At 36.6% G+C, this 124,197-nt stretch overlaps 3 protein-coding genes across 3 annotated transcripts; 1 reads left to right on the top strand and 2 right to left on the bottom strand.

The window, feature by feature from the left end:
• The first annotated feature begins 4,908 nt into the window (after nt 1-4,908).
• On the top strand, nt 4,909-47,423 carry LOC134661488 (ATP-binding cassette subfamily C member 4-like). Its single transcript, XM_063517597.1, has 25 exons — nt 4,909-5,154; nt 19,268-19,399; nt 20,492-20,696; nt 21,262-21,487; nt 21,934-22,031; nt 24,336-24,533; nt 26,155-26,281; nt 29,404-29,532; nt 29,800-29,984; nt 31,932-32,096; nt 34,831-34,968; nt 35,918-36,085; nt 36,305-36,418; nt 36,566-36,810; nt 36,975-37,021; nt 37,576-37,785; nt 38,498-38,728; nt 39,175-39,281; nt 41,657-41,780; nt 42,058-42,231; nt 42,533-42,660; nt 44,145-44,267; nt 44,625-44,747; nt 44,846-45,006; nt 47,085-47,423. Exons 1-25 carry the CDS (start codon nt 4,937-4,939, stop codon nt 47,362-47,364), a joined length of 4,056 nt encoding a protein of 1,351 aa, XP_063373667.1. The 5' UTR covers nt 4,909-4,936; the 3' UTR covers nt 47,365-47,423.
• A 2,744-nt stretch (nt 47,424-50,167) lies between these two features.
• Nucleotides 50,168-73,781, bottom strand: LOC134661489 (ATP-binding cassette sub-family C member 4-like). Its single transcript, XM_063517598.1, has 25 exons — nt 73,551-73,781; nt 71,374-71,505; nt 70,749-70,953; nt 67,655-67,880; nt 66,739-66,836; nt 66,262-66,459; nt 66,033-66,159; nt 65,568-65,714; nt 64,598-64,764; nt 64,041-64,205; nt 63,090-63,227; nt 62,839-63,006; nt 62,464-62,574; nt 61,857-62,098; nt 60,901-60,953; nt 60,582-60,791; nt 56,306-56,536; nt 56,102-56,208; nt 55,878-56,001; nt 55,318-55,491; nt 54,883-55,010; nt 54,598-54,720; nt 54,047-54,169; nt 53,288-53,448; nt 50,168-50,468 (listed from the first exon to the last, which is right to left on the bottom strand). The coding sequence occupies exons 1-25, from the start codon at nt 73,742-73,744 to the stop codon at nt 50,201-50,203; spliced, it is 4,020 nt and encodes a 1,339-aa protein (XP_063373668.1). The 5' UTR covers nt 73,745-73,781; the 3' UTR covers nt 50,168-50,200.
• Nucleotides 73,782-78,686: 4,905 nt separating this feature from the next.
• LOC134660674 (uncharacterized) lies at nt 78,687-111,295 on the bottom strand. Its single transcript, XM_063516451.1, has 12 exons — nt 111,263-111,295; nt 110,540-110,668; nt 92,549-92,689; nt 90,791-91,003; nt 89,735-89,857; nt 88,678-88,791; nt 87,269-87,454; nt 86,432-86,674; nt 83,600-83,854; nt 83,248-83,479; nt 81,372-82,135; nt 78,687-80,834 (listed from the first exon to the last, which is right to left on the bottom strand). Exons 1-12 carry the CDS (start codon nt 111,293-111,295, stop codon nt 78,747-78,749), a joined length of 4,521 nt encoding a protein of 1,506 aa, XP_063372521.1. The 3' UTR covers nt 78,687-78,746.
• Between the last annotated feature and the right edge of the window lie 12,902 nt (nt 111,296-124,197).

Below are 124,197 nucleotides of genomic sequence, written 5' to 3'. Positions count from 1 at the left end.
TATGCGCTAGATTTACGTGAAAAGTAAAATTTCGACAACACATGAGTTGCAGTATTGTTTTGGATGATAACGACTTAAGTTTAACTGTGGTAGAAAGAGGGTTGAAGGCGGCAGAGCAGGGCGGGGCGGCGTGGGGCGTGGGGCGCGGGGCGCGGGCCGCATGCCCTTACTCGCTGCCACCGCCTAAACCATCGCCGCGATACGCACCATCACTTTTTTGTATCGACACACGACCTTGGACTATTTTTTTAATATTAATTAGTTTACATTTAGGTACCTTAAGGTGGCAGGGGGTAAACAAGCGCATTATATTTGGAAACAAAAGTCCTTTCAGAAAATATATTGATGTGGTCAAAGTGTAAACTCCCCTGGCAGCCGCAATCGCGACATAGTGTACGTAGCCTTGACAACATTCTACTTATTAAACATTTACTAATGCAGGTGTGTTATAATCGATACGAACTTAGATTTCAGCTGCTATTTTAATTTTTCAGTTATACAATTGTGATACACTTACTTAGGGCTACTTGCACCATTCACTAACCCGGGGTTCACGAGTTAAACCTGGAGTTACCATGGTTACCAGTACAATTTGACACCGGGTTAACGGTTTAACCGATTAAACCCGGGTTAGTGGGTTGGGGTGCAAGTGGCGCTTAGTACACCAATTAGTGCACGGAAAAGTGGAGGGAACCAGATCGCGCGGCAGGTCACCAATGCGCTAGACTGACCAAGAAAAACCCGCAGTTGGAAACCGCGTATCTGACTATTATATATATATATATATATATATTATTAATAAAGACGCCACGAGTATTTTTTGACTCAGTTAAACAACGTTGCATACAATACTTTTTCTACGACCAAGCACTTACTTTGAAATAAAATTGTCAATTTAACAAATATTTTTCATTCAAAAAGTAGCTAAGAATGGAGGGTACGGGCGGGAAAAAATAAATGAAATTTAAAAAAAACATGTCTATGGTTCACTTGCTTGTCAGAGATGACATTTAAAATAAGGTTGGCAACAATGTATTTCATACAATATTTATTAAGTGGTCATTACACGAAGTATCGTAAAAGTGCCAAAAAGATACTGCGTGTATGCACAAATGCTTTTTTGGGGAATAGACTAAAGACGTGTCTTGACAACTATAGGTAGGGCTTTAAAGATATGTGCACGACCCTTTAAATAGCTTTGCTAATAATTTATTACATAGTATTCTAAGAACATATTACTTGCCCGATACAAATAATAAATTATGAAACGCAGTTAGTGGCGTAACAACATTATCAAAAACTTTACAAAACACTATTAATTTGTCTAGTAAGTATTTAAAATAAAATATACCTAAATAAACATGTTTAGAGTTAAATAAATTACTATTTAAATGACAAATAAAAGTACGGGAGTAGAAAAAAGATATAACGAATCAATCCATGACTGGAGAAAAAAACCTGTTTTAGTTTGTGAAACCAATAATATGTTGAAACCAATTACAGTACCGATAGGTATATCATTAAACATGTCGAAAACATGAAAAACGAATAGGAAATCCTACTTTTAACGCGCAAAGCGATAGACATAATGTTACAGGCCGCGTAGCCAACATGCCAATCGCCTAACGCTCCTAGTGATCGAAACTGTCACTGTCGCATTAATATAGAAGAGTGATAGAGAGACACAAAGCGTTTCGTTGTCGTAGCGATAGCGATTGTCACCTTGGGTAGGTCGGCTGTTATCATCAGTAGAAAAAAAATATTCCAAATCTATTTATCTATCTAATACCTTTAAACGAGCAATTCTTGTTTATATATATATATATTTCTGGGATCTCGGAAACGGCTCTAACGATTTCGATGAAATTTGCTATATGGGGGTTTTTGGGGGCGAAAAATCGATCTAGCTAGGTCTTATCTCTGGGAAAAACGCGCATTTCCGAGTTTTTTTGTTTTCCGAGCGAAGCTCGGTCACCCAGATATTGTTTCTCTTAAATGTCATGATTGGTGCCGTTACCATATAAAGATATACATATGTATCTAATAGGTACTAATTCACATTTGAAGTAGGTTAAGTACATATCGTAGGTGCCATGTTGTATATTGTGTACCGAACATAAAATATAATATCCTTAAATAAATACATGCTGCATACTTTATTACTTTACCTTATCAAATAGTTTCATTCGCTTTCGCCAGTAGGTCTCCTATAACCAATTACAGAGATAAAGGAGGGAAATGGTTTTTATATAGTCTGTTTCAAAGAGAGATATAAAAAATAATTAAAACATTTTGTTGATTGTGTTGTTAATAGTTATGTCCCTAAACATTTTTTTTGTGGTTTCTATTTCACCGTTCTGTCGCCATGCTTGATTTATGTATCCATGAGAAATTGCAGTTTTTTAGCAGTCTAGCACTTATTACGAACGTGGAGTGAAGCCGCGGACGGACAGACAGACGGACAAGGACATGGCGAAAAGTTGACTAGGGATATTACTATTACTATTACTAATATAATGGAAAACGAGTGGTCAATACCAATAGATTCCCAATTTCTATCGCTCGTATTTCAAAAATCAGCATTTCGCCGATTTCCACCGAAGTTCGAGTGCCGAAATCGAGCGATCGAAATTCAAAAATCGGCCCCCTGTGGTGTGTGTGTGTGTGTGTGTGTGTGGGAAACCTGAAAAAGCAGTATGCCATAATTATATACGAGTAGATTTACTTATTGATATTTGGAACGTTAGTAAAAACTTTTTACAAAAAAAGAAAACCGACTTCAAAAAGGATGAAATAAAATATTATATATCCTTTTTGAAGTCTATGCGTTACCAACTGATATGTTTGAAGTCGGTGCCAAGCCAAATTTTGAAGCATACCATGATTTTGGTGCGATTCAATAAGGATGTACGTTGGATTGTCTAACACGACGACAATGAACGTACTTTCTGTAGGTACAGTCGACGTTAAAAATATGTTTACACTTTTCGCCTTATTACAAAGGATTAAGGTGCAAAAGTGTAAACATATCTTTGACGTCGATTGTACCTAAGAACACACCTCAGAACACACGATCACACCTTCTTGGCGCAGTCCGTACCATGTTTGTCGGCACATTAGTGTAAATCCAATACATTTTTATGCCGGTCGTATTTTTTAAAGAGCATTTCTTACAAATGCTCGAACAGTCTATAGCACTGTGCATTGTTAAGAGCCCAGACCAGAACCAAAAATAATACGGAAACACCTTGGTGGTAACTTCTTCCAAACAAAAGAATAATTACTCAAATCGGATCACAGGTGCCGGAGTAATCGCTGAACATACTACATTAAAAAAAATCATCATCATTATCATCAAAACAATCATCATCATCAGGCCTACTTCATCAAATTGGTGGTTTTTGGGAGAAAATGCCCGAGTTGCTTAAGAAAACACCCAAATCACCATGCATGTGATTTTAAAAATTGAGGGGTTCCCTCAATTCCTCATGGATCCCATCATCAGAACAGAACCAAATTAATATGGGACCAACTTGGAGGTAGCTCCTTTCAAACAAAAAAGAATTACTCAAATGGGACTACGGATGTCGGAGTAATCGGCGAACGTACATAAAAAACAACGGGTTGCACTCCGGGAGTGCCGACAGAAGTGAAAACTCAATGACTAGTCCAAAATGTCTGCAGCACTATGTATAATTGACCCATCCTCCTTTCTATTGAAAAACGTTAGTTCCGAAATTGCTGGCCAGTGAGCTTGTTTAAAATTCGAAATTCAAATTTGTAGCGTTAATTGTTTAAAATTGGAATAGAAATTGTAAAGTTACCTTGCAAACCTCGCATCTAAATATATTTTGCTCATGGTATTTTGAGTTTTATTCTCCAGTACTAGAGTTCACTTTTATTAGCGATTTCATCAAGATGTAGCTTTATTGAATTATATTTGAGTGATATAAAGTTAGAATGTAACTGTGAGATCCTCGTATTTCAGCCCGTACAAGATTAGAACCTTTTTCATGTAATGTCATTGAGTTTTTTCTTTATTGATTTAAATGCCATCTACATGAGTGGCCATCTAAACCTTACGGTCACGTGATCGCCTTACGGTCACGCGATCGCCTTACTCTGTCTCGAGTTTATCATTTTTCCCCATCTCAAAAAGTGCCCAGCGCCGCTAAAGAAGTTTTCACTTCAAAAAAAAAAATAGCCACAACCGAATACAGAACCTCCTCCTTCTATGAAATTGAAGTCGGTTAAAAATTCAATATTTAACACATTAGGTAGTATAAGTATCTGTTCGTTTATGAAGATATAATATGTAAAGTCACCGTGCGAATATTCGTAAAGACCGTGCACTGTCTAGGTATATCCCGCGATACACATGTGAGGATCAAGTGCGGTTTAAGTTATAATGAGATAATCTTAGTGCACTTGGTGTGTCAAATATAGTACCAAGGTTTAACCATTGTTTAACTTTCCGGTTATATAAACGTTCTATTATTTTATGATTTATGATGTATAACAAATTTATAATTTTACACACTCTTATAATGATTTTCTCTCTCTAGGTACTTGTGTAAGTATTATTTGGTTCAGCGGCGCCGGGAAACTGACATAAACTAAACGTGTTATCACTCACGCGAGCGCCTTATTGTATTACTGATAAATAATAATTCAGGCGATACAGCGGAATTTTCATTAATTATGATAGCGATGAATTACGCGTGCTATATGACAATATGTACAATATTATAACGGCGTGGTTGAACCAGATGTGAACACACGGCAAGGGCGTACAGACGTGTGTCAACTCCAATGTTCGCTTATTGAAGAGTCATTATCTCAGAACAACAACATAATGTAATATTTAGTGAAATTTGATACATATTATGAATTACTGTTGAAAATTAGAATTGTGCAGTGCTAAATTTTGCCAAAAATGACGAAGAAACAAAAGAAAGTGAATGAACATCTGCCAAAAAAGAAAATGGAGGAGAAGACTTCAATACAGGATCCACCCGGTCTAATTGCGAGACTTGGGTTCTTCTGGATGATACCTGCGTTTTTTAACGGTAATCGCAGGGACTTGGAAGAATATGATTTAATAGCAGCAAAGAGCATTTATGATTCGAAAATAGTTGGAGACAAACTGGAACGGTAAGTAAATACATAAATATTGGACAACCTTACACATATCGACCTAGTTTAATATATAATATCTGGGTGACCGAGCTTCGCTCGGTAAACATAAAAAAACTCGAAAATGCGCGTTTTCCCAGAGATAAGACCTAGCTAGATCGATTTTTCGCCCCCAAAAACCCCCATATAGCAAATTTCATCGAAATCGTTAGAGCCGTTTCCGAGATCCCCGAAATATATATATAAACAAGAATTGCTCGTTTAAAGGTATTAGATAGATAGATAGATATATAGATGAGACTATAGAGTAAGTAAGTGCAGTGAGTTTGCACTTTTGTGTCAGGCGATGCCGCTTGGCACTACGATTTGTTCCTTAGGTTAAACAAAGCTGATTTAGCCCGGTAGCCACGAGATCGTGCGTGACTACCCCCCTAAAAAGAGACGGGAGGGGTCGACTGACCAGGTCCACCCTGTGCTGTATTTCTGCCTGCTCTTAGCAACTAGGACAAGTTATACATCATGTTCGTTTAATTCTGGGACTAGGAATTCATTTTTGAAATAATAATTACTTTCCTACTTCGAGGCTGCCACAGGATTTATTCATTTGTACAAGCTTTTATTTTACTTTTTATTGCGACACAGTTGACAATCTAATATTATGATTTCTTCGAGCTGATTGATGAAGCCGAAGGTGACCATAGGAACACCGCTATTTAATAACGCACCCTTACTGATATGAACGGCGATAAAAGCTTGTATCTGAAGGATCATTCCTCAACAGTCTCATTCCCCTGGCTATAGCTATTCGGAAATTCCCAGGAGATTCCACTAAGCAGTTCACCAAAAATGAGACGCTAGTAAAGCGGAATCTCCTGGGAATTCGCGAATAGGTATGGCCAGGGTAATGACCCTGAAATGAACATTTTGACTGGCCAAGTCTTAGGCCTTCTAATTTTTAACCAGTATAATCAAGTCTACTGGATATTTTTTAGAAAAATAATTTTACAGTACATATATATGCCTATTTTCCCGAACTAGTGCGGGAAATAGCACTTTCCGTGTGTATGTCGAAAGTTTAAAGTGCCATATATATATACTGTAAAACGTTGTACGATACACGTGCGAATAGGTAATTCACAACTCGTGTCGATTTAAAACACTCCCTTCGGTCGTGTTTCAATTTATCGCCACTCGTTTCGAATTTCCTGTTTTCCGCACTTGTATCGTAAGTAACTATTTCATCACACTTGCTCAAAAAAGATCTTATTTCATGCAGGTGCACTGAAGGCACAGAATAAATAATAGTACTAAGTACAGAAGACTCACTCTCTAACAGAACGCGTCTGTTACGATCAGCACAGATATGGCGGCTAGGTGGCGACAGCACCACGCGCGGCTTATGGCTTTCCCCAAAATTGGGGCCGAACGGATGTACTTTTAGCTACCTGTAGCAAAGCGACGAAATCGCGGAGTGAGACACGCCTGCTGAAGGACAAAGGCCTAAATTGCTCCCGCGGGAGTTATAGATTCTGAAAAAAAAAAGCTATAACTCACGAGTGAGTTAGGTTAGGTTAGGCTTTTTTTTAATTATTTCACTAATTCATACGAACCACGTAGTTTTAAATGAGTTTTACATTGAAAATACTGACGTTTATAAATTATTTTTTATATGTATGTTTAAAAATATTTAGTTTGATTAATTTAGTAGCCGTTTAATAGTTATTTTCGATACAAGTGCGAAAAAGAGGAAATTCGAAACGAGTGGCGATAAATTAAAACACGACCGAAGGGAGTGTTTTAAATCGACACGAGTTGCGAATTACCTATTCGCACGTGTATCGAACAACGTTTTACAGTACATATGGCACTTTAAAGTTTCGACATACGCACGAAAAGTGCTATTTTACGCACTAGTGCGGAAAAGTATCCCCATATGTACTGTAAAATAATAATTTACATGTACTGTAAAACGTTGTTCGATACACGTGCGAATAGGTAATTCGCAACTCGTGTCGATTTAAAACAATTAAAACACTCCCTTCGGTCGTGTTTTAATTTATCGCCACTCGTTTCGAATTTCCTCTTTTTCGCACTTGTATTGAAAATAACTATTAGAGTACATATGGTGCTACTTTCCCGCACTAGTGCGTAAATAAGCACTTTTCGTTGCTATGTCAAATATTTAAAGGGGCATAGGGCATATGTACTGTAAAACGTTGTACGATACGCGTGCGAATAGGAAATTCGCAACTCGTGTCGATTTAAAACACTCCCTTCGGTCGTGTTTTAATTTATCGCCACTCGTTTCGAATTTCCTCTTTTCCGCACTTGTATCGTAAATAACTATTTTAGAGTCTGTGCGAAAAAAGAGAAGAGTCGTGGAATGTATTGGGCCCCATATATTCCACGACTCTTCTCTTTCCGCACAGACTCTACACAATTTTCGATTATGGCTGAATCCGGGTGGGTCTGTGCCGTCTGTGCCTTCGAATCCTAACCTGCCAAAACAAGACAATATGGCGGACGAATGTTTGAAATGTCACCGTATTTAATTAAGAATGATTTCGCTTAAAATTTAGTTTTTTTCTTCGCAAGTGTGATGAAAAACATTGTGTGTAACTCCGGGGGTAAAAATATTGTGCCTCGAGTCTTTAATTCACTCCAGCCTGCGGCTGTCGTGAATATACAGACTCTCGTACAATATTTTACTTACCAACCCATAGACATAATATGTAAACTAGACACGCTAACTCGAACAAATTCTGTCCGCCATGTGCACAGACTTGTCATTCTCGCGCTCGCGCTTGACAGACAGCTGAAGTGTGCGAAAGGGAAGCCATCACGTATATGAACATCGCATGAGTGCGAAAGAGTCAGACTACAAATGAGAAAACGTGACCATTTTTGAGTTTGACGACGGCCGCGGACGGCCAAGAGCGTATCACCGTAATTTTCAATTTGAAAAATATACACAAATTCGGAAGAAAACTATTTGATAAAGTAATACAATGAAGATAGTGTCTTGTAGTGTACCGGATTTCAGTGTCATGGGGCCAAATAAACCTAGCAAATACTCATTTCAGAGGAATAATGATATTCCGAGCGAAATTTTCTTAACGATATTTTGTCAAATTAACAGCATAAAAAGTGTAAGAAGCCGGTTTATACAGTTGATTATAAGTTTTTCTTCCTTTGTGTGCTAATATTTTATCATATTACTCAATAATTTAAAATATTTTGTGTAAAAACATAAACTGTTACTTTACGCTAGGGCTTGACAAAATGTTCAGATGACAGTATCGATAACTTGTCGCCCTTGTCGGTATATTAATATAGCTGGTCAACCAAATCTTGTCAGTAAAAAAAGGCGCGAAATTCAAATTTTCTATGGGACGATATTCCTTCGCGCCTACATTTTTCAAATTTGCCGCCTTTTTCTACTATTAAGATCTGGTTGACCAAGTATAGCTATGTAATCATTTCTTCACAAGACATAATTAAGATATTAACCTTTATAACCGACTTCAAATAATAACGATTGTTATAAGTACCTACCATTTTGAAGGTGCAGATGTTTAGCAGTAAATTATACTTCACTTTCCAACACAGTAAGAGTTAGACTAAGATAAGGCTGTAATTATTTTGATAGCACACGCAGTGCAGGTGTTATTTTATACATCATAATGTCGTAGAATTTTAACGTTTAAAATAACACATTTGAAAAAGTAGTCGATAAAGCAATCAAACACCGACAGATTATTAATATGTTGTAACATGACATCACTATTTTTGATCTCACATAGACAATTTACGCACACACTTGCATTTCATTTTTGGTCGCACTTTTGAAGATTGACAGTTGTTCTTGTCTATTCTAATTCTATGGCCATGTGTGTGTCCGCCATTTTCGGCGTTTGACGTCTGTCACTAAGGTGAAGAATAAGCGTATCTAGGCCAGAGGCGAAACTGTTATGACAGCTACTCATATTCTGCCTACGCACAGGCGGTACAGGGTTATTTTTAATGACCTGCAATATACGACGTGAATATATAGGTGATACCGAGTAACTTTTCTAATGGGACCAACCACTAAAACGCATACTTGAATATAATTTACCTTTTTTATAACTTTTAATATATATCGCACTGGTGAAAACGAGGATTCTTTCCTAAAATATTATTTTTATACGTACAATATTCTAAGCACCTACATACTTGTAACATGGACCATATTGTCTATATTCAATAACTATTAATCACATTTTCTATTTGAATTTCGGTAATATTTTTGCACTTACCACCCTAAATAAATACGTTATTATAACTAAAACATTCAATAAATAACGTGAAAAATATATATTTCGTGACTTTTGTGCAATTAACCAACAACGTATACAACCATTTCGTAGGTAGGTACCAATGTGTCACGTCTGGGAAACTTAATCTTTGCGCCGAAGAAAATGGCTTCCAGCCGCGAAGGTTCGAAAGTGACGTTTCGTGATAAACTAAATAATCGTAAATCAACAGTTATTCCTTTGCTTACCGGTGAAATGTTATTCCATCCCTTTTATTATATTTTCTTGTGGTATTGTTGCAGTTTTTTAACACGCACGAAGGCATTATTAATTTTTTTTTAATTTTCTGTACATGTGTGGCATCTCGTCAGTGGTCGGTGACGTACTAAAAGCAAAGAAGTGCATGCACTTCTCTGAGGTGCGGAAACATTTTGTTCGAGATGTCGTCTCTTGTTATGTACCTCAATGTACCAACCACGTTGCACAATGTACTATAATCGTGCTGATTATATAAGGCAACGAAGGGCGTGCATTAGATTATTTTAACATTATCATGTTATTATCAGTTAGTCATGCTTGTTATAAAAAAAAAAGCTGCACTTTAGGAGGAAAGCAAGCCGTTTTGCAAGGTGATAGATGACACCAAAACGGGATTTTTCCGAAGAACCCAAAAATTCACCCCTTAGGAGCCGAGATTTAGCGAGGTCTTTTAGGAAAAAGAAAAAAAAACCACAAATTTCACAAATATTGACAAATTTAACATCATTTGAAAGAAAATTACTTTTTTTAACGTAAAAAGATTTAAAATAATTTTTTTTTAGACAAAATTAGTGTGAAATCATTAAAAACCATTTTTTTTTCTTTTGCGCTTTATTCTTGCAAATAATGTCCCCAACATCGAAGAATGTCTGAAAATAAGTAATATATGTTAAAGTCAAATAGATTTCTTAATTTAAGATGAAAGCCGCATCAAAATCGGTTTAGCAGTTTTGGAGATACAAGTTTCAGAAGTTTGCTTACCTACTTTTATTTATGTTTTTTTTTTCTTTTATTGTCCAAAAAGCGTGTAAGTCATAGTAAAATTTAAGTAAATTAGCGGGTAAGTACTTACTTTATCTACATTACATATATGTATGTATATGGGGCATTATCTATGAAAAGGGACCTTATTGTCGATGGCGCTTACGCCGCACAGCGTCGCGCGGCATTGTATTTATATCGGAGCATCGTTAATAATGGCGTAACCGCCATCGACAATAAGGTCCCTTTTCATAGATAACGTCACATATACATATTTATTACAAGTAAAGGACTATTCATCTTCAGCATCATTCGTACTGGCCATACTGGTTAAATTGAAAGAGTCATACGTAATATCGTAATTAAAAATACTAGTAACACCCTAAAAATATACATATATCTGTATCATTAACTATTTATTCACCTTTTATTCATAATCATAATCATAATCATAATCATTTATTTGCACATGTAAAAAGGGTTTTACATAGAGGTGTTATAAAGTTACATGTCCAAGCCATATTGCTACATGCCTTTACAACATTTGCACTGGGCAGCGCATGGCAAGTCGACGTGTCGGCAAGCACAGTGCATCGTGTTGCAGCCTGACTTGCATGCGTATTGGACCAGGAGGCTCAGTTCCGACCAAATTGGTGCCTCATCAGACCAATGTGGTACCTATATACCTTGTGAGCTTTTATTCCACCCCCAATTAGATGGACATGGTACTTGGGCGTACAATTTTAATGAATTGCCCCATATATGGCCCGCTTAGTACACTGCACGCAACGTATGTTTGTGAAGGGCAGCTGAAGTCGGGGGAAGGTTGGTAACAATAACAAGTCTGTTCTTTGATGTAAAAAGATCTCTCATCTCTCATACTCAAATAGTAATTCACAGCATATATTTATATTCATATATATGCCGTCAACTCTAAAAGTTGCGTCTATATCGGTTACACCAACATTCGATTATTCCTGTATTACGGGTTGTAGAGAATAAAATGTAGCATTTTTTACCAGATATACTTATTTTAAATTGAAAATGTTTTTGTTTTTTAATCATTCAAACCATATGCGTACTTTAACGTACCTAAATACTGTTTACAACTTTAATTTGCCCACAATTCGGTAGGAATTAAATAATATGAATATATTGTGGTGATGATGATGATTGTACATATTTTATTACTAACAAATTTTGTAAATTCAGCTGTAAGCGCTGCTCGCCGTATGGACGGTCTAACGATCGGCCCTCGGCTGCAGCGCTGCAAGCCATGTATTGCACACGCCGCCCGCAGGCGCATTGAGTCTCTAGAGACGCATGGTTGTTATTCTTGCTGTCAATATAAAATATTTTATCCGCTAGTTTTGCTTTCGCTCTTTCTCCTTCCTAATTTTATTAATAGAAGTATTTTAAAGGCACGTTTACCTTCCACTTCTACAATATGTACTTAACAAACTCTCACTTAGTACTTATAAGTTCTAGTTACTTCGTTTTGATATATTGTTTTTACTGCTACACCTATGTTTATGTAGTTATGTAGACGCTCACAAATCGTCATAACTTTTCTACTTGTTTACATTGTAAACTACCTACTCATTAAGTGAAATGTAACGTTTCTTTTGAGTAAATAAATGTCTTTAACCAGAATTAAAGTACTAGTCCCTACATTTTAACACAAATTACATATATGTATATATACTATGTGAACATTATATATATGTATATATACTATGTGAACTTAATACTTTGAAGAGTCAGTACCTAACTAAAAAAGTGATCTCAATAAAACTAAGCTAATTTCTGAAACATGAATCTTATAAACTACTCAACCGATTTTGATGCGATTTTCAGTTTACGATAAAAATATATTTGACTTTATCATTAAATACTTATTTGCAGACATTTTTCAACGTAAAAGTCACTAATAGAAAAATAAAGCGTTAAACGAAAAAAAATAGTTTTTAATCTTTCCACACCACATTTTTTCGAATAAATTTCATTTTTTATATTTTTTACGTTAAACAAAGTTATTTTATTTTAATTGACATACGATTTATTTAAATCGGACGATCCGTGAAACTTGTAGATTTTTTTTTCTGTTTTTAACAATTTTAACAGACCTCGCTTTACCTCGGCTCCTAAGGGATGAAATTACGGGTTCTTCGAAAAAAATCATTTTATTGGGTCTCCACTATCATCGTGCAAAGCGGCTTTCTTTCCTCTCAAAATGCAACTTTCGGGCAAAAAAGCTTCATAACCAGTAAGAGTAAGTAGGTACCTACCGGCTTGCCACGCATAACAGCCGTAACTGCCATTAAAAATTAAATTTGAATTTGGAATTTACTGTGGGATAATATACGATGGGTAAACATCTGAACAAGTTTAAGGATGACTTACGCTAAACCGGGCCGGGGCCGGGCCGGAGCTTCCGGCGCTTTGTTTATTATGCAAGCACCACGTGATCACCGATCACCCTTCATCAAGCGTCTAGCATGAGCACAGAACATATTAAAGAGGTTAGAATGGCTATCGCGCGCAGTTAGTATCGGAACCGGTGTCGCCGCTCGTTCCTCTCCACATTTACTAACACTCGCGCAACGGTAGTAAAAACTTGTGTGCGTGGTGAATGGTTACGCCTCCTTTAGACAGGTTTGATGTCTGGCTTCTTAATCTGAACGTTATTGTGGCTTGTGGCGCAAAAGGCATGTTTACTTCGTTTTTCGGTCAGCGCGGGCGAGTAGCATGCAAGCGTTTGCTTAAAACCGGCGGCGACACGTACCCTGCTCGCATCGCCATTCTACTTGTTCTGTGAGCGTGAGGCATCCGTTAGTTCCAGTGACTTGGATTGGAGGTTATGAGTGATCAGATATTTCTACTTTCTAGTCATATAGGTAGATAGTTCATTTGTTTAATAATTTATATTTACACTCGCAGTGGGAGCGTAATTAACAGACAAAATTAAATACTTATGTGGATACCCACTGTGAATACTTACATTATGGAATTGTATAGTAAATACTTCCCAACTGCGTATAACACCCGACGAAAGTAAGTTAAATCAAATCAAATATTTTATTGCGTTTCATGACTCGACGCCGGAAAGCAAACACGTAGTAACCCCCAAAAACCAAATTGTTCACCAGAGACGAAAAACTTTTCAAGTTTTGAAAAAAAAAATCATAACTTTCGTGTTTATGAACATAACTTACTCAAAATTGGATACAATATTCAAAATTTTTTGGACTTCAATTTCATTTAAATGAATTTACTCGTAAGTTGTTACAAGTGGGAATTTTGTGGGTTACTACGTTTTGACTTCTTTTTCACAGTACGCAAACTCGTAGTAAATGGTCTTAAATGTATGAGATAGCATTTTCTTATAATTTGTATGGACATCAAAAACGCAGTAATCCGTGTAAATTTGACAATAGATATCCGTAATAGAGTCTTAAACATTGCGGTTTAGATCATTTGGGTAAACAAAATGCTGTAATAGTATTTGTTTTCGTATGGTAAGCAATTTAGAATGCGTTAAATGTATTGCCAAAAATTTAGCACGCCCTTATAAATGACTTTAATGGCATCTTAAAGAAACTGGCACGACAATTCAAATGTAACTTATAAAAAGTGAAGATGTTTCCGGGATTCATAGATGAAAATAAAATCACTAATTATTAAAATCAAAACGAGCATTCTTAAACCCAAACGTAACTTAGAATCTTTGTTTAATATTAATTAACATAATTATTTTTTTTCAATTACCTATGTAATTTGTAGAAATGTAGTGTGTTTATGTGATGTTTTATATAATTAATGTAATTTTGGTGTATCTGACATTTTGATTAATTTGTTCTCTCTATTGGTTCTTAATAAATTTATATACAATTCCTTGGGATTACCTAATTAAATCTTATAAATTGTTCTTGTACAACTAATAAAAAATAAGAAGTCCACTTTGGACACAACAAAACGTAATGTTAGATCAAAATACAACCAGAAAACAATGTAGTTGGTGTCAAGTTTCATACTTCTATAGGTTTTTGTCGAGGAGTGGAAACGTTTTTGATGTCCATTGGTGATTGATTCTCAATACATTCGCTTTCTGATTGATTTGTTTCTTTTTTCAAACTTTTAACTAATTGTTTCACAAGAACCAACTTCCCATTATACTCTTTAAACAACTTGGCTTCTATAATGTTAATCTTCTGTGTTTTCGGCGTACTTTCAGTTTTACACTCTTTAAATAAATTTTCCTTCCACTTTCTTCGTTTAGCCGCCATCTTAAAATATTAGTATAAAAGTTAGTTAAAATTAAAATTGTTGCAGATTAAAACCTTTACAATTTATACACTTAAACCTTTCTCAAGAATCACTCTTACTATTGATAGGTGAAAACCGCATGACCGAATTCATCACGAACATACACACAGACGTGGCAGGGGACTTTGTTTTATTATATTGTATTGATTCTTATTGTAATACTCCTCTTAAATATAATTTTTATTTATATGTTCATAAACTAATCTAATAATATTAGGGCATTTGTGCCTGCTTTTTTGTGTCAGTATGCATTAAATCATTTATTATTTAATGCAAATAAGACCAAACTTTATTTAAGTACCATAAAATTGATACACACACCGTAAATATTGTATTGCTTACAATTTATAAAATATTAAAGCAATTGAAAATACTTACTTTTCTCAAATAAACCCAAAAACATCCACTTTAAAAAAGCAAAATCACGTAATATTTTCTACACGTATACTAAATTACAAATACGTCGACTCACTTTCTCTCCTCGAACCGCACTGAGCGACGGCGCAAACGTTCGTGTATTGGCCGCGACAGCCGCGTTCAAACGAAATAAGGCGCGGGAGTTTAAACCTTACGCCCTACAATAGTGAAGTAATTATTAAGTGGTTACTTTTACGTGATCCTTGTAAACGTAGTAAAAGTCATGTCTCTCAATTACTAATAGTATGTAAATTTGTGTTAATTACTATTCGACTAGACATTATTTCCCGCCAAACGGCGTAACTGCGAGACCTTAAAATTCACGAGCGGCGAACACGCAGTAACCAGCACTGGAGATTGTATTGTATGGCGTTCAAAGTGTTGTAAATACAATGGATTAAAATATTGCGTTTTTTTGCTGTTTACTGCGTGTTTGCTGAGGACATTTCAAGAAAAACTAAAAAAATTGTGTTCCTATTTTCCTCATTTTTCATCGTATTGGCACGTGGATTGGACCTATCAACGCAGAAAAATTGGAGATTCCAAAAATGCAATAAAAAAAATTCGACCACGTGTTTGCTTTCGAGCGTCGATGTGTACATTTGATGCTTATATATACAGTGTGGAAAGATAAGTCGGGCCCTGGAGGGAAACTACCATAAATCCTTAAGCTGGCTCATTTTACTTAAAGGAGACATTACTTTACATTTTATTTTTAAAAAGAAACAAAACTGCATTCAAAGATTTTTTAAAACTCGCTTGCCGCGCCCGGGACTCGAACCAACTAAAATTAAAAAAAAAACAAACACTCCCTATTTTTTTATTATACTACTCGATAGTATTATTATTCAGGATAAAATTTCTCGAACTCGATGTAGATTAAAGCTAAGTAAAGTCTCAACATGAACCCTGAGAGGGTAAAACAACATTAAATATGCGTGAACAATATATGAATTAACTAAAATCTTAATAATAATTTTTCACAATAAGTAATTATAGCAACTAACTTATACAACAGAATAATCTATTTCTCACTTAAGAATTCTTGAGATAGTGAGATTTGCTAATTAAATATTGTTTTGTTGTGTTTTCAATCTATGAATGTTAGTGTCTATCTGTATTGACTTAGGAATTTTATTGTATATACTAACTGACGGGGTCGTATCTCGTCGCATAATAATTGATTGTCATAATGTAATGTAATGGACCCCTAACTGACATGGCAAATGGACCAGAGTGTATCATTTTCATGTTTGAGTTAGGCCGGGCTAACCTGGTATTGGGTCGTAAATTTGACGGACGAGAGTTACATTATTTTATTTAGATACGTAGTTTCCCACCAGTGTTCCTACCTAATAATGCCGTGCGCAACAGATGTATTTAGCAAGCATCATTCGTTCTTGGGGCGTGGAGTTACTCGTACGACCCTTAGGCGATCTTACAATAATGTAAAAAACCGTATCCACGTTGTTTCAAATTACATAGATAAGTCCATAGATACCTAAATACCTAATGACGAAATCTACTTGGCTTATTGGCCGAATATCCGCGTCTCCTGTTTTTTGTTTACTTCCATGTAAGATCCATAAGGAAGAAGCTATAGAAAAGCAACTGCCAAGGTTTCGTAGGTACGAATGCAAAAGTTAAGGAAATCTCATAATGTCTGTCTGTAGGTACCTCCTAATGTTACACATACGACACAGTGCATTTATTGGAATCAGATAAAAAGTTCAATTTTGCATAAAACCCTATGATCATTAAAACGGATAAGAACTGCTATAGTATAGGTAAAGTATCAAGTTCGAGTCCTATCATACCCGCGAGGCATTCAGCGCAGCACATAAGAATCATTAAAGCGAATAGAATTCGGTTAATGCAATTAACAGTCGAAATTAAATTAACCATTACCAGAATTAACCTCAAGTACTTGTAATTAGATACTTTTATTTTGAAAATAGATGTTGGATTTGATGCTAATGTTAACAACTGGTCTTTATTTTATCTATCTATGTATCTAATACCTTTAAACGAGCAATTCTTGCATATTTATTTATTTATTTATATATATATATATTATATATATTATAATTATTTATATATTTATATATATATATATTTCGGGGATCTCGGAAACGGCTCTAACGATTTCGATGAAATTTGGTATATGGGGGTTTTCGAGGTCGAAAAATCGATCTAGCTAGGTCTTATCTCTGGGAAAACGCTAATTTTTGAGATTTTATATGTTTTCCGAGCAAAGCTCGGTCCCCCAGATATTGAATTTATCGTGTTTTAACAGTGGTACCACGGCTTTTGTACCACGGGGGACCACGGGTAATTTTTTTTCTCCGTAGACCCACTGCACCAAAATGGGACTACGGGTAATTGAAAAGAACTGTCTTTTACCCGTGGACCACCGTTGTCATATTTGGAAGGTTATATATAGGTAGGATTAATTATTACATTCTCTTACATTTAATTATTACAAACGGCGTCGTCATTTTACAAACGTGAAACGTTATGTAAATTGCCGAAAGCAAATTGCAAATTTAGTGTTTCTCCTCCAAAAACATTTGGTTCACAACGTAACTGGCCCACAACATTTGGTCATCTGAAGCTACCTAACGAACCTAACCTACCTACTCGTACCTACCTACCTACGCTTAAATTGAAGTGGGTCTACGGGGAATTAAATTATCTGAGGAATGACCCGTGGGCCCACGGAAAGTATCGTATTCAAAAAGATAACTTAAAACTGGAGCAGTGGGTCTACGGGGAAAAAAATTACCCGTGGTCCCCCTGTGGTACAAAAGCTGTGGTACCACGGTTAAAACACCGAATTTATGATGATAGAAAAAAAAGATAGCTGCATCAGCTAGTACCTACTCGTAGGTACAAATACAAAATAGATAACAAGCAATCTAGGTGAATATTTGGATCTTACTTATATTGTTTCTTGTGCTTAAAGCAAATCTAGTGAAACTAATGCGATCGTCAAGTTTACATACATAATTGAAGCTATTTTAAATTTCTTTCAAATCATGCCTTGTTTTACAGATAAAACCCCTATAAGGCCCACTTGCACCATTCCACTAACCCGGGGTTATGCGGTTAAACCGTTAACCCAGTGTTAAATTGTACTGGTAACCATGGTAACTCCAGGTTCAACCGGTTAACCCCGTGTTAGTGCAATGGTGAAAGATAAACGGGTTAGTTACTCAAATCAAGATTATAAGACAATTATCGACTAGTTTTGGGATCCTAATGGCCACTCAACGAAAATACTGACTCATTAATAATTACGAATAATTGCATCATCACGGGTTTTAGGTACAGTCAGCGGCAATAGTTGCTAAGCGGGTCAGGTGTTCAAAATACATAGTTACAATCTTAACTCGATCGGATTATCATAAATTAAGTGCGATAATATACCTAATAAATAAAAAAAGCACACGTGTGAAATATGGTTATGAAAATTGAAATTGTAATTGAAATATGAGACGTATCTGCATAAAAGCGGTAGTTACGAGCAAGTATGTTGAAAATTATTCTATATGTAGGTACTTACAAAATGATCTTTGTACAAAATACAGATTTATTTTATATTGTATAATTAATGTATATGTATTCATATGAAGGGTAGGTATACGGAAAGAACATAATATATGTCTAAGTAGTAATTTTTTTCGGAAAATGAGATTATCATTTAATGAACTTATCTATTTTGTTACCATCGTAGGCATCGTATAGTATACTTAACACACTTTTTTTTTCGTTAATAAGCCTCCAACCTTAAATTTAAAAACGCGATTACTCAAAATGTTACTAAAGTGACTAGACATGTTCTTTCCGTGTACCCTTCATTTTTTTTATAAATATCAACAAGAAACGTGTCAAACCATTGTAAAACGTCAAGAATGGTTCTCGTTTAAGTACTTACCTAAATATTTATAAAATTATAATCTACATTAACCTTTACCTGTACCTACATTACTTCGTTAATGTACAAATCAATAAAAATCCGATTAGATCCAGGATGACTAAAATCATATCGATATTTGTTTTCAATCCAACAGGGTGTGGTACGAAGAGCAATTCAGAGCAAAAGCATCTGGCAAAAAGCCGTCGTTCACAAGAGCACTGATTAAAGCTTTCGGTTGGTCTTACTTGCCCGGAGGGTTAATGCAGCTCGCCGCTGAAGCTATAAGGTCCGTATAATGACTGCTCTACACGATGGGCCAACGCCGGCCACTCCAAGGGACGCATTTATGCGTTAGAGGGAGCAAGTGATATTGCTATCTCATTCTACCGCATGGCTGCGTCCCTTGGAGTGGCCGGCGTTGGCCCATCTTGTAGAGGAGCCATAACTTTTGTTCATGACATCGGGCTAACTGTGTACCATTTATGGACAGTTGACATGAATTGTAACATAATTGTCACGATCGATGGTATAAAATATTCAGTGTCTCAACGTATGGAGTAAATATACCTATTATCACTTATTTAGACGTTCTTACCATTATTAGTAGAATAAATTGTATATGTGCCCGTAAAATTGCAAACACTGGTCACTTTACAATCTCGCTAGTGAAATTACACTGACAGTAGGTAGATTACAGTCTTAACCTAACCTACGTTAGATTATAGATATTAGACTAACAGGTGCACAATATTACATAGGAATGTATTAAAACCATTAATTAAAACAGTGGATAAAGCTTTTGAGTACAGTATGTATTAGTACATTACAATACACGTGCGAAAAGGTAATTCGCAACTCGTGTCGATTTACAACACTCCCTTCGATCGTGTTTCAATTTATCGTCACTCGTTGCGAATTTCCTACTTTTCGGACTTGTATCGTAATGTACCTACTATTACAGTAGGTACATATGGTGCTACTACACCGCACTAGTGCGGACTTTACTTACCTAAGTCGAAAATATAAAAGGTCATTTTATTTTACCCGAAACGAGGCAACTTTCGAAACCAACTGTCTTGTTTTTTTATTTCAGTTTTTGTAAGCAAATCGATCTCAAGTCAATCAAACAGAGAGGTCGTGGCTGTTTTAATTTAACAGGCCAAATAGAGTTTTAATAGCTAAGTAGGTATTAGATCTATTTCCAATATGATACTGATCTATCAGTTTTATATTGGAAACAGATCTAATAACTAAAACTCTAATTAGCCTGTAAGAATTAGTTTTGTTGATCTGGAGACATGAGCAAGTAGCGGTTCGTGGTGTGTTGGTAGTGTATTTGTATTCGTTAATGTCATTGTGTATTGTCTGCTGTAAACAGAACGGGGACCCCGCTCCTTTTCGCACAGCTGCTGGATTATTGGCGGGTGGACTCGACTATGAGCACACAAACCGCGTCATACTACGCGGGCGGCGTGATCCTGGCCAACTGGGTTGCAGCCTTCTGTAATCATCACGGGAATCTGTTCTGCCAGCAGTTTGGCATGAAACTTAGAATTGCGACGAGTTCCTTGATGTTTAGGAAGGTTGGGATATAACTAGTTAAAATTTGTGATGCAACGAATAGTAGGTACTTTTACGAATATGTACATAAAAAAAGTGGCGGCATGGTCGTTGGTCTAGTTCGGCTTGCGCTGAAAGCTTAACTTTAATGCTTTGTAAGATTGATAGTTTTTGTATTAAAAGAAAATAAAAAACGTGTGTTAATATTTACATTATAAAAAAAGAGATAAAACCACCTCACGTGTTGTCTACCTCAATTTTTAATAATTTGTTTTCTTTAAGCTGTATCTTTTCCTGAGTTGTGCTAAAAAAATATTCTATCTGTCTATCTATTAATCGACGTTCTCCAGTTTCGGGAACAGATAAAAGTACGTAGGTCAGTGGCGTGCAATAGGCTTATATATTATTATCACGAGCATACCTATTAACAATCTTCGTGTCGAATAGTTAGGCAAAACTTAGGCGAAGTATTTCTTAGGTACGCAGTAGCAGAGTGTTCGTTATACGAGTATAACCAAACACCATGCGGGATTCGTGAGCCAACTCAACTCACTAACCGTTCGCTAAACAAAACATTTATACTTATAGGTCATGGTAATGAATAACGGCGCCCTCGGCGGGACGACTGTGGGTAAAATCGTCAATATTTTATCAAACGATTTGCTGCGATTCGACCTGGCGCTCCTCTTCCTGCATTATGTTTGGATTATACCCCTGCAGTATGCTGCTGTGTTGTACCTAGGCTACTTGCAGGCAGGATATTCCGCATTTGTCGGCATGGCCGCATTGGTGATCATCGCGATCCCCATCCAAAGTAAGATCTTTGATGTTTAAATATGCTAATAAACCTAAAAAAATCGGTGGCCTAGCGGTAAGGCGCGCTAATTGCAAACGGAGGTTGTTGGGGGAATCAGGAACGTATCGAAAAGTATTTAAATGAAATACTTATGAAATATTATTTAATATTTACGTATTTGCAGGAAAACATGGTGAGGAAACCGGATTAATTCCGATACAGCCCTGATTCGCCTTTAAGTTGGAAGGTCAGATGGTCGTAGAGCTAAAATACTTTCACCAAGTTAAGAAATTACCTCGGGCTAATCTGGGATGTACCTAACCAGGAATACGCTACGCTTTGATAAGATTACTTAAAAACAAATTAATAATTTACTTAAAGTTCGTGATATACTACTATTTAACACAATATATTAATCCCTATTTCCTTTTACTGATTGAAATATAAAATTGTTTTGGTTTTAGGTGGCCTCAGTCGACTAATAGCTAAGGTTAGGTTTCGCACAGCTGAGAAAACAGATGACAGAGTCAAGACAATGAGCGAAGTTATTAATGGGATACAGGTAAGATATTCAGGATTACCCTTGAAAGTATAAATTATCTTCATCATCTTTACCGTCCATGTGCTCGGAACTACTTGGTACCTATTTACACATTTCATTTTATAGTATGGTTAGGTAACTCGTGCGCGTCTTTCCTGTAGGCATAGCAAAGTTAAGGAAATCTAATACAATTTTTTACGCTACATTGGGCGGGATACATTTATTAAGTATTTGAGACGCAAATAAGAAAAAGCGGCCAAGTGCGAGTCGGACTCGCTCATGAAGGGTTCCGTATTTAGGCGATTTATGACGTATTAAAAAAAAACTACTTACTAGATCTCGTTCAAACCAATTTTCGGTGGAAGTTTACATGGTAATGTACATCATACATTTTTTTAGTTTTATCATTCTGTTATTTTAGAAGTTACAGGGGTGGGGGGGACACACATTTTACCACTTTGGAAGTGTCTCTCGCGCAAACTATTCAGTTTAGAAAAAAATGATATTAGAAACCTCAATATCATTTTTGAAGACCTATCCATAGATACCCCACGTATGGGTTTGATGAAAAAAAAATTTTTGAGTTTCAGTTCTAAGTATCCTCCCATATCCCAAAAATTTATTGTTTTTTTTTCTATTTTTGTGTGAAAATCTTAATGCGGTTCACAGAATACATCTACTTACCAAGTTTCAACAGTATAGTTCTTATAGTTTCGGAGAAAAGTGACTGTGACATACGGACGGACAGACGGACAGACAAACATGACGAATCTATAAGGGTTCCGTTTTTTGCCATTTGGCTACGGAACCCTAAAAACGGGATACATAAGTAGGTACAGGTGGTCACATCTGAAACCTTGATACGACGTATATACAAGCTTTTAGCGATAAAAAATAAAATTATAGGACTAAAATGTTACTTGTAACTTTGGTTATATTGTTAATAGAAGTGACCTTTTACTAAAATGTGTTTGCCTCACTTACTCCAGACCAGAGTCCTGTATTTTTTTGTGGATGAGACGGTTTGTGCCAGGTGCTAGGTACTAATATTGAATGAAAACAGTGCAGCCAACCTTATTTTAAATGTCATCTCTGACAAATAAGTGAACCATAGACATGTTTTTTTTTGTAATTTCATTCATTCATTCATTCTTTTCCCGCCCGTACCCTCCATTTTTGCTACTTCTTGAATTAAAAATATTTGTTAAATTTACAATTTTATTTCAAAGTAAGTGCTTGATCGTAGAAAAAGTATTGTATGCAACGTTGTTTAACTGAGTCAAAAAATACTCGTGGCGTCTTTATTAACAATTTTCGGCTTCGCCTCAAATTGTTACTCACGCCACTCGCCTTTTTTGACCTCTCTTAAACAACGGTTGCATAAAATACTATAACATTTCCAGTTTTTTTCGCAATTATGTTCATTTATCTGTAATCGATAAGTTTTATACAAATATCAAATTATAATCGGAACATAAATCTAAGCCAGAATTCGAAACCATGGCCTTCAAAATTATAATAAAAAAATCATTTTATCGTTAAAATAAATGTTTTTTTTTTTAATAGAATTTTAATTTATTATAAGATGGGTATTGTACTTAGTAATATTAACTGTAACTTGTTTTTTATGCAATAAATTAAAAATATACATATATAGTAGGTATATGAATTAGTCTGCGATGCGCAAAAGCTGCTAGACAATAAAATGCACGACAAATTATAATAATAATCACAAAACTAAAAGCCATCAATGCACTCGATTCGATACTATCTCGTGTTATAATAACTCTAGATTAAGCCCAGTCAAATAAATACTCTTATTGATATTATCACTACAAGTGATCTATCAATACAGGTGTTCAAATAACCAACTTCCATCGGTATCTAAGCGTGATAATTAAAACTCATAAAAAATATTGATAAATTGAGTTGATTCGAATTATAAACTAGTCCATTATGCTCTTCCATTTCACCGTGGAATTTACGTTAGTAACTTACACAAAGAGCTACATATATTTCACAGTAGAGCGCTTACTCTTCTTTACAAAGACCTCGAGTTATGACGTTCAAGTAGGTACCTATTCTACTTATTTATTTAAACTTTATTGCAAAAAATATATTTTACAATGTACAAACGTCGGACTTAACGCCAAATGGCATTCTCTACCAGTCAACCATAACTTGCATAGGGTCAAAGAGATATCTCTGATACAATTGGTGCTAAGAAAAAGGTAAATTGAATAAATTAAAAAAACATAAACGCAATTTTTCTACTGCATGGTAAAAAAAACTGTATACCCCCAGACATCTTGTATAATATTTCAGGTGATTAAAATGTACGCTTGGGAGATACCATTCCAAAAAGTAATTAGTAACAAGAGAAGCTCAGAGTTGAAAGAAGTGAGAATTGCAACCATTCTGAAGACAGTTTTCCTTGGGTTCTTGATGTTCACGGAGAGGACGGCGCTGTTCATCGCTATCCTGGTGTATATCCTGCTGGGGAACACGATGTCAGCATCTGTGGTAAGTTCAATATGTAGCATATACCCACTTTTACATGTTACGCTGCGTCTTACGTAAGCAAACACCTCGCGAACGCGACGCGGCGCGGCGGGCCCAAGGCGTTCGCGTTCGCAACGAGATCGCCCACGTAGGATACTTCTCTCTTAGGTATCAAAGGATTGATTCACCCCGCGCCGCATGGCTTCGCTTCGCGTTCGCGTGTTGTTCGCCTACGTAGTACGCTGCGTTATATACATATTTACCTACACTGCTCTTATCTCTCGCGCTACGTTTGTATAGATGTCTATTGAAGATATTATCAGATGTTGATTTTGTTTTTTGATGATCATTATGACATAGCAATATATCCACTCAATTTATACAATGTCTACAATGTAGTATTTAGCTCGGCTATACAAATAATGAATTCTTAATGATAATTGTACCGTTTTTTAATCTGCGTGGTTTGGAGTTATTACAATTTATATATAGTTAATAGTTTCTTCAATCACATTGTTGCGTAAACATCAGCATGAGGTACAATCAATGTCTTAATTATGTAACAAATTGTATTAAGATTTAGAAACATGATGTCTATGATCCTCAAGAAGTATTTATAACGAACTGTTTATACCTAACTGTTTATATACAAGCGTACACAAAGCGTACCTAGTCACTAATATCTCCATACAACAGTGCGTTAACTGACTAACCTGCAATATCATATGCGCAAAAGCACAATTAAAGCATGATTAGAGAAAAAGCATTTTAGGCATATTCTTATTTAATGGCGCCATCTAGTTTTAATATTTATAAATAAACCTTTTGTAAGGGCCTAAAAATGCTTTATGCTGCTTTAAAAATACTTTGGTGTCTATAACTGCGTTAAGTCAAGTACAATTTTGTTTTGAAATAATAAATTGCAGTATTAGTGTAGCAGTTGACATATGCAAATCACTAAAATATAATAAAGAATGTGATGTGCGAATATCCGTCATAGATAATGACATGTCGGATGCCTCGGCCCGGGCACTGCCCGGTCTAGCGTGAGTCATCCTTTAGTATTTGTTGTACCAACGTTGTAGCTGGGATCATTATATTATTGTCATCAAGTTACATTTAGAAAATTGTTCAATAAATCACCGCATTATTGCGCTAAGTATAATATATTAGTTCGTTTTTTTAGCATTAGAAAAAAGGTAAACAATCTTGATGTGTATTTTAATTGAAAAACATATTTTAAAAATAAGTCACGCCAAATATGTAACAATTATGATTCTATTACGATCATTTATGAATATATTTCTGCTTTCATAAGTATAAGTTACTGATTTTTAAAAAGCGTTTTTCTATTAAAAGACATGTTAAGATCGCTTACCTTCTTTCTAATGCTAAAAAAACGAACTATATATAAAGTAAAAGGCGGTTTGGCTAGTTATGAGACTTATGAGGTGGTTTGGCATGCTTAATTGCTGCTGCCATTATGCCAGCTGGAAATTGCGCAATAATATTATGATTTTATTTACCAGTTCCTAAAACATCCAGAAGCATATAGCGGTACGGGCTGAGATGAAAGAGGTGTATTTATGTAGTCTGGATCAGTTCAGGTCTTCAAATGATCCTATCTTCGTGGTGTTGTCAGATATATCCGCTGCAGCAATTCATGAACGCAGCGAGCGTGAAAGTGACTCTGATCCTGCCTCTGGTGTTGTCCTTTACGGCCGAGATGCGCGTTACGCTTAAACGAGTCGAGGAATTCCTCGCATTTGGTAAGTTAACAAATCTGCTCTTAAAATAAAGTGTCTTTAAAAAGCTTATACCTACCGAAGGCATTTAGGTCTTAGGGTTAAATCTGAAAATTCTGTAGTAGTTCAGGAAAAATCTACTCTAATCTAGGCGTTGTTTGGCTGCTGATAACACACAAGTTTTTTTTATATTTTTTAACTTAGGTAAAATTGCGAAAGTGTAAAAATACCTATAGTTTACTAATTATTCCAGGGTTAGCCAACTAACTCGGAGTTTACCGTTTATAACTAGTTTAAACTGTATGGGTAACTGTAGGGCTAAACGGTTAACTCTGAGTTAGTTGGCTAACCCTGGAATGCGCAAGTGGTCCTATGCTTAATTTAAGGGTGATACATTATCGAAACCTGAATGATTATTTTTTAACGTTGCTTAACACTTTGACAATATCTACCTCATGTGGGTCACGGTAGCAACTATTTAAAATCAATAAGTTCCACACCTTTGGCACGCACAGCTGCACGCACTGAGTTAAACTATTTTCTGAAATCTCCAGTACGGCTACCATCAGTTTGGCACTGACATAAACGCCGTCGAGAACGTAATTTAGTTTCTATACATCTCGCTCGTATACTCGCATATTAGTGCAAACGAGATGTATAGAAAGTAAATTATGTTCTCGATAGCGTAAATGTCAGTTTTGACACTGTCATTGACTCATGGTACGGGCTCAGGCTATCTAACGTATTTTTGTTTAACACTTTCTAAACCTTTGACTCTATAGATCTCGTACTTATCTCAGGCGGGCGGTGAGAAGATACCTGACTGAGTTTTGAGACTAAAGGTAGTAAAAAAGGTTTAAAAACCGAAAATATAATTAATAACATAGAATAACATGTAACCTAAAATAAAAAGTAGGTACCTATACAGAACTAGAATTAATTGGCAGAATAATTTATTTTGACGTAAACGAAATATATATATATATATATACATACAGGGTGCCCAGTAATTAGTGGATAACCTTCTAACCACCGACAGAGCACCTTAGGCTGGTACAGAAAATGCACTTATAGGTCTAGTAGAAGTTTCATTGTTTCCATAATAATCGAACTTTTCTGTCTAGTGTAACAAGGAACCAAATTAGAAAAGTGCGATTATTTCGAAAACCACGAAACTTTTACAGACCTATTATATGTGCATTTTCTGGACCAGCTTAAGGTGCCCTGTCGGTGGTTAGAAGGTTATCCATTACCGGGCACCCTGTATATACAGTGTGTGGCCTATAACGCGGGCGAAAAATTAAAACGTAGATTCTACTCCTCAAACAATAAAACTTTTGTTCAACAACTTTTTGAAATTATGTAGTCTTAAAATTGTCCCTTTTTCAAACAAACTAAATCATATTTTTAATGTACTTTAAATTCCGTCTAATTTACATTGCCCGTCAGTCTTGTCACCGTACAGGCATAATCAATTTCGTAATACATTGCGTGTTCGATTAAATTTTAAAGTGTTTTAAAATACAAACCACAAGTTATTTTTAAAAGTCGCTGAACAAACATTGTCTAGTTTGAGGAGTAGAATCTACGTTTTAATTTTTCGCCTGCGTTAGACCACACACTGTATATCTTGAGGGATCTTCAGTATAATTTTCAGTACAGGATTCCTGCTCCGTCTTCGCATTCAAAAGCTTTGACCTCTGACTCTTATGGAGAATATGGAGATAGTTATTACAGAAATTTGGACTTTAACTTTCAGCCAGAAAATTATTTGTGAATATGCCTTTCCCCATTTATCATTTAATTTTGATGCTGTTTTCTTTAAGAAACTATTGCATTCAGTCCCTAGGGCTCCGTCGCATGAAATGACTAGTGGTGTAAAGGAGGGTCTTAGGTCCACTGTTGCTCTGTCGTTTGTTTCGGTTTAGATGTTTCTCTCGGCTGTGTCTCTGTGCAGTTTTTTGCCAGGTTAGGTTGCCGTAAGAGGAAAGAGAGCATTTACTATACGAACGTCAAAGAACGCCTTCCTTAGTAAAACTAATACCTACTTAAAAAATAAAAACATACAGGTTGTAACAAAAATAGTGATGCTCCGTTTAAATACATTCAGTATTTTTGTTGTACCTTAGTCACCTCACGAGTATAGGTCACCAGTTTATATATAATAATAAAGGTCTCCAAAAAGTTAAAAATATGCATAATATAGATAGCTGGTCAGAAGGTTTACCTTCATTCGGTAAGTACGAATCTATAAATAGATTATAGGACAGCATAAGACATAAGCAGCACTAACGCAATCAAATTGGGTTAGATACATCTGTGATTCGCCAGAGTTCCACTGGGAATTAGACCCGCATTCCAGAATACCAATTCTTGGGGTTGTTATTTGTTTACTACAAGTACTTTCTGTTTATAAATCAAGATAAAGATAAAGAGGAAATAATTTTTAACGCCGATCAATTGGTATTTTGTTTAATTGTAACTTTCGCGTCGAATGATGGTGCCTATGGACCCTATGACAGTTCATTTTTATATGGAGTAGCTGTGAGCTGTCACGTAAAATATTTGTAGACATTTTTGGAAGTTTAGTAGGTATATTAATTTATTGACATTGAGAAATGTAACATGTAAGTTATAAAAATACGTCAATTATCGTGCATTTCGCTCGTACGAGTACCTACTTGTTCGTCTGTAGTACATGTATTGAAGCGAGGCATAATTCGAACCACCTGCAGCCAGTCAATTGGTTTTTTCGTAAGAGTTGAGGTACTTAAAATGCATCTTTCCTGTGGATATCATACTTAAAATATTAAAAGACTTTAAAGCCATTATTTTCTCGCTAGGGCACATTGAAATCTTATATTTCTTAAAAGCTGTATGACGAAAGCCTTAGAAAATTTTACTCAAATCATGAACAGACATATTGGCCACAGGAAAGACTCTAATTTTCCAGAACGTTTTTGACCCAATTGTTCTCAACAAAGAGTAAAGTAAGTATAATAGGTCCTTAATTTGAATGGACATATAAAAAGTTACACGCATCGCACTAAAAGCTTGCATGACTGTATCTACAAAGTTTTGTTGTGTTAAAAATACAAGACACTTCTGGTGCACTTGCCAAATGCAGTAGCAACATATATTTCCAGAGGACCGGGCCGACTTGGTAGCGAGCCAGGCGGGCATGCAGCTCCACTTCACGCGCCGCAAGAGCGAGCGGCCCGTCAGCGCGCTGTCCTACCGACTCACCACTGACGACTTCCTCGATCCCTCCGACGGTAAACTGTCAACGTCATTCTTCCATTAAGGATGACTCCCGCTAGAACGGCCCGGGTCCGTCACTTATCATTTTATATTTCATTTAGAGTGAAAAAACTAGGGAAATATTTAGTTGGAGAATTTTACAAGAAGCATTTTTAAATATACTCGTTTAAACAAAGAACCCTGGATAGAAATCGAATAGAAAACACCTCAAACAAGCCTGGGTCAACCCAGTCTTAATATTTATCGCGCCCTTTTTGAGTACACCTACTTGTTTTTTTAAGGTTTCGCCCCGCACGACAAAAAGTTCAGCCGAAGCGTGTCCCAGCTGGACGACGTGGCGGTTGACGTCCGCGATGTCAGCGCCAGCTGGACGAATGATCCCAACTCTCAAGCTCTTAAAAACATTACTTTACGCATTCGAAAAGGAAAGCTGTGCGCCATTATCGGATCAGTTGGGTGCGGAAAGGTAACATAATTAAACTAGTACTTAAATGGAAGAACAGAGAACTATTTTGTAGGTCTTAACATTATTCTTCTTTCATCGATGTTTATATAAAAACTAGGTACCTACTCGTATATTAACGATTGAAAAACTCCGTAAAACAATATCACTCAGTGCCTACACAATCGCTGGCTTACATACTTACATTATAGTTAGGTAGCTTACTTTTGTTATTGCATAAATAAACATAATAGGTATTTACTATTTTTTATCTTCGTTGTATAAATAAGAATATACACTAAATATCGTCAGGTGACAAGCAAAAGTCACTAAGTACCACCACAAGTTCATAGCCACAGTGAACCATATTAGTACGAAAAGAAGGTTGATTTTTGTTTAAATATTTTATAGTAATTAGTGACTTTTGCTTGTCACCTGACGATATACGAGTATACATACTGTTCGAGTTTCATAACATTCCGTGATTGTATCTGCAAAGTCGTTAATAGTCAATTGTCTGTAAGATAATAATGAAACCATTTCTACAATGATTTATATACCCTTATGTTTTTGATAGGTCTTGTTGGATATGTTTAGAAAGCCATTTTGAATTGCAAAGTTGGTATTCAATTAAGGCGAGTGTTTGTTTGGCTCGCTCTCGGGGCACGAGGCGGTTCAGGTGGCGCGTGGTCTTATCATGCGGACTCCCGGCCGCAGCCTCCATATTGATTAAGTGCCGCCGCCTTTATAACCCTCACTGAAGAACCGTTCTTTTAAATTAGTTTTATAAGCAACATCTAGATTAAATATTTAAGGTACTTTTAAAGTTTCGGATTAATAACGTCCGTCCGTGTTTCATTTAATCTCACCGGCGTGGCGCTCGGTCATTAAACGGAATGGCCGGGTGCGCGAGAGGCTTGTTTGGTCATTTATGTGTTCATTCGGATGCCCGTGTTAATCACCATCCCTTCTGGTTATGGCCTCGAGCTTGAAGTCAAAGCCTCATCGTAACCAAGTATATTTAATGTAAAAAACACAACATTAAATATTGAACTTTGTTAGGTTGTTATTATGACAAATTATGTCTTGGTTAAGCATTCTTTTTTAGTGTTATTAGGGATATTATTATCATAAAATTTTCGTGGTATCTTTGGTGCGAAAGGCGGCTATCATTTCACTTTATTAGATTTATTACATATATTGCAATTATTTGCAGCCTTTGATTTATTGCAGCCTTTGGGCCCGATTTTGTAATAGACATCTACATATTAGATATCTTTTAGACATCGCCAAGATACGATAACGATATGTTTAAGATCTAACCTATCAAATTGACATTTCCGCGATTCTGGAGATACTCTTGTACGATTTCCACAAGATATTACTTAGAGATCTAATTCACATCTAATAGATATCGAACACGATCTATCGTAAAAGTGACATTGGTTGCCCGAATTGCGCTGCAAAAGAGAACTAGTTGAAATCTAAAGTATAACGTATCTAGAATGGATCTAGTACGTGTCGTCTCTTGTGAATATCTTGAAGTTCGAATATGGCAGTTTGTCTAATTATAACGTTCTAAGTACACTACACTCACTAACCCATCTCTACAGACAAACATATAATATGTTGAACGTGTAGATAATTGTGTTCAGCTAAACCTAATAAAATATGTACCTATCTTATTTTTGTTATGTTGCGACGACGAAAAATAGATGTAAAAATATGTATTATAAATATTTACTTACTCATGAGAATAAATGTCTTTAAACCTTAAACCTTTTACGGGATGGTTGAACGCTAGGTTGTATGAAGCTGATTTGTATTGTATGTTAAAAGTAAGTCATGCCAACTTCTTTACCAACCGCCAGAGACAAGACGTAGAACTGCAAACACATTTATAAGTTAGGAAATTGGGGCAGCCTTAATTTCATTCACCTTTGTGCAACAAATATGTTGATATGTTGACAGTCGTCGTTCCTGCAACTGCTCCTGAAGGAGCTGAGCTCCTCGTCTGGCAGTGTGTCAATATACGGTTCGTTGTCCTACGCGTGCCAAGAGGCGTGGCTCTTCCCCGCCACGGTTCGAGAAAACATATTATTCGGATTGCCGTATATTGCAAGCAAATATAAAACCGTAAGTAGTTAGCCTATTTAGTAACGGCTATAATACATTAAGTATCTAATACTCGACAAACTGAGACACAATACCTAAATAAAAAGAGTAACGTTATGACGAATAATAGTAGTATTTTTATCATATGTATTTTTACACAATATTTATTTAATAATTACTTAATTTGGACGTCTATGTTTCGTTGCACAAATTAGGGTACAATATCTGGGAGACCGAGCTTTGCTCGGGAAACATACAAAAACATAAACATACAGAAACCAAACCTAGCTAGATCGATTTTTCGCCCCTAAAAACCCCCATATAGCAAATTTCATCGAAATCGTTAGAGCCGTTCCCGAGATCCCCGAAATATACATATAAATAAATAAATATATAAATAAATAAATATGCAAGAATTGCTCGTTTAAAGGTATAGATTAGATAGTGACAATATCATAAAATTAAATCTCACTTCTTGCCTGAAAGAACAATATAAATTGCATTACATTTTAATTTATGTAGCTACAACGTGTGCGTGAATAGCATGCGCGAGTAAATTGTACGAATAGTCATTCCATTTTTAAAATTTGTATAATAACGTATGGTTTGCAGGCACATTATTTGCTAACCCTTCAAGTTTGATTAGGATTATTTCTGTCCTTTTCCTACCACCAATAAAAAATTTGTAACATCGAATTTGAATTCAGCTAGGCAAATTAATATGACACCATTAACGTATATCTCAGGACGGGCCTTACGAGCACTGACCGACATATACGCTAACGTCTACGTATGTAATTTATTTTCTATACATCTCAATCGCACTAATATGCCAGTACGAGTGAGATGCATAACAAAATTAACAAGTAAGTTACAGTCATGGTAGTGTTTATGTCAGTGTCAAACTAGTGGTAGCTGTAAAAGTGTAAAGTTTTGCGAATGCTCAATTGCTCAGGCCAAGTTAAAATCGATTTATTTAATTGAATGGCGTAATAAATCACAAATAAATAGAAAATATATAAAGTATGTCACAAGTTTATATCTAAGGTTCTCAGCTATTGAGCTGCGTCAGAAGTTAGCGAGAACCGGTCACCGGGGCATCCAGGGAAGGCCCTCCTGTACTATGTATGGTACATGAGATCTATTGTTTAATGTAGGTACAATTACATATATATAAATAAATAAATAATATAAATACATAAATAAATAATATAATAATAAATATTAAAGGACATTCTTACACAAATTGACTAAGTCCCACAGTAAGCCCAAGAAGGCTTGTGTTGTGGGTACTCAGACAACGATATATATAATATACAAATACATAAATACATAGAAAACACCCAAGACTCGGGAACAAATATCTGTATTAATTACACAAATAAATGCCCATACTAGGATTCGAACCCAGGACCGCGGCTTAACAGGCAGGGTCACTACCCACTAGGCCAGACCAGTCGTCAAATTATACACAGATGCGATTTATTTGAAATACTTCTATTTAAAATGCAAATACAAAATGCAAAATACCTATTTTGTATTTTGCATTTAAATGCCTTTTAGTAAAAACCATTTTGTATTTTATTTGAAATACTTTTCGAGACGTATTTTGCATTTTTAATATTCATTTCAAAATGCAAAATACTTTGTGATTAAGTTTAGCCAACATTACCAGTCAAACAAAATGAAATGAACGAATGACGCTTGTATTGCCGAATTTGACCGATAGAGGCGCCTGCTAGCGCCTGGCGCCAGCGCCAGGAGGCCGATTTTTGAAATTCGACCGCTCGATTTCGTGTATTTCGTTCAGTAATATCTCCACTACTAGGCATGTAAATTCTACTAATAGAATCAAAAACTAGTGGTCAATACCACTAAATTCACAATTTATATCGTTCGTATTTCAAAAATCAGCATCTCGCCGTTTTCCACCGATTTTCGAGTGACGAAATCGAGCGATCGAAATTCAAAAATCGGCCCCCTGGTATTGTTAAAAAGCGTAATAAATAAAAACTGATGTTTTTTTCACTTTTTAACAATACCAGTCCAGTTGTTATTAATAAAAGAAAAGTGTAATAATAATAAAATAAGAACTAGATGCACAATCAACCGAAATAAATGGCCACACAAGTCACAAAATGGAGCCATGTCTCTCTTTTCGTTAGTCTAGTTTTTTACATTATTTTAAGTGAGTATTATTTCCTTTATTTATTTATCTTCTTAGGTTGGTTTTTTACAATATGTATATAAAATTAAAATATAAAAACACTTACAAAAATAATATAAAAAAATATTATAAACACATTATAAAAAACCTAACCTAGGGTGCCGCCAGCAGCGGGGCAGGGCCCAAGCTGCCGGTGGTCAGGGCCGCAGAGACAGGAACCGACGGACTATTATTAATACCATAACAGAATTTATTGATACGCGTACTGATAAATATGACCAAAATGTCATGCATAAGGTGCCCTGCCATGATATTAGACGTTTTTGTTCGGCTCGGCATTGTGTCTCTATTTCTCATGATAAATACCTAAAATAAATAAAAATATCTGAGATTTGCTCAAAAGGTATTTTATTTTGAAAAAGTATTTTGAAAATACATATTTTGCATTTAGCATTTGAAATACAAAACGCAAAACTATTTGGTATTTTGCATTTGAAATAGTAAATCTGAAAAGTATTTTGCATTTTGTATTTAAATGCTTTTTTAAAACTATTTTGTACATCTCTGAAATTATATTACATGATACAGGTATGCAAGGTGTGTGCGCTCGAGAAGGACTTCAAGCAGTTTCCGTTCAGCGACCAGACGTTGGTGGGCGAGCGCGGCGTTTCGCTGTCGGGCGGTCAGCGCGCGCGCATCAATCTGGCCCGTGCTGTCTATCGTGAGGTAAGGCTAGGCTATAACCGCGAAAATCGAAGTTCGTACATTTCGAGCAACTACCTCTGTCACTCTAATTAAGCCTTAATGAGAGTAAAAGAGAAAGTGGCTCGAAATTTGCGCACTTAAATGTTCGCGGTAGGCCCTCAGAGATGTAATAAGGGATTGAGGTTACATTTTTAGTGAATAGCATCATATTATATCTAGGCAAACTATGTGTCTCCAAACACGTATGCGTGCACTTTAGTCACTAAACCTTAAGCTAGCCTCACCTAAAATTGAATTATATAAATCGCATTAGGTATTTTATCGCACACTGCAAAGTGGATTTAATGTTTCACTAAACGCTCAGCTAAATTATGGTACACGGAGCTCGTCAAGTGGTTACGATTTATAATAATGTAAGTAATTTACGCCTTCGAAAAAATCAACAAAACTTAAGAGCAAAGGTGACGGCCGTTTCTCCATACAAACGTAAATAGTCCCCATTTATCTCTCTAAATAGATATTGACATTATGGAAAATATTTTTTCACACCACCTATTCGGAAAAGAGCTTTTTCTTCCCTGCTAGGAGGGATCAAAGTGGCACTTTTCCTCCCTGCTAGGAGGGAACACTTTTCTGTTCTAGCACACTATTTTTCCATTTTTTTGCACATTATTTTTTAGCTTTAATAATCTGTTTAAGCAACAGATTGTGTCAACACTAAGATTTTTTTATTTTCCTCATAGTTTATGTGAAAAGCCGTATGTGTCACACGACCCCTTGATCCCTTGTAATACAAACTACTATTACATAATTTGATGTTGTAGGTATGTTGACCTGACATAAGTGACATAGCTATGTATTTGACTTTTTTGGATGTCAAAAATTTTTGAACTCAGCCTATCAGATCAGGCAGGCTCCATAGAATTTCAAAATGATCACTACTTGAGTGCAATCTATTTTTGTTTTGAAGGCGGACATCTACCTGCTGGATGACCCGCTGTCGGCGGTGGACGCCAACGTGGGTCGGCAGCTGTTCGAGGGCTGCATCAACGGCTACCTGCGCGGGCGCACGCGCGTGCTCGTCACGCACCAGATACACTTCCTCAAGGCCGCCGACTACATCATCATCCTCAACGAGGTGGGATACAACACTACTACGAGTATATGTACATACCCGACTAATTCTTGTTATACTTACCACCATGATAGTGGAAAACAAACCTACAAACATAAGATAACATAATTTATTTATACAATAACTACTTTGTTAATGTATAACTAGTAAAGTCGGGGTGAATAAAATACTAAGAGCATTTGCAATTTTGAATCAATACTTTACAAAATTTCCTCATTTCAGGGCAAAATCGAAAATATGGGAACATACCAAGAATTAATGAAGAGTGGTAGAGACTTGACAAGATTTTTATCGGAAGAGAAAGAAAAAGACAAAGACTCTGTCAGTCTCAGCGCAGTAAGTTTGACATCGACATACTTATCCTTAAAGCTTTTGTAACTTCATTTGGTAAGGCAATTTGAGAATCCGATATTAAATGAATTGAAGATAAATAACCTAACTACTTAGGAAATACTGCGGCAAGGAATTGTTATTTTTTTTTAGAAAAGTGAGGACAAAGCAAACGTGATTAAGAGGCGTATATCTAAAGTGAGCGAAGCCGAGGAGCAACCAGAGTTCAAGGCTCAGGTAGCCGTGGCCGAGGAGCGGCAGTCAGGCAGCTTGCGGCTGGAGGTGATCGCCGCTTACTTCCTGTCCGGCAACAGCGTGTGCTACGTCCTATTCACTGTGGGCGTGGTGCTGGCTGCCACCGCGGCCGCGGGCTCGGCCGACTATTGGGTCAGCAATTGGTGAGTTTGTAATATTAAAAGTGAGCGGAGTCGAGTGTTAACTTACTCGTACATGCTACAATTATACAACATTCGATTTTATAGCAATTCGTTAGGTACCTACTAGACTTTTGTAGTTGTATATAAATAAAAAGTAAAATTCAGTTATCTTGTAATCTTTACAGGACAAATGAAATGGCAAGACATGAAGCGGAAGCAGGATCTGATACCGGTAAATAAATTACTTTAAAAAAAGGAAGTTGCGTCCAAAAACAGTAGATTGGGTTCCCTTCATATCACCAACAAAACAATTATTTTATAAGTATGTCCAGCTACTAATTGTAATTAGTTTTATTTGTACATATCTGTGACAGCAATACCAAGCAGATCAATTTCACGTTCATATCATAGTTTTAATATAAATCTAGAAACTACGAACATAATATTCTTATTCTTAATCTACAACAATGACGATTGACAAGGCACGCGACGTTGTATGGTGGTTAATTTTCTCTTTATTTATTTTATTTTATCCTCTCCGCAGATTAAGTCAAACATTTTTCAATATAATAAGCATTGAGGGGTGAATGACATCCTATAATAGCCATAGAATGTGGGTTACAGTTCCAGCAGCACCTAAGTTCTGAGCTCATGGAATATGCAATGAGTTTCTCAAAATGTTCAATAAATACTATATACATATAAATATTTATACTTGTTCGACGTTTTTGCTAGTGGACCAGGTAGAGACGTAACATTAAGTTTGGTAAATGTTTGATCGTACAGATGGCGGGCTGGATGAGCAGGTGGGTCGCTTCACGACGCGGCAGTACCTGATCGTGCACGGCAGCATCGTCGCCGTGCTCATTCTGCTCGTCAACGTGCGCGTGCTGCCCTTCGTGCAACTCTGCATCGCTTCCTCCCGAAAACTGCACAACAAAATGTTTTCAGTCATGTTGAGGGGCATCATGCGCTTCTTTGACACTAGCTCTTCAGGTAAGCCACATTTTAAGTACTTTACCCAGGGATCGGAACCGGTTTTTGCAAAACCATTCGAAATAACCATAATTTTCGAATTTTATACTCGAAATCTAGGACTCAGTTGTGTTTTTAGTTTACGACTTCGTATTATTAGATTGCCCAATTAGAAATGGAATAACGGAATGGCAAAGAACGAAATAATACCGTTTTCGTTCCCATACAAAAAATACCGGTAACCGATCCCTGATTTCACCATTTTATCTTCAATTGGCTAAACAGTAAATATATACCTATTGACGTTAATTCAAAACGTCAATATACCAAATGTAGCTATGAGACAGGAGAGGAATGGTGCTGGGTCAAACACATTTTTGAAAAAGATCACTTCTGTGGACAATACAGTCAAAGTTAACGACTCTGGTACATAGGTATCCCGTTTTTCTTATTTGAGTCTCAAGTACAGTACCGAAGAAATGTATCCCGCCAGTAAAGGTACATGTCTACAGAAAAGACGCGAGCAAGTCCGACCACCTTATAAAAAAGGTCACTTCTGTGGACAATACAATCAAAGTTATCGCCCTGGGAATAGATATCCCGATTTACTTATTTGAGTCTCAAGTACTGAACCCCGCCTGTAAAGGTGCCGGGTAAAAATGAGGTTCCCTTAAATTTGCGATGTGAAGGAAAGACTGCTAAGCTACGAGTATTACTTTGGTGCTTTTTGCAGGGCGTATCCTGAATCGCTTCACCAAGGATATCGGCGCGGTGGATGAGATCCTGCCGCGCACGCTCCTCGACGTGTTCCAGATCTACAGCACGCTTGGCGCCATCTTGACTCTTAACGCCATAGCGCTCTACTGGACTCTTATACCGTCTGCGGTGCTCGTTGCCATATTCGCGATCTTCGTTAAAATCTACTTAAACGCTGCTCAGAGCATTAAGCGTCTAGAAGGCACAAGTAAGTATTATTAAGCCGTAGGGGAGACCACGGAGTGTTGTGGCATAGGGGAGTTGTGTCAATGTAAATTTCTCGAAAACTATGATTGTTAGCGAGCTGGAACCAGCGCTCTTTAGCCCCTTTAGAAATGCGCATTTCTAAGTACTTTCTGCTAACGGCGCATAAGTATAAAGTGGTTTTGGGTGTACAACATTTACGTACAAAGAAACGCTAAAAGCAACTTTTCCCCAAAATTTTTGATTGTATCAATATTGATTGTATAATTATTATTGTACCTTACCATATTATTGCTAAACAGCATCCTATTTTGTTTTATTTTTTTTTATCTATGAATTTAAAACGCATGTCAATATTTAACAGATTTATCGATGTTTCATTTGTAGCAAGCAGTTGATATCTGCCCGAAAAAGTTCCAGGTCTAAGTTTTTTTTTTCATTTGTTTGCAGCAAAGAGTCCCGTATTCGGCTTGGTGACGTCTTCTCTTAATGGCATTTCAACTATAAGATCTTGTGGAGCCCAGAATAAACTAATTGAAGACTTTGATCGGCATCAGGTAACTGTTCAATTATTTAAATGTTAAATAAATATAGGAATCTACTTTAATATTTAAGTACATGCATATACATACATACCAGGTGGGCCCTTTTATAACACGAGCAAACAATTTAATCAAATATTGTTCTCCTCGAACGATAAAACTTTTTTAGCAAGTTTTTAAAATTTATGAAGTCTTTAGACTTCCTAGTTTTCATACAAATTAATTATAACATCAATGTACACCATTATTATTGTAATTGACGTTGTTTGTGACTATATGTATGTAAGCTGTGCCGTTCTCGAGAACGTTCTCCGTTTTGTATGGGGAGTAAATTTGTTTTCAGTATGTATTAATAACCCAACTGATTTCGGAAGACCAATTGTAACTTTTAAAGTTATAAAGCGTTTTAACGAGGCGTTTAAAACAGTTTTGTTTTTAACTACTTACAAGGGTAACCGCGTAGGTATTTTACTACATGTCTACAGGTTTTTACTGTGACGTAATTTTTATTTTTGATGATTACAATATCGTACTTTAATGTTTGCGCGCGCTTCATGCAATGATGTCCCTTGTGCTAGCCCCGCAGAGCTGAATATGTGCCCAGCATATCCTGTTGCTGACTATGTTGCAAAGCCAGTAGTTTAAAATCGAACATTCTTGTGCAGTCAGCAGTAACCTTTGTATGGAGCTAAATAAAATTGCAAAATTTAAGAGCAAAACTGCGTGGCCGTCCGCCGTGATTCTAACTCCTGCATCAACCCACTTTTGTACTCAGAATTGCAACTTCTAATCATTGAAGACTCGTTCCTTCTTCCATTATTTTTACCCATAAAGCTAGGCAATTGATAGATACCGTGTGTCAAGGTTTCTTTCGGATGTTGGGAACATGTTTTTACTATTTGTTGAGTTACATCTAAGCATCCGTAACTATGTTTACTGTTGACAGTTTACAGCCGTAACAAGTATCGAGTCGCAAGGAATCATTTCCGTTATTCAACGGTATGTATGAGATCATCATCTTGCTTTTTGTGGTTCGTCAATATGCTGCCATGCGAACGGTTTGCGCTGAGTGCCTCTGTTATTATAAAATAAAGTACCCAACTAAATCGTAGAGGATAATTGTGCTACGCGCGCACTTGCACCAATTAGACTTACCTATAGCTTTTAGCAGGGCTAGCACATTTGTCAGGGCGCCAGTCTTTTATTTTGTCGATCTTGAACATAACAAATAATAAACCGCTAGTGCTAGTTGTATTCGCGTCCTATAGTAGTTTATGCAACAGTGATATAATAAGGGTTCTTAAAATTCAAGGGTCGAAGTTACAAAACGAGACGTAGTCGAGTTTTGTAAAAAAAGACCCGAGAATTTTAAGAACCAATTATGAGCTGTTGCATACATTACTTTTTCTATGACAGCTGCAGCAAAAAAAAAGAGTTATTATTAAAAAAAAAAGAGTTATTATTTAAAAAAAAAAGAGTTATTATTGTAAATGAAAACATACCTCTTTCAATCAAGATGATCGGAACTTGTATCTTTAAAAAAAATAAAGCAGTTGTATTATACTCATAAGATGACTGCTAGCAGTCATCTTATGAGCCTATAGACAAATCATTCAAATGACATTGCTTTAGATATCACTGTCAGTCATTTAATTGACACATTTAAGTGCTGGAGTAGAAAAAGGATTTAAGGATTCAGAGCCAACACACAATTCTATAGAATGTTTTAATTTGTGTCCCTTAGACCGATTCACGCTTGACCGGTTTTTTTGTTGGTTATTACGCAGTATATTTATCTACCTACACCAAGTTTGAGGAGTGTAGGTTAAATTTAACCGCTATAAATGGCTATAATATATATACATACAGTAAAAAGAACAAAAGGTATTGTGTCTACCTTGATGTTTATTGCAATTTAATTTTAATATAAGTTGTTGTATAGGCAAGTAAGATAAATGTACTTATTACCTGCAGTTCATGCGTATGAGCCCGCTCAGCGACGCATAACAAAGAAGAAACACCAAAAAATTACGGTTTTCGTGTGGGTTTCACTTCGTATTTACATTTCAGTCTTTTATAAATTAATTACGTAAACCAGGCCCCCACCTTCCCCAGTATTAGGTACAGTTGTTTCCGAGTATCTTTTATTTAAATCCCTCCTCTTAACTGCAAATCGTAACATTTAATGATCAGTCGGGACCGGTTTTTATTTTGTAATAAGTAATATTTTTCACTTTGTGATTGTGAATTGAAATGAAATGTACAAATATTAGGAATATTTCGCTTAATAACTCTGCTTCGCACGGTTAATCCGTGTAATCATTTATAGTAAACTCAAAAACATATAGTTATTTAGTAAGTAAGTACCTTATACTGAATAATAATTTCAGAACTTGCATACGGCTGCTTGGAATGGATTCTTAGGAGGGGGTGCAACTTTCGGCTTTTATTTGGATTCCCTATGCTGTATTTATTTGGCAACTATAATATTTGTCTTCTTATACGTTGACTTTGGTAAGTATCGGTTACGTTATCGCATTAAAGTTACATGTGCCTTTCACAACAGTTAAATATTGCCGACCTTAAAATACCGGCAACTATGTTCACTGTTCATATTTTGTCAAACTATTAACATAGTGGTCAAACTATTACATTAGGAGCACACAAAGTGTCAGGATTTTCAGGTGTGTTTCGGCTTCTATAGCGATATCGTATCGGATAACATATTGAGCCCAATTATAAACTCTAAATGTCGGTCGTTTAAGTAATACTAAAGGTAGGAACGTTGTAGGCGGAGTGATGGCGATCGGCAGCGTGGGGCTGGCGGTGACACAGAGCCTGACGCTGACCATGATGCTGCAGCACGGCGCGCGGATGTTGGTGGAGTTCCTCGCGCAGCTCACCAGCGTGGAGCGCGTGCTGGAGTACAGCCGGATTGACACCGAGACAAACCTATTTGAAGGACGTAAGTGTACATTCTGCAACAGACTAGGTACACTGAGAAAAATATCATCCCTAAGAATAAAAAAAAAACATTTCTGTTGTCAAGCTTTACGGTTTCTATCTGAGAAAGATTTAATAGTACAGTCATGTCTGAAAATATCGATATGAACAAAGTGCCAATAATATATATACACGACCTTATAGCCATTTATTAAGGTAGTAGGTACTTAAACAGAATTAAAATTAATAGAGTCTTACTTAAGTATGTATTAATTATGTAGGTACCTTTTACCAACTAACACTTAATTTGTTTGGTTTTACAGAGGTGCCCACTCCCCACATGTGGCCATCACAGGGCAGGATCGTGTTCCAAAACGTGAACATGCGTTATTCGCCCGACGAAGCCCCGATACTAAAGAACTTAAATATTACAGTCGACAGTGGCTGGAAGGTATGTACAAACTTTTAAAACGTTGTTGACCTACGTAAATACATAATGACATACCATTAGGATAATCTGAAGACAAGAAGAACGGTATGTTTGTCTAACATAAACAATTATTGGTAACTACTACGGCATGGAACGAATAGACGAGTGTACTTTCTTTCGACATCGTTTATGTAAATAAACATGTGCTTGTAATGTATCTTTCTAATAAATTTTATTGTATACCTAATACTGTAACATATTAGTGCACTAGATATACAGAGTATAAAAAATGGCCGCATAAGGAAATCTAGCATTCGCTGCAGCCTTCATTATTCGTTTTATGGTATATTCGTGTTATAGCTAACCTAAATATAACCTTAGCTAAGCTAACCTTTACAACATTTATAAACTGAGGGTTAATACGAGAAAATGGCCAGTTTAGTGTTGTTGTTAACACTAGTATAAGGGGTGTACCGCAAAAAAAACTGTATACTTCAAATGAAAAAATCTGATGCAATTTATAAGGATATTTGGATATTAGGATTACTAAAATATAAAGCTACTTTAATTTAAATAATTATCCGTTTTTTATTGTTATATTTTCTGTAGGAGTGATAGGCAGCTTCTTCCTAGCGCATTCAGTGGCAGCTTTTTACGGAGCTGTTTTTCATATTTGCGTGCACCATTCCAACACCTGCTAGATTTGTGAATGTTTTTTGGCTGTTTTATCCTTCCCTTTTAAAACACTCTTGATTTGAGCCCATTAATACTCAAGAGAACGGCACTGCAGGACGAATGGTGGTCTTACTTTGCTCAACGTCTATTACAAAATGCGACTTTTTGTACGAAGGAAATTGAATGATTTTCGTCTTGGCCTAGAAATGAATTAACGCATTTTTGTTACTTTAGCTAACCTAACTTTTGTACGAATCTATATATGTACTATGTTTGTTTATAATTTGTTTCACTTTAGCCGTATATGTACCCCAATTTTTCACGATTAATGTGACGGGCATGCGGGCGCAAATTCTATTAGGTAACAATTTTTCTCCTGTTCCGAGAGGTCTGCCGCTTCGAGGCAATGCTTCGAGGCATCTGTTCAAAAGACAACGTACTAAATTAGTTATTTATTATGAAATGCACGAAACTTCGAGGTATTTTTAAGTGTATCGAAAGCTAAGAGGATGTAGGAAGAAATCTTGCCATGTCGAAAAAAACAATTTCTGCAGTGATATCTTCTATTCACCGGTGTATTGAAATTTACAGTTTTTTTTTTCGTTCAAACCTTAGGTTAGGGTACAGTCAAAGAATTAAATTTCCGACCCATTTCGTACCTTGTCACAGGGACAATCAATTTAAAAGTCGCTAGAAACCTCATACCCTCATACTATTTTCACTATGACAATTTAAAGTACAAAATGGATAGGAAATTAACTTAAAATTTAACTTAAAATTAACTTAAACTTAAAATTCTTTGTCTGTTCTTACCAAATAATTTCGAACAGGTTGGCGTAGTGGGCAGAACTGGCGCTGGAAAATCGTCCCTAATTTCTGCATTATTCAGATTTGCATTTTTGGACGGCACTGTCACAATTGACGGACTGGATACATCGCTGATAGCTCGACAAGTACGTTTTATTTCTTCCCGTTTTATGTGATGACTGATGTGTGATGTGATTTAGATACGATTAAATAAAAATGTACGTACATAAGTACTTAGTTAAGAATCTGTTAAGTCTTTAACTTAATTTATTTAATTGTGTTACGACAAATAAGCAGTAGTTACTTACATGAAACTGTGTTAGCTTATGCTAAACCTTTATAGCATTATGTTTATTTAATATATTATATTATTAATATGTTATGAATTAAGTACAATACCTAAATTGGTAACTGATTAATATTAAGTGTGAGTTCATATTTATATTTGTTACTTGCGTTTAGTAGCAAATATTGAATCTCTAAATTTACGAATTTTTTTTTAGGATCTCCGAACCAAAATTTCTATCATACCTCAAGAGCCAGTCCTATTCTCTGCTACAATTCGCTATAATCTAGACCCGTTCAATGTGTACAGTGACGATGACCTCTGGAGAGCACTCGAACAGGTACGAGAGCACGGTATAACCATACCAATGTATTTTTATTGTATTGTACTGCTACTAGATGCTGCCTTTAAACATTCATTACATTTTATTGTTTCTAGGTGGACATGAAATCTGCAATACCGTCTCTGGATTTCCTAGTAACAGAGGGTGGATCAAATTTTTCTGTAGGGCAACGGCAATTGATGTGTCTGGCCCGCGCTGTACTCAGATCGAATAAAATTTTGATTATGGATGAAGCCACTGCCAACGTAGACCCTCAGTAAGTAAAAGTCTAATTTACAATGCATTAAACGGGCTTGTAAAGTGTTGTAATCAATAAATAATGCGTAGTTCTACTTTTAAAGTCTCTGACCGGAACGTTAGCGAAGGGCTCCGCTTTGTTTGACCCGGGCAATCTGCTTTTGTATGTCCGGATGTTCTCCTCTACAGGTCGCAATTCTTAACTGATTCTCGTGAAATTTTGTGACCAGATTCTATCATTAAATGTTTTTTTTTGTGTATCCTGTTTTTGAATTTTTTCAAAATGGCGGAGTCGTGATAGCTCGCGCCCGCGCCTAAACAAATAGTCGATATCTTAAGAGTTTTTTTTCTGAGACATGTTTACAGTGATTTGCGCTGGTTTAGGCGGTATTTAGTTATTTCGTTTTTACTAGAGAATAAGTAGCCAAATTTCGTCAGCTTAGCTAAGTGCTATATGGGCGCAGTTTGCAAACAGCCGCTTTGAAGTAGGCAGGTCCCTGATGGTTCGATCCCCAGTAATGCTGGAACGTAATTTTTTGTATTTTTTTTTACACTTAAATTTCGTATTATTAATCGATTAAGCGAGCGCAAAAAGCTGGCTAAGAGTATTTTTACAAGCTTTTAACTTGTAAAAATGAACCTCTAAAAAGATATGTATTTTTTTGTCTATTTAGACTTTCAAAATGATTCTTAACAGCGGAGCCATAGATTTATTCAGTTTTAAGCTATGCCACTAGTTAATTAGGTTCGAGGTTATTAGGGGTGGAGAAATAAGCAATGTCAGGAAAAAATCTTATAATAAATATACTAGTTTCTGTCCGTGACTTCGTCTGCGCGGGATGATGATGTGAAGATAAAAGTTATCCTATGTCTTTCCTCGGGCTTCAACTACATATCTCAACACCAAATTTCATCTAAATCGGTTCAGCGGTGTAAGCGTGAAGTGGTACCAGACAGATAGACAGAGTTACTTTCGCATTTATAATATTAGTCCCTACTAAGGATACAATATGGGCATTTTTGTTTTATTGTATAATTTACGGAGATATTTTATTGGAAAAATCAGTTCATTAGTTATATGTAGAGTTAGACCAAGAAAAGTCTGCAACGATTTTTATATAGTGTGTCAAAGGTCTGTTTGATTTCAAACATAGAGAGAATCATACTATCTTTGATACTTGATGAGTATATAGGTAGTTTTTTTTGTTCCTAATAAAATACTGACAAGATTTGGTTGACCCAGTATAGCATATACGCAGTGCAAGTGTTATTTAAGTATACACCTGTTCGATAGCAAAGGTGGACTGTATTAGCGAGAAAGGGGCGAAAGAGAAAGTGAAATTTAGGGCCGATGGAGCAAGAAAGTTGGGATAAATCGGGATAAATAATATGGAAATTAAAACTAAAGTGTGTATATGTGTAAGCGAAGTTACCTTCGCTCCGGAGACTGTGGGAACCAAATCGTGGTCACCGTTGAAGACCGCTGGTGGTGATTCAGGCTTTCTGTCACAAGCTAGAGGAAGCGTAAAATCGTTACCTGCAGTCGCACAACTTAGACCTCAGATTTTCCCCTCCACGGATGAGTTCGGCGTCCTCCGGTACACAACACTGATCTTAATAACGTACTAACTAAAGGTATAGTAGTGGTTTAAATTAAAGGTGCGAGAATAGAGGGGAGTAACGAAAAGGGATGTGAACTGGTGGTAGGTTTTTGACACACTGGCTCTGTCAGCTGTATGACAGAGCAACAGTTTATTTTTTAAATAGGTATTTGAAATCTTAACTGTGACAAGGTGTTGCCACAGTGAACACAAAAATCCATTATAATATGAACGACACACTGACCATCCCGACATAACTGAACAACGCCATAATTTCATAGAAGTTTGACGTTTAAAATAACACTTGCCCTGCGTGTGCTATCAAAATCGTTGCAGACTTGTCTTGGTCTAACTCTAGTAGCTTGAAAATTAATGAGCAATGTGCAACCAGTGACGACATAGGTAGGTACCTACAACAAGAGCAAGTGCGAGTATATGATAAATAGACAAAACACATTTAAAATAAGTTTGTACATTGGTTACCATTTATTTTCAGGACTGACAATTTTATACAGAAAACGATCCGCAGCAAGTTCGCGTCATGTACGGTGCTGACGATCGCTCACCGGCTCAACACCATCATGGACTCGGACCGCGTGCTGGTGATGGACAGTGGCGAGGTGGCGGAGTTCGACTACCCCTACCACCTGCTCTCCGACCCCAACAGCCGGCTGTCCTCCATGGTCCGGGAGACTGGGGACTCGAACATGGCTCGTCTGTTTCAGATAGCCAAGGATGCCTATTTCCGAAGTAATCTGAAGGAAAATGCCGCATGAACTGCATCCAAAGTAATTTTAAAGAAAACGCCTCATGAAATTTACTATGTAATAAGGCGAGTCGGTTTACGCTATTGTCCCACTGATGCGTATCCACTCTGTATGTGAGTGTATAGGCAGATATGTGCATAGGTACATATCTATTACCGGAGCTACATACGTGGATGGAAATAGGCCTCCCATAATACTTTTATTTTATTGCCTACATCCGTACTTGTGATGCTCAACAACATACTGCCGTATTCGAACTTCAAGATATTCACAAGAGACGACACGTACTAGATCTTTGGAGGATACAACTAAACGGAGTAGCCATTAACAGGCTTTCCCCTCTGTCGAAAATAGGCGGCCAACGGTCATACACAATGTATGGACTGACGTTTATCTGACATGGCTATTTTTACGTTACGCATACATTTGACGTTCCCCTCCCCCGCAAATATCGGCAGACTGTTTTGTACAGAAAATTACAGACATGGCGTCTCCGTTTGATTATATCCTCCAAGACTAGATCTATTCTAGATACGTTATAGTTTAGATTTTAACTAGTTCTCTTTTGCAGCGCAATTCGGGCAACCAATGTCACATTTACGATAGATCGTGTTAGATACCTATTAGATGTGAATTAGATCTCTAAGTAATATTTTTTGGAAATTGTTCAAGAGTATCTCTATAGAATTCATGCAATAGGTTTTATTCTGGTATAGTAAAAATAATTTATTTACAAACAAGATATTGTACATTCAAAAAAAAAAAATTAAATAAACTAACTTATCTATAAAATAAAACTAAATTAGAACTAAAAACTAATACTAAATTACAAAAAACCTATAAAAGACCCAATCATAAAAGAAATGCCCCGTCCAACAGTTCGGCCTGCGGCATGGACCCCATTACACTGGCGGCGTTACCTCTCTGTACCGCTAGCGCGATACGCTGAGAGAGGTACGCGCCAGCCCTACGGTCCCCTGTGGAATCGACCAGCCGCGCCGACAAAGCCTTCATAAATGCCTTCATGTCGGATGACCAAGGTCCCAGGGTCTCAACTGCAAGCGCCGTGGCGGGGGGATCTGGGAGGCTCGAGGTGGCAGCTGGGACTGGGTGTTTTTCCCTCAGGGCGGCATAAGTCTCGGGAGAGTGCGTAGCTAAGTCGTCGCACGAGAAAAGAAGCCGGGCAGCTCCCCTCACGTCCCCCTCCGAAAGTTTATTTTCGATGGACTTAACTTTAAAAGCCAGTGAACTCACAGGAGTGCGAGTATTGATGTCACGACCTTGCGAGATGAAAGGCGAGTCGGATATAGAAAACGTATTACTTTTTATCTGAGAGGTGAGTGACGATTTGTTGGATCTATCTGCATGTAAAACTTTGTAAGGAAACGTGAGTAGACGCTCCCAAGCCTGAAAATAATTTTCAACAACAACCTTAGCTACGCACTCGGTGAGGCTTCGTGCAACGGTAATGCGTGCACCACGAGGTATTCTCTTTATGACTGGGTTGTTAGTTTTCAAAAGCCCTAATTTTTTTGGCGAGAGATGTTGCATCTGTGGGTGACGGTGATACTGTTGCTGTAGAGCCCCTAGAGTATTAGAGTATCTCCAGAATCGCGAAAATGTCATATTTGACAGGTTAGATCTTAAACATATCGTTATCGTTTCTTGGCGATGTCTAAAAGATATCTATGATAGGTGTCTATTACAAAATCCGAATCGGGCCCATAAGACTTTCCGGTCGGTGCTACATCTATTGTCAATTAGCCATCAAGTAGCAGTACTGATAGTTCCGCTAATCGATGCTAGATGTAAACACTGAAATTGATAGTCTTTTTGGTATCAAAACTGATGTATGGAGTGAGCACTCTTGTCTTACTATATTTCACTATGCCTTAACTATAAACGATATCGATCGTTGAGGATTTTCTGTAACTACCTACATTGATCCTCTAGAACTCGAGAACAATCGATACTTATCTCGTTATAGTTTTCATTTAACCTTTTGGACGCCAATGACCGATATTTCCGCACCGTAGGTTCAACGCCAAAGACCAGTAAATCGGTCACATACCACAGAGCAACATCGACCTACGTGCATATACATAAAGTTAAACTTTAGTTTTGACACTTCAATGATATGGCGTTTGAGTGACAGCTTTTGTGTTTGACACGGCGTGGAAAAGGTTAAAATACAATAAATTCGTTATAGAAAGATATACCATATATTTATAACCTAAATGTATCTGGAATTTCTGGGAAAATGAAATAATAAAAACGCTCACAAAATAGTTCCATTTATTTTTTTATTCGTGTCAAGATATTTTATGCGAGGGAATTAGCAGTGATAGTTTGGTACAAAAGTATATTAGGTTTGGTATCTGCCAATTCAATATGTGGTGGGCTTGGAGGATACAACTAAACGGAGTAGCCATTAACAGGCTTTCCCCTCTGTCGAAAATAGGCGGCCAACGGTCATACACAATGTATGGACTGACGTTTATCTGACATGGCTATTTTTACGTTACGCATACATTTGACGTTCCCCTCTCCCGCAAATATCGGCAGACTGTTTTGTACAGAAAATTACAGACATGGCGTCTCCGTTTGATTATATCCTCCAAGGTGGTGGGTGACATTAGTTCTCTATACAATTAGAGCAATAAGAAAAATATAGAGTCCGTCTAAGCTAACTTTGCACCGAACAGGGTAAGTGAGTGTCATTATAAATGCCACATTTCCATGGAAATTGGAACTTTAAACATTACCACCGTAACACAGTTTGTCATTGCAAATACCATACAAAACTAGCTTGGTCCGACTCTAACTAGGTACCTATACATTCGCTTTAAGCAGGGGGATGTTCGCTGTCATATTTAGCCTTGGCCATTTCGTTAAGAGCCCTGCCCATTTCGCCCGTCTCCTTGACCATAAAGTTGAGGAGGCTGTTGGGGTTTTTGAGGAGGATGTAGGGGTAGTCGTACTCGGCCACGCGGCCCTTGTCCATGACGAGCACGCGGTCGGAGTCCATCACGGTGTTGAGACGGTGCGCGATCGTGATCACCGTGCACGTCGAGAACACGCGCCGGATCGTCGACTGGATCAGTGCGTCGGTTCTAAAATACAAAGTTTACCAAATTAAGTACAAATATCTGGGTGACACATATAAAAACTCGAAAATGCGCGTTTTCCCAGAGATATGACCTAGCTAGATCGATTTTTCGCCCCGGAAAACCCCCGTATAGCAAATTTCATCGAAATCGTTAGAGCCGTTTCCGAGATCCCCGAAATATATATATATATAAATAAATAAATAAATAAATAAACAAGAATTGCTCGTTTAAAGGTATTAGATAGATAGATATCTGGGTGACCGAGCTTCGCTCGGAAAACATATAAAAACTCGAAAATGCGCGTTTTCCCAGAGATATGACCTAGCTAGATCGATTTTTCGCCCCCGAAAACCCCCGTATAGCAAATTTCATCCAAATCTTTACAGCCGTTCCGTTCCGAGATCCCCGAAATATATATATATATTATATATATATATATAAATAAATAAATAAACAAGAATTGCTCGTTTAAAGGTATTAGATAGATAGAAGGTATAGATACATTGATCAAACACCGTTATCAATGTTGCAGTTTATTTGATAAGGGTTAGCAAGAATACGACATCTAAAGGGTATAGCCGGGTAAGCATGGCCAAACTGCCCTTAGCGAAAAAAACAATTTCCTTTTACTGGATTATTAACCTATAAATAAGTAGTGCTTTCACCAAATATTAAGCCTCAAATGCTTCAGATTTAAAAAAAAATGCAAAAAAAGAAAAATCATTTTTATTTTATTACAGCCAAAGTACTAATCCGATTTCTTTGTAATTTGAGTATGTTGTATATACAATTAAGGTCGCTTTCTGAAAAAAATTATATTGAATTATCTCTTAAAATAATAGTAAAAAATTGAGATGAAAATTTTCAGAAAAATAAAAAAAATACATGCGAGATAGCGACAGTTATCAAATTTACATATTTTATGTAGAATTTAATAATGTTTAACATATATTTTTTTCAAAAATTAAAATCGGGATTAACAGTGTGAAAAACTCGAATTTGTAACATCCCATAATACTCTCTCTTCATACAAACAAAGCTAAGTAGTCATAAACGAATGAAGTATATTGTGAACGCAGTCTTTACGAATTTGAATTTAGAATGTGACGTATTTTATTCATCAAAGGAACAGACATTTTTCAATCGTTAACGCTCTGTATAAAATTCGTGCCTATTTTCCTGTTCCCGCGCTGTTCCCGTTCCTGTTCCTGTTTTTAGGGTTCCGTACCCAAAGGGTAAAAACGGAACCCTATTACTAAGACTCCGCTGTCCGTCCGTCCGTCCGTCCATCTGTCACCAGGCTGTATCTCACGAACCGTGATAGCTAGACAGTTAAAATTTTCACAGATGATGTATTTTTGTTGCCGCTATAACAACAAATACTAAAAACAGAATAAAATAAAGATTTAAGTGGGGCTCCCATACAACAAACGTGATTTTTGACCGAAGTTAAGCAACGTCGGGCGCGGTCAGTACTTGGATGGGTGACCGTTTTTTTGCTTGTTTTGCTCTATTTTTTGTTGATGGTGCGGAACCCTCCGTGCGCGAGTCCGACTCGCACTTGGCCGGTTTTTTTTTAAATCTCTGAATGCCGTTCGCCCTAGCCGCATACAGCCACGGAGTTTAAGGTCTGCGCTCAGCAAAATAAGTCGCGTTCTAAATTCAAATTGCGTTGGGAATATAACTTTCTAGTATAACGTACAAGTTATTTTGTATGAAGAGAAGGTATTATGGGATGTTACAAATTCGAGTTTTTAACACTGTTAATCCCGATTTTAATTTTTGAAATAATATATGTTAAACATTATTAAATTCTACATGAAATATGTAAATTTGATAACTGTCGCTATCTCGCATGTATTTTTTTTATTTTTCTGAAAATTTTCATCTCAATTTTTTACTATTATTTTAAGAGATAATTCAATATAATTTTTTTCAGAAAGCGACCTTAATTGTATATACAACATACCCAAATTACAAAGAAATCGGATTAGTACTTTGGCTGTAATAAAATAAAAATGATTTTTCTTTTTTTGCATTTTTTTTTAAATCTGAAGCATTTGAGGCTTAATATTTGGTGAAAGCACTACTTATTTATAGGTTAATAATCCAGTAAAAGGAAATTGTTTTTTTCGCTAAGGGCAGTTTGGCCATGCTTACCCGGCTATACCCTTTCGCTTTTAGTGGATAGATAACTTCGCCTTAGCTAGCATTTAGTCATAGGTCCACTGTAACTCGTATTATAGGCGTGTATTAGTAATTCAACAACTTTATTAGTAAGTGTAAAATTTTAATAATAAAAAAAAATTCGGTGAAGTTGGGGACGGGTGGCGAAGTTAGGTTATTAGATTTTTTTTTTCTTTATATCGCTTTGTATGCAGTCTATTTTTTGTGAATTGAATAGTTATCTGTTTAACAAATCAAAATTTAATGCAACATATACTTTAAATTCTTTATCTTATAATTCCATTTTCAACATTATTTGTTTTTGAGATACCGCTAATTAATTGGCTTAAGGTGGCAGAAATCCAAATCCTAATTTTTAATTAATGGTAACATTGATAACGGGGTTTGGTCCTGGACAATTCATTGATGGCAAGGAATTAGACCGGCTTGCTGTCGACACCGGCTCACTGAGTAGCTACGGACCTCCTATGATATTTTATTTTATTTAAATGCGGGCAAACCGTTGGTCCCTAATAGAGATATCGCACTTTAAAACTACATTAGTGAAACAGCTCCCTACTGCTTGGTGATAAAAAAAACACATTGCAGATCAGTGATCACACACACAGAAACACAGACGTCAAATGTTGACTCACTGAGGGTCAACGTTGGCTGTGGCCTCGTCCATCACCAGCACCTTGTTGGAGCGCAGCACGGCGCGCGCCAGGCACAGCAGCTGCCGCTGCCCCACCGAGAAATTGCTGCCACCCTCTGCGACCTTGTAGCTCAACGACGTTATAGCATCCTTCATCTCTACCTGAGAAGCACATAGGTCCACTAACAAACTTGAAGCATTACCTATTCAACAGGAACACTTACGGAATACAAATTAATCACATGACTTGAGTCCTGTAATGACAATAAACTCATAAGTTACTCAATACAGCCTCCCATATACGATGACTACTTATCGTTTTAATGTTTATTTGGGCACAAACGGTAGACGTTTCTTATAACTAGTGTCTATACATAATTCATAAACCAATACAGTTGCCACCACTTATTAACTCATTAAAGACAAACAAAATACGGGATAACTAGAAAAATAAAAATATTTATTTTTAGTCAAAGGAATATGGAATAATTTCAATCATAGTTATATTATCGCAAATTATAATTAACGGTAGTTTTATAAATATTTCAAATCATTACATACCCCCTAGGTACCTACATAATTAAGTTGCACGGCAACATCCGAATACTAAGATGATGCCTCCATTACGACATTTCCAATATATGACTACCTATACCTATACCTACTGTATTGCTGCATAAGAATAATGCCAAATACGTGGTATCAGTTGCCATTCCAAAATTTACGTGATCCGATTGGCAAACTAAACATTAGTGCCTACCTGCTCCAAGGCTCTCCAAATATCGTCGTCACTGTAGGTATCGAAGGGATCCAAGTTGTAACGCAACGTAGCGGAAAAAAGAATGGGTTCTTGAGGGATAATAGATATTTTCGATCTCAAGGCCTGGAAATTAAACGATGACATAAATTTATGATGTGTTTATGATATACATTTATCGAATACCTATTTTGTTGTCGTCTAGTCTGCAGGGATCGGAACCGGTTTTTTGCAAAAACTTAGAAATAACCAAATTTTTCGAATTATTTTATACTCGAAATGTAGGACTCAGTTGTTTTTAGGTTACGACTTTGTATTATTAGATTGCTCAATTAGAAATGAAGTAATTAGCAAAGAACGAAAAAATACCGTTTCCGTTCCCATACAAAAAATACCGGTATCCGATCCCTGCTAGTCTGTATGAATTAACGAAGTTCTAGGACTTTTATTACCAATCACTATACGCCCCGGTAATTTATTGATTTAATTACCATGCAGGTACGACATTTTGGAGACGAATAATAAATTGTGATGTAAGTAAACGTTGTTTTTACCTGTTTAGACAAATCTTTGATATTAACTCCATCTATTTTGATGTTCCCATCGATCGTATAAAGTTGAAACAGAGCTGAAATCAACGAAGATTTTCCTGCCCCAGTTCGGCCTACCACTCCCACCTAAAAATGTTCAATAGGTACTTATACAATTTCAAATCTGCCTTAGTTGATTTAATTCAAGTGTTTGATTCTTTTTTTATTATTATGACAGAAAAAGCTATTTACATTTGCAGCAGTTAGGCAAAAATAATTTTCAACTTAATTTTATATTTAGGTACCTACCTTCCAGCCACTATTAATTTGGAAGCTCAAATCATTCAAAACTGGCGGATCTTCAGGTCCGTATCTCATAAAGACGTTTTCAAAGTGCACCTCCCCCTGAGATGGCCAAGTCAGTGGCGCCTGTATTTCTGAACGGACAATAAATAGATTAGTGTGCATTAGGCCCACTTGCACCATTCCACTAACCCGGGGTTAACTGATTAAACCTGGAGTTACCATGATTACCAGTACAATTTGACACTAGGTTAACGGTTTAACAGCTTAACCCCGGGTTATTGGGATGGTGCAAGTGGGCCTTACTTAAGATAAAATGCCTAATTTTTAATTAATACACGTAACTATATATATGATAATGAATATAAAATTATTAATATATACGAATTAGTATAGTGACTAGTAATAAGAACCGTCACTCAAACTTATACCTAAACTTACTTCCTTCATACATATTTTCTTCCTTTGGCAGCTGACTGTACTCGACCACTCTCTCGACCGACGTCATTTGCGCCAAAAACTCGGCGGTGAACCGGGCGGCCATTTGTAACATCACTGTGAGGACCATGGATTGACTAACGGCAAGACCCACGCTACCCACCGGGATTAATTCACCTGAAAACATTTATACTCGTTTGTTTCGCACTAGACAAGTGAAACTATTTTTTTTAACAAGCTTTTATTAGGTCGACCTATGTAATGGAATCTTGCAAGTTAAATTTGATCCACTTCCCGGTTTCCGATTGAGCTGAAATTTTGCATACACATGTAAGTCGGGTGACAATGCCATATTATGGTACCATCGAGCTGATCTGATGATGGAGACAGGAGGTGGCCATAGGAACTCTGTGATGAAACAACGCAACCTAATTGTGTTAGGGGTTTTTAGAATTGTCTCGATGAGTATTAGTTGTCTGTCGTAAGAAAAGTACAGTCAGCGATAAAAGCTTGTACCAAAAATGAAATTTTTGCCAAAAACTTATTTGTTAGTTAAAACTTACCAAAATCCACAACGAGGAAAACGGCAATAATGGTACCTAGGTACGCGAGACAGAGATAATCTAAGTATAACCCAAATGCACTTTGAGCTCCCAAGAATGTATAAAAAGCACTTGAATGTAGATCCTAAAAAAAATGTATTATATTATAATTTTATAAAAATTATGGTATTTGTGACGTGATGAAAACGTTAATATTCAAAGATATACAGATATACTATACATACCTGTGCAGCATCGAATAATTGGTTTAACCTATTTTCAGAACCTGAGCTCCTAATTGTGGACAAACCCGATATTGTAGACGTAATCATACCGAAAACAGGACTCTTTGCTGTAAACAAATTATTATTAGTACATATGTGAAGCCAATATCTTTAAAAGTAATGTAATTTACTTGTATACATACTTATGTCTTTTTTTAATCTTACTTGTGCTTTCCAATCTTTTCACAGCTTGCGCTGCATTCAAGTACCATTTCAGGAGAATGATAAAAATGATAACTAAAACGAAGGTGGGTATGATCGTCCACCATAGAGCAAGCGCGTTGAGCACTAGGATGCTTATCATGGAGAGGTACATTTGGATAGTTTCCAGCATCGATCGCGGCAAGATTTCGTCCAACGCACCCATGTCTTTTGAGAATCTATTCAAAACTCGACCTGCGAATTAAACATTACTTCTGAATCATACTCGCAGTATGTATACGTAGATACGTACTTGTTGATGGAAGGTAAAAAGTAAGTTATGCAATTATTTCACTCTAGATCAGATCAGAACGCCAATTGCCATGAAAAAATCACACAGAAATTTTACTAAGTATATTTTCAGGGTTAATATGAGTAATTTTATTTATTCTCCGTTTTATGTACGTACTTAGTTACCCTGCATACCATAGAAGTATAATTTTAGTATCAAATAGCTAATGATATAGCCGACCGATCTGACGAGTAATATTTTAACCTTTTGGACGCCAATGACCGATATATCCGCACCGTAGGTTCAACGCCAAAGACCGATTAATCGGTCACAGACTACAGAGCAACATAGACCTACGTGCATATGCATAAAGTTAAATTTCAGTTTTGACACTTCGGTGACGTGGCATCAGCGTGACAGCTTTTGTGTTTGACACGCAGTTTGACACGGCGTCGAAAAGGTTAAACGGAAGTTGTATAATTTTCAGAGTAATTGAGATAACAGGAAAAAAACCCGCGCGACCGCCATATTTTCCGTCACAAATTTCGCACGGTGCGCCCTATCTTTTGTTCCCTTATAATTTGGCTTGGCGTGGCTTCTCTTAAACATCTACAAACGGTACAACAGATGGCATGCGATTTTAGATAATTCCCGGCTAAGCAGGAAGAATGAATTCAATCGATCGATCAAATGCCAAAATGTAGTAAATGTATTGCAAATTGCATGCGATTATGGATGGCCTTTAGTAAACCTTTTGATACACCTCACTTAATTCAAAATCATTAACCCATTCAGGGCCAGCGACTCAGCATATGGGTCATGCTCAAACAGTTCCGCAGGGCCAGTGACTCACATGTGAGTCCTGAATAAATTCTGATTTAAACTTAAACGAAACGTAATTTGATGTAATAACGTAAGTAACATATAAGCTAACAATCATTTCTATAAGGCATATTAGGATAAAAATTATAAACACGTTTTTTTTAATGAAAACAGGGTCTCGAATATTCAAGTTTGGTTTACTATCAGTGCAATATAGTAAATATACTGAAATTCTAGATACATAATGCGATGCAAGCAAACAGAAAAATCTATATTGAAAAAATACAAAAAATATGTATATTTCAGAAGTTATTGACTGGGCTCAAGGTATGGGTCACCGTGGCCTGGCGCTACTTGTAAAAACTGCTAATGTTTCCGTAGCAGGCTAAAATAAACTTTATTGGCTGGTTTTAAAGCTTATTTCATGTTGAAGCTGTTTGATATTGTACCATTTTACAACTGATTACTGTTTGGATGATGGTAAGCAACAATTTGTAGCTACCAAGCTGTAGTATAATATTTTGTTTTGTATGAGGGGTAAAGCAACGAGGATTTTTTCCCACTGTACTTTTATGTCGTAATATTTGGTGATCGTTGTATTGTATCTTAGGCAATTACCTACTAACAATGATGTTAAAGTTAATTTTTTTTCGTTTCAATATAGAACAAGGCGGTTGAAACAGTCACCACTAACTAATATGTATTGTATAACAAATAGTTTGTGACAAATATTTACAAGTTTTTTCAAACATCGTGGTTTCTACGGCATATCAGAAAGTAAGTACTATAATACATTTTAAGTTCTCTATTGTTACTAATATAATGGCGTTTACCAAAACAAAGATAATGACCGACCAGGTGTAAGCTTATCGGACACACTTGGACAATAAACAAGGAATGCATCCGAACGGCGGCGGCGGTATTATCTTTCATGTGGTATTTGTCACAAGAGTTCAAGATGTGATTCATCCCATCCCCCCTATTAGAGATGTAATTTGGAGTAACATGGAAAATATTATTTAGTCACGATTTATTCGTTGGCGACTTTATACTCCTCCTGTGCTGTTTAGTGATTTCGTATTTTGTGACCATGGCTATGGATTACCGGAATTTGAACCCGCCTAACCTGACCGACTGTGCTATGAACTGGACCCCGAACCTGCTTCATCCGAATGACCTGGCTACGAATTCTGGAACCCTGAACTCACCTTTGTTGAATGACACGGCTATGCACCCTGATTTGACAGCAATGATGGAAGACATAAACAACAACGATTTCGGTGTGGATGCAATTTTACCGACCGGTAAGAAACATTTGTTTTCCTTTAATCATTTGTTATCTCACTTGCTCACTTAGATAAAAGAATTTTGTTATTTTTTATAAGTGCGATTATAATGTGAGTAAAATGTATTTAATCGTAGTACTTATGTAGAATTGATATAAAAAATTGGCCAAGTGAGAGTCGAACTCGCACACGAAGGGTTCCGTACCATTATCTATAAAAACGGTCACCCATCCAAGTACTGACCCCGCCCGACGTTGCTTAACTTCGGTTAAAAATCACGTCTGTTGTATGGGAGCCCCACTTAAATATTTATTTTATTCCGATTTTAGTATTTGTTGTTATAGCGGCAACAGAAATACATCATCTGTGAAAATTTAAACTGTCTAGCTATCACGGTTCGTGAGATATAGCCTGGTGACAGACGGACGGACAGCGGAGTCTTAGTAATAGGGTCCCGTTTTACCCTTTGGGTACGGAACCCTAAAAATCTAACTTTTATAATAATCGTAAGAAAAGTGATACGTATTTCACTACGTATACGACTACACGTTTACGTTTAAAAGAGTTATATTTATACGAACAACGGTAATTTTCAAAAGTACATGTATTCCGTCAATAACACTTTTATTTGTTTTAGATCCCTTACATACCTACCTACTAATAGAAACGTAATTCCCATTTCCGTTTCTGGAATTACAATGCAATGGGAGCGGTCGTCTCCTTTCATAATAAATTTGTAAATATTATACTACGTAAATTATTGTACTCTAATTTTACTGTTTATAATAAATGTTATCATTTCACGATATGTTTGTAAATTTATACCTATTATGTAAATGATTGTACAATATTTATTTAAACTGTTTCTAATAAATGTTACCATTTCAAACAACTTGTTTCATTTCATGTTTTATCGCTGACTGTAGGTACTTTGTTTTCCACATGCAACTTGTACTTATCGTGACAATTGTAACAACCCACACAACACAATTAGTTTGCGTTGTTTTATCACAGAGTTCCCATAGCCATCTCCTGTTTTCATCATCAGATCAGCTCCATGTCATCATAATATTGCATTGTCATTCGATTTACATATGTATGCAAAATTTCATTTAAATAGGGAAACGGTTCTAATTTAACTTCCAAGATTTGCCCCAAAAAACAACAACAAAAAACACGGCAAGTTAAATAGAATCAGACTAAGCTAAGTTGGCAGCGATTTTGATAGCACAGGCTGAGTACCTAAGTGTAATTTAAATGTCATACTTATATGAAATTATGACGTTTAAATTAACACTTGCACAGGCTGGGCTATAAAATTTGCTACCAACTTAGCTTGGTCAGACATTAACCCGTGGAGCGCCCTAACAAGACACGTGTGCTAGTAACTAGTATAGGAGTTCCATACTACGGTAATTCTGGGGCGCTCCAGGGGTTAAACGCTTGTAGAAAGTAAAAATATTCACTCCTACAAACTGCAATAATTAGTTTCTTTTTTGATAGGCACAGAAAATCGGTGGTTAGTAAAAATGTTGCATAATGCAGTCCAACTGGCCGGCTTCATAAGCGGCGATTTATTTACCGTTCGCGCCAGGCTCGAGACCCATAAGCTGAGTCATGCGTTTTAGCTAAAAACGATTTGTATGGTGGCCTGGCGTATTGTGTACGCTCGGCGGTTCGTGGCCATGAATGGGTTAATGACGGACGTAGTCACCAGGTGTAACCGCGTTTAGAAAGTAAGTAGCCTAAGTAATAGTAATCTGAATGCACTAACTACTAACTAATTTTTAGATTCTAATTAGTATCCTAGTTAGGGCGACTGAATAAGTACTATCCTAGTTAGGGCGACTGAATAAGTACTAAGGTATTTTGATGAATACTTATTACAAACATAACTCACCAGATAAGTTTGTGTCAAAGAATCTCATCAAGGCATTGATAAGATTTTTGAATATGGTATTATGAATATTTTTTGAGGCACGGACTGTCATTACAACAAAGGCGTAGATTCGAGTGTGTAGGATCACGATGATGCCCAAAATTAAGCAGCCATAAGTGAGTAAATAATGCCAAGTTTGTAAGTTTCCAATTTCAGTATTCCAACCGGGATCTGAAATTACACATCGCATAAATGTAAAATAAAAAAAAGACTTATTATCTGATCTAATAATATAAGATTATAATATATATCAACAAAGTGTGCATTATAAGTTACTTACCGGGTTCCTCCCCAGCTGGCAAAGACTGCTCGTATGCATCGACATTATTAGTCCTGCAAATTGCGTAATTTTTATTAGATACCTGGAAAATTCTTTATCATGTTTTATTAAGACATCTGACGCGCTCGAGAATGCCCAAGTAACTGTTTTTTTTAACATTTTTGAAAAACCGTACACGCCAAACCCACCGCTAAAATGGTTTTTGCCATACGAGCTTTTCTTTTCGAAATTATTTTATCTTTCGATTTTGATAGGTCTCGACGGCGCCGTTGAATTACGTTACGCCATTTAGCTACCTCGCCTCCCTAACTATAGTAGTTGTTGCTCAATATGACCTATATAATATTATAACTATCAAATCAAATCATCTCGAAAACTATTGCCGGTAATTAAAAAAACAACCGGTGTAACAGGGTAAAAATATCTGTCTACGTATTACCCTGAGGGCCCTTACCCAATGAGGTCCAGTTCTTTACTGAATCCCGCAAAAATCATAGGTGTGTGAACACATCGCAATGAAGAACTTAGCAAATAAAGTATTAAAAACCGGCCAAGTGCGAGTCGGACTCGCGCACGAAGGGTTCCGTACCATTACGCAAAAAACGGCAAAATAAATCACGTTTGTTGTGAGCTCCACTTAAATATTTATTATATGCTGCTTTTAGTATTTGTTGTAATAGCAGCAACAGAAATACATCATCTGTGAAAATTTCTACCGCCTAGCTATCGCGGTTCATGAGATACAGCATGGTGACAGACAGACAAACGGATAGCGGAGTCAGTAATAGGGTCCCGCTTTTACCCTTGGGTACAGAACCCTAAGACTTGTAAGAATAACAATATATATGGTTTTAATAATAATATAGCAAAATAATATAGCATTAAGTAGAACGAGTCCCCGTTCTATACCTACAACTAGAAAAAAAGGTAAATTAAATAAGTCAAATCCTATTTACCATTGACTGAGCCAGAAGTCCGTGGCAGTAGCAGTCGCTTGGGTGGCCACGACCACCAACATCGTAGTGGCTACGAGACACCATGACTCCACTGAGGATAGGTATGCCCATAGGACCTTCCACTTGAGGTTGCCCTTGGCTCTTTCTTCTGCTTCTTGGATTTGCTCCTTTTCTACTTCACTACTTTCGCTTTTGATTGATACTCTCGAGATACCTCGTTTCACCGATGGTCTCGCTTCAAGCTACAGATAACAACATAACATTAAACTTGAAATCCTTTATTACTCGCACTTGTAAATGCGAAAACAAACGATAGTGTTCTCGCATCTTCAGTCGTTATTTTCCTTAATACTTATGTGTTTTTTGTGAAATACTTAACCTGACAGGCCAATTCTAACGTGCAACTATCAACATACCTATAAATAATGACTTGTGAAAGTGACGAGTGGTTGAAAAATGTATTATCATAAACCAGGTATTTGTGCCACAAAACCGCAACGTTGTTTATGGCTGCAAGTGCAAATTGCGAGTCGCAAGCAAGTAAAAGATTCTATTTACAATAGGATCACGATTGTAGCGATTAAAAAAACGGTTTGCTAAGCGTTACCTTAGTAGCTCCGGGTTCAACAACGTTCTCGTCGGTGCTCGACAGGAGTAACGCAAATTCTTTCCCTGATTTGGAGAGTTCTTCGTAATTACCCACGTTTTCAATAGCACCCTAGAAATTTAAATAATATATATAATATAATATAGGTATATTGTTATGTAGGTAATTAAATTAACTTGTGTGCTTAAAACTATTAAAAATTAATAAATCTGGTAATATGTTTTCCTTTCAATACTGCCTGCAGGCAAATTGTAAAAGCAATCGGGCGTATTCAGAAATAGGTACTCCGTGTGTACCAAGGTCTACCTATTTGTATTTTGTTATGCTGGTTTTGATCCTCAAAAGGGAGATACTTAAGGGAAAACGAATACTTACTTCATTCAATACTACTATAGTGTCCGCAGATTTGAGGAAGTGGATTTGATGGGTAACCAGAATCACAGTTTTACCGTGCAGGTAACCTTTAATACAATCTTCAAACAGAATTCTGCCGACATTGGCATCCACGGCAGACAAAGGGTCATCCAATAAGTAAATATCCGCCTAAAAGAAGGAAAATAAATACTAAGTATATACGAGTAAAAGTATTCACTGTTCAATAGGTATGAATAATAGCATTTTTTTACCTCACGATAGACTGCTCTTGCTAAATTGATGCGAGCTTTTTGTCCTCCCGACAGAGACACTCCGCGTTCGCCGACGAGAGTGAGGTCACCGTATGGAAACTGTTTGAAATCTGGCAACATGCAGCAAACCCGACAAACCTAGAATAAGCCGAAAAAAATGCGTGGATTAGTATGTTTGTTTGTTGTTATATATTCTATATGACCATAGAAATCATCAAAATCATTGAAAATCATTGGTTCAGCAAAAGCTAGCAGTAGGGTTCATAATTTGCTTATAATTTTACAATGCATGACATATATTTGTCTTTCACAACGTAAGAAGTTTAAAGCCCCTTCTGAAAAAAAAGATCACGATAATACTTAATCCCTCTTAGCTCTTAGAAGAAAAAAAAATCCATACAGCTGAAATTGTTTTTCTTGTACTTATTACAATAATGCCATTTTACGAGTTCAAAGTACGTCGTTTGAAAACGACGGATATCTTTATTTGTTATCTAATAGGCACCGTGCGCCTTGGAGGGTCTAATCAATTCAATTTAATTAAATAAACTTCTGAATTATCTATTCATCCTTCAGTAAAAACAAACTTCGTTTGAACATGAAACTATGTGTCCAAGTCATGAAGTGCACTGTTGTGTTTGTTGGAATTTCTAATAATACCAATTTAGATGAACAATTGAAACTTAAATGAACATGATTAATATTCCTGGCGTCCGTTGGCTAGTAGGGTGGACGACATCCGGAAGATTGCGGGTCACTACTTGATGAGATTAGCTCAGGACCGGGACACGTGGCGTACTACTTAGAAGAGAGGCCTATGCTTAGCAGTGGGCGATAAAGGGCTGATATGATGATAATGATAATATAAATAAGGTTTAATGTTAATAATAATATTAATAATGATTAGTTACAGTCGTCGACAGTTATACACTGATGACTGATGTACAATACCTGTTTATACTTATTGGAGTCAAAAGGCAGTCCAAACAAAATATTTTCTCGGACGGTTGCGGGGAACAACCAGGAATCCTGGCTGGCGTACGACAATCGTCCCTTGACATTGAGGTTGCCTTTGCTTATTGGCAGCTCTCTGAGCAGCACTTGTAACAATGAAGACTGAAAAGCACAAAAAATATTCATCTTTATTATCATTTTTAAAAGCTTACCCTTTTAGTAGGTATATAGTTTGTGATCTCGACTAGACCTTTGCGGTGGTCCATTATGGGAATTTTGCTGGCAATTGATTTCCTTTGACGTTCGGCATATATTCATTATGATATGATAAGTTGATAACAATGATAACTTTTTACTTGGTAGAATAATAATTGTTTAGTAGAGCTATACCAATCACAAAACAATGGCGTTTCGGACACGTGAGCCCCTTTTGATACTTGAGATGTAGGGGCCCACTGATTAACAGTCCGCCGGACGGTTCCTATCGGCCTGTCAGTTGTTTCATTTAGTTATGTTAGTTATGTATGTAATTTAAAAAATAAAGAAAATATTACTTTTCCGGAGCCAACAGGGCCTATCATTGCACAAAGTTTGCCTTTGCGAATTCTTATCGACAAATTCGCAAGAGTGGTCTCGTCGCCATTCGGCGACCAGGAGGCTGTCACTCCCGCCAACTCTAAGGCGTAGTCGACGGCTACCGATGGACGTCTTATAGCAGTTTCTGGAACAACACAAGACATAATAATTATACTTCTCTATGGCAGTTCATTTTATATGGAGCAATATATTTAATGTGTGTAGACACTTTTTAAAAGGTTTCTTTAATTTATTTAGAAGTGTAACATTAAAGTAATACAAATAAGATACAAGTGCGAAAAGTAGGAACGTATTCGCACATGTATTGTACAACGTTTTACGGTAGATATGACCCTTTAAAACGGATTATATCGCGTAAATTGAATTTACACTACATCCCGACGTTTCGAACCCTTTACAGCGTTCGTGGTTAACGGGTGACTGAGGAAAAACTACACTGTGCAAATCTACTCACTTACACGATATAATCCGTTTTAATAGTTTTATTTCATGAGTAACTATCGCGGTACCTAACCGAAGACAATATTATACGGCCTATTAAATTATCGACATAGTTACTTAAAGTGCCTATTATCATCTTTACCGCACTAGTGTGCGGTAAAGTAACGCCGTATGTACTGTAATTAAATATATTTATTCAATAATTTCTTGAGTTTAACTCAACCCAAAGAGACTTGAAGGAACTGTCATAGGGACCATCAGGTAGAAGATAAGGAGACATATTCGGGAAAACATATTGTTATGAATTGTGAAAGCATCTATATCGGATAATGAAAGGATATTATTATTACATTACAGCAATATTGCACCAAATTTATGATAATTTACTCCACAAACAAATAGTATTTTACGTTTCATAGAGTTAAGTACCACAGTCGTATCTGGTAAAATGTGAATGTCAAGACATTAATAAGAAAAAAAAAATACCCGGTTCTTGTCCAGTAAATTCATCGTTATGGGTATATTTCTTGGGTACAACAGAATTTGGCTCTTTTTTAATAGGATTAGAGTCAAATGAAACTGGTCTTATAGTATTATTCCCTCCTGGTATGTTATTAATATTCTCTCTTTCATCTGAAACATAATAAAAGGATAATTCATATAAAGGTAAATAAATGAATAACAACTATAATGCGCAGTGAGCCGCGACCATAGTTATTATGTATAACGTTAAGCTTATTGCAATATTTGCAATGAGATTTTTTACCAATGGTATTTAACGTTTTTTTCCTAAGCAGTCCCGCACAATAGCATCCAAATATCTAAGGCAGCCATTTATCTAGTATAAAATAAAAAATAGCTCCAAAAATTAAAAGTCTTCTAGTCTCTAGTCTATATGTGTTTATTGTGATACACAGGTAGATATATAAATGTAATAAATAAAATACTGACCCATTACCAATATTTCTTGAATACGGTCTAAGGAAACAAATAGTTCCGAGAGGTTGGCAATAGCAAACGGAAGAATAAGAGTCAAATTCATCTGGATAATCGAGAAATATTGTTGAATAGGATAAATCTGCAACGAAAATACTGGATTAGATGAATCTTTCTCTCACTGGCAGACACGTTTTTAAATTTACTAAAGTATGTTAGGTAGTTTGTCGATAATATTACATACCGTAGTTGCAGTGATCATTGACCCAGTTAAAATGAGGGTCAAAACAGTCAAGAACAAAATTGTCCTTTCAGTGAATAACATGAATCCAAGGAATATGCTACGAATAATCATGGCATTCTTAATTGAAGCTACTTCATGCGATCGGGCCATTTTCACTACTGCTTGGAACGGAATTTCCCAAGCATACATCTTTATAACCTGCAAAGTACAGTTCAAAAGTATAAAATTACGTCCTGATAGAAGTTACTCTTGATGTCAAAACAGAAAAAGTGAAGTAAAAAGTCAAATAGGCACATTAAAAGAATTATATGAAAAGTTATAGTTACTTTTGATACAGTCTGTTGTTGTGACTTTTTGGCAAACTTCGAACACCATCATTAGATCATCGACATTTTACAGAGCGCAACTCTTCCATCGCCCCGCGAGTGCCATTAATGAATGTATACTTAGCAAATTATGTAATAAAATATAGCAAACCTGAATCCCGTTGATTATTTCACTCATAAGTTTTATTCTCCTGTCGGTTCTGGCAGCAGTTTTACGTCTTACAACAGCAGTTAATTTTGTAAGAGCGGCTAAAAATGTATTCATCAATTAAATTTGAAACCAGGTTGCAAAATACCATTAATAATATGATCAGTACCTACAGCACAGCATCATCAGATCAGTTCTAGAAACTTCGAAACTGTACAGATAGTGAATATGGAACCACGGTCTCGATTTTATTTCCTATAAAAAAACTAAAACTCTAGCATCAATCACCCAATTCTAATTCTAGTACAAATTACCTTACCGATTAATTAAAATATTTTTTTTATTTAAATACGTAGAAACCATGCATGCCTCAGGAACAAATATTTGTGCTCATCACACAAATAAATGACCTTACTGGGATTCGGACCCAGGACCATCGGCTTCATAATGCAGGGTTACTACTCACTAGTACCCACTTAGCCAGACAATGACCCAGTTAGCAATGATCTGTAAGTTGTTATTATTTAAATATTTTTTGAAGCTACCTTCTCGTATCTTTGAAAATCTTTTTTATTATTCCCTGTATTTTAATTAAACGGGTGTTATGCTTCTGTATAACCGTATACCTAGTAACAAAATGTTGGCACTTTATTTCTTGCAGTTTCGAATCACTTTATACTAACTTGTAAAAATATGACATTTCTTTCAATCCTAATGATTGTGATCGAGACCTTTATCTATGTACAAACATTTCACAAAGCTAAACGAATAGTTTTTTTGTGATTTCAGTGACCCGTAGACTTTTGGTACTATTAGGCAAGCTTTGCTTACCTACAGATCCAGATAAATAACAATAAAAACGTAATTAAATATGTATATCTACTTATCTAAATCAAAGTATAAATCTACAAATGTGAACCTTGCAAGGGTATGATAATGAGCACTACGCCAAACAGGCCGACGAATGGCGCCCACCCGGCGGCGATGTAGAGCAGGTACAGGACCACGGCCGCTTGCACCGGGATCACCCACAGCTGGTGCAGGAACATGAGCGCAAAGTCAAAGCGCGCCACGTCGTTGGACATCAGGTTCACCAGCTTGCCCGCCGCCACCTCGCCCACCGACACCTGGCTCATGCGCAGCAACTACAATATTTACACGGAAATCACTTTGACCACTAGCATGTACGTATAGGTACAGAACAAAGCGATATAGTGTCAATAGAAACGTGATATTTTCTTAGAAATTTGACATTAAGGATTACATTGCTACATTTTGTCATTGCAAATACTATGCAGAGAAAGTTTGGTCCTATTCTGTATGCCATAGTTTGCATTCAAGTACCTAATTGTTTTAGTACGTTAAATTCATTTTAAGGGCGATTAAATCAATTTTGACATGCCCTTTTTAATTTTTACTGATTATGCATTTCATTTCGTAGTTGATCTCAGTCAAAAGAAGTGGTCAACTCTCAATTTGAAAGATTCAGAATTAAATAAGCTGACAGTAGTTTAAATAATAAGATGTTATTCAAGCATTTTTAGTGCACTCTAAAAAACGAAGACCAACTAAGAGCAGTTTTCTCTTAGTTGACGTTAAGTTAATTATAACAATAACGATCTTATATAAATCAAAGAAAGCTGATTACTTAAAACAATAAGTGTATCTGTGATTGAACTAATAAAGTAGGTATGTTATTAATCCTAAAAATTGTATACTTTGCATCTATCATTAACTTGTTGGCATAATTATGTAACGTAGGTTGATTCAATCCTTAACAAATTAATTAAAACAGATAAATATGTTAATAGTTATGAACATTTTAATAGTTTATGTGATTATTTTGTCTTTGTTGATTTACATAAGACTTGGTATTTTAATCAACTAAATATATAATATTTAGAACAACGAAGATAAAACATTCAATCCCATTATGATCAAGTTATTGTATTAATTACGAAACTAATATTCCATTCTATTAAGAATTATTTGTTAAATCGATTTTATTCATAATTAAATTAAATAATCAGGTAATCCGTTCAATCAAGATAAGTAGGGGGGCGCCGGTGCACCCGCGTTCCTCCCCGCCCGCGCCCCTGCGGCGTCTGAGACCATGCGATGCGAGCGGGGACTAGCTAGTCTCAGCCTCAACGTTCAGCATTCAACTACTTAGTCATTCAAGTACGCGTCAACGAAATAAACTTGTGCATTTATTTCACGGCAAGCCTGGAACAGTGAACGTGTTACCTTTGCTTTGTGTACCTAATGTATAATAGTGTATGTGCAACATGGAGGAAGTGCTAATCTAACCTAACCCCTTAACTGATAGCAGTTCAAATGCGTTACGCATACCACCCGGCGCGGGGACGGGCCGGGATGGTTATGTGGGAATCCCTGTTGTGGGCTAATGAGACCCCAGGTCCACCCAGTAAAACCCCTCTGTTGGCCGCCTCAAGGCTTTAAGGCGAGGCACGGGAAACGATCGGGACCATGCTTCCGAAACCCCGCCAGCGGCTGTCCGAACTGGGGACTCGACTTCGGAGGAACTGTTTCCCTTTACTTCTCTAAGAGTGTTAAATGTTAATTATAATATATATGTAAAGTATGTAAAAGAAAGTTCGATTTTTAAATGTAAAACGTTTAGTTGTCTAAATGTTTAGATGAATAAATAACATCTTATTATATATATATTTTTTGTTTCATTCATTTACCCCCTTTTCATAAAACTTTACTTTGTTAAATTTGAATCTCAATTGTTTAATCAGTTCAACTATGAAGCTTGTCTAGTACAATATACCATTCTTCTTCATTTGTACTATGACTTTTTGTCTCATTTACTAAGACATTTCTTTCAGATCTCTACTTTTTATGCGCACCGTGCTGAATAATGCTGATCCTCGTACTCATATTATACTCAAGGTCTTAAATACTAAGATATGCATTTATTTCAGATCTTTTTGAGGATCGGCCTAGACCGGTTTCACGAGCACGCCTCCTCCCGTGTTTGTAAAGCTAAACCGGTCTAGGTCGATCGCCAAAAAGATCTGAAATAAATGTACATCTTAGCATTTAAGGCCTTGAGTATAATATGAGTACGAGGATCAGCATTATTTAGCACGGTGCGCATAAAAATTAGAGATCTGAAAGAAATGTCTTAGTAAATGAGACAAAGAGTCATAGTACAATTGAAGAAGATTGGTATATTGTACTAGACAAGCTTCATAGTTGAACTGATTAAACAATTGAGATTCAAATTTAACAATTTCTTAGTTCAGGCTAATAAGATGCATAAGTCGATGCAATCATGTTCTTAGTTGAACTTATTAGGGTCAAATAGTTGATACAGTAATTCTTCATGTTAACATTGATTTACATCTTAGTTGAAATGATTAAACAATTCAGATTCAAATTTAACAATATCTTAGTTCAGGCTAATAAGGTGCATTAGTCGATGTAATCATGTTCTTAGTTGAACTTATTTGGGTCAAATAGTTAATACAGTAATTCTTCATGTTAATATTGACCTACATCTTAGTTAAACTGACTTGTTTGTATTAATTGGTACAGTAACTTATCATGATAATAATTATTAAGCCCTTAGTTGATCTTGCTAGGATCAATTAGTTAGCATAATTATTTTTCGTGTAAATATTGAACAAGATCTTAATTGGTTCAGTTACATAGATATAGTAATAGCAATCAGAATTACCTTATTTGATGTGTCTAAGTTCTTGTTAGGCTCGTATGGAATCAAGATGCTTGATTACGACTATCAAGATATTGATAGGGCCAACCAAATTTTTTTTAGAGTGTGCGTAGGTACCTACATAGGTACTTGAATCATGTAAATAAAAGCAACAATCATTCATAATAGGTATAAAAGTTATAGCTTACGGGCAATGTTAGCTTACATAATTCATTCTTAGAACTGCAGTAACGAATAATTAATACGTAATCAATAAGTAATTACTCGTATGCTATAACATTATGTCAAAATCTTATGTCTATAGGACCTTTCTGTACAGGAGAGAAGTAGCTGCCACTTTGACTCTTAAACTGAATCTATTCACAAATAAAGTGTTGTGATGATGACACATCATGGCGACGAAATTGAGTCCCAACATGCCCAAGGCGTAGTAACCGGCCTCCAGTCGCGTGATGGTGGACTCCGCAGACCAGTATGACAGAAGCTCAGTAAAAATTATCGGTAGCATCATCCTGAAAATTATTTAGGCAAAAGTCAATTCAGGAAAGCATTTTCGGAAAAGGAGTTAAACAGGTGGTTCTACAGTAACGCCGTTAGTCCAGATTGTTATCCTACTCCTTTGGCGACACTAGCCTCGTACTGACCTTAATTAATTTGATAAATTTGATTATCAATACTAACACTCAACATTAGTAGGAGTACCTAAAATTTGTAAGGTGATTGATAAATAGACGTATTCCACTCTTATCGCTGAAGAGATTGATAAATGATAAGGAGAATTTAATGTAAGTGTTATAGTTGTGTAGTCGATTTGAAAACGAAAACCACTGAGTAATAATCAAATTACACGTATAATTTGCAATTTATTCAGTCAAAGCCAACTTATTATATCGACACTGGTTTCAAGCAAGTATTAGCGATGATGATATTACCTGGCTGCGGCGTTGATGGAGAGGTAGATAGCTCCAGGCATGTATTGGAGCCAGTACGCACGCCGTAATGCACTCCATAACGATGGTTTTCGGTTTTCTCTTTTAGCTTTTTCGTACTCCTGGATCCAATAACTAAAAAATAACATTGTCCATAGATATAACATCAAACAGGCACCTGTATGGAAGAATATACATATATAGGAAAAAACGCAACTCAAATTGGGTGTTTGCTAAATTAATTTTTCTACTCGTCGACTGCAATGCTTGAATTAAGACTTCGTATACCAAAGTGAAATCGCATACTTTTTTCACTATGGGACCCCAACTCAACTATAATATTCATTTCGATACTGTTTAGGCAACTATAATGAAATTGACCAATCGAAAGCGCGGAGCAAGTACCAGGGCCTCATGAGTCTCGAGCCTCACGGCCGGGGGCGCGGGGCGCGGCGGCCGGGACGCGTACGAGTATGAAGGTATCGCGGCTGCTCGCGCATCTTAGCTGTATACTTTTGGCTTTTTTACCTACATATATGATTCTTCTACTAGTTTTAAGTATTTTTTTTGTTGACTCGTAGAAAAAGTATTGTATACAATAGTGATATAATATAATCAAGCTTTTCAATCTCGTACCTTCCTTAGGCAACTCAGCAAGCTTCGTTGCCTAAACACGGCACTCGACTGAAAAGCTCTCCATTATATCACGATTGTATAAAATACTATTATAAAAAAAGTAGTTAAGTTACCTAGTTAGGTACCTGTGGTGACGTTTACGGCACAAGTGCCAATGACTTTTCGGGTTGTTAAGCCTATTACTATTTTCTTTATTTTATTTTATTAATCACATTATTTTCAGAGATCAATATTTATTGCGCACTTTATTTTGGTTTTGTATGAAGGTTAATAAAGTATTAAGTCCTTCCGCAGTCCTTCAAACACTTATGATTCTATTCTCATGATAAGATATAAATAGTTGTCAATTTCGAGTAAATGTCTTCATATTAATTGTGTCGCCCGTGAATATACAATACAGTTTATCACAGGAGTACATTTACTTAAAAACATAAAATTTAAATTCACTAAGCAACATAAAATGGCACCATTTCCTGCACGCGTTAGATGACGACCACTGCATATGCAAAAAAAGTGGCTGTGACATACGGACGGACAGACGGACGGACAGACAGACAGACAGACAGACATGACGAATCTATAAGGGTTCCGTTTTTTGCCATTTGGCTACGGAACCCTAAAAAGGGCTTTGTATAAATTGTACAAATATTGCCAAGAGAAAAATTTAAAACAGCCATAAACATATGTACACAGCTGCGTTCGTGGCCCACTAAGGCCACTAATGGCCTAGCCGGAAGATCAGCGCTGACTTTTGGGTTAGCATTATGCTGAGGCTGAGGCCATTTCGTGGTAAACAATTTATTAATATTGTTTCAAATTACTTTGTTGTTTTATATATAAATATAAAACAATATATAAAAAATATTTATTTTCAGACAATTACAATCCACCGTTGTTAGTATGAACTTATAGGCTATGTTACGTTATAGTACAGTCAGCAGCAGAAGTTGCTAAGCGGGCGAGGTGTTCAAAATGATCTTGACGCGACTTTATTGTTAAGAGAACAAGATCGTGTCAATGTCATTTTGAACACCTCGCCCTCTTAGCAACTTCTGCTGCTGACTGTACACTAAAATTACATAACTAGTGTCATTCTATGGAACTTGCTAACAGTTCTTTCAACAGAAACTAGTATTTCACGCCGCGCAGAGGAGTTAGCCAAGATTCGCCGAGCAGGGGAGCTGGCTATGTGATAATTGTGTATAAAAAACGTCAATGTGTGGAAATAATCACGTGACTTTTCTTTCGCATCTGTCATCTCGATACATTTTTACTCTTCGACTACCGTTTGTCGATTAACGATTTGTATTTCATTACTTTTTAAGGTAACAACTAACAACGAAAGCGGTAAAATAGAGGAAAAATGAACAACATAACTAAAGCTGCTGCAAGCTTGTCGCATAACAATAATATTAAGTAGAACCATATGTCGGTACTGTAAAAAGTTTATTTGCCTAGCTATAAATTATGTAATGTCCCTGCAGTCACGAGAGACGTGTGTGATATAAAATATACAATTCGCAAAAGAACTCATTAGTCATTACCTTTCTAGTATTTGGCCCTGTCGAATTGAATCATATTGTTTTCCAGGTATAATAAGATCTTCTTCTTCGACATCCCTTCTATTTCCTTTCACGAGTACCGGACAAACCCAGCATATAAAAAATCGCGATATTATGTTAGGATCACTTCTTTTCTTGTCTGCTCCATCTTTAGGGACTTTACTCAAGTTGTCCATGTCTATACAGGTACATTAATAATTATTTTATAATTTAATTACACTTCAACACTGTATTTGTTTACTTTTATTTTATTAGTATAATTTATTTTAAACAAGACATTCTTATTAAAAAGCTGATTCGAGTCTACTAATCTATTAAACGATATGAACCATATATCGTTTATTAATTAGATTACTTATCGCCGTGAGGCAATGGTTATCGGTCGTTGGATAGTACTTGTACTACTACCACGCCCGCTGGCAACTTGACTGCCGATTTACATTCGCGGCTCGTGGCTCGGCTCGTGGCTCGCACGAGAATGTAAATCGGCTATGAGAGATCCTGACTTCAAACGTCTTGGCCATAAAAAATATATTTAATTAAGTTTTTTTTTTACCTGCAAAAAGGGGTCAACCTCTGAAAAACTCATATATCCAACTTCATTATAGGTTATCGTTAAAATGAAACACCCCAAAGCTCGGCACCAGGTTAGCGCCGCGCCGCATCCGCCGGAACTCGTCGATTCGGCGTAAGCACGACGGCAGCGACTCTTCTCCTCGCCTCGCTGATGTAGGCACGGCTGTAGTTGGGTGGCATCGCGCTTACAGCTGGGTGACAGCGTCTGTACAGCCTTGTGGGGTGCTGAGTGAGTTGCCATACGTCCGTTCGGGTGTGACAGTCATAGAACATGTCATTACAGGGTTTTTTTAAGGAATATATAGTGACTTACACTGTATGAGCGATGAAGTTTAATTTTTACACCCTACCCCCCTACAAAGTAAGATCTTTGGACAACAACAAAACGACTATATTAGACACAAAAGTGTTCTTAAATTAGTCACATTACGTATTTTTTGCCCTGTTCCCCTTGCGAGTTCCGATGGGTTTTTTTTTTGGGGGAACACGTGGATACCCATATTACCCAATTAATCAAATGGGTTAGACCAGGATAGGACTGTGTCGTATGAATGATTATTAGACCGCACTTTTACTTCTGATCTTGCAGTGGTGCTCCTAGGCTCCTAGAAACCTGATATTGCCGGGCTGAAAAGTGGTGCCGTTACCCTCACAAGCCCATTGAATTTCCCCCTTACAATTCTCATACATTCCCCATCGAAAAAATCGCACTTTTATATCAGATCGGACCTTAATAATATTAGTGTCATTTTAAAGCGCCTTTAATTATCTTTACAATGACATATATTTAATTTACAAAAAATATTATATACTTATTTGAGAATTAGACTTTTAAAACAAATTGCAAATACAAGTTTGAAGGGCCTCCGTTATGCATGTTTGCAAAAGCACAGTCGACCTTTAGAAATGTGCACCATAGGAACATTTTTCAGCATTTTGAAATGTACATAGTTTAGCATTTCCTTAACCCACTGAAAAACCTGATAAATATCAAAACGGCTGAATTCACCTGTCATACATATATTATCTACAGCTTCCTACACTATCCATCTCTTATCAGAAGAGCACCATTTCACAGTAGTTTCCATTATTGACCATAGTTTTCTGGCTTGGATGTATTAAATACACATTGTTCTAACATTTCGTAAGTTGATACGTATTGTATGACCAATTTTAAACCATTTACCATAATGGAAACCAACGCCTTAGAAATGAGCTTAACGCGCGACCCTTTAAACAATTGAAGGGATGTCTACAAAAACAACATAACTGACTACACTGGTTGATACCTGAAACGATTATAGTACGGCTCTTCTGAGGTGAACTTTTCGCTTCGAACCTTAATCTTTCAAACAAAGGCCATTGTGTCTATTATCGCAAAACCACTTGCTCCCGACTTAGCACGTGCCAGTACAACATTCATATTGAAAAACAACCGGTATCGTCATAGTATTAAGGTTCAAATTTAATGTCACTGATATTCTAGATATTACGTTTAGGTAGTGTAGGACGATAAACCGCCCCGAAGCGATACGGCGCTCATATTATTTTGATACTTAGTGTGGTGTTACAAATGAAACGCGGTTATTTATTATATTGTTTTATTTAAATGATTAGCTTGCGGTGGTAAATGTAATAATTTACAAAGGTGCAGCTGCAAGCATTGTTATTTTTTCTTATCTTTAAAATAACGATAATGTGAAATTAGCACCATAGTAACAATAAAAACACTGATAAGGCAAACGTGGAGCTTTGAAGCGTACAGCTTTTCTAACAAAACGTCACGTGTCAACGGTCAAAAGAAAGGTCGGTTATAATATAAGAAAGAAATTGATTATATCTGATTTTTTATGACACGATTTTATCTAGTAGTACGTATAACTGTTTATATACCTACACGGAAATATTTTGATTATACCTATGTTAAACTTATTAATCTTAAATTTACATTGTTACCTTAGATTTTGTTATATAACAAATATACAACGCTTTATCATAAATAACCGTGTTTCATTTTTAACACCACACTAAGTATCAAAATAATATGAGTGCCGTATCGCTTCGGGGCGGTCTATCGTCCTACACTACCAAAACGTTATGAATATCAGTGACATTAAATTTGAACCTTAATACTATGACGATACCGGTTGTTTTTCAATATGAATGTTGTACTGGCACGTGCCAAGTCGGGAGCAAACGGTTTTGCGATAATAGAGACAATGGCCTTTGTTTGAAAGATTACGGTTTGAAGCGAAAAGTTCACCTCAGAAGAGCCGTACTATAACAATGTTCTTAAAAAAGTGTCAACCGCTCTAAGCAGTTATGTTGTTTTTGTAAACATCCCTTCAATTGCTTTCATATTTTTTCAAATGACTTAAAAGGAAAAAGTTTTTGTAAACACAAAATATGTTAGTGTAAATGTAATTAAATGTACTTTCAATTAATACTAATTTTATTAATTAGGTAGGTCAATTACGCTAAGAGCTAGACTCAAAAAGTCCGATTTGTGAAAAAGGTGAGATTTTATCGATAGCGAATATATGAGAATTGTAAAGGGGAAATTCAAAGAGCTGGTAACGGCACCACTTTTCAGCCCGGCAACATCAGTGGCCTATTTTATAAAGCTACAAGTTACAATTTACAAGCGGAAGTCTCGTTCTAACACATAGGGTATAATGTATAATAGGCCTCAGGTTTCTAGGAGCCTAGGAGCACCACTACAAGGATCAGAAGTCAAAGTGCGGTCTAATAATCACTACATAGTATAAAACAAAGTCGCTTTCCCTGTCTGTCTGTCTGTCTGTATGCTTAGATCTTTAAAAGTACGCAACGGATTATGATGCGGTTTTTTTTAATAGATAGAGTGATTCAAGAGGAAGGTTTATGTATAATTTGCAGTGATCGGAATTGGTAGTGCCATTTCACGGGACTTCGGTGCGTAAGCTTAGTATGGATATACCTTTTCACCCCGAGTTTTCATATTACCTACTTCAATAGGGATGATGACACATGTTGAATTTTATAACAAAATCTTATAACAAATTAGCAATTTATAATAATGTGGATATTAAAATAAAATACGGAAATGTTACAAAAATACAGGACCTGAGTTTCAAAATTTAAGTTTTTTTTAACTCCCAAAAACGATATAAGTAAGGGCACCATTCGATTCCTTACATTTTATCCAAAAAAATATTGTACAGCAACTATATACATAAACGCAATATTTCACGGACAAAAACGCAATTTTCTTGTTTTGTCCATACTTCAAGATGGGATCTCAATGACCTTGACGTCACGTTCACTTATCCTTTTGTGAGGGGCGTTTCGCGAGTGAAGTGCGACTGTCGGACTTTGACTATAATTTCTGACTTTTGTGTTGCTTTAATGCAATGGGTCCCATATAGACAAATGATCCTAAAAACAAAGCCGATCGATTGATACCATAAATGAACATTAGTCCTGTAGCCTGTAGACATACCAAGAAATATTTTCGTGAAAAAATAAGAGTCTTGGAATCCCGAGTCTTATCCATGTTAAGTACAATGTTTGAGGCCATTGACCCCAAATGGCACTACCTATTCCGATCATTGATAATTTGTTAACCTGTGCGAAGCCGGGGCGGGTTGCTAGTTATGCATACGACACAGTTCTAGAGATCCTGGTCTAAGCGGAACTACCCCTGGGTTAAAGCAAAGAGTTATTAAATGTACTTACTTATAAGCGCCACTTGCACCATCTCACTAACCCGGGGTTAACCGGGTAAACCGCTAACCCAGTGTCAAATTGTAATGGTACCCATGGTAACTCCAGGTTTAACCGGTTAACCCTGGGTTGGTGAATGGTGCAAGTGGCCCTTACAGTTGTAAAGTCAAAGAAAAAATTGAGACTGAGTTTGACAGCCGAACTCAATGCCGCTATAGTTTTTTAACCTATTGGACGCCAATGACCGATATATCCGCACAGTAGGTTCAACGCCAAAGACCGATTAATCGGTCATAGACCACAGAGCAACATCGACCTACGTGCATATACATAAAGTTCAACTTCAGTTTGACACTTCAATGATGTGGCGTCTGAGACTCAGAGTGACAGCTTTTGTGTTTGACACGGCGTGGAAAAGGTTAATTTGTTGTAAGTGAATGTTTAAGGCCCCTCTCACTCTCACGGAGCGTAAGCGTGAGCGATCTATGGATGTGTGTTTTCGGGACAGCTTTTATCGCTGACTGTACTTTTCTTTCCACATGCAACTAATACTCATCGAGACAATTAAAAAAACCCACAATTCTGGAAACCTCTGGTATCTCCATCATCAGATCAGCTCGACGGTACCATAACATTGCATTGGCACCCGACTTACATAAGTATGCATCAGCTTCATTGGAAGTTGGGAAGTGGGTCAAATTATTTACACTTGCAAGATTTGACCAGTACAAACATATTATGACACTCGTAGGTACATTGCAAGTTAATAAAAAGCTTGTAAAAAAGTAATCTATGATCGAGTTCCCTCAAAAATAAAATAGCGCATTTTTCCATGTCTGTATATTATAATTTTACTTGTTACCAAATATACAACATGTCTTTATTTAATAACAGATTTTAAGAATGAATTGGACAAACTGATTTTAACGAATCACATGTACACTCAGCTTTAGCCAGCCTACTGCCAATATTTTCCACAAGCATTTTGACGTGACATATAGGAACCATTGCGCAATCACAATCTGTCGACAAGGACGCTGACCTTTGCGATTCGTGGTCAGTTATTAGTGCTGTATCACTATTGCTAAAAGACATTGGAACATGTTTGAATAACTCATGTGCATTTGGTTTGAGAATGTCATGGTGTTTTGATTTAGGAGGCACAAATTTAAATTGAAGCGAGGATTCATCTGTTAAAGTGTTAGCAGAATCATGAATTATATTGAACCTTTGATTAGATTGTTTTAAGCAAATATGATTTTCTTCGCTGGCGTTTACCTCAGAATCGCATACTCTTGTTTTGCTTTTATGCACCAATTCAGCTTTGTAATCTACGTGTACGATTTGTTTATCTCGACCAAAATAAATATTTCCCTCGACATTGGATTCGCGTCGATTTAGATCATTTATTTGATTTTTTATCGTTAAGTGAACATCCTCTGAATGATCTTCTATGGAATTTACATTATTCGGTATTTTATTCGGTACGCTCTTAAGTATGTAAGAAACACTTTCGACTACACTTTGTTTTTGTGTAAATGTTTTAAATATATAATTTGTTCTTAACCACTCAGTGTTCGATGTAACTGTTGACTTTGTGCAAACACAGCCTAAGTCACGATCGCAGCAACAATTTATTGTGCAACCAATATTTGCTAAAAATTGTTCGTCAAATTTGTCGTCTTCGTTTACGACGTGGATCTTTTTTTTTTCATCCAGCAATTGGTCGTCGATTAAGTTATTTTTCATGGAACCATTTTCATTAATATTGTTACCTGGTGACATTACTACAGGCAATACTGTGATGTCTCTTTTTTGAAAAGATGTAGTGTCTTTAGTAAGTCCATTGTTTTGCATATCAGGATGGAGATTTGACTTTTTCTCAGCTTTCTGGGTGGATGTATCGTCGTATTGTTGGTTGGTGATTGGTTTAACATCATAACTTTCACTATTAACGTAATTATCTATAACAACCTTCTTTTTCATTACGTCTAATGTTTGTACTTCACAGTACTTACTATACATTTTTATAGCATCGCATGACTTGGTTTCAACTGAATGATGAAGCAAAACTTGTGCTGATTTATTGTGCGGTAACGAAATACCGTTGGTGTAACTAACAAATTTGGATTCAACCACTTGAGTTATTGGCATGTTATTTTTTTCAATGGCATTCGTTATTATCGAATTATTGTGATTCTTTAAATCACTAATACTACATTGAGGTTCATGCTTTATATACGATTCCCGTTTACTGCTGGTGTCTAATGTCGTATCATTGCAATTGCTGCACATATTTTTAAGTCGTTGTAGATCATTTTCAATTAAGCAACTTATTTGACTTAAAATACGCGTCACCAAATTTTCATCTTGCCCATATTCGACCGAACTACAGATACATTCTATATGTTCTATTTTAGTTTTCAAATATTCATGTAATAAACTATATGCTCTGTTCCAGCTTCCATTGCAGGATTGGTTATTTCTACTACACTTACAGGTAACTTTATTTGCACTTTCCAGAATAAGTTTTTTAACCTTGACTATTGTATCATTCAAAATACATTTTTCGTCCGCATTTGGTATGCAAGTGGATTTACAGGCTAAACTCCTAAATTCATCTAATTTACTTTTTAAATGTTCTTCCAACAATTGAAAAGCATTTACTTCCAAATCACTTGTATTGTCTACCTTAGTTATCGGACAACATACGCAAGGTTCATCAGGACTTAAGACGTCATTGCTATTATTTTGAACTTCTACAGACTTTTCTTCATTCAAATTCCCAACCTTGGTCCGCGGATAGACACATTCATTGTGAACATGTAACACATTCAGTGCTTTAATTCGATTAATTGCATATCTTGTTTTACGTATATCTCTATTATTATTCTTGACTAACTTATCGTCAAATTTGTCATAACAGTTTCCTCGCTTATCCGCAAACAAATTGCCTCGATGATGTTTTTTATAACTTTTTTGGTTCTTATATTTTTTTGTGTCCGGTTTCAATAATAGATTTGCTTTTGCGTTTTGAAGTGCAACGCCTAAAAACTGGATGTAATTTTGGCAGCGAGTGTTTGAATTTTCGGCAGGATGATTTATGACATCATCAATTTCTTTGATGACTTGTTGATTGTTTAATGTACTTAAATTATGACTGTTTCTTTGTTCAATATCCAAAATATGGTTATTGTTTTTGACCAAAGAACGTTTGCGCATTGCATTTGCAAGTGTAGCTCCCAAACATTTAATACATTTTTCACCATCTTGACACCGTACTGCAGAACATTCAGCAATATTTGTTACAGGTAACTTTAGTTTCGCATTATTATTTTTGTTGATAGACATATCGATTCCTTTGTAATTATCGAGTTTTTTTTTGCTTAATATAGGAAAGGAGTTTTCATTAGTTTTTTTTTGTATATCTGCTTTAACAGGTATGGGTAATGGAAAATTTGTGTCTGATTTGATAATTTTTACATTATCATCGCAATGGTACAAAGCATCGTTTAACTTTACAGCAGACAATAATTTTGACGGCTTAAGCTTCATCTGGCTAGATACAATGGCTTTAGGACAATCATCTTCTTCATCGAGAGTTTTCTCACTGTCTTTTAGTGATTTAACATTCTTGTCGTGTTGTTGTGTTTCTGCGCATTTTTCTAAAGTGGTTTTACTGTTTTTACGTTCAGTTTGGTCTGTTTTGTTATGTATTTCTTGTATAATATTTACAATACTTGAATGAGTAATTTTAAACAAAGAATTTGTGTTAATGATTTCTTGGATATTACAATCTCGTGATTCGAGTAAATTATCTTTCCATTTTGTTAAAACTCTAACAAGTCTGTCGATAGACGTGTTTGATGGTGTTTTGTGTAAGCAAGCGCATGTTTTCGTACACAAAGAGGAACTAGACTTGCCACTCCCCTGAAAACTATTCTCCCTAAAATCTAATATGGGTTTCTGCTGTCTTAAATTTGAAACACTATAACTGTGGCACAATTCCGATTTCATATTAAAGTTCTTATCGGGTTTATTAGAAGTAGATTTTTTTTTATTGTCGCATAAGCACATGTTTACTGCATATTGTTGGGACTCTCTAAACAATTTGTTGGGACGGTTTTCGCCTGCTTTAAATGGATTAGCTTTGTTCGTACATGATTTAAGTTTTCTGGCAGTCATGTTTAGGGCTCTTCGAGTTGTAGCAGGTTTGCAAGCATTGCCTTTATTTGTCGATATCAACTCAGGCCTTCTATTATTAACATATTTTCTTCCTGTATTGTCTGTTGGATACAAATATTTTGGCAGAGTTGTCACAGTCCCATTCGCATCCTGAAAAAACACTATTGCAGAAGTCAAAAAATTAACAAATAGTGTAGGTACCTACAGTATGATGCGGTCAAGTTATGTTCCGTGTCAATGTATGAGGAAGACATACTAATTATTACCATTATAAACCAAATGTAGTAGTCCCCCACCCTGACGCAACCTCACATAGCAACAACGCACATACTCTGGAGGGCGCTACACGTTTGCCGCACACCCATTTTACATCAGATTTTTCCTACATTCCGTTGACGCATGCGTTTAACGCTGCGTTTATCGCAAAACAACCGCGCGCTTTAGTTTGACATTTTAATTTAATGCAGATTAAGAATGTTTTATATGAGCGCGTGGAAAAATATATATAATTTGGCATCGGTAGTATTTATTTAGATAAATAGTTTTTTAGTATCGGTAATTTAGATATTAAATGGCACATTTTTTTGTTCGTAAAGGTTCATATTTATAATTTCACTCGATAAGACCAAGACACACAATGAGACCACAGGAACAATGCCGTCATCGAGACTTCGGACGTAATTTTGTAACTTAATTGTCCGCGGTTATGTCCCCTTTTATATTTAATAATGTTTAAAAATCGCGAAAGAAGTTTAAATCAGTGTATAACTAAAAATTTGCATCAGTTCTCTTAGAGGAAGCAACTTTACTCATTGTTTTCAAAACAAGCAGAGAGCATTTCCAAGTAGGTGTAATGAGAATTTTTTTATAAATGTGTAGTGTCAGTGTCTCACAAATATATAATAAAATAATCACCACTTACTTTTTTCGAAGACCTATTTTGCGTAATTTGAGATATAGGATTATTTTTACGCTGAATTTGGTTAGAAGGAATCACTCCATTCTTCATCTTGTTCATATGACAATTTGCATAAGATTGAACCAGGCAACGGTATTGGGCTATGGACCAAAAATAATATATCATGAATCAAGATACTATTAGTCCATTTTATTTATTAGTTTAAAGTATACCGAACGCGGAAATAGTTATCAAATTTAAGATCGCTACGATAAAGTACCTAATTTTAAGATTTTTAAAAAGTGGATCATTAACCTGATGAGTGTGCTGTGTCGTTGAGGTCACACTCGCATGGAGGACGGCTATCTTGTAGTTCTTGTTGGGCTTGCTTGGCCAACTCTTTCGCTCTCTCTTGGAACATCTTTTCGGCTAGCTGATTAGCCAGTTTCTGCGTCTTCGTCTCGCGCTCATGTTCTTGCCACCGTAAGCTGTGTCTGGAGTCTCGTGAAACTTGCGGTTTCATATCAACGCAACATTCACCCACCCACTGCAATTCAATGCCATCATGTTAGGATTTATAATGAGGTTATGGAACTAGGTTATGACACCGGAGTTGGTAAAAAATACTCGTGATATACGAACTAAATTACTAATGGGTGCTGAATACCTGTGCGTGGCTCCTTTCAATGACTGTTGCAATAGCGATGTCAAGTTCACCGAGCAAAAGTCGGGAAAAATAAGCACGAACGTTTTGCTTGGCATGAGTAGTTTGGTCCCAATTATGCTTGTCTTCGAGACACTTCAAGAGGTGACAAGGCATCTGTGAGCCGATGGTGTCCATTTCCGATTTTAGGCCGTTAAACAAATCCTTAAGGAGTGACGAGAGAAGCCGGCTTCGTATTGACGTACACGAACACGATCCCTAAGAGAATGCAATTATACCACCTAATAATGTTACATTTAAAAAAAAACGTAGAAATTGGTTGTTTAAAATATAGTACTGCCCCACATAAAAGCAAATCCTACAAATACCTACACCAACCGCTAAATAAAGGTAGGTACTCAAAAATCGAAATCGATGTCTTATATTTTAAGCAACTATTTCACTTAAACGCAATATTTTACGAATAAAATCTACATTTTCTTGTTTTTTCTTAAATTGATTACAAAATGTCAGATTGTTACATCATCGTCAAAAGGGATACAGGCCATGAGGGGTAATATTAGACAAAGGGAATACTAAACAAGAAAAGTTTGCAAACAACAGTAGAAAATACTTAGAAATAAAGGAAAAGTGGAAATAATGGTTTCAAAGAAACATATAATATATGTTAATATGTTAATATAACGCTGCGTTTCCACCAAAGCTGTGCGATGTAGCTGAGCGGTGCGAGGATGTGTAGCGCGCGCAAAACATTTCTGGCAACATATCCCTCGCAATACATTCCTCGCTCCATTGACATATATATCTCAGGACGGGCCCTACGTGCACTAAAAATGGTACTAGTTCAGCGGTGTCACTCACGAATCGAACCAATCGTGTAGATGTAGTCAGAGGCAACTGGTAGCTATGTATTATGGGTGTTCACTCACAATAAAAAACAAAAAACCGGCCAAGTGCGAGTCGGACTCGCGCACGGAGGGTTCCGCACCATCAACAAAAAATAGAGCAAAACAAGCAAAACAAAAAAAGCAAAAAAACGGTCACCCATCCAAGTACTGACCCCGCCCGACGTTGCTTAACTTCGGTCAAAAATCACGTTTGTTGTATAGGAGCCCCACTTAAATCTTTATTTTATTCTGTTTTTAGTATTTGTTGTTATAGCGGCAACAGAAATACATCATCTGTGAAAATTTCAACTGTCTAGCTATCACGGTTCGTGAGATACAGCCTGGTGACAGACGGACGGACGGACGGATGGACGGACGGACGGACGGACGGACGGACAGCGGAGTCTTAGTAATAGGGTCCCGTTTTTACCCTTTGGGTACGGAACCCTAAAAACTAAACCTACACATTCAATTAACCGTCGCAAAGTACCTAGATGTCGGTCGGTCATTAAACTCTTTCATAGGTTTTCGGTACTGCAGTTCATTTTACAAATGGATATAATGTTTTTATTTAAATTTTATGGAAAGATGTGCTAAATTGTTAACACACCTGTTTCGGTCCTAACAAACTCACCGCACAGCCGTCGCCCGCGCCCGCGCCAAACACAAAACATATAGGTAACACGAAAAACAAAATAAGCTAGTTACTTTTATCACATTCACACAACACAACCACGGTGTTTTTGCTTATTGATCTGATTTAAAAAATATATAAGTTTTTGTTTTTGACTAACATTGCTACGAAAGTTCAAGGTCGTCCATAATTTAACTCGAGTCGATTTTGTAAACTTTTTCACATTCTCACGTTAAATTCATTCATTTTTAAACACCTCACAACAAACAAATTATGTGCTTTAACTGTTTAAACTCTTGTTTCATTATTTAGAATGAAAAAAAAAGCCAAAATTGCATTCCCGCACATACTTTAAAATTGACTAAGGTCTGTTTAGAAACGAGTGACAACAATATCAAGTTATCAACATGGCGCGCGGGATGCGCGCGCAGATCAACCGGGCTCGGAGCGCCGCACCGATTTTGCCTCTTCCCTCATAGAAAATATTCTGTTTCACGCGCGGAGCTGTGTCGAAACTTCTCTTTCGCTCTTATTGAATTTCCTATTGATCGAATGTACTAAATATTTTTCCATAGGAGCGCAATCCAAAGCGCTCCGCTTCGCGCGTTACCTTTGATTTCTATGAAATTATAGGAGTACGCCGTGTAGGTAGTGGTGAGCTGTCTATAAACTTATAATGAATAAAGGTTATTATTTAATTGGTATTGAGTTCTTTATGATCGATCTTAAATAGTAATATATTAAATAAGTACCATAATTTCATTTTGATTATTTATGGGAGTACACCGCACAAGCGCTCCTTAAGGCGGGCCGCGCCTGGATGTAGTCTAACGCAACTAGTTGCGACCAATCACGCGGCTGCGCGCGCGTGATGCGAACTCATCAACCAATCGCGTTGTAGCGATATCACACCGCTGTACTGGCCCCAATCATGCTTCATTCTTAAGGGGCCCACTGATTAACAGTCCGCCGGACGATATCGGCCTGTCATTTAGAACATAAAGTTGACAGTTCCGAACAACTGACAGGCCGATATCGTCCGGCGGACTGTTAATCAGTGGGAACCTTTATTGCCCGTAAGGCAGAGATATATATGTCAATGCCTCGCTCACATCATTCTCTTGTTTTATATGTACAAAAACTTCTATCCGCTGAGCTATTTCCACCAGAGCTGCACTGAGCTCATAGGTAAATCAAGTGTTTCTATTGGTTCATGTACAAACACATCACACAGCTTTGGTGGAAACGCAGCCTTAGGTGTATAGGGTACGCGCCCTATTACCTACACAGGCAGATCCGACAACTGATGATTACCTGAATCGTATCACTCGGGGAGCACCTGCACAACGCGGCCAGCGACGGCGTCCTCTTCACCTCCACCGCTTGGTCCACGGGCTCTTTGCATCGGCATTCCATAATCTTATCTTTTAACTCTGCAAGCTTATCTCTCTTACACTTCAAGTCTTTCACTAATGCTCCCATACGATCTTCACACTTTGTCTGGCAAGATTCTAAGTCTTCTATCATTTCATTTTTTTCTTGCATATAATCTTCGATCTAAAAACAAAAGGTTAGGATAGGATTTAGGTATTGTTTAATTAAAAGCGAGATATTAGAAACTCATTTTTCTTATTTTCATAATTTCACATTTTCGCAATTATATCGTATAGTTTAATAAAATTGTACTAGCAAATTTAAAAGATCAAAGTACCTACATATATTACCAACGAACACATTTTTCCAAGTTAATAAAAATTGTTGAGTCATAATTTATCATCATTATTGTTTAAAATAATTTTTGTTTGTGCTACTTGTGATGACACGGATAATTTTATCAAAAGATTAGTAATACCTACTCATATCATATCTTTAATTATATTTGTAATATATCCGTAACTAAATATTTGATGAACATGAACAACTGTGAACATAAGAACAAACCTTTAGAAATATGGTGAAATTGTGACTCAAAAAGTAAATTACAGCGGACGCACTCCGCTCCAGCCGGCCTAGGTGACAATCGCTATAGCTTCGACCATGAATCGTTTTGTGTCAGTTGCGTGACAGTTGCGTTTCGATCGCTACGGAGCGTAAGCGATTGGCAGGTTGGCTACGCGGCCTGGTATAGGTAGGTACACGAGGGATACGTACTCGTTTGTTCAACAGCGCCGTGCGAGCGTCCTCCTCCAGCAGGTCCTGTGACGCCTGCGCCACCTGCTTGCGCAGCGCCTCGAGCTCTGCGCGCTGCGCACACTCCGCCTCGTGCGTGAGCACCTTAGCCATCTCCGCCGCGTCCTCCAGCGCACGCTGCTTACTACGCTCATGCTCCTCTTTCCACTGTCATACAATTTTTGATATAAAGTAATAGAAACCAAATATACGAGGAACAAGAAATAAGTCCTAATCTGTTACTTTCTGATTTTGGAATACCGACAATAATATTTTCAGAGACAAGAACTGTACTCGTTTAATTTACTTTTTGAATAATATAAAATTCAATGATGGATAGAACACATCTATTCAAAAAATCCAAAATAAAATTGATTTATCCACTTGACGATGTATTACATTTTCTACTTTTATCTGCCAAGTCGAGCAAAACAAAGAGGCACGGCCGTACCATCCTTTTCTCGAAGCGATTCAGGCCATTTTCGACGTCCTGTAATTTTGTGCTGGTTGAAGCTAGAACCCTGATTTTTCAGTGACATATAGGGCTTAAGATATATTCTCAAAAACATTCCATTTGAACTTGTAGTTTAAGAATTATTGTATGTCAAAGTTCCTTAATTTCGACACTGATTCATTCACTCACTCACTAAACATAAGTCGTTTTCAGCTTATCAAGCTATATAAAACCTAAAAATATTGCCATATCAGTCACGTTTTAAAGATCTAAGAACTGCATAAGTAAGTTTGTAATCCCATATAAATATATGCTATTACAAAGTTACTGTTGCAGTTCCTACAAATAGTAGGTAAAGGTGTACCTTTACCTATCAAAAACATTACATGTAAAAAGGTTGAAGTCTCGCAAAGCTTCTACTACAAAAAAGTTTTGAGATGTAATATGAAACCAAGTCGGTTATTTTAATCAGTGCCAGGAGGTGTTAAAACCATATCAATAAGATATATTTAATTTGTAATACATATAATGACTTGGCAATCGCACATAATGCTTTACTCGTACCGTACTCGTAAATATATATGTGTAATGCTCAGACTGCTATAAGCGCTAGCGTTATGTTCAATTAGAATTATTTTTAATAGTTGACGATGATCCTTATGTCATTATGCAGCCGTGCGATGGCCAAGTCATTATACGTATTATAAATTAAATATATCTTATTGATACGATTTTAACACCTCCTGGCACTGATTAAAATAACCGACTTGGTTTCACATTACATCTCAAAACTTTTTTGTAGTAGAAGCTTTGCGAGACTTGCACCTTTTTACATGTAATGTTTTTGATGGGATTTATTTATTACATTATCGACTAAGTAACTTCAACCCAATAGCATGTAATGGAAAATTAACTCAAAGTGAATAACAGTACCTACCGCTAAGTTTCTGTCGAGCTGTGAGCATTTGCACTGCTGCTCCGTGAGCTGTGCATTGACGCGCGCGGCGTTTTCGGCTAGCCGGACCCGTGCGCATGCTCGCGCGCACATCTCCTGCACACAACACTTATAAAATTATGCCTTGCAAATTTATAAGTCAGGCATTAGTGACTCTTACAGAGTGAGTTAAACTACAGGGAAAGTAAAGTCAGCAAAACCATTTGCTTAAAAGCACCTCGGCATACATATTTGCATCATGAACTGTAGAGGCAGCATAGGAGCAGCCTGTTTTTAGCGCGAAGTATACCTATGGCAAGTTGAAGTTTTCAATGTAGGTAGGCTACTGGATGGCAAACCCTATAACGCGCTCGGTCCCTATTTACAGAATCTGCAAACATCACCAATATTTTAACCTTTTCCCCGCCATTGACTTGATATAAAGTCAGTACATTTCGTGCCCCACACGCCACGACTTGAAATGTTATACGGGTTATTTACGTGCAACGTGCAATATTTGACATGGAGTTGATGACACTTTAATTTATTACTTCATTAACGTGGCGGCGAAAAGCTTAGGAAAACAGTATGGAACGAATCGATTAGGTATAGCTGGTCAACCAAATCTTGTCAGTAAAAAAAGGCGCGAAATTCAAATTTTCTATGGGACAATATTCCGTTCGCGCCTACATTTTTCAAATTTGCCGCCTTTTTCTACTGTCAAGATCTGGTTGACCAAGTATATCTATCTATCTATTTATATATATCTTATACCTTTAAACGAGCAATTATTATAATACCTTTAAACGAGCAATTTTTGTTTATTTATTTATATATATAGTTCGGGGATCTCGGAAACGGCTCTAACGATTTCGATGAAATTTGCTATTTGAGGGTTTTCGGGGCCGAAAAATCGATCTAACTAGGTCTTATCTCTGAAGAAAAGCGCATTTGAGTTTTTATGTTTACCGAGCAAAGCTCGGTCTCCCAGATATTAACTTTTAAAATAGAATAAAGATGAAGCAACGATTTTATCACCAAACCGTTACAAGCACCCCACCTTCTCGAGCTCCTTCAATTTTTCCTGCTCCTTCTCCGCCACTGAGCTTTTCCTCTTTAACGCGTCCACCAGCGGCATACACGCCTGCTTGTACTTGTTCCTCTCGTCCAAAACTCTTGCCATCTGGTATTTTCACAAGAATATTTAATTACGTGATTTCTTTGTGACTGTCTGAGTATAATCTACCTATACGTATTTGAACATATATGTATTATGTTATGTAATAAATGTAGATTCAAATTTTTGTGTAACGTGTAGAACTTTTAGTTTTCTGTAAGAAGATGCGACACGTACCTACGGGAATTTGTTTTCTGTGTAACTTCGTGCCTTTTCAGTAATTATACCGTAAAATGTGTCTACTTGTCCGTGTCGATATTATAGACCTTGACTGTATACAGATATACAATAATAGTTATTTGTTTTACAAGGGGGCAAAGTTGTTGTTTAACCGCTCGTGCTAATATTGATACCCGAGGAAGCGAAAGATTCCAAAATTGAACCACGAGCGTAGCGAGTGGTTCGAAAAATAGATCGTTGCGAGGGTTTCAAAGCACGAGAGTTAAACAATTTTTTTTCCCCAAGTAAAACACAAAATTTTTCACAACACCAACCCGATGAAAATATAAACAAATATATCAAACAAAAACAAACCAAATCAAATCCAAATGAATGTTATTAAATATTTATCATTTAAAATTCAACCAGCAAACATAAGAAAACAACTCAAAATTTGCATTTGATTACTTTGCCTCACATGTGAATAAAATGCAACAACAATCAAGAGAGCCTATACCTGTTGGTGTGGTGAAAAAATATATTTTATTTTATTGAAGGCAGATTGACACAATATTACATGAGTAAATATGAACGCCTACTGGTAAGCATGATGAATTTAGTAGTTGTCACACAGTTGAAGATAAGCAAAACGCGCGTAACGATGAGACAGTTTGTTTTTTCAAGAAAATGCTCTCGCGGCAAGGCGGTAGGTCCTCACCGAGTGAACACGAGTGTAGTATCTTTTCTTTAGCTCAAGTGACTATAACACAATGAACTAACCTGTTTTTGATATTCCTCCTCCTTTTCCTTGGCGACCCGCAGCCGGCGCTGGTAGCACGCGTCGAGGTCTCGCCAGGCCATCTCGGCGCGCTCCAGCTGCTCGGAGCGCCGTGCCTCGCGGCGCGCGAACTGTCCGGCGCGCTTGCTAAGCTCCTGTGTCTCCGTCTCCATGCTCGCCAGCCGCTCCATGCACTTTTTGTCCAGGCCACATGCCTAGACATCGTATGAGTTGAACGCTCTATTAAATACCTAACGCTCAACCAGTTTACTCAGGGAGCAACATAGATAACACCTTAATTTAGTTTTTTGTAAAGCTATTCAACCATTGAAATAGTATTTTATGCATAGACTAGGAATCCTCTAGACGGAGTTTAGAGCAATTATTTCATGAAACCGATGCTGCCAAAAATACGGGGGTGCGGGGGACGAGGTGAGCGAATCCCCGTGCCGTGATTGGTCCGTTCAAAGACACGGACCAATCACGGCACGGGATTCTGACACTTTGACTCGAAGGTGGAGTAAAACTACCGTATATAGTGGCAGGGGGGGTAGCGTTACTATGCTCAGTCTAGAGGATGTCTTGTCTGTGATTTTATGCAACCGTTGTTTAAGTGAGGTCAAAAAAGGCGAGTGGCGTGAGTAACAATTTGAGGCGAAGCAACCCTTTATATAGGTCGTAGGAGTGTAGGAACCTACGATACAGTCATTATTCTACAATGCATTTGAGGGTGCCTTCACTCTTGTTTATTCGAACGAGCGATAGGGTAAGGTGGCAAATAGACGATTGAACGAACGAAGTGGTTCGCGGTGGAAGGCTCTTTAAGCTGCAAATGCGTCTTATTAGTTATTACTTTCTATCGGCGGCAATCTCGCTATTTTCACTCAAAAGTACGTTTTTGATACATGCTTTGTAAAATCTGGCTACGATTCTGTCTAATCTTAAAAAGGTAAAGTACTCACGGAATCTATTTTTTTGGCGGATTTGACACAAGAACAACTTCTATTAGACTTTTTCGGAACCCTGATGGGACTAGAGAGGCACATAAGCGTTTGAGGCTCTCTGGGCAGGTTTACCACAAGCCCGATGGAAGTGCTGAAATCCATCTTGGTAGGACTACCCCACTGACAGGGCGTGAGGCTCGAACTTTTCGACCCAGGTTCATTAAGAGGCGATATAACAGAGCGGCTAGGATTATTACTTTCGTAACTAGTACTTTTACATAGACTTTCGATATTTCGTTTTAGCTCAAGTTCTTCTTCTTTTGGAGTTTTAATAAAACTGTAAGAAAACAACTAAAAATAAACATTAATAATGCCTAGAAGAATAATAGTCCACATGAACGGGCCACGTAGCACTAAAGATTCATTTCGGCTTAAACCGTGATGCTTATTTCAAAGCGGTATGTAGTGATTAATTTCGCCTTGAATCGTATGTAATGAAATGCTACCATTAGGTACTAAAATGTAAAAGTGCATTTCAAAGTATGTTTTTGCTCGTCCTCTGACCCGCATCAATTTTGATCAGCTATTATATTTATCAGACTCGCGTGACTCTCAGCGCTCTGTCTGGTGACTTTGCCGTGAACTCATTAAAGTATCAAGATCACCGCGTGTCCTTCTTTTACGTAAAGTCGCTTTCTTATTGCCAAAATCACCTTTGTGGTTTTCAAGCTAAGGCTGAACATCATCCAGAAAGGTCAACGACAGTGAAGAAGTGAAAAGAACCAAGTGTAAATTCCACAATGAGATAGGTAGTTACTTGAATAAGCTGTCGGCTGTACGGTGGCCGAGCTGCTGCCAGGCCAGGAGGGCGCAGCAAAAGTTGCGCGCGTCTGGAGACACCAGAGCATTCGCATCGTGCGCCTCGTCCAACCGCTCTTCTGCTTCTCGCAACGCTACCTGCGCACTCAATTACATTTAGATTATTGTGTTCACAGACCACAATTTTACTGGCTCTTATACTATTTACAGCATTTTTATTAATAATCAATAATCACTTTGAATTACTAAGCCGCGCGGGAGGTGTAATCTAAAGTTACAGGGTATTTATAAAGAACTAGAGCGAGTTTTGATTTCAGGTTGTATTTTGCCACACGATTTCCAATTTATGTAATTAATTAAAAATCTGGAGAGCCAAATTAACATCATACTAAAATTTCGTGAGATTTAACTGAAACCACTTTTTCCCTATGGTTGCTGCGGGGTCCTTTTCTACAATCCGAGATTAGAACTGTCTCTGTAGATTGAACAGTTTCCGAGATAAAGGCTTTCAAAATTTAGATTTTTTTGAAATTGAGCTCGTAAGCTAAGTGAGTGCAGTGAGTATGCACTTTTGACTCAGGCCGCTTGGCACGATTGTTCCTAAGGTCAAACAAAGCTGATTTGGCCCAGTAGCTACGAGATCGTACCGTGCCTACCCCCCCAAAAAGGGAGGGGAAAGGGTCTGATCCCCAGGTCCGATCTAAACTATATTTCTTCTTGCTCTTAGCAACTAGAGCAAGTTATATATGATTTTCATATAATTTAGGGCTTCCTTATTCTATAAAGTATCACTTCTAAACAGGCATTCATACATTTTTTTGTAAAAATATGAAGCGGATTGAGTGACGATTTCCATAGAAATCTAATTATGGCCAAAGTCAAAAGTTATAATCTTAAAAAAAACACTTAACTTGGCATTTTAAAAGTATGAATATAATGTTTTCATCCCTATATTGTATGAAAATGATATATAACTTGCCCTAGTTGCTAAGAGTAGAAAGAAATATAGCAAAGATTGGATCTGGGGATCCGACCTTTCCCCTCCCCTTTTGGAGGGGTAGGTACGGTACGATCTCGTAGCTACTGGGCCAAATCAGCTTTGTTTGACCTAAGGAACAATCGTGCCAAGCGGCATAGCCTGAGTCAAAAGTGCATACTCACTGCACTCACTTAGCTTACGAGCTCAATTTCAAAAAAATCTAAATTTTGATAGCGTTTATCTCGGAAACTGTTCAATCTACAGAGACAGTTCTAATCTCGTATTGTAGCAAATTTAGTCTTCTTTAAAAACGTCTCAGGAAGGTACTATCAAAAACTAGTTCTTTAGGGTTAGAATCGCCCAAAACTAAAGAAAAACCGAAATTTTCGCGGTTTTTTCGATTTTTGAAAAAGTTGCGTTCGGCGCTCGAGGTCACAAACTTGGATTATTCATTGGGCCAACATCATAAACAAGTCTGCAAAAAATCAGAACTACCGGATTTGACGCAAAAGCAAAATGTATAAAATTACTGGATCACTTTGAATATTATGACATTTATGACTAACAAATTTTGTCCGACAGTAATGATGACCTGCAAAAATCGGAACTGAAATTTATATTGTTTAATTTAATCACTTGACAATATGAGTGATCTTATACCGTTAAACGAGCAGTTCTAGTGTATTTATTTATTTATATATATATTTATTTATTATATTTCGGGGACATCGGAAACGGCTCTAACGATTTCGATTAAATTTGCTATGTGGGGGTTTTTGGGGACGACAAATCGATCTCGCTAGGTTTTATCTTTGTAATAACGCGCCGTTTTCCGAGCAAAGCACTGTCTCCTAGATATTAAAAATTATGATGAAAAACGTTATGTAGGTACTGAAAAAAAAAACGCAAATCTAATACCTTTAAACGAGCTATTCTTGTATATTTATTTATTTAATTATATAAGTATATATTTCGGGGATCTCGGAAACGGCTCTAACGACTTCGATGAAAATTGCTATATGGGCGTTTTCGGGGGCGTAAAATCGATCTATCCAGGTCTTATCTCTGGGAAAACGCGAATTTTTGAGTTTTTATATGATTTCCGACAAAGCTCGGTCTCCCAGATATTTAAAATTTATGGGAGCCAATAGAGACCTCGACGTGGCTCTCTTAAATTCATAAAAATATTTCAGGCACTAATGGGTTAAAATCTGCGTAATCAATATGAAATCAAGCCAATACAGGCTCAATCATACGTGATTAGCCTGTGGGATTTTTATAAACCTATGAAATTTCAAGATTAAAATATCACAACTTGGTAACTAAAATATATATGTACTGTCAGCTTTAGATCACCTTTTGATTCTGCACGTTAACTTATCTGCTTTGCCTGAAAGTTGTCTGGTAGAGAATACCATAATGCATTGAGCTCGCCTTTGTACGATGTGTTTCTTCTGTGCAGGAAAGATTAAGTAAAGGCTTATTATTAACCGGACAACTAAAATATTAAACAGGAACTTTCATTGGGCATATAACAATATAATTTGGCTGTGCATTAATATTTTAGCGCCAATAAATTTATATAGGCTCAAATATAAGCATCATATTATTAAAAAAACTGGCAGCAAAATCAAGTCACCCAAACTAAAAAATGTATAGGGAACTTGAAGTGATCTTAGGTTGGCGTCTAAAATAATAAATTGGCAACTAATATTGTAAAGCGATCATAAAATTTGGTTGTCATCTAGTTGTTCACACCTATGTAATCATAATAGAGCATATCGTTTCAGCTGGTTTACTAACGAATGGGCCAAAAACGTTTCCCAAAGTATCACATCCCAAACTATGTTTCCCAAATTATCATTTCCCAAAAAAATGTTTGGCAAAACCACTTATCGCAATTTTTCAGTTAGCAATAGTCTTTTTTGCCAAGTTATTGTTTTTAGCAAATAATTACTTGGTCAAGTTTCATTTAACCAAGTATTATTTAGTCAAATGTATCATTAAGCATAACTTACATGTCTCAAAATATTACATGGCATACAATTTACATACCAATAGAGGGCCTGCAGTATTTTTATTTTTGCTTTCATTTGAAATACTTTATCCCGACCTTGGTTTTTTTATCATTTTGGTTAAGTTTTACGCAAACGGATGTGATTTGTTGAACCATAAACATGAAAATAGTACCTACCATGTGCAATAATATTTTAGAATTATATAAGAACCTAAAATAAAAATTAAGTAATTAAGATTCGATTATCAATAGGATTGGCCGGTCAAAGTATTTAGCAGATGGCGCCAGCATAGATTACTCTGTCAATCCCTAGAATTGTGTCAAATTCTTGTTTATTTATATAGAATTTTATGCCCTAGCCCTAGACCCTAGATGCCAGCCCTTTAAGCCAAACCTTATAGAACTCGACTAGAGAAAGGGGCAAGCTATGATGGTGTCATCTATGCAAACCAAATCATTGACCGTTGCCAACCCCATTCAGTGTACTGTAACTGGTAAAGCGGTATCCAGACGGGATGATCAATTCAACCGATTTGATCAAAAATGAATTTGACTAGTCTGGATAGGTCTTAAGCTTTTCTGTATCTTAGTTAGGAAGAGTGAATTAAGTAAAGTATGTCAAGCGTTTTAAGCATTTATTTACCACATGTTTTTTAAACACCTTACTTAATTCAGTCGTCCTAACTGGTATGCTACCTAAAAAAATTGGGAAGTGACAATTTGATCAAACATCTTTTTGGAATATAATATTAGCCAGTAAAAAACGTTTGCTAAATAAGTTTTTGTCCTAATAACATTTGACAAAGTAAAATCATGCCAAATGATAATTTGACCAAATAAATTATATGCGAAGTGTAACTTTGGTAAAGGTTCCTTTGGGAAATGAAACTATTGCGATAAGTTTGTTGGGAAGTGAAATTTGGCGAAAGGTATTTGGCCCAAACGAAAGTACACCGTTTCAGCTAGGTAGTATTTTAACACGGTTTTTACACAAAACACCTCAAATTAATTTACCAATATGCAATGGTCAGTATACTTATAGTCGAAATTCGTAATTATGAAACCCCTAAATGGCCATTATACCATACCATCTTTCAATTTTTAATTACTAATTTCAATAGTTACCACTGTGTCCTGCCAGAGTCAACAGATAGGTGCGACGACGAGCGAAGCGAGGAGGAGCGAGGTAGGTTGACCGTGTAATGACCAAACAAATATTTTAAAAGAACTTCATTTTTGAATTAATAGATAGCCGTTTTCTTTTTAAAATGTGCTTCATAAATGGACTCAAATATAATAAATCAGTTGCCAAAGAAATACTTGGTACCTGCCTAAAAATAATCAAAAGCTGTAACGGCATTAAAATACGACTAATATTGATATATTTTAAGTCTCCGTTTTTGTTGCCAAACTATTAATTTTAGTACCCATTTCTATTTTTTTAAACTACCCAAATTCGATTAATTAGTTGACCGGTTAAATACGTGCCTTAAGTAAATAACTAAAGGTGAAGAGAACAGGCAAGCGCCTTGAATTCCCAACGTCTCTGACGCGGTCTGCCCGGTTGCGGAAGGCTTCTACCAGGAGCAGGCGCCATTTAAGCAACTTTACTTGAAAAGAAGTCTTTGTTTAAGGTACATTTTGAGAACATTTTTATAAACTTGTAACTAATATACCTAATTATCATCTTAGGATATTATGACGAGCATCGGAATGTTGTAATATATTTTTGTCAATAGGTACACACCTATTTCCAGCATACATATAACTTTTAATAATATGCGTTACGGATATTAAATAAGTTTATGGCAAAAATTTCATTTTTGGTACAAGCTATTATCTCTGACTGTACTTTTCTTACGACAGACAACTAATACTCATCGAGACAATTCTAAAAACCCCTAACACAATTAGGTTGCGTTGTTTCATCACAGAGTTCCTATGGCCACCTCCTGTCTCCATCATCAGATCAGCTCGATGGTACCATAATATGGCATTGTCACCCGACTTACATGTGTATGCAAAATTTCAGCTCAATTGGAAACCGGGAAGTGGATCAAATTTAACTTGCAAGATTCCATTACATAGTCACATACAGAAGCACTACCATGAGTTCCGTAAATGACAGTCGATAGTGAGAACGTTAAGGAAAATGTATGGAGTATTTGTACAGTGCCTCTACCGGTCACTTAAAGAACTAAAAATTTCAACTGGTACCATGAGTTCCTAACGTTTTTACGTAAGTTTTCTATCCATGCCTAACTTCACACCTAAAACGCTCTCTTTCTAACTATATAAAGAAAACTGAGCCAGAATTATACAAGTTAATTACTTTACGCCGTTTACGCGAATAAACGTGACAGATGTCATCGAAAAATACGTGCGTTTTCGACGTTACATTTCTTTCAACTTGTAAACACAACAAATAAACATATTTTTCACGATTATCTTTGCAATTTTCAACGTAGTATGTATTTATTTATAAGAGTTACGTGAACTCCAGGCAAAACTAATACGGAATAAATCAATTAGTAGCTCGAAAAAAGGCTGATTTGATACAAAGGTAATGAGTTATATTTACTCCTATTTCTACTGTTTAGTTAAGTACATTTGCAAAGATCACATTACTTACGAGCAGTTTTTGCTTTTAGGCATGAACCTATGATTGAAAACAACATTTCCATACAAACCCGGATGGCATCCAGCGGTACATGCGTGCAAGCAAATCGTTCATTGTTGTATGCATTGTAGAAGTGATTAGTTGGCAAGTCGCTAAATGCCGGGACAACAACTTGAGGAAGATGATGATGTCAAGGAGCGGTACATAGACATGTTGTGTTGTTGTTGCCGGGTGCACATACCACATAGTAACACAATATACATAATACTTACTGCAAGACCTGTTGTTTATATGTACACAGAGAGAGTTCTTACGTATTTTTTATATTATTACCTATTATTTTATATCTTAAATAAAATAAAACATACAAATGTTCTGTGAGTTTATTTATTTTTCTTTACTACCTATATATTATTTCCCGATGTTCAAGTTCAGTTCGATGTTTCATGTGTGTGGTGATGATGTTTCATGTCTCGTCAGTTTGGCAACAGGAAATATAAAACTTAACATTTTTTGCTGGTAGTTCACAATCTGAAAATTAAAATAAGGTTTAACACATTCACTGCCCAAAAACCCGCTGAGTGGGTTCATTTTGTATTGGGAAGGGGCGCTTGGCACTGAAAGTGCTAAGATCGAGATCATTTAGGTACCATAAAATTTAGATCGCTGTTAAGGCCGTATAATGTTACTTACTTAGTACGCCGGCACGTACAGCAACCTACACAAAACGAGGCCAGGGCAAGACCTAACATATATACATACCTATTTTAATACAGATTTCGGTCAGACTGTACGAAAGGGGGGGCTGGGACTTAGAATTTTTTTTGACAAAGTGGTATCATTATGACACTATTTTTAAATGATTGTAATGTGTAGATCACGTCAAAATAAGCATCTTTTATTGGAAAAACTTTTCTCTAAAATAAAAAATGGCCGAGTTAGACGCGACCAAAGATTGATGTTTTTAAAGGGAGCTGGGACTTGTAAAATTGTATTATTATAAAAACGTCGGTTCTGGCGCTTCGCCGGCCGCTGCCGCGGCACGCTCGCTTCGCTCGCTCGGCTCGCGCGCTGTATGGTCGCAGTTCTACCTAACACTCCTCCTCGCTTCGCTCGTCGTCGTACCTACTCCGACCTGCCTTAAAAGCCTGGCCTGCCTTAAGCTCTATCTCCGCCATTTTCAGTTTTAGTAAAAAGTTTTCCAAGTAAAAGTTGCTTATTTCGATGTGTTCTATACATTAAAATCATTTAAAATATATGTCATAATGACACCACTCTCAATGAAAATTTTCTAAGTCCCAGCTCCCTTTAAAAATATCAATCTTTGGAGGCGTCTAACTCAGCCATTTTTTATTTTAGAGAAAAGTTTTTCCAATAAAAGATGCTTATTTTGACGTGATATACACATTACAATCATTTAAAAATAGTGTCATAATGACACCACTTTGTCAAAAAAAAATCTAAGTCCCAGCCCCCCCTTTGCTACAGTCCAACCCAGATTTCTTCTCACGTGTGTACTATTTTCAACATAAGTACATAATAATCTTATTTATGTAGCCAAAAGTAGCCCGTATAATTTGCTTCATATTTTTTAACACGCAAAGGTATAATTCTAACACGATTATTAATGGTGTTTACGTATTTATCATATATTATTTTTCATTTTTTCCTTGAACACAGCACTGTTTATACATTGTTTACTAACATTGATATGTTTAATATTTTCGTAACTATGGCAACGTCAAATCTTTAAAAATTGTAGAATGAATGTTGAATCTGTAAAAAGTGACAAAATAGCTCGCACAAATTCAAGAATGGCGGGTAGCGTGTCAAGCCAAGTTTAAAAGAGAACTGGCGACTCAGCGGCTATGTGTTATATTAACTAGAAATAATTGTTAAATAGAAATAAATGTTAGTTTCGAAATCAACTATGGTGAATACTAATAATTTCTGTACAAAAAGTAATGATAATGCATCAAAAACATAAAATAATTTGAAATGAGAGTCAAGTTCAATACTAGGTACTTATAAAAAATATGCGTCGTTGTTGACTTCGCCGGAAAACGAATTGAAATCTATACCTATACGGGGTATTTTGCCAGTTACTGGCCCTAAACTAAAAATGAATTATATTCACGTATAAACAGAATTCATTTTAGTATTAGGTGGCCAGTTATTGAAAGCTGACCAGTTATTGAAACTATACTAAATTGAATTCTGTTTATAGATGAATAGAATTCATCATTAGTTTAAGGTGGCCAGCTAGCCAGTCACTGGCGAATTACCCTGGGTACAAGTCCTAGTTCGCTTGGGATGAAATTAAAGTTCAGGATTTGTCTTGTTTAGTTTTTATACCAACAAACTAAATTCTTAGAAAAGTAACATAGACAAATATAATATAGCGTGTACGTAAAAACTAGTCAAGTAAAATCCTGAACTTTAATTACATCACAAGCGAACTAGAACTTGGCACCCATATAGATATCAATTCTTTTTTCCGCAAAATCAACACCGAGGCATATTCTAAATATTGGACTTGGCTCTCATTTCACATTTATGTTTTTGATCACCCTATTAGAAACCATAGAAACAGCTAAAACATTTCACAGTTCGCAATATGCGGGCATGCTTCTCTTTTACTCTAATTAAGGAGTAATTAGACTGACAGAGAAAGATGCCCGCTATTTGCAAACTTCGATGTTTTCGGTAGGTTACTTTGATATTTAGTTCTTTAGGTGACTCCTAGGGGCGCTGTACAATCCTCCGATATAATTCTAACACTGTTTTTAGTATACTTAGAAAGGGACAGTATCGTTTCTAGTGGAGTGAAGTTAGGCACATTAGACCGTAAAGAAACGTAAAACGTGACATAAGGCACGTTTATTCACATAAAGTAAGTGAGAAATACTCAGGCAACTGATGGTAGAGGCTCTGGTCGACCTAATAAAAGCTTGTTAAAAAGGAGTACCATTGTTAAAATTTTGTACATACACCAATTAATAGTATAAACCATGGTATATTACCTAAGTAAATTAAATACTTAATATTTGCGGAACGATCAGGAAACAATTGTATTTGGCAGAATTATCTTTAAACAAATGCGTAGTACATGATAAGACGCAAACCTCAGTTAACTAATGAGCACCCTTACTTACCAGATAAGTGTAATCAAGGTTAATAATATAGTTATGCCAATTTAAACATTATTCCAATGGCATAAGGATAAGGATTTTATTTTAGGTAATGTTATTTCTACGTATTCCTCGGTTTGCCGCTGACGCATTTGACAGAAAAACAAACCATTCAAACCGTTTTTCATATTATTATAATTAACCTTATAACCGCCATAGAATACGTCACCGAGCGTGCTCGTGTCGCCGGGGGGTACGAAGTTACACGAAGTTATGGGCCCGATTCGGATTTTGAAATAGACATCTATAAGATATCTTTTAGACATTTTCAGGATCTAACCTGTCAAATTTGACATTTCCGCGATTCTGGAGATACTCTTGAACGATTTCTACAAGATATGACTTAGAGATCCAATTCACATCGAATAGATATCTAACTCTATCTAACGTAAAAGTGACATTGGTTGCACGAATTGCGCTGTCAAAGAGAACTAGTTGAAATCTAAACTATAATGTAACTAGAATAGATCTAGTACGTGTCGTCTCTTGTGAAATCTTGAAGTTCGAATACGGCAGTTTATCTTATTTATCAGACAGCGGCGAAATGAGCCCGATTTAGTATGTCTTATGATCAGTCTACGGCGGTTAAAAGGTTAAGCGTCTGTGCCTGATTAAACTTAGGAATAGTCCGCAGATTTGAAGCTGGCCCTGAACGGCTTATTTGTCAATTTTTAAGTAACTCGGCACGTGCCACTTCCTGCATAAAAAAATGGTTCAATCACTTTAACTGGTTATTGAGTTAAAACTCCTATGGGAATTGCAATAAGATTCAAAATGAACAAATGTAAAAATAATTTATAATTTCTTCGAGATGCGTAACAACGGCGCTTTATCGGATAGCGCACCTACACTGGTTTGTTGAGCGTTGGAATAGCCCGCGCTCAGGTGCTAATTAGAATTACACGACCCTATTTTCGCAGGTAGCAGCACGAGCTGGTTTACTTAATACGCGGATTAGACTCTCGCGCGAGCCATGAGACGAGCTTCGAGCCGCGCCACGAGACGCGAGTCCACCGCTTACACTCGCGTTCGGCTTGTCATTCGGTTATAAACCTTATGCCGTGCCGTTAGTGTTTAAATTACGTAATTTGTTTACGAGCTTGCGAGCTACGAGACGAGCCGCGAGCCCACCGCTTACACTCGCGTCTCGTGGCGCGGCTCGCGGCTCGTCTCGTGGCTCGCGCGAGAGATAATCCGCCTATAACATAATAGACAAAGGATTAGCCGTTCGGGGCCAGCTTAAAATCTACGGACTATATTATCTTAAGTAATATTAAAATACCTATTTCATAAGTTTTCTAAGAACCCAAGAATCTACCGACGTAAGAAGGTACTTTTCAAGCCACAGTTCCAAAAATATACCTACATAGACTGACTGATATGAAAATCCCTAAATTATATAACTTGCCCTAGTTGCTAAAACCAGGAAGAAATATAGCATAGATTGGACCTGGGGATTCGACCCTTTCCCCTCCCTTTTTGGAAAGTAGGCACGGTACGATCTCGTGGCTACCGGGCCAAATCAGCTTTGTTTGATCTTAGGAACAATCGTGCCAAGCGGCATCGCCTGAGGCAAAAGTTGATAAGTGTACTCACTGTTTTCACTTAGCCTACGAATAGTAGGTACGAATTCAATTTCCAAAAATTATAAATTTTGCAAGGCTAATCTCGGAAACTAGTCCTTTAGGGTTTTAATCGCTCAAATCCGAAATTTATTTGCGCAGTTTTTTCGATTTTTGACACAGTTGCGTTCGGGGATCGAAGTCACAAACTTGGATTATTCATTGAGCCAACATCAAAACAAGTCTGCAAAATATCAGAACTACCGGATTTGACGCAAACGAACCCCCTTACAAAAGGCGACAATGTTACTGGATTATACTCATTCGAACCCATGTAAAATCCATAATATTTGAAGTTTTTATGCGTTCTGACAATTAATTCTTCTTCGCTACTAATGTACTATCACTATACACATACAGGAGGATGGATTTTCTTTTTGAGTCAGTGAGGGCAGCTACCAGATCCCGTGCTGTTACGAGAAAACGGTCTTAGAAGACCTTCCCTCGATTTCAAAATAATGAAGATTGACTTTCACAGATTTTGGAAAAAAAACATACAGGGTGCGAGTAAAAGGTCATTTTTGACAAACTTTTTTTTTGATGCCAATCGATCCCATTCCTATTGAGGATCAAAAGCTTGTATGGAACTGCAAAAAAAATCCGGATAGAAAAGCCACAAATCGAGGAAAATAGTTTCCTAGGGGTCAAGTTACGGTTATGTACTAAAAAGCCACAAATTAACAAAAACTTTTTTCATACATTTACTATGGAGAAAACGTGAAATTTTATTCACAATTTTCTATCTGCCCAATCAGTCATGTTACATTTAAGGATCATAATACTGTATGAAGACATTGCTGTAGGACTGATGGGCGAGATAGAAAATTGTGAATAAAATTTCACGTTTTCTCCATAGTAAATGTATGAAAAAAGTTTTTAATAATTTGTGGCTTTTTAGTACATTACAGTAAGTTGACCCCTAGGAAACTACTGATACTGGATAGGAATGGAATTGATTGGCATACAAAAATAGCATGTGAAAAATAAAAGTTTTCATTTTCATACAAATTGTATGGGAATCGATTTGTGGCTTTTCTAGCCGGAATTTTTTTTTCGGTTCCATACAAGCTTTTGATCCTCATTATCCTCAATAGTAATGAGATCGATTGGCATAAAAAAAAGTTTGTCCAATCCTGTATGTAATCCATCCTGTATGTAAGTCCTTTTTAGAGTTCCGTACCTCAAAAGGAAAAAAAAAACGGAACCCTTATAGGATCACTCGTGCGTCTGTCTGTCTGTCCGTCTGTCACAGCCTATTTTCTCCGAAACTACTGGACCAATTAAGTTGAAATTTGGCACACATATGTAAGTTTGTGACCCAAAGACGGATATGTAACGTAAACAAATGGATTTTAAATATGGAGGCCACTTTTGGGGGGTAAAAGAGCAAATTAAAAAATAAAGTTTTTCAAACTATATCGTGTTACATATCAAATGAAAGAGCTCATTTTGAGAATCTCAAGTATATTTTATTTATAATTTTAAGATAAATAGTTTAGCAGTTATTCAAGAAAATAGGCAAAAAATGACCATCCCCCCCCCCCTTTATCTCTGAAACTACTAGGTCTAAAATTTTGAAAAAAATACACTTAATAGTTCTTTACCTATAGATGATAGGAAAACCTATTAGAAATGTGCAGTCAAGTGTGAGTCGGACTTAAGTACTTAGTTTTTGATCCGACCCCTACGGGTTTTTTAAAGACATTTTCATTTCTCGTGCTCTGAAAGAGGGTCATTGTTGTTCTAAGGTGTGCAGAAAATGATACGTTTCTGCACTAGAGCATTTTACGTTCCAAGTACGATTTAAAAAAAATTACAATGGGCAATAGAAATTTGGGTTTTAATGGATTTGTTATACAATTTCCATTCTGATATTTATCTCCGCATTCCATAAATAACGATCCGTTTGGCTAAATTGTTAATTGAAAGTACCCTCAAGAAATACTATGAAAATTTGTATTTACTCATGTTTCTAAAAAACACATGCATTTTACTTTCCTCGTATTCGAAATGAAAAGTAGAGTGTTTAACTCAGGTGAAAGGCATCATTTCAGCCTCGGACTATTGGCGCTCTCACTGCGTTCGAGCTACTGCCTCGGCAGAAATGAGTGCCTTTCACCCCTTGGTTAACAATCTACAATTTACTCACTTATCATTAAAAAAAACATATTGTTAAAAAAGCGGCCAAGTGCAAGTCGGACTCGCCCATGAAGGGTTCCGTATTTAGGCGATTTATGACGTATAAAAAAAACTACTTACTAGATCTCGTTCAAACCAATTTTTGGTAGAAGTTTACATGGTAATGTACATCATATATTTTTTTTAGTTTTATCATTCTCTTATTTTAGAAGTTACAGGGGGGGGGGACACACATTTTACCACTTTGGAAGTGTCTCTCGCGCAAACTATTCAGTTTAGAAAAAAATGTTATTAGAAACCTCAATATCATTTTTGAAGACCTATCCATAGATACCCCACACGTATGGGTTTGATGAAAAAAAAATTTTTGAGTTTCAGTTCGTATTATGGGGAACCCCAAAAATTTATTGTTTTTTTTCTATTATTGTGTGAAAATCTTAATGCGGTTCACAGAATACATCTACTTACCAAGTTTTAACAGTATAGTTCTTATAGTTTCGGAGAAAAGTGGCTGTGACATACGGACGGACAGACAGACGGACAGACGGACAGACAGACAGACAGACATGACGAATCTATAAGGGTTCCGTTTTTTGCCATTTGGCTACGGAACCCTAAAAATACATGTAACGTAAAAAAAATAATTTTAAATATGGAGGCCACTTTTGGGGATAAAACAGCAATGTAACTATATCGTGTTACATATCAAACGAAAGAGCTCATTTCATCTCATCATTTCATTTCATTCATCTCATATATTTTTTAAGATAAATAGTTTAGCAGTTATTCGAGAAAATAAGAATAAAATGACCCCCCCCCCCCCTCCCCCTTTATCTCTGAAACTACTGAGTTTACCTGAAGATGACAGGAAAACCTATTAGAAATGTGCAGTTTTTGATGGGTTTTTTAAAAACATTTTACTCCCTTTTCATTAAAAAAAACATATTGTTAAAAATTGTGTAATGTACGGAACCCTTGGAACGCGAGTCCGACTCGCACTTGGCCGGTTTTTTGCATTAGAAAGAACTTCGCAGAAATAATGTTGTGATTCCAAATTGGGCACTTTTTGCGGCAAAATTTTGAATATATGTAGTAACGAAACAAAAAGTAGGTACTGCGGTAGAATGGATCTACAATAAGGGCTCATTTAGACGGCGCGCGAACTCGTATACGATTTTAGTTACAGTGCGGACCACTGAGGTGACACCAATTCAGCCGACCGATTAAATGACGCAATGTAATGAAACTCGCCTTAAATGAGCCTTAAGTGTATTATGCTCTATTGACACACGCCGAGAGAATTGTCAACTTGTCATTTCCACATGATTTCCGCAAATATGTATACCTTCTTCTACAGTCTGTTGTAACTTGTAGCACTAATCTTTTTCGTACAGTTGGAGTACAGTTGTCAATTAAAAAATTGTCAAATTTTCCGGATAATTGCTTATAAAGTGCAATATTTTGTGATTCGTTGTAACTGTAGAATTTACATACATATTTACCATGTATGTACCCGAGTGCTCCGGGGGAATTCTGTAACCCAACAGTTAGGTGGGTGGAACATATCTTTACATTTCAGTATCAGATAAGCCTCTACATGTTTGCTTCGGCTCCGCGCACGCCTTCCAAATGTCCGAAACACCATTCTTCCGTGATGGGGAAAGTCATATAAATTATTTATGTATGCCACGATACGTGTAAGTAAATAAAGGACCTTTAATAATGGGATAATAAAAAAAACGTGTTCAATCCGCTTGAGTGTAATTGCAGTCATAAATAGAATTAATACGCCCCAGACACTACCAGCTAATGGCGCCGGCAGTCTGACAGGAAAGAAGAAAGTGGAACTTGTTTCTTACTTATATATAATAAACGATCAAAATCCGCAAAAGTAAAAGCGTTGTATGTAAATGAACAATACTGAAATAATACCTACCGCTTCTACAAAAGTTTCAAATCAACAATGTTTTCTGACCTATACATATACGATAGTATCTCGCGGCGAGATAATCACCCATCCGCGAGGTAGTCTATCTCGCCGCGAGATACTGTCGCGCCAATTATGTGTTAGGCCTACAGGGAAGATACAACCTGTTAGTGAATGTTAAGTATAAGCAATATATTTTATGATGAACTTTGATTCTCCGTGTACGACCAAAGATAATTTGAAATAGAGGCGTATTGTCAAAGTAAATTTTGTAGCCACTTTTAGAACGCTATTTGACTTAGATCCTCAAGTAAATCCGTTCAGCGGTTTAAGCGTGAAAAGGTAACAGACAGACACACTTTCGCATTTATAATATTAAATAGTAGAATTGCACGCGAGCTTCTAATGTCTCCATCCGTCTGGTTTGAGACATTAGAAGACAAATAAAAAAAACTTGTATTATAGATTACATCGATTAATCGTTCTCTCCCTACAATCCGCGCCTAAAATTCCAGGCTCTAAATAATAACTGGGGATGCGGAAAAACTTACATGCACTGGTTCTGCGTTTTCCTCCTTATAGAGTCTCCAGTCTCCACTGATTCGGCGGCACTTTATTTTGTTGTATGTATACTTAATTATAGGGATCCCTTTGGTTTCATTTTCTTCAACACACAATATATCGAATCGAGTTTTATTTTACATGTATTGATGTGACATGTGACATTTTTTTTCTCTTTTTATTATCGCCTTGCCGTCTATATTGAAAACCCGACAAGGAGGTCAGAATTCATAGGTTAAGTATTTAATACGTGGCGCAAACATTCCCCCGGCCTTGAAAGGAATAGCTTTCAAAAAGTTATTTAAAATAAATCATTTACTACATAATAGCATCCTTATTGCTCAGAGAAAACTAAATTGACATAAACATATGAAGCCTCCATAACTTGAGAGAGATAACTAAATACTAATAGAAATATGAAATTATATTATTGAGAAGGCAAAGGACATAATTTGACCAAAGGTCTTTTAAGTGTGCCTGATTTTGTTTTAACCAAAGCAACTCTGGCAATACCGTCCTTGCCTGGAAAGAGTTGAGTTATAAGACCTAACGGCCAATGTAGAGGCATAACATTATCTTGAAGGATGACTACAACAGTTCCTTCCTTAATAGGCTGAGAAGGAGTATTCCATTTTTGTCTGGTTTGCAACGTGTGCAAATACTCATCGCGCCACCTCTTCCAAAATGATTGCGTTAAGCGATCTAATAATTGATATCTTTGCAAAAGATGATCAGATGTTACCTCCGCAACAGACGCAGCTGGAAGATATTTCAATGGAGTAACATTAAGAAAATGAGCTGGCGTCAATGCGGAAGGTTCAGCTGGATCAGAGCTTAACACGGATAGCGGTCTAGAATTTAATAAAGCCTCAATTTCACATAGAATTGTCATTAATTCCTGAAATGACAAGATTTGTTTACCTATCGTACGAAACAAATGTGATTTGACGCATTTAACGTTACTTTCCCAACATCCTCCAAAATGTGGAGCACTGGGGGGAATAAATCGCCAAATTATTTTATTGGCTGATAGTTCAGTTTCCCAAGCGTCTCGATACTCATTCGCAAGGAAATTATGAAGTTCTTGCAAATATGTATTGGCTCCCTGGAAGTTGGTTCCGTTATCGCTGTACATATATTTTACAGGACCACGTCTGGATAAAAACCGCTTAAATGCTGACATAAAGCTTGCTGTACTTAAGTCAGTTGCAAGTTCTAAATGAATTGCTCGCGTTGTGAGACATGTGAATAAGCACAAATAAACCTTTTGACTCTTCACGCCTCTTCGTCGAACAGGTGTACAATACAACGGACCAGCGTAATCACAGCCAGTATGTATAAAGGCTTTCTCAACTTGATTTACCCTGCACGCTGGTAAATCTGCCATCATTGGGGAGTTAGCCTTTGGCTTGGTCCGGAAGCAGTAATTGCATAAATGAATGCGATGACGAATAATACATCGAGCTGCTATGATCCAGAATCGATGTCGTATAATAGATATAAGAGTTTCAGGTCCTGCATGTAAATGGTGTCGATGATAATAATCGACCAGTAGGTTAATGATGTGATCACGACGTGGCAATAACAAAGGATGTTTATAATCGTAATCTTCATCAGAATTACTGAGACGTCCTCCGACGCGAAGGATTCCATCTTGAATAAATGGCTTCAGGCTTGCTAAAGCCTTTGTAAACCCTTTTTTCAGGGTCATATCTAAAATATGTTGACTGAAATAAACTCTTTGTAGAGCTCGTACGATTTCTAATTCGGCTGCTGTTAAGTCATCAGCATTAATAGGGCCTTTAGGTAATCGTTTTATAAATTTTAAGATATAGGCAACTGTGCGTACATATTTAACCCATGACGAGAACCGTTTAGACAAATCATAAATTAAGTTGTCGTTCGAATTGTCACAAGTCACTAAAGAAACCGTTTTTTCTTCAGGAACGTTGACTTCGTCTGGTATAAACGCCTGAATCGGCCATTCGTTTTTCGGGAGTTTCATCCATGGAGGGCCTGATAGCCATAGAGGATGGATCACCAGTTGAGCTGGAGTTAAGCCTCTAGACAGGCAGTCGCTTGGATTTTCTGTTCCCTTAATATGATAAAAATGATCGCTTGATAAGTTATCTTGGATCTTGGTAATTCGATTGGCCACAAAAGTTTGCCATCGATGAGGCGACGAATGAATCCAACAAAGTGTCACTGTTGAATCGGAGAAGGCCAACACAGAGTCGATTGGGTATCTGGTTGAGTAGGTATCAACCACCCTTTTTATAAGTTGTGACAATAGCAATGCTGCGCATAATTCCAGTCTTGCTAGGCTGACAACCTTCACGGGCGCTATCTTAGATTTAGCGCAAATTAAATTAATGACACCTCGGTCATCATTAGGAAAAGTGACGTAGGCATAAACCACTCCACCATAAGCTCTTTCACTAGCATCTGAAAAGCCGACTATAGTTAATGAACAGTTTTCAATGACACCAATATGTCTGGGAATGCTAATGTTAGATAGTAGCGGTAGTTCACCTTGGAACTGTTGCCATTGGCGTACAATATGATCAGGCGGCAATTCGTCCCAATCAATTTTCAAAAGCCATAACTCCTTTATTAGAAGCTTAGCGAACACAATTACAGGGGCAACTAGGCCCAGAACATCGAATAGTCGAGCTACCGATGAAAGAATGTTTCTTTTACTACACGGTCGATCGTCGGGACTAACCTGGAACTTGAATACATCTTCACCAGGATACCAACGCAGACCTAAAATCTTCAACGTTGTATCATCGTCGAAGGTGACACTTTGGGATAAATGTAGTCCTTTCGGTATTTCTTTCAGAACAGCTGCAAAATTTGACGACCACTTTGCCAGTTGGAATCCACCTTTCAAAATAATATAATTATGGAAACATTCTTGACTAACACGTACCTTCAAGTCAATTCTAGGATTACTTTTTAGTGCTTTAGATATATTCCAGTTGATCAGTGTTGTCAACGATGGCGTTTTTGTAGCTACTCTTTGTATGCCGTTTTTTTCCTTGCTATCTAGATCATATCTCTGTAAAAAAAAAATAACGGCAACATAAATATAACGGAAGCACTGTGTATACCGTAAAATCTAGTGAATAAGTATGCCGCTGTAAGAGAAAACTGATCAAGTGCGGGTCGGACTCGCCCACCGAGGGTTCCGTACAAACGTACCTATGTAAATAGTTCGACTCCCGGTCCTCGAATAAAAAGAAAGTTTACTGAGGAAGACAAAGTTTACTGAGGAGGGAAACTTTGCCGTTTAAAAACTGTTGTCCCCAAACAATACATAGGCCGCGGTACTCGTGTAAGCATAGTACAAAATGTATGACGTATGTATCAAGCACGCATTGATGCACGCGTACAAAAATACGTAAATGAAACCTCGACAAAAGTTGAACTAATTTATAGTAGCGGTGATATGTCATCCATACATGTCCATACCTACATAAAGCATGTTGCGAGCGTTGTTACGTTCTCGTCTTACGGTGCACTACCTGTGTATATCGTAATTAACCGAGTGAAGAGGGCTTACCGCGAACCACGTTCGACATTTTGCCTCCCTGTCACAGTTACGTACGAATTTACAAGTTTTCTAAAACAAAACCGCAAAGCGCTCACTCACCGGCGGATTTTCTACATTGTGCTTACTGTCCATTGTCAGGTACTATATTTGCTGACGTCTTTTCGCATTGGATTCACGGATATATGTTTTTTTAATTGGGCGCTTGCTATTTCTAGAAGGGCATTACTATAATACCCCAGTAATTTGCCCCGCATACATTCATACGTAATGATTTTTTTATCTAATGACTGTTTGTTACACGTTTCTTACGTTTTCTATTATACAAAATTATTCGCTTGAAACTAAAACTTTAGGATACCATGATGAGTGACGTTTTTATGATTTATTAAAAAGAAAAAAATTAACAGCCACCACGGTTCAAATTTGTTTCACTTCACTCTTTGCTACCAGCCTTCGTTTTGCCATAAGAAGTTTTTAGTCGGGAGTCGGTATCTGTGACAAAGATTACTTAAGCAAGTTATATTATACTTAGCTTTTGCCCGCGACTTCGTCTGCGTGGAGTTAGTAATTTGGGCAGCTTATTTATACCCAATCTGCTTTTTACCGATTTCCCATACAACATTTCCACCCCCCTTCTCACCAGTACCGTCTCTATCATAAGGGCACACGGGCAGACAGTAACAGTATATTTGATTACCCATAATAAATAGAAAATCATAGTAGAAAAATGTTAGTTTAATTAGCTTTCTTCACTTTCCAAAAGGGCCCCAAATTCTTATGTGCCCAGGGGGAGCATAGTTTAAGACGGCCCTGCGCGAAACATTAGAAAATTTAAGAAAACTTAACTACCATATTAACTTTGATGACATGGGTGACGGTATCGGAGGCGTGTGGAGGCACTATAGGAACCTTCGATTTATCTGCACAGCCTGAAATCGCTACGATATATATATAGTTACGTGTGTAGCCAGCATTGGGCGAGTTATTCGTTTAAAAAAATATTTTTTGGGTGACAATTTCTGAACATCTATGGACAAAATATTGACAGAATACAGATGTAGCCACTGATACCGGCTTTGTTTACGTTTTGTTGTCAACTGCGATTTTTTTAGTAATACTTGCGATTATTAAAGTAAAATGTATTCATTTATGACTGTACGGGAACTGCATACCGGGCTTCATAGGAAAAATGCTACAGTTGGTGGAAAAAAGGCTGATTTGATACAAAGATAAGACTTAGGTATATTTGAGGTTATCTTGTGTATTTTTACCGTTTATGCAAATTTTCGCTCGTTCAGGCTCACGTGCAGTTTTTCCTCTTATATTACAAGTGTTCGATCGAAAACAAAGCTTTGGTATATGGATCACCTGGATCACCTGGATGTACAAGAAGACGTATCATATACGCCCGCCCTACGACACTATCAGATATGTGTTTGTCAAAATCGTTTAAATATTCGTTGTGTTTTGTGATAAACGGAAAAACATAATGGTGAAACCTTACAAAACCGGCGTGCGGGAGTTACTTCTCCGCATGACGAATAATTTTACACTAGTAAAAAATCAGCACAAGGCGATTCAAGCTAAAAAACGACAATGCTTACAAAATTTGGAGTTGATGACGGGTAAGTGGAATGACACACTTAATACTTGCACCATATGTATAATTATTGGTTTAGAACTTTAGACTAAGGTTTCACAGCAAATTGAAAACACCTAATAGGTATAGGCATACTTACCTTATGAACTTCCTCTAACATTTCGAGAAACTCATTGGTACAAGCCGGGTTTCGAGCTCAAACCCACAACCTCCATGCTTATGCTTACGGCATGGGTACCTATTAGTTAAAGCTTAAAATTATTTTTAATGTATGTTTATTATTTTAATGGTTTATTTAGTTTTTCCGAAAACCGAAGTTCGCAAGTTGCGGGCAATTTCTCTGACAATCTAATTACGTCTTAAAGGGAGTAAAAGAGAAAAGATGCCCGCAATTAGCGAACTTCGGTGTTCGCGGTAGACCCTCTGTAGGTACCTATTTACCGGTAGGCCGTCCCGGATATTACAAAAGCTCAATAATTTTAATGAAGCCAAATGTCACATTCCCCCAATATTATTTTCACCTCAGCAGCTCGAACAAGGGTACTTTGCTACTTAAAAACAGTGAGCAAAATCGCATTTTGCTCACTGTTTTTAAGTAGCAAAGTACCCTTGTTCGAGCTGCTGAGGTGAAAACATAATTGTTGGTATATCTTAAGAAAACATGAGTGAATAGGTAAGTGATGAAGAAGGAATACATTTTTCGGGTTCTCTAATATGTTTTCACTGCTGAGGTGAAAAGTTTTGTGAACTACACGAGATCAAAGTTATTTACATCTCGTGCGCTTTTGAGTCCCTTACTACGCTCAAGATTCTAAATTAGTATAGAATCTTTCGCTTGCACGGGACTCAAAATAAGCACTCGAACAAATATCAAACTTTGATCTCTTGTTGTACAAATAACTATTTTCAATATTAGTATATTACTATGTAGGTATACATTGCATACTTTCTTTGGCCTTACTTTATACGTATAATGGCCGTGTTGCCAATGCTCCAACTAAATGAAAAAGAAAAACCTGTTAAGTGCGAGTTCGTTTAACTCGCGCACCGAGGGTTCCGTACAAACTTCCAATTACTTACCTCATGTAGTAACTATTTTGGTCAAACAAATTCAGTAAATAGGAACAAAAAAAACATACTAATCCTTTTCTCTTGGGTGCTAGTACTAGTGTAAGACGAAGATAGTATGATTCTCTCTGTCTATGTTTGAAATGCGACAGGCCTTTGACAAACTATATAAAGACTTTTGACTAGAAGTATTAGATACTAAGCATAATTGTGTACAGCGCCATTTACCGGCGAATTAGCTAACTAATTTGGGCAACCTGTATGTATGTTGGTATTTAAGGGATAATTCTTTATCATGTGAACCGATTTCTACAGTTTTTGTTTTATATGAAAGGTGTTTTTAGTGCATTGCATTCTCATAGAAATTTCAAGTATAATAAACGCCCGCAAAGATGGTAAAATTACAAATTAAGTTCGTAAATGTTTTTTGTTACTTAAAAAAAACTTATCAAGGCAGAGCTATGATTATATTGTGGGGGGGTGGTATTTTTATTTACATTTATCTTCAAAATTCATTTTTTCAATTTGAGCTCTTTCTAACGATATCCCACTTGATCTAGTTAGTAACTAGACTTTGAAATTTTGCCCCCTTTCATATTGGGTATTTGCCATAGTTAATAAAAAACAAGCAACAACGGTTGCACTCCGGGAGTGCCGATAGAAGTGAAAACTCACCTCACTATGTTACCGACGCCCGGTAACACGATACATACGTTTAGCGGAGGTATTCTATTTATTTATGATATATTATTATCATTCTCAAATAAGATCACACTTTTTCATTGACATGTCTATTTACATACTGCCATGACAACGTAAAATTATTTGAACATAGGTAAAGAGCAAAAAGGAGTCCGCAACATAAATGTCAAATAACATTGAGTTTTTCTTTATTGATTTAAATGCCATCTACATTATGAGTGGCCACCTTACGGGGCTTACGGTCACGTGATCGCCTTACGCCCCTTACGGTCACCTGATCGCCTTACGCTGTCTCGAGTTTATCATTTTTTCCCCACCTCAAAAAGTGCCCAGCGCCGCTAAAGAAGTTTTCACTTCAAAAATATAGATAGATAGATATACCATTTATTAGCTTGTCACAATACACACATTGACAGAAAAAACAGATACAATGTATAACAATATCAAACTAAAACTAAAATCAGGAACAAGATGTATCAATAAATGTGCTGTGTGCGTTGCAGCAAAACAAAAGGGTTCTGGCTCAGTAATACGCTCCACTCTTTCGGGTGAAGCACTGATAATTCTGCTAGAACCCAGATCACGGACAGATTATCGATGTAAAAAATAATAATACAAAAATATTTAGAAACTTGCCTATTAAATAATAATCATGGTCCTAGCTACGGATTGTGTAAAAGTGTGGTGCCTGTTAGTGTATATGTAGTATGATATCAGATGGGGGATAGAAAACGGCACATAGGTACAGACTAGATCCAATCTCTCCAATCTGCAACCAAATACCCGTGCGGAATATAACACTTTTAATTCGTCTGGGTTAGCCTTATTCATGACTATTCCAAATTTCAAATCGATAGCTTATACTTAAGCTACTGTTCTCGAGATATTTAGCGATGTAACAGACGGACGAACAGGCTGACAGAGCCGCACCATAAGAGTTCCTTTTGTACCTTTTTGGTACGGAACCCTAAAAATAATATCTGTCATCATAACCAAGTCATAAACACAATTTCATAATAACACTATTGCACTATTTTGCTTGATTAGAGGAATCACAAATTCAATTAGGTATGTGTGGAAAAAATAAGCGACAGCGACCTAGGGAGAATTTTTTTAGGTTGTTTAGTTTTATTGTTTATAGTTTGTCTTTTTATGTCCCAATAATTAATTTTTATGAAAATAATATAAGGAAGAACTCTGAAAAAATAAGTACGTAATATGTAATTAAATTAATTTATTCTTGTTTGAATGTAGATACCCATTCTTCTGTTTAACTATCAACATTTCTCATACCTCATATCATAACATAACATAACATAACATACATCAAATTAAACGGTAAGTACATGATGAGATTGATGAGATGTAAACATTTTCAAGCACGTGTAATAAAGAACATATGTGGATATCAATTCAATTATAATATCCATTTCATCTAATGCATTGTTAATTGAGGTAAGTACATAATGAATAAATAAATTTGCCTTTTCCTTATGAGTTGAATTTTTTTATGTATTTGTTTTTTATATATATTTATTAATACTTACATAACATACATATACTAAATATTATCAGATATATAACGAATATTTTATTCATATCAAACAGATTTATATAAACTATCATCATGCGTTGAAAGCCAGCTCTGTTACCAGTCGTAGAACTTAGAGTAAGTACCTGCCTAATATTGTTATTAAGTAGGTACCCACTTTAGAAAACTTTAAAGGATTTTAGCTATGTGTATAATATGTGGAAGGAAAGCTAATATCGAGACGAACTTTAGTGGAGACTATTTAAGGAGCTACACGCGTGAGAATGTGAGGGAAAAAATATAATACACACTAGCAACTGTTGGCTTCTTAAAATACTTTGAATTCAAGTTCGTCGCTTGTAAAAATCTCAGAAATCGAGGTTTAGCTCACAACATTTTCCTCCTCCAAAACGTAACGAAATTTTGGGAACGGAATGAAAAATAAATTATCTGTGTCTGACCGTTTTGATTATTGCGTTTATTGTTGCCCATTTTGTATGCTAGGCAACAAAATCTAAACAAAAACGTTTACTACGCATTTATTTGGCCGTTTTAGCGCTGTCTGAATCTGAAGTAACGTAGTTCTTATAAAAACACGAATATCAAAAAACCAAAACGTACAGAGGCAGGTACGGGTAATATTTAACTTAAATAAAAAATATGCTATCCTCGGCGAGGGTTACATATTTGCGCCGTTCGGATTCGAAAGTCTAGGACCGTGGGGGCCCAGTGCGAAATCTTTATACAAAGAGATTTCCGAGCGTCTTGTAGATGCGTCTGGTGACCAGAGGGCTGGCAGCTACTTCGGCCAGAGACTAAGTCCGCAAAGAGGTAACGCTGCCAGTCTTCTGGCCACCATAACTCAGGACAGCGAGCTAGGTAGCATTTTTTATTTATAAGTTTATTTATAAGTTTATTTGTAAGTTTATTTCTAAGATATTTTTAGTTTTATAATGCATGTACTTAGGTTTTATTGTTTAATTTGTATTTTTATGTCACAATAAATAATAAAAGATACTATTATCGTAAAACGACTTAACAACAAAATAAATAAATCAACACAGAAATATAGGTCAAATAAAATTTATAAGAAATAAAAAAATATTCATCTAAAATCCACAGAGGAAAATGTCAAAAATGACCACTAACATTTCCTCTTAAGACAGCTGGACCGTTTTGTATAATTTATCTTTATTTGAAACAAATAACAAGAAAAAAGGTAGATAATAATAATTATATACATTTATTCATTATCTTATACCTTTAAACGAGCAATTCTTGTATATCTATATATTTCGGGGACCTCGGAAACGGCTTTAACGATTTCGATGAAATTTGCTGTATGGGAGATTTCGGGGGCGAAAAATCGATCTAGCTAGATCTTATCTCTGGGAAAACGCGCATTTCAAATTATTTATATGTTTTACGAGCAAAGCTCGGTCTCCCATATATTTTTATAGTAGGTAGGTATCTTGATGGGTATTCGCTTTCGAAAAGCTCCATTTTGGTGAGGTGGAACTGCTGATGGAGACCATAATATGATGGAATTTTAAAGTATTTACAAAGTCGGTTCTCGATTCACGATTATTAAACGGTAATTAGGTAATTACATATGTTGCATAGGTAACAATGGTTTGAGGATAAACTTAGAGCCGACCAACACTTTTAACATATCCCATTTTAATGTAAGCAATGTAAATTAACTAGAGCTATGTGAAAGTGCGAGCAGTCAGATGCAACATCCTCAATGATCCCAAGATAAAAAGCAAAAGAGAAGGGTCGATACACCCCAGCCGCCGGCGACTCGGGCGCCGGCGCCGCCGGCCGGTTCCCACCGCTAACGGTCCGAGCCTTCCAAGTATAGCCAGCATTAGCTCCGATGTTGTTACTATTTTTAGCCAAAGCTCCGTGTCAACACTTGCGCGGCGGCACAGCGCGGCGCGCGCTGCTAGTCGTCCTCCTAATCCGACTATGTCGGATCCGATGATCTGGTCCATATGTTAGATTACACCACACAAACTTCTTCATGGCAAATCAGATTTAAATATTTTGTTATTTATGTTTCTTTTCCTTCTGTAAATATTTTGTCTTGATTGATTTGTCGTAAAACGTCGAAAGTGGCGCTATGTCCGCCAATCTTGCCAACGCGCCGTCCGCGTCGGAGCAGATTCGAGAACCAGCTCGATAGGTGCTGCTTAAGGATGAACAGCAGTACTTACATGCAAGAAGACATAGATGCACCTCCACCATGTAAGGAGAGACGGCCTAGTAGTAGACCGGGAGAGATTAAACACTTATTTCTTGAATGCTACCGCAAAATCGAAACCGCAGAGGCAATTGGTAAGTAGATTCATAAAAACTGGCGCGAGATGTTTGCTGAACTGTCAAAATTCTCCTGTAAAATACGCACCAGAGCTTGCGCAGCGCACAAGATCTGTAGTTAATCATGAGATCATGACTCGTGGCTAGTTTTGACAACCTTACAATATAGTAATATTACTTATAAAACTGTAAATTGCGTATAACATAGAATATAAGTTGATTAGCCAAAGAGAACTTGACCTTAAGTAAGTCTCCTGGGGGCCGATTTTTGAATTTCGATCGCTCGATTTCGTCACTCGAAAATCGGTGGAAAACGGCTAAATACAGATTTTTGAAATACGAGTGATAGAAATTGGGAATCTATTGGTATTGACCACTCGTTTTCAATTCTATTAGTAGAATTTACAGGCCTAGTAGTGGAGATATTACTGAACGAAATACACGAAACCGAGCGGTCGAATTTCAAAAATCGGTCCCCTGAGTGAAAGTAAATAACATATGGAACTTCTTTGACACAAGTAGGCGTATCGAGAAAATTCGTTGATAATGTGCAATGTTTTATTTTCACCACACCCGCTCGGAAAAGCTCTCTTTATTCTTTGAAATCATTATGTAAGTGACAATGCAATATTATGGTACCATCGAGCTGATCTGATGATGGAGACAGAAGGTGGCCATAGGAACGCTGTGATAAAACAACGAAAACCTGTTTTTAGGATCCCACCATTTTTTTAACTGTTAGGTTAGTTAGAGTAAACCAGGTGTACCCAAGTGGTGGGCTAATGGGTGAAGTAAGGGCCTGTACAGATGGACTGCAAGCCGACTGCAACTTGTATGGAAACTGCGTGCAGTTCCCAGGATTGCAGTTGCAGGGAAGACTTGTGGGGGGAAAGGGGTCATTTCCCTTACATACTTGCATTAACATGAAAACTATAGGTACTTTACCTAATCATTTAAATTTAATTTACAATTATATATATAATAATTTTAATAAATTAAAAATAACTATCTATTTCAAGTACTTACCTGATATGCGATATTTAAGTAACCGTTTAAAAAAAATGATGATTTAATTTTGGTTACAATTCCATCATCTTATTGACCAAATTCATTAAATAGGTTATAGAACGTACCTACATTAACTTGGTGATCGATTAAATCATACCCATACACACAACCATATTACACACCACTAAATACGGGGTTCATATCGTAATCTTAACTTGTACATTGTACTGTGATTACAATAAAGTAGTTAATTAATACCATACTGTCTGCTAAGTACTATTTTCTACTACTATAAGTACTATGTATATTTACCTACTGTGTAAAGTGTGCAAATACCCAATTGTTCTGTGTTCCATGTTACCCTTATGTAGTCGTACTAAAGATTAACAGATATAACAGGTTGCATTAAAGTGATAAAGTCACTGTCATTACCTTGTTTTTATGTTAGGTAGTTTACCTGTATTATAGTCGGTGTAAATTTTGAGTTATGTTAACCCTTATATGTATGACACTAAGGTTATCAGTTAAATGGTATGTCTTAGCTTCGTAAATATAGATGGTCAAGCATGGATGGTGGATGGTCTTGTCAGTAAATAAAGGCGCGAAATTCAAATTTTCTATGGGAAGACATCCCTTTGCGCCTACATTTTTAAAATTTGCCGCCTTTCTCTACTGACAAGATCTGCTTGACCCAGTATATAAGGGTCAATTCATAACTGTGAAAATCTGTGAAAATTGACTTCTTATCTCACACCGATTATAGTTTAACTTTAGGCATTAAGTATATATGTAATGCACAATAATAAAATAATTATTTCTTAGTTATACGGTCTTAGTTATCGGACTACGAGGTTCACCGTGAACCTCGAGGTCCGATTCCAGTTTATCATAATTAACTATCAATGACAATATCATTAACGGAAAATACGTTCAGCCGCTAGTCGTGTGTGTTGCTAGGTAAGACGTACCTACCTTGAAAACCTAGATTAGATTTTATTCCATTTCTCAGATAATAAAAACCTGCTAGGCCAAGACCACAACTTTCTGACGGGCTAATAATTATTTCTTATAAAATAAGTTATAAGTTTGTCTTACTTCAGTTACAGAATAAGTATAGAATTTCATACGGAATGGTCACGCCGATTCAATTGCGTGGTTATATATACAAACATATCGTGCGCACATATGTATGTAGCTACTAGCTACCTACTAAAACGATTTCCTTACTATGGCGTGCTGTAGGGTTTCTTACTACGCGGTGGAAACAAAAGGATACTTCAGGATAGTTTTCAAGTCCCTAGCGTTTTATCTTAAATATTCGCGTTTTCTTTAACAACAGCCAAGTACATTCGCAACTCGTGTTGATTTATCAGGTCTTCATCAGCAGTTCCAGTTACATCAAATGTCACTTTTTAGAATGTGAATGCTTGATTTGATGATGAAAATACAAAAATCACTATGCATATAAGAGGAGTCGCCTCTATTCCTCATGGATTCCATTATCAGAACTGGATGTTGACATAGATGGGACCAATTTGTACCTATATAAGTACATACTTACAATAAAAAAAAACAGATATCGGTTGATAAATGACGTACTAGGTATTACTGAGGTAAAATTAAAATGAATAGGTACCGTAAAACGGGGTGAGTCGGTTTCGCGGGGAGAGGTGGGTTATGAATGGGGAGAGAAGGTTTGAGAGGGGGTGAGAAGGGATTTTAAGGCTACTGCGACAAAAATAATGTATTCCAATTTAAAATGGAGCTTGCTATAGCTCCATAATACGCATAATAAAAAAAAATCGATCCAACAATCTTTCAAAATCACCTTTGTATCACCCCTCCCACCCCAAATACGAGGCACTACGGGGTGAGGTGGGTTTTCCTCGTGGGTTTCCTTTATCCTCAAAGTTATGGACGTTAGTCGTTAGTATAGATGGCGCTACTGCCAACGCGTACGCATTAGCTCTGTAAACTTTGCAATTTTAAAATGCAAAATAAACAAATTCAGTGCCGGAAAATAGCTAAGTCTATTGAGAAACTTCCAAATCTTATGTGACAATGTTATCCTTAACTTTAAGTTATGTTATCGAGGTTTGAATTTCAGTTTTGAACCTACTCACCCCATTTTACGGTACTGAGGTAAAAACCGAATACAAGTATAACCGAATTGATAACCTTTTTTTTAAACAACTAAATAACTGGATGCTGATAAGCAATAATGTGTCAACCCGCAAAAACTTAAAAAATTAGATTTTCATGCCATATTGTAGCTGGTCCGCTCGACTTCATTTTGCAAAAATGACGTTAGTGATTTGAAATTAATAAATATTCCAAAAGAAGGAAAAAAGGTTAACATGTGTTGTCTGTTTTGCATTAATGCGTTTAGTGCCTTAACTTATTGCAGTAATGGCCAGAACGCGTACTAAAATGTCAATAATGTCTTAAGAATGGTTAACTTATTATTGCAGAAATCACATTCCATTAGTTCTGTTTTACCAGAAGCGCTATGAAGGTAAATGTTGCTAAAAATGGTGTTTATAATAAGTAATTTTACGTATCTAGTGCACAAATATGTTAATTGTTGCGGTTTTAAAGAGATAAATACTAATGCTGATCGAAATAAGGTATTTATATTAAAGCGTAATCACATTAGTTTTTATTAAGGGTCTTATTTTTGAGGAAAGTTTACCGAATTAAACGAAACAAACGGCAAAATGCTGTAGTTTTTCTAGGCAATTAATTTTAAATGCCTAATTCAACAATTTGAATGTATGTGCATTCATAAAATAATGTAATTTTTATAATAATAATGATTTTAAAATACTTGTTACACTTGAATCATTCTGGCAAATCGAAAAAAATATCATATCAATGCATTATGAGACTTGATTGATTAATGCAAAACAAAATTTATACTATGTTAGTATTTAACCACAACAAGTTATGTGCTATAACATGTTGATTATAAGTTCAAAGGCAGATTTACACAATTAGCAAAATTGTGTTAAGTATAATGACACGTTCTTGAGAAAGTTTGACATCATCATGCAATTCGCAATAAACAAAAAGGGGATTATTGCGACTAATTTAAATTTATTACGAATATTATAAGTATAAATCACTAGTATTAATCGTATTTAAACTGATAAATACAACAGTTTAATCAAAATATTAATTTTTTAGAACAAACAATCAAAAACCGCGAAAAAATTTTTAGACACCATTTTCTCATAATGGTGCTTATGTGGGTGAGTAAACACATTATTTATTGCTTATCAGCATCTTAGAGAGTTACTCATCAGATTCTTACACGAGAAAGTCTTGGGCTATCCGAAGTTATTAAAAATACTATTGTTCTTAATACGAATAATAGATTTTGTAAACTTTACAATAACAAAGTGTGGCAGTGTCAGCCGAAACGTGAAGTTTCTATGTAAATATCACTATTTTGGCACTACACTTCGTCACCTCAAAATCAGGGCAGAGTTACCTAGGTCTGGCTACTAGTAGGCATACCAGAAACCTAAAGATTTGTGTAGGGCTGTGCTGTAGGCTATCGATCTCGTTTAAAAAATTCAAATGTATGAAACGCAAAGAAAAGGCGACGCGCATTAGTTGGCTAATAAACTTGCCGGTATTGGTTTATCCCAGACTTCCAAGAGCTCTATAAAAATATGTACTTATCGTACCAGATCGTACTATTATAGTTAAGATTCCAGCAATAAATTATGCGTAACTATGAGTACATACAATATTTATGAACTTAACTGGTATCTAACACAACAGGTTGAATTAATTATTGTTCCGAGGAAATAATGCGTATATTAATTTAGTTATACATACATTGCTAATACTCATTGTGATTGCTACTCGTACTGATCTTGAATGTCCTTATTGACGTAAAATGATAAATTATTAGATTACTACATACATGTACTTTCTCCCACAAGAAGTTGTAATATAGCACAAACATATACCTAGCGTGGGTAATGGTAGCTGATTCTGAAGTATCAATTTGTTATGGTTAGGATATTATCGTGATCTTGTATTAACACGACTCACAGTACACTCAAGAGCACCAAGAAGCGACAGCTAGCTAGATATCTAATGACACGACTTCCAGTGATACCAGTGCGTTTCGCCAACATCACGCCAATCAACAAGTGAACTATCATCAAGGTCGTATCAAAACAAGATCAAAACCAGAACTAATTCTTAAATAAGAATCGGTATCGTGGACTACAATCAATGGCTACGACCAAAAACAAGCCAAACTACAGTTTGTATCTTGATTTCATCACTGAATGAATGAAATGCTTAAGAGGGAAGTGCATTTTAAAAATGGTTGATCTCTAACATCGCTCTGCTGCTATCGGAGAAGGCCGGTAAAAGCTAATCGTAGATGGCATTCTAGACTATTGCCTTTTGTACGGATTTTGTCAATGCCTTAAACAATACATTAGTTGCCTTCCTCATTTTCTTTTAATTATAAATAGGCTTACTCAAGGCCACAGATTAGCCGAGGCGAAGACATGGCGCGAGTCTGCCCAGAAGGTGCCTGTTCATCCATGATATGAGGTTATAGCAATTTCATTTTATTACGATAACTAGAGAACTGTAAAACTTACTGACCCTTTCTTGCACTTAAATGAAAGGTAATTAAATTGGCTACAACTATGTTCATCGCAATATATCTCATAGCATGAGCTGTTGTGCCGATATTTGTCCTGAAATAGAGGAAAAACTAAAAATGACATTCTTAGAAAAAAAAACCCTTTTTTTAAAGTTCCATATCTCATG

Source organism: Cydia amplana, chromosome Z, assembly GCF_948474715.1.
Source record: "Cydia amplana chromosome Z, ilCydAmpl1.1, whole genome shotgun sequence".
Taxonomy (NCBI): domain Eukaryota; kingdom Metazoa; phylum Arthropoda; class Insecta; order Lepidoptera; family Tortricidae; genus Cydia; species Cydia amplana.
This window is presented reverse-complemented; position numbering and strand designations above follow the sequence as displayed.

What these genes read in the sequence shown, in the direction of transcription:
- LOC134661488 (XM_063517597.1), top strand. Translation starts at nt 4,937, where the DNA reads ATGACGAAGAAACAAAAGAAAGTGAATGAACATCTGCCAAAAAAGAAA. An exon ending in GACAAACCTATTTGAAGGAC is followed by an intron (nt 42,232 to 42,532) that starts GTAAGTGTACAT and finishes TTGGTTTTACAG; the next exon opens with AGGTGCCCACTCCCCACATG. An exon ending in ACTGCCAACGTAGACCCTCA is followed by an intron (nt 45,007 to 47,084) that starts GTAAGTAAAAGT and finishes ATTTATTTTCAG; the next exon opens with GACTGACAATTTTATACAGA.
- LOC134661489 (XM_063517598.1), bottom strand. Translation starts at nt 73,744, where the DNA reads ATGGACAACTTGAGTAAAGTCCCTAAAGATGGAGCAGACAAGAAAAGA. An exon ending in CTTTGACACAAACTTATCTG is followed by an intron (nt 56,537 to 60,581) that starts GTGAGTTATGTT and finishes TTTAATTCGCAG; the next exon opens with GTCGAGTTTTGAATAGATTC. An exon ending in ACAGCCAACGTTGACCCTCA is followed by an intron (nt 50,469 to 53,287) that starts GTGAGTCAACAT and finishes TTTGTATTTTAG; the next exon opens with AACCGACGCACTGATCCAGT.
- LOC134660674 (XM_063516451.1), bottom strand. Translation starts at nt 111,295, where the DNA reads ATGGACAGTAAGCACAATGTAGAAAATCCGCCG. An exon ending in AGCTCGACAGAAACTTAGCG is followed by an intron (nt 87,455 to 88,677) that starts GTAGGTACTGTT and finishes ATTGTATGACAG; the next exon opens with TGGAAAGAGGAGCATGAGCG. An exon ending in TTGAAAGGAGCCACGCACAG is followed by an intron (nt 83,480 to 83,599) that starts GTATTCAGCACC and finishes ATTGAATTGCAG; the next exon opens with TGGGTGGGTGAATGTTGCGT.